The 126,534-nt window shown below is 47.2% G+C and overlaps 1 protein-coding gene across 1 annotated transcript; it reads right to left on the bottom strand.

Annotated features, from left to right (window-relative positions):
- Positions 1-4,851: 4,851 nt before the first annotated feature.
- Positions 4,852-82,051, bottom strand: NKX6-3 (NK6 homeobox 3). Its single transcript, XM_086943598.1, has 6 exons — positions 79,173-82,051; positions 38,016-38,176; positions 9,009-10,830; positions 8,444-8,963; positions 7,592-8,350; positions 4,852-7,401 (listed from the first exon to the last, which is right to left on the bottom strand). Exons 1-3 carry the CDS (start codon positions 79,561-79,563, stop codon positions 10,600-10,602), a joined length of 783 nt encoding a protein of 260 aa, XP_086799724.1. The 5' UTR covers positions 79,564-82,051; the 3' UTR covers positions 4,852-7,401; positions 7,592-8,350; positions 8,444-8,963; positions 9,009-10,599.
- Between the last annotated feature and the right edge of the window lie 44,483 nt (positions 82,052-126,534).

Raw genomic sequence — 126,534 nt, 5'->3', positions numbered from 1 at the left:
TTCTATATTCAAGCATGTGAATCTATGAAAGACACCCCTAATACTGGAGAATAACTATTGTTACTTACCTGTAAACACGTGGTTCTCCAGTATTGGTGTCTTTCATAGATTCACATGCTACCCTCCCTCCTCCCCTCAGAGGCTCTCTTCTCCTCATAGACTCTTTGGTTACTCTTGTGCTACGAAAATCTGAGGTGCTGAGCTCTGAGGAGAAGGTTCTAGAGGGTTGCTGACGCCTGATTTGCTCCAGTTTGGACCAACATAATGACAAGGATAGACTGCATATGGTCTTTTCCTTTCCCATGCATTCCTATGTAGAAATGTGGTTAGGCTGTTTATGCCTTTTTTCTAGTACATATTTCAGGTTTTATATTATTACATATATATATACATATAGTTATATTATTGCTATTTTATTTACCGTGGGACTCCTACTCCGACAACGGGGAATATTCAAGCATGTGAATCTATGAAAGACACCAATACTGGAGAACCACCTGTTTACAGGTAAGTAACAATGTTCCTCTTGGTCCATAGTCAGCTACGCAAAGTTACACAGGGCCCAAAGTCACCTGTAAAAAGCCACACTTAACTCCGGAGTCCTCTGCGCAAAAACACACTCTAGAGCAGTGGTCTTTAAACTTTTTAATGCCGCCCCCTTGTAAAAAAAATAGAACAAAAAAAACCTATTGTCGTGGGCAGGATTTTTCACAATTATTCTATTAAATAGATAATATTTAAATATGTCTAAACATATTTAAACATTGCAGTTCGGTTCTGTTTCCCCTTTTAACAATGCATTTAAATATATGATTGCCAAAGAAACTATTCTGGTGAACCTGGACTTTATTAAAGTGTGAAAATATACAGTGTGATTATCAGAAATGAGGGAGGAGGAGAAGTTTGAGGAGTAATTGGAGTCCCTTCCTCTGTGACACCTATTGCTAGTCAGGGCATAAATGACAAAAAATGTTAGTGATGACCCATTACAGAGTGACTTACTGCCCCTCATTTTCTTTTCACTTAAAACAAATCACTGTTATCAGAATGATGCTTCTCTTCACCGGAACCTGGTGCCTCCCCCCTCCGTTCCAGGATCAATTAAAGTCCCCCTCCAGGGGGCCAGCTCTCCAGTTTGAAGACCTCTGCTCTAGAGTCACCTGTGCAAGGTTGTGTATACCCCCACGCAACAAGACCCCTCCTGTCAAAAACCCATGCATTCTGTGGTCACCTGCGCAAAACCACCTGCAACCCAAAGCCACGTATGCAAAACAGTATCTAATAAGGCACCTGTGCAAAACAACATACTGCTCTTGGGAAGTTATGAAGAATAACACACAACCATCGCTGCTTCCAAACTACACACAGCCAAGAATCCCCTAAAGCTTCTTATGTAAACTCCCATAGAACCAGCAGTCACCTGTACAGAACTACATGAATCTACACAAATCTCTTGGCCACCTGTGCAGAGTATCACAGAGCCTGGTTCTTATTCAAATCCCCATGGAACTCACATGGACTACTGCAAACCCCTAACAACTTAGGGGCACCGTACGCAGCCTTGTCCTCTCTTCAAAGTCCCAGACTCAAAAGGCACTGGTGAAAAAACACAAATAGTCTGTATCTATGACTAAAGGAGTGTGTCAGTGCATTTGAGGGTGGGCCTCCTCTTCAAATAGTCATCTGTGGGACATTCTAAAAGCTTCCCTGGGAATGCATTCTGCCTATTGCTTACCCTTGGTTTGGTGGTTTGTTACTCACATTTGGATACTATCTATTTTGCTAGCTTTATTTGTTTTAGTCTTTCCAGCAGTCGTTATCCCTCCTATGGAGCATAGCCTATTCTCCAACACTCCTTGTATTATTCTACGAGTGCTCGCTTTCTGTAAATAGGCTTTTAAATGTTGTTCTTATCTTGTCGCATTTGCTGTGCTTTCAAACACAGAGGTTTAATGGCAGGCTCTGTCTTCCGAGGGACCTTGGTGCTTGCTTTTCTGTCTCTGACTTCAGCGTGAGAGGATTTATGTGAAAATCCTGCTGTGTACCTATGTGAGCGAAAAAGGATGTAGGATGTTATTTTTTCTCCCACAGCACAATTTAAATGTCTGTAAATAAACTGTGCGAATATTTCACAATATATCTGAATTAGTAAAGCACAAATTAAATTAAAAAAAATTGTAATTCCGAAGTGTGGTGGAAACAAATATTTTACAACGATCAAAACAAAGCAATACACTTGGTAATGCCATTTCCACTCATTATAGTTTCTGCGCTGTTTAGTTTTATCAGTAAAACTGTATGCCTGTGCAAATGTAATGGACATTTCGATTGAAAATGTGTTGTCTGTAATGGCAGTGCGGTACCACACCATGCATACTCCACTCTATGCACATACACTTTACAACACCATGTCAGTCCTCTCTTCAACACTCACCTCCACAACACACTTCGACACTCTACTCCTCTCTGCGCTATGCCACTCTACAGCACTCTGCGATACTCTGCTCCCGGTCACTCCTCTTTATGCCACTCTATGCTACTCTACTTTGCTTTACGCCACTCCAGTCTATGCTACTCCACTGTATGCCATGCAACTGTATACCATCCCGCTCTAAGCCACTTCACTCTACGGTACTCCGCTCTATGACACTCTACTCTAGTCCTCTCAACGACAATCCACTCCACTCTATGCGACTCCACTGTATGCCACTCTGACACTGCACCACTCTAGGCCACTTCACTCTAGGCCAGTCTATGACACTCCTCTGTACGGAACTCCACTCTACCACACTCCACTCAAAGCTACCACACTCTACGACACTTCACTCTGGGCTACTCCACTCTCCCACACTCTATGGCACTCTGTGCGACTCCACTCCACGCCACTCTTTGACATGCTATGATACTCCACTCCACTCTACTCCTGGACACCCCACTTTACGACACTTCACTCTCCATTCCGCTACACTTCATGCTACACCACTCCATTCTGACACTTTACTCCACTCTCCGGTATGCCAGTTCACTCTAGTGCACTCTACAACACTTCACTCTAGGTCATTCCACTTTATGCTACTCTGATCTACATCATTCTATGCCACTCCACTTTAAACCACTCTATACCACTCTACACTACTCCACTCTATGCCACTATACTCCACTCTGTGCCATTCCACGCTCCGCCACTTTATGCTACGCCACTCCACTCGATGCTTTGCCACTATATGGCACTCTACGACATTTTCCTCCACTCTGTACCCATCTGTTTTATACCCATCTGCTCTACTCGCCTTTGTCACTCCACTCTGCGCCACTCTACTCCACTAGATGCCACTCCAAACTACAACTCTTTACTCCACTCTACGCCCCTTCACTCTACAATACTCTACGCCACTCCACGCCATTCCATGCCACTCTACGCCACTCCACTCTATGCCACTCTACTCCACAAAATGCCATTCTACTCCACTCCATGCCACTTCACTCCACGCCACTCAACTATATGCCACTCCTTTCTATGCCACTCCACTCTATTCTAAGACACTCACGCCACTCTATGCCACTTCACTCTAGGCCACTCCACTCCATGATACTCCACTGTAGGACACTCTATACCACTCTACAACACTTCACGACTCGCCACTCCACTTAACGCTACTCCACGACTCTATGCACTCTACATCACACCACTCGACTCACCTCTACTCTTCTCCACTGTGCTCCACTCACTCCACTCCACCTCACTCCACTCTAATCCATGGCACTCCACTCTAATCCACGGCTTTCCACTCTACTTTACGACAGTCCACTCCACGATACTTCACTCGAAGACACTCTATACCACTCTACAACACTTCACAACTCTCCACTCCACTTTACGCTACTCCACGACTCTATGCACTCTACATCACTCCACTCGACTCACCTCTACTCTTCTCCACTGTGCTCCACTTACTCCACTCCACCTCACTCCACTCTAATCCATGGCACTCCACTCTAATCCACAGCTTTCCACTCTACTTTACGACAGTCCACTCCACAATACTTTACTCTAAGACACTCTATACCACTCTACAACACTTCACTACTCTCCACTCTACGCTACTCCACGACTCTATGCACTCTACATCACTCCACTCTACTCACCTCTACTCTTCTCCACTCGACTCCACTTCACCTCACTCCACTCTAATCCACGGCACTCCACTCTAATCCATGGCATTCCACTCTTCTTTACGACACTCCACTCTAGGACACTCTACAACACTTCACAAATCTCCACTCCACTGTACATCACTCTGCTCTGCTCTACGCCTCTCCACTCCACAGCACTCTCCTTTACACTTCAAACTTTTTGCCATGCTGAACAGCAGCTGCACTGGTGTACCACATGGCTAAAACACTATGACAAAGCCAGTAGCTCTTGCATTGGCCAGACCGATTGACTTTGCCAAGGCTTGATTTTCTTTTCTGCTTGCATTCCACTTTCGGGTTGTCACTAACACCCCTCACACACACTTTTTGGTCCTGCAGCTCTTTGATTATTGTGATTTGTGATGATGTATATCTGCAACTAACTGTATTTCATTACAGTTGTATTGTACAGTTATCTTTATGCGTGATATAGGATGGTCTTAGCTGCTAACCCCTCAGAGGTCGTTTATTGCCTGCCAAGTTTATGGATTATTCCATGTTGAAAGTTATATCTATATAAAAATAAAAGATATTTATTTAAAAAAAATACATGCAGACACAGGCACCCTTGCTTATACAGTCACACCTCCCCAGCACAGAGACAAACCATCCATACGCAAACACACCCACAAGACACAATACTGCAGAGGCAGCACATAAGGATTTCAGTTAAGTTTATTTTTCGTATGTAAATCACACTGTAATTTTCAGAACCTGACATGCCTAGTCACAGCAGGCAGCAAAGATTCAATAAGATAGAAATCTATGTATGTCCTACTATGTACATATGTACGTGTAAATGTATACCACAATGTAAGTAGATACTTTTGTAAGTGTGCATGTATGTTTGTGTATGTGTGCTTTATTATACGCCCTTATATATATATGATAGTGCACTACTTTGTGTGACTGTGTGTGTATGATTATTTGCATGTAAGTGTGGGTGTGGTTAAATAAGCACTTATTTATAAATACATGACTCTTTTAATGCACTTGTATGTATGTAAGGGTATATGTATGTATGTCTAGGGCATTTCTATAACGCAAACCTACCCGAAAGTCAGTTGGGAGCTATACAGGGTCATAAGCAAAAATACAGTCAACATGTTATTGGAGGGATAGCTGGTTTCTAAGAGCTAAAGTGCATGGTTGCGTATATGATCGAAGCTTGTGTTTGCACGATTGTCCGTCTTACATTTTATGTAACATTTAAGGGTGCTCACTGCTGTTTGGGAAGTGCACCTGTAAGTGAATAGATGTATGCACATTTATGTTTTTGCGCCTTTCATGTTTGCGTGTATGGACACTTGTGTGCTGCTTAAATGTTTGCTTGTGTGTATGTTGCAGGTATCCGAATAGTGTATTTGTCCATTCATAAAAGAGTGAATGTGTCCTTGGTAATATCTTTGTTTCCATGCACCTATGGGTTTGTGTGTATGTGGTTCTACCTCTGAGATGTGTCTGTATAGGTGTATATTGGTGTGTAAGTTTCGGTCCTGGAGTTGTGTGCAAGCATATCTATGTGTCTGTTCAGGTGTATGATAACATGTCTGTGTAGTAGGTGTGATTGAGCCTCTGGTGTGGCTGTGCAGTTACATCTAGACTAGTGTCTGTGTATGATAAATCGCATTGCAAATGTGGTAAGTGTACGTGTAGTGGGTGTTGTGTGTGGGGGCCCTCACCACACTCCATATGGAGAAACTGTCTGCTTCATTGGTGTGCTTATTTGTGCTTGAACCTCTGGTGTGCCTGGGTCACTAGATGTAGAAATGTGTCTATGTGTGATATTTATCATTGCATGTGTGGTAGATATGTGCGTGTTGAGGAGTGAGGGGGGACCCTCTCTTCTCTACGGATGGAGAAGCTGTCTCCACCCTTGGATTTTTCTCCACCTTCTTGGTTTCCCCATCCAGCACCATTAAGTGTCTCTTGTAAGTCAGTCTGAGTGAGGCCCTTCTTTACTTCCACATGTGTACCCAGGGCAGAGTACTGTTAGTTTACTCTCAGACCCCTATTGACACCCGGGGAGGGGGGATTCCTCTTCTGGTTACAGCTTGAGCATTAGTTGGACCTTGTTGTATAGGATTTCTTCTGCACATGCTGGCTTGTAGGGTGTGTGTGGCCTGTTCTGTGTTCTTACTAGATTATATGGTTTCATAAAAGACATTTCTGTTCTCCCATTGTTGCTGGAGTTTGTAGTGGTCGAGCCCAGCTCAGGTGAGGGTTAGCATGGACTTGAGATGTGGGCGGTTGCTGGGATGTCCGTGTTAGGTTGTGAAGGGGGAGCTGAAGAGAGGCTCCGAGCCGTTTGAGTTTGAACTCAAGATGGTGCCTGGCTCTCGTGGAAGGTCGGAACTGGTGAGAGAGTTGTTAGCCTTTTATTATAAGTTAGAATTGCATCTGGTATATGTAGTTGATGCTTTGGGATGCATCCATATATCCAATAACTTCATATATGCGGCTGGAGTCTTGCACTCTTGAGTTTCAGGTTGAGTTTGCAGGCACATTCTGGAGCTTACACTGTGGTCCCTGGTCTGAGCTCAGAAGTTGTAGTTCAGATCACGTACTGCACCAAAATTTGAGCTCAGCAGATGTATTACAAGTCTTGGACTCTGGGGTTTCAGACTGAGCTTAGCACGTGCAGTCCAGATGTGGCATGGGGGGCAAACTGAGCTCAGCAACCTATCAAAGGTTGATATCATCAGAAGTCCATTTCTTGCACCCTTGGGTTTCATACTGAGCTTAGCGCGTGCAGTCTAGATGTGGCACAGTGGGGGCCTCATGCTGAGCTCAGTAGGTTCAGTCTCTTCGTTAGCGCGGAGCACAGACCCCATTTTGGGCCACAAGTTTAGCTCAATAGATGTACTCCCGGTCATGCAGTCTAGGTTGCAGGCCGAGCTTAGCAGACCAAATGTGATATTGTGAGCCCCCAGGCCGAGCTCAGCAGATGCAGAGCAGGTCTTGCCCTCTGTGTTTTGAGGCTGAGCTCAGCAGATGCAGACCAGATCTGGCATTCTGTGTTTTGATGCCTTTCTCAGCAGATGTGGGGCATGCCTTGCACTCTGTTTTGAGGCCGAGCTGAGCAGATGCGGGGCAGGTCTCGTCTTGCACTCTGTGTTTTGAGTCCGAGCTCAGTAGATGCAAGGCAGGTCTTGTACTCTTGTGTTTTGAGGCCGAGCTCAGCAGATGCAGAGCAGGTCTTGCACTCTGTGTTTTGAGGCTGAGCTCAGCAGATGCAGAGCAGATATGGCATTCTGTGTTTTGATGCCTTTCTCAGCAGATGTGGGGCATGCCTTGCACTCTGTTTTGAGGCCGAGCTGAGCAGATGCGGGGCAGGTCTCGTCTTGCACTCTGTGTTTTGAGGCTGAGCTCAGCAGATGAAAGGCAGGTCTTGTACTCTTGTGTTTTGAGGCCGAGCTCAGCAGATTACAGGCAGGTCTTGCACTCTGTGTTTTGAGGCTGAGCTCAGCAGATGAAAGGCAGGTCTTGTACTCTTGTGTTTTGAGGCCGAGCTCAGCAGATTACGGGCAGGTCTTGCACTCTGTGTTTTGAGGCTGAGCTCAGCAGATGAAAGGCAGGTCTTGTACTCTTGTGTTTTGAGGCCGAGCTCAGCAGATTACAGGCAGGTCTTGCACTCTGTGTTTTGAGGCCGAGCTCAGCAGATTACAGGCAGGTCTTGTACTCTTGTGTTTTGAGGCCGAGCTCAGCAGATTACAGGCAGGTCTTGCACTCTGTGTTTTGAGGCCGAGCTCAGCAGATTACAGGCAGGTCTTGTACTCATGTGTTTTGAGGCCGAGCTCAGCTGATTACAGGCAGGTCTTGTACTCTGTGTTTTAAGGTTGAACTCAGTAGATGCGAGGCAGGTGTTGCACTTTGTATTTTGCGGCTGAGCTCAGTAGATGCAGGGCCGGTCTTCCATTCTGCGGTTTGCGGCTGAGCTCAGTAGATGTGGGGCAGGTCTTGCACTCTGTGTTTTGAGGCCGAGCTCAGCAGATGCGGGGCAGGTCTTGCACTCTGTGTTTTGAGGCAGAGCTCAGCAGATTACAGGCAGGTCTTGCACTCTGTGTTTTGAGGCCGAGCTCACCAGATTACAGGCAGGTCTTGTACTCTTGTGTTTTGAGGCCGAGCTCAGCAGATGCGAGGCAGGTCTTCCACTCTGTGTTTTGAGGCCGAGCTCAGCAGATATGGGGCAGGTCTTGCGCTCTGTGTTTTGAGACTGAGCTAAGCAGATGTGGGGCAGGTCTTGCACTTTGTATTTTGAGGCTGAGCTCAGCAGATGCGGGGCAGGTCTTGCACTCTGTGTTTTGAGGCCGAGCTCAGCAGATTACAGGCAGGTCTTGCACTCTGTGTTTTGAGGCCGAGCTCAGCAGATTACAGGCAGGTCTTGTACTCTTGTGTTTTGAGCCCGAGCTCAGCAGATTACAGGCAGGTCTTGTACTCTTGTGTTTTGAGGCCGAGCTCAGCAGATTACAGGCAGGTCTTGCACTCTGTGTTTTAAGGTTGAACTCAGTAGATGCGAGGCAGGTATTGCACTTTGTATTTTGCGGCTAAGCTCAGTAGATGCAGGGCCGGTCTTCCATTCTGCGGTTTGAGGCTGAGCTCAGTAGATGCAGGGCCGTTCATCCATTCTGCGGTTTGAGGCCGAGCTCAGCAGATGTGGGGCAGGTCTTGCGCTCTGTGTTTTGAGGCTGAGCTCAGCAGATGCATGGCAGGTCTTGCACTCTGTGTTTTGAGGCTGAGCTCAGCAGATGCATGGCAGGTCTTGAACTCTGTGTTTTGATGCTGAGCTCAGCAGATGCACGCATGTCTTGCACTCTGTGTTTTGAGGCCGAGCTAAGCAGATGTGGGGCAGCTGTTGCACTTTGTATTTTGAGGCTTAGCTCAGCAGATGCAGGGCCTGTCTTCCATTCTGCGGTTTGAGGCTGAGCCCAGCAGATGCTGGGCAGGTCTTCCATTTTGTGCTTTCAGGCCGAACGTAGAAGATGCAGGGAAGGTCTTCCACTCTGTTTTTTTTAGGCTGAGCTCAGCAGATGCAGGGAAGGCCTTGCATTGTGCGCTTTGAGGCCGAGCTCAGCAGATGCGGGGAAGGCCTTGCATTGTGCGGTTTGAGGCCGAGCTCAGCAAATTAGGGGCAGGTCTTCCACTCTGTGCATTGAGGCCGAGCTCAGCAGATGCAGGGCAGGTCTTCCATTCTGTGTTTAGAGGCTGAGCACAGCAGATGGAGGCTCATTCTTACATCTCAGAACTCCAGATTACCGCAGCAGATGCAGTTCACACATTACTCGGTATTAAACGTTGATCTTAACAGATGCAGTCCAAGTCCAAGTCCTGCTGTCTGCGACTTCTGGCCAAGAGTACCTGATGTAGTCCAGGTCTGACATTGTAGGGCCCCAAGCTAAGCTAAGCAGATGCGCTCTAGGTCCTGCACTTAGGTTTCAGGGGCTCCACTTAGCAGCTGGAGTTCTGTGTGTTATTGTGCACAAAAGTTGGAGCCCAGTAGGAGCAGTCTGACACTTATACTGTGAAACCCTAGGCGGAAAGCACTGTGCGTAGTCCAGGTCTCGCACCGCTGGTGTCAGGCTGAACTCAGCACTCAGTTCTGGAACTCTCGGTCCCAGGCTGAAATGAGCAGATACATTTTAAGGCTCACATTACAAGGTCCCCGACTGAGCTCTGCTAACATATTTTCACAATGCGCTACTGGCTCCGCTTAGATGGTGCTGTCTCATATCATAAGGGCTTGTACTGAGTTCAGCACATGCGGTCCAAGGCTCGCACTATGCGGGCACACTCTGAGCTGAGTAAATTCAGTCAACATCTCATACTGTGTGGCCCCAGCCTAAACTTAGCAGGTTAACTTTTCTTGGCAGATCTGTGGCTCCATGGTGAGCCCTGCAGCTCAGTCCATGTCTATGTCAGTGGTTGTAGTGTCATTAGGTTTTAAGGTCCCACGCTGAGCTCGTCTGATGCAGTGTGTCCATGTAAACAGGCGGTGGGACCTACACTAAGCTTAGGTACCATCCATGACTGTCGATCACAGAGGACCCTTGGTTGAACCCAATAGGTGCATCCATTCTTATGTCAGCCATCTAGGGGCCCTCAGCTGCCCTCTGCAAGGATAGTCAGGTGCTTCAGGCCACTGTGCTATTCTCTCCGGGGATAGTCAGGCTCTGCAGGGACTGAAGTTGAGATCAGCAGGTGAAGTACATACCCGTGTCAAAGGTTGATGGATCATAGGCTGTCAGCTGGTACGCTCATTGGAGCCACTGGTTGAACTCCGCAATAGCAGTCAGTACCTATGTCAGACACCGTAGGAGCCAAGGCTAACCTCAGCAGGGGCAGTCAGCCACATTTACTTACCGCAAGGACACCAGCTGAGCTCAGCATATTCAGTCCCTTCCAACGCTAGATGTTGTGCGGACCCAGGCTGAGTACAGAGAAGGCTGCCCGGTGCTTCCTTAACAGCAGGCGGATTTTCTCATCATCTGAATCAGGGTCCAAGGGCCGGTTGTATTCGTCGTCCTCATTCTCTGACGCTGTGCGATCCCCAGAACCCCCGCAGTTATGCTGAGTGGATGATGATGGCTCCAGTGCACTTTTCTTCCGCCATTTTGTCCTTCGATTCTGGAACCAAACCTGCAATGGAAATAGATTGCTTAGAGTCTGATAGATGTGGATGGCTGACAGTCTTTAGCATGGCTTTCCTGTGACCTTTGGTCCCAGGAAGCACTACAGCACTACCCTACGTCTGACCTACTGGCCCAGAGGGCGAGATAACATAGTACTGGCTCACCCTTTTACCCGAAGACTTGCCTGAATTGATCTTTCCACCTAGCAGGCTCATTTGGTACTGTTAGCTAGAGCTCATGTGTTCAACATATTTCTGGAGATCAGAGTTCATGTGTACAAAACTCGTGCCCTCATTTACAATGTGGTCATAGGCCAATAGAACGATATAAATGGGCAGTAGTCAGGTGGTCATATATTTTTACTGATGCATTGTGTTTTTACTTAATCACTGGCATTAACTTTCATGACACCCGGCGATATATGACTGCAGTTATTACTTCCAGTTAAAGACTTCAGAAAAACAACTCATAAAAATTCGCAATTTGCCAATAGCAAAAATGTTATCGTTGGTTATTCCCCTTCTTTGCCCCAAATCCTCAAAGTACAAAGGTAATGCTTTTCGGAAACATTATTACTATATGGTGTTACTACTGTACATAGCCGGAATTTCGAAATTAAGGGTTTAAAAGACAACGTGGGGGCTGATTTAGAGTTTGGGGGACGCTACTTTTGCGACACTACTTTTTCAATGACAGGGTAGGGCCACCGGAAGATCTGCCCTATTTAGATTATATGTAAAGTGTTTTTCTCCGGGCCGTCACTGATACGAAAGACTGGTAAAAAAACAATAGCGACCCTCACCCTGTAAAAAAACTCCCAGAGTGTGGGAGCCATTAGGTGTTTTGTTTTTTCAAAAACAACTTCTGCTTTGGGAGGTTTTGGAAAAACAAAAAACTTTTGAACAGTCCACCCGTCAAACTTGTCCTACATTGATAGGAACCACCATGATGGAGGATTCTGTCAATGTAGAGAGTTGTCTGTGGGTCTGGTGGACAATTTTAAATTTGGTGGGGGAGGTCCCGTGGAATGACAGAGGTATTGTCCTCCGCCATTCCGATAGAGTAAACTCCATCTGCAAAACTACAGCATCAGGCCTGCTTTTCAGTATCATATCTTGACTAGTGCATGCCATTGGCCTAACTGACTTACGGGTCTATTAGTATGTCGGGCGGATCGCCACCGCCCGCATGGCGGTGGAGATCCGCCCGACATTTTCCACCCCCCGCATCCCATTTCCCCCTCCATATTACGATGGCGGGGGACTCCGGCGGACGAAAGACCGTCCGTCGGTTTTCCACAGGTAAACCGAGACCGGGCAGAAAAGAGGTATAATATGTTGGCGGTGTCTGCAAGACACCGCCATCCATATTATAATGCAGGCAGGGATGTGCCTTTGCATGGCGGCGTTGCCGCCATGGAAAGGCATGCGGTGCCTGAATGTTGGGGGGGGGTGGGTGCACATGTGCATTTGCATTTGCATACACAACGTGGCAGGCACTGAGCTGTGCCTGCCACGTTGTGCATGCAAATGCACAAATGCCTTTTTTACATTGCAGTGGGTGCTGCTGAAAGCACCGCCCGACGTAATGTAAAAAATGCTGAATGGGCCCGCCTATGTGGTGGGGGCATCCTAATCAGCATCACGGGACCGCCGCACATATTGCGGGCGGTCCCTTTGGCCGTTGCGTTGGCGGGCGGACTTTGTCCGTCTGCCATCGTAATAGACCTCTTAGTTTCTTTGCAGGCCTTTCCTAGTATTTTTCTAGTGTACCTGGTATTGAATCCCAATTAATGAACGTTATGGACTAGTCATGTCTTTGCTTCTAACAACCTAATGCCATTCTCACAGCCACTCATGTTAACCTACTTGAATGGAATATCATCCTCATTTATTAAAGACACATACAACCTTATAAAGGGGCCGACTAGGATGGCGGTGAATCCGCATCCTCCGGGCCGGCGGAAGCCACCGCCGGCCTGGAGGATGCGGATTCACCTCCGCGGACATTGGAAACACCCACCGCCACATTAGGATGGCGGTGGGATCAGCGGTGGATGACAAATCCATCCGCCGCTGATCCGCGGTGTATGCACGCAAATATGGTGGCGGTGTCTGCAAGACACTGCCAGCCATATTAGGATGCAGGCATAAACATGCTTTTCCACGCCGGCTTTTCCGCCGTGGAAAAGCATGTGGTCTTTTGTGTTTGGGGGCCTGTTGCGGGCCCCCAGGGTGTTGTGGGGTGCACATGGGGGGTACCTATGGTACCCCCCTCCTTTGCCATGCACAAGGTGGTAGGCACCAGGCGGTGCCTGCCAAGTTGTGCATGCCAAAGTTGAAAATGCATATTTTACATTGCGGCGAGTGCTGCTCAAAGCAGCACCTGCGGCAATGTAAAATATACGGGATGTGACCACCAGGGTGGCGGTCACATCCTAATTGCTACGGAGGGACCGCTGCTGCCCCTGCGGTTGGTCCCTCCACCTCCGGGGCGGTCCGCCATTCTAATCGACCACAAAGTTACTTCAAATTCACCATAATGTGACCATCAATGTTACCTTTTTTGTAATTTAAATACATAGTTCAGCACAGTCTTTACAATATATTTATAACATCCAAATCCTCATAGAAAATCATCATAGTGGAACAATACTGAATAAAAATGCATTGTTTTAAATATTTATGTAGTTCAGCAGTATCACATTCAAACTGCCCAATAACAAGAACAAAGGGCCTTATTTAGCACTTGTGTGGCAGACGGTTTTCCTACCAGCTCAGCAGTAGCAGGATGTGCTTTGCCCCCCCAGGAGAACTTCCACTAGCCGTGCAGGTCCCGTGCCGCGGCCTGTGCAGGTAAGAGCGGTGGGCTTTATCTAAGGTACGGAAACATTATATGTACTCTCTTTTTTATGATTCTGAAACAAAGTTTTCGGATCCTGTGCGCCCCTCCTTATTTCTCCCCAAAATGAAAGATTCAGATATATTTTAATATCTTGAGGAGATTTGTGTTAAGTATTATGAAGGTATTTTTTGAGAAAATAGTTTTATAAATGTGAAGTGTACTATGTATTGAGAAATACTTTTATTTTTTGGAAAATTAGATTTTAATGATAGGATATGTGTTAAGAAAAAGAAAATTGAGTGGTTATTTAGGTAACTAGTCATAAGATCGAATTAAAAATATTGAGTGGGCAAAATATCGAGTTTTTAATATCGAGTGGACAGGATATCGACCTGCAAAAATATACTGGTTAGGAATATTGACATGCAGGTAAGAAATATCATTTTTCATAATATCGAAGTCCGTAATATCAAATTTGTTTTTAGTGTTTTGTATGTTAGTATATGTGTTAAAAGTATGTATTATTTTTGTAATGTATGTTTGAATTTGTTTAAAGTGATGCATTTTATGTTAATTCATTTTTGCATAATTTAATTCCATAGCGTGTTGTGGGTTTATAGGGGAATAGGATGGGAAGTAATTTAATCATAATATATTTTTTAAGAATTATTTAGAATTAATTAATTATATGTTAATTAAGTGTTGCATAATTTCATTCTGTAGCGGTTTGTGAGTTTATTAGGGAATTGGGTGGGAAGTAATTTAATTGAAATTAATTTATTATTTTATTAATAATTTAGTATTTAATGTATACTGTTAATTAATTACATTAATTAATTTATTATTTAATTATAAATCGATTAATAGCAATTAATAATTACTTGGTAATTATGTTAATTGTGTGTGTTTTTTATTACTTAGTAATTATTTATTATTTTTAAATATGTTAATTGTGAGATTTTGATAGGGGAGTAGGGTGGGAAGTAATTTTATTTTAATGTACTTTTTATTCTTTTTTTTATATAATATTTAAAGTTATTTTATAGTGTTAATTGTGTGAATTATTTTAGATTTCATGAGTATTTTAATTTTTATTAGTTAATTAATTATGTTAATTTATTAATATTTTACAATATTGGAGGTGACGTTTATAGGGGAAAATGGTAGGATGTAAATTAATTTTGAAAAGCATATTAATTGTTAAATAATGGTAATTATATTGCAGGAGTGGGTATACTAAATTATTCCCCTATGCTGTCCAACACTTTTCTTACTGTTACAATTGGTGGATTGGGAATATTACATTATTCCCATCCGCTATCCAACACTTTCCCTACTGTTGCACTCACTGGAGTAGGAATAGTAATTTTTCCCCACCCGCTCCCTACTGTTGCACTCTCTGGAGTGGGCATAGTATTTTTTAAACTCCCGCTATCCAACACTTTCCCTACTGTTGCACTTGCTGTAGTGGGAATAGTAATTTGTACCCATCTGCTATCCAACACTTTCCCTACTGTTTCATTCCCTGGAGTGGAAATAATAATTTCTCCCCACCCGCTTTCCAACACTTTCTCTACTGTTGCACTTACTAGAGTTGAAATAGTAATGTGTACCCTCCCGCTATCCAACACTTTCCCTACTGTTACACTCGGCGGAGTGGGAATAGTAAATTATTCCCATCCGCTATCCAACACTTTCCCTACTGTTGCACTTGATGGAGTCGGAATAGTAATTTTTACCCACCCGCTAGCCAACACTTTCCCTACTGCTGCACTTGCTGGAGTGGGAATAGTAATTTTTACCCACCCGCTATCCAATACTTTCCCTACTGTTCCACTCCCTGGAGTGGGAATAGTAAATTATTCCCACCCTCTATTCAACACTTTCCCCACTGTTGCACTAGCTGCAGTGGGAATAGTAATTTTTACTCACCCGCTATCCAACACTTTCCCTACCGTTGCCCTGCCTGGAGTGGGAATAGTAATTTAAACCCACCCACTATCCAATACTTTCCCTACTGTTCCACTCGCTGGAGGGGAAATATTAATTGTATCCGCTACGCTATTTAACGTTTTTAATATTGTTATATTTAATGTACTGTAAAATATTATTTTAAAACAAAATATTTATTTTAATGTTTAAAATTATATATAAATTATTTCTATTTTTATATTATAGTTTTATTTATTTATATATGTAATTGTATTTTTAAAATTATGTATTTACATTTTTATAATTAAAAATAAATAATTATCTTTTAATATTATTAAGTTAATATATATAAAAAAAATGCATGTTTCTTTTTTTGGGTAACATTTATTAATTAATTATTAATTGTAACTTTTTTAAATTTAATTTTAAGTATGTTTTACTATTTTTATTATTTAATTAATTTCATATTACTTTTAAGACATTTTAAAAAGTCGATATTTTAGCAAACTATATTTTAACAACAATATTTTGTATTCGATATTTTTGCACTTACCTGTTTGTAGATAGGAAGTCGATATTCTGTGACTCGATATTTTGAAGTCGATATTGTGGCAACTCGATATTCTTTACCTCAATATTCTGTCAGTGATTTATAAGCGTTGTATGATGTATTGTTAGTTATGTACAGATAGTGGCTATTTTTGTTTAGGCTTTGAAAAATTGTACATGTGAGCCTAGTTAGGCTCAAAACTGTGTAATAATAATAAATAAAGATCTAAAACATTTATCTTTCAAATCTCTATTCTGTGCTACTGGTTATGTTACTGTTCGTGCCGGAAGATGCCATTTATAAGAAAACATGTAACATAGCATACCTTATCACTTACTACAAAGGGTAGTGTTTTTAGGGGAATGTTTTTCATCAATAACACACTATGCCATGGGGCAGGAGGTGGGTCCTTCGAAGGGACAGGACCTTGAGCTCGTGGGGCGGCTTTCAGACTGTCCGCTTGATGTACCATGAAGGAACATTAAAGGTGTTTGGGTGTGGAGAGTGGGTAGCCATATCTACATGAGCCAAAACACACAGGAATCCTGAAGCGGCCTCCCATGTGTGATGTGTGGAGTCTGTCATTAGAGCAGAGCCTCCACACACAAGCTGGTAACTCACCAGGGGCCGAAAGTACCCTGAAGGCGCAACAGGAATGTGTGCCTGCTTCTTGCACCCCCACCGGGGCACTTTGGTATCACAGAAATCGCAGACAATTGTGTTCCCCCTTCTATAATACTGATAGCACTGGTGCACATGTAGCGCCAGCGCTATAATGAGAGGGTGTTTCCTAATTTGGATGGGGGTGTGGTCCCATGCCCGTGAGGTAATCGCTTTGCCTCTGCACCAGAGCTGTATTATGGATGTAAGCACAGAGGAACACATGCCTTTAGGAGGTGCACTGAAGTGTACCACACAAAGGTGGGCAGTTTCATTGTGCTTCCTAAAGGCAGCCCTCTCGAGGGGATACAGGGGGACCATGGACCCTCAGACATCCTGCTGCAGGTGGGCGCAGTCAATCACTGCACCTGCCTACATTGGGATGTCTAATCCCCCTTGAAAGTGAAGGTGGTTTGCCACCTGCACAGTGAAACACAGAGCAGCTCTAAAGCAGATTTCACTTGAATGCGCTGCCCACAGGGCAGCACGAGTTTGCGGTTGTCCTGGAGCCAGCATAATTAACATAAAAGGGTGCACTGTTTCTGTTTACTTACTGCATACCTGTTTGAAGGTGCTCTGTGGCGGAAAACAGGAAAAGTACTCCCTTATCATACTACGTCCCCAAGTGCTCACCTTGTGATCTCAGCTCTTCACCCGGTGACTATGTGAAGTGTGCCCATGTCATGTGGCTTGTGGTGGCGCCATGTAATTTGTCACGTCTGAAATAACACTAAAGCTGCCCATTCAGGAGCTGAAGAGAAGGGGCACTGGGAGTGCTCTTTTTATAAATTGGTCAGGCATTTGTGTAAATATTTTTGAGCAGTACCAATATATACACAGGTGACGCTCAAGATACAAGCCATGGAAAGTATGATCATGACCCTGATTAGTGTAATTTATGTGAGACTGCCATGGCTTTACTAGTTGATTCAACTGATAGCTGTCACATTCTTTAAAAAAAACATTGTCATAGAATGCGTTGTCCAGAGTAAACAGTAGTGTGTGGCCGCATAGTGTGGAGACTCTTGGCAGCATGGATCCTGGGGACATCCAGACAGTTTAGGAACTTTTTGATGGGACCACATTTTAAACTAACACGCTAACACACACACTCTTTCTCTCTGTATCTCGCTCATTATGTAAATGCTCTCGAGGAAATTAATGCTCATTGTTGCAGTTAGGCATTTGTTTCAACAGGTTGGGTTTTCAGTATGTTGACAGTTCATCTTTTTCACGGAGGGCTGTCTGAATTTCACTTTAATTTGACAATTGATTTACTTGTGTTTTTTCAATTCACAAACACTGGCCTTTTCTTTTTGTTAGCTTCAGTTGGAACTTGGGTGGGCGTTCTATTGTTGCTATGTGCAGGTATTCCACTCTATAATGGGACCTCTGGTTCGGCAGTTGCTGCCTGGACCTGGAGGACGTTGGATGCAATAAACTCACCTCCTGCTTCCAGCGTTGTGTCTTCCTTTCACTAGCGATGAGTTGGTCCGTCGCTTCCAGCTCCTCCCCCCGGCACTCCTGTGGTGTGCCTGATGGTTTCCTGTGTCCTGGAGCTTCTTATATGCTCGTTGCCTTCATCAAACTTCATCAAGTGTTGTTGTTGGTTTCCCTCCCTGGCGCTCCGTATCTGGACTTCCTTTGCCTGTTGACTGTATCTGCTGCGTGCCATTTGTTTTTGGTTGACATCGTCGAAATTCAGAAGTCAGAGCAGCCTTCACGTCATTAACCGTGAGTCTCCTCGCGCCTTTCCTATGCGCGTTTGGTTGCTTGGCAACTCATCTCCCTAGCGACAGTGTCTACCAGCGTTACCCAGCCCGAGTTCCCTGCTGAATTGCCAAGCCGCACGTCTACGTATTGACGTCTACGCAACGGGCATCTTGGATTCCTTCCTCCTGGCATTTCGTTTCCTTGGCAACACGCTTTGTCTACTCAGTGATGCTCACACCTTTGATTCTACTATTGCTTTCTCTGTAATCAGCTCATCCCGACTCGGTGATGGGCTAACCTTTCAAAATTGCATTTTGTGTATTGCTAAGGCGCTACAACGTGCTTTCACGCAGCAATGTGCACACACCAATTTCTGCACATTTCCACTCATATTAACGCGCAACTCGGTGATGCACACACCCCTGATTTGATTTCTTATTCTTATTCAACCTTTTCTGCAGTTCATCTCTATTTGGTGATGCGCACACCTGTTGTTAAAATTACATTTTGGTGTGCTTGCAACTTGATCTGTAACATGCATTTCCTCGGTGACATGCACACCTTCATGGAGCACTTGTGAGTTCTTCCTTGTCTGTCGAATCTTATTGTTTTTTTTTGCATTTTCTTAAATCTTACGCAAGTAATTGCATCAAAGCCTGTTTGGTTTAATTTTACATTGGTGTGGGCAGCAATTCACCCACGCATGAACATGGAACGTATTATTGCTCCTCCGCCATTTCTACAGTCTGCTGATACGCCACCTGTTCAGCGGGAGCAATGGAAGGACACTTTTGACGCCTACCTAGAGGCCATTGATGGCGAAACCTTCCCATCAAAAAACAAAGATGCTCTTTTAGTATATAATCTTGGTTCTGAAGGCAGAAATGTTTTGAAAACATTACCTCTCGAAGTAGTAAGCACTCGTGTAAGTTGTGTAGATGACTGTGATTCTCTACTTGTTGACGAGTACGCTTCACTTGTAAAAACTCTTGATAAAAGATTTAGTTCCAAAAGGAACGTTGTTCTTGAACGTCATACATTTCTTCAACGTGCACAAACTCCTGGAGAATCCATAGATGATTTCGTAGCTGCCCTTAGGATTCTGGCACTTACCTGCAATTATATAGAATTCAGGGATGAGATCATACGGGATCAACTAAACGAGAGGACGTTAAACAAGAAAATCCAGGAAAAATTACTGGCCTCTGATGATCCTGACTTAGAAACTGTTCTCACATTGGCCAGAAGTATTGAACATCCACAGTTTTGTGTAAAAGAAATGACTAGTACTTCTTCCTCCTCTGGTGAAGTAAAACTGTTGAATTCCAAATCTGTTTCCAAACCTAAAGATTCCATCGCCACTGTTCCCAGTCTCCCTACGCCTAACCCCATCAAAGCAAAGCCTGGACAAAATGAAGTCATGTTTTTCCATTGTGGCAACAAGTCTCATTCAGGCAATGCCAAATTTTGTTTTGCCCTTAACCAAACTTGTTACAAATGTGGAAAACGGGGCACTATTCGAGAATGTGCAAAGCTGTTGTGTTCTATGCAAACTGTGAAAGCCTTAGTTGAAGATTCTGATGAAGAAAATTGTTAACTACTCATGCTGTCACCTTCACCATCTCACAGTGATGGAGTGGTGGAACTCTCTTCCTTGGGTGGACCCTGCTAAAGGAAATCCCCTTCGTGTATCATCTCTGTCAATGAAACAAATCTTGTGTTTTTAGCTGACTCAGGTTCACCTTTTACCCTCATCAATACCACAGATTTCAACAAGATTGGCAACACCCAATTAGAACAATCCAACATCAAAATCTTTGCTTAAGGGGGCAAAAGGGTAGAGGTTTTGGGTAAATTCACTGCGAGCTTGACCTGCGATACTGATCATGCCACTGGGACTGTATTTGTGGTTAAGGATGGTGCAAACCTGTTAGAATGGGACGAGCAAGGTGCTCTGAATATAATCCCTGATCCCAATCATCCTGATATGGTAGTGTCTCGCAGCAAACTGAGTCAGTTCCACGATCTGCTTGTTTGTGGTACGTCTCCCGTCCACACCGTAAGTCATACTTCTGATGTCAAGTGGGTGCAAATGTTTCCTGAAATCTTCAATGGTGAACTTGGGAAGCTTGGAGGTTTCCAGCACCGTATCATACTCTAGGATGGTGCTAGTGCTATTGCACACTAAGTACATAAGGTACCTTTAAGTTTACACCTTGAACTCAAGAAAGAACTAGAACGTTTGTGTACTGCTGGGGTCATTGAACCGATTGAGGGTTCCGAATGGCTCGCCCCCATTGTTTTGGCATGAAAATCGGACACATTTCTCAGGATGTGTGTTGATCTGAGAGACCTTAACGCTAACATCTGGATTGATCGCCACCCACTTCCAAACATTAATGAGATGTTGGCCACTCTTGAAGGTGCTACATTTTTTTACCTCTCTTGACATCTCATCGGCATACCATCAAATTGAGTTGTGCAAGAAGTCTAGACTCTTGACATCTTTCATCACTGCTGAGCGTGCTTTTTCAATACATACACATGCGATTTGGCCTTGCCTCGGCCTCTGCCGTATTTCATAGGTTGATGAACAATCTTTTTAAGGACTTCACTGGTGTTGTTTTTTTCCAGGACGATATTCTCATTTATGGGAAGACTGAGTTTGAACTTGATGAAAGGGTTAAGCACATCTTGAGTATCATCAGAGCTAGTGGTTTAAATTTAAGGGCTGACAAGTGCAAGTTTCTCCAAGATGGCATTGATTACTTAGGCCATCACCTATCTCACAAGGGAATAGATCCCAAACTCAAAATCATTGAAGCCATCCAGAATGCCCCTACACTCCTGAACAAAGACCAACTTCGTTCTTATCTTTGACTGGTGGAAAACTATGCCAAATTTGTTAGTAATCTTTCCACCAAAAGGCCCTCTATGCGGAATTTACTTAAAAAGAATGCTAAATTTGTGTGGGATGATGACTGTAATAACAATTTCGAAGGTATCAAACTGGAAATTGTACACTCAAACCCTTTAATATTAATGATTTGTGTATTGTTCCCACTGATGCTGGCAATGTAGGTTTGGGGCTTGTTCTCCTTCAAAAAAGGAGTGAAGGCCTTGAGGAAACTATAGCCTTTGCTTCAAGAACTTTGAGAGGCACCGAATGGAACTTATTCTACCATCGAAAAGGAAGCTCTGGGTTTGTGGTGGGGTGTTCAACATTTCAGGAACTTCTGAATTCATCTTAAGAACCGACCACAAACCTTTGGTTGATTTGTTTACTACCAAGGGTGGTGGGAGAGCTACGCCACGTATCGCCAAATGGCAATTTAGGCTGCAAGAATTTTGTTATCGACTGGAATATGTGGCTGGTACAAAAAACTATGTAGCCAATTGTTTGTCGAGGTTGCCCCATCCTAGTCGAGATGATGCCTCTAGTTGTGATGATTTGGAAGTAGTACGTGTTTTGGGAGAATACGGTGGGTTTTGCTCTTTTTGAGCAGGAATGGTTGGATGGTGTTGCTGAGGATGCTGATGTTATGAAGGTCATTGACCTTTTGGCTGGAGTGTGGCCCTGTGACAAGGACTGCCCTACTGAACTTGTGCCTAATGAAAGGGTTAAGGACGAGTTATCTGTGGTTGATGGTGTGCTAAGGAGACGTGGGTTGTTAGTAGTACCTTTCTCCATCCGGAAAAGGGTCTTGAAACTGGCTCACGAAGGCCATCCTGAGATCCGTGCCATGGAGCGCAGAGTGAGACAGGATTTTTGGTGGCCAGCTCTTGACAAGGATGTCAAGCATTTTGCCTGTGACTGTTGTGCATGTGTCACAAGCGACAAATCTCAGGTATCCCTTCCCTCCCCTATTGAACCCATTACAGTAAAGAATTCTCCTTGGTCCAAATTGCCGTTTGACATTGCTGGTCCTTTTTGTCTCATTGGCTGTTCCCCCAAATATGCCCTTGTCCCGATTTACTACATGACCAAATAGCCTGAAGTCAGATTTGTTTTTCTGTGTCAACTCCACTACTGTAATACATTTTTTGCAAGACGTTTTTCTCAGGGAAGGTTTCCCAGAAGAACTGGTGTCGGACAATGGTACCCAATTAACTTCCCTGGAGATGCAAGAGTTTTTGAAGGATGCAGGTTGAAACACATCTTCACATCTCTCTATCACCCCCGCAGTAATGGTTTGGGTGAGCGCTTCAACCGTGTTGTTAAAGAACACCTGCAACTAGCCCTAGTGAATGGTTTGCATTGGCGGAGTGCTGTTAGAGATATACTGTGGGCAGTGAGAACTACTCCTCATGTTAGCACTGGTGTTGCCCCGTTTACTTTGTTGAGAGGGAGGGTGGCTGGCTCAAAACTCAACAAGGAATGGATGTCTAGGAGAGTTGGGAATGCTAAGGATTTGTCTGCGGTGACTGATGTCAGATCTGCTGTCAAGTATGATACCAGACCTCCTTTACGTTGTCCGATCAACATCATGGTGGGGGATTGGGTTAGGATTAGGAAACCTGGGTTTTTTCGTAAGGGAGAGTCTGGTTTCTCATTTCCCAAGAGGGTGACTGCTGTGAAAGACCGAGTGGTGGTATTAGAGGATGGCAGGGTCTGGAACAAATCGAACATTTCTATTGTACCCAAGTCCATGGTTGACTCCGTCAACAAGAAGTTAGGCGTTCATTCTTCCCCGTTTGTTGGGCCCACCTGTGTTCAAGAGAGGGGGGTGGGTGTCCACAATGATCACGTTCCTCTAAGAAGTGCCTCTTCTAGATTGAAGTTTGTTCCTGCCAGATTTCGTGATTATAAAATGTTGTAAGCTGCTTTTTTTAAAATGTTCAGTTTTTTCCAATTTTTGTCGTTCATTGTTGGTGTTGTTTTGAGCAACTTTGCCTTTTCAACCATTTTAAGTTATTTCAAATATGAGGCACGTGTCTCATTCAGTGCGCGTGATCTTACCTCTGTTGTGAGGACGTGCTGATGGCTCGAGGCTTCTACTGTGACGATGCTGGGAGGCTGGGTGCTGCTGAAGACGTTCTGTGGCACAGGCATGCAGGGAGTCATTCGGCGCGACGTCTGTTACGTGCCGCTATCTTGTGATTGGCGGCAGCTTTTTCTTGTCCTGTTGTTCACGTTTGATTAGCCAACTACGTGTGGGGCACGCATTTCAGGCGAATCGTTAGCCAGTCAGTCACAAAGAAAAACAGTCTGCTGTTGGAGTTGGGGAACTATGTTTGGAGTCCCTGCTGCCTTTCTTGATTGGACGCTCTGCAGCACGCAGAAGGTACATTTTCAATATGTGGGTACATTTTGGACCTTTACTGGAGTGCTGCGCTGAAGGATTTGGCTACACGTTTTTTATTGTTTGCCTGCAGTCTTTTCCAGTGAACAAGTATCATGCATGTTCGTTTTTATTTGTTTTTTTAGCTTTTCTTCATTGGTAACTGCTATTGAAAGGAACTTGAGGAGCATGTCTAATAATACTTTGTCTGCACATATGTTCCTGAAGAGAAGCAGTTTGTGGAAACTGTACAACACTTTGAGGTCCATTAGGATGAAGTCCGCCCACCATCCTATCGGTCAGTGGGACCGCCCACCATCAGGGCGGGGATCCCTTGTGGCGTATTAGGATGCGCCCGCCACTGTGGCGGGCGCATCCTGCATTGTTAGCATTGTGGCGGGCGGTGCTCTCAGCACCGCCCGCCACAATGCTAACAATGCATGAATGCATTTGCATTGACAAAGCGGCAGGTACCGAGTGGTGCCTGCCGCTTTGTTAATGTAAATGCAGGGGTGTACCACAGGTAACCCCCGTGTGCACCCCCCACCTCTCCTTCACTCCGGGGGCCCCCGGAATGAAGACCTCATGCCTTTCATTGTCGGCATCGCCGCCACGGAAAGGCATCTGTTCTGGCCCATCCTAATATGGCTGGCGGTGTCTAATAGACACCGCCACCAGGTTAGACTTTTTCCGCCCCGGTCGCATGGCGTTTGGGGCGGAAAAGCGGAGGACGGTCTTTGGCCGGCAGTGGCTACCGCCAGCCTGGCGGGGGCAATCCGCCCGCCATCCTAATGGGCCCCTTTGTTTGCAAAATGACAGTAATGTATTTGTATAAGTTATTGTTCACAGCTATTCCCTACCCCAGATGTCACATTGTGAGAGTGTTGTCACAAGCCTTATGTGTAATTGACTTCGACATGTTTAAATTTGTTTTACAGATTGTTGCAGTGTTTTCACAGTATGTAGTGTACAGTTGGGAGTAGTTTTTACATACATGGAGATTGGTATCTTAATGACATTGTTCTGTGAACTGTATTCACTGTCCCTTACATTAGGGTTGGCCTGGGGTCACAGTCCCTTTGCTTCTTTTTACACACCTTATGCAGGGTTGGTTTGTATGTTTTTTTTTTGGTTGCAAGGAATTACTTTTCTTGTGTGCGTAAGACACCTTGTGCCACACGATCAGTTTTGTTGCAGGGGTGTGTTCCCTGTATGCATAAGACACCTTGTGCTGCACATTATTTGTTTGTTGCATTGGTGGGTTCCCTGTGTGCATAAGACACCTTGTGCCACATGTATTATTTTAGTTGCAGCTTTGGTCCCTGTGTGAATAAGACACCATGTGCCACACGTATTATTTTAGTTGCAGGGTTGGTCCCTGTGTGCATAAGACACCGTGTGCCACACGTTTGTTTCTGTTGTGCAGGGTTTTGACCTTGTTTGCCTCTTTGTGGGAGAGCATCTTTTTAACGTTTTGTTGTATTTTTATTTTCAGTATTTGAGGAGGGGGATGGGTATTTTATTCTGTATCCATCTTTCCTTCTTGTCTTTGGTTCCTTGCCCTTTCGTGATGCGGTGTTCCCGTCATCCCTGGGTCTGGGCTTTGACTTTGTTTTAAATAATTAATTTCCACTTTATGATGTGGGCTTTGTTTCCTTCATCTTTGGGTTGTGGACTATTTATTATTGCTGTATTTTTATGTTTATAGTTTAATACATTGGTTCTGTTATTTTTCTGTTCATTAAGGAAGAGGTAATGTAGTATGGTTTCACTCCTATGTTATCCTGTTCCCTAGCTGCTCACCCTGTGTGAGTGTTCTGAGTGGAATGTTGATGTGTTGGCTATGTGTATAATGGCTGGATGACTGGATGAGGAGTGACAGTTGGAGGATGGGGTTGAGCAGCTAGCAGGCTGCTCCTGGTGGGGCTGTTGATTATCACCTACATGCTGCCCTACAGGACTTGTATACCTGTTAATGATGACCTACCTGTTGTTAAGGACTTATTGATACTACCTGTGAAAAAACCAACTTGGATTGTAAGTTACTGCTTGTCATAATCACTACACTGAGCTAGCAAATAAAGTCATACAAATACTATATTACCTTCAATTGCTCGCCCACATCTAGCTCAATTCCCCTTTACTGTGAAAGGAGTTTGTGCCAGACGTTGGCAGGATTAAGACTTGCATCATTGCCAGGGTGAGAGGCAAATTTGTTTATACCCACTGTGACGTGTATTTGGGTGTTTGCAAACTACAAGATGTGCTAAGCTCTGAAACACCACTCGTCTTCCTTTGCTTAAGATTTACTCCCTATGAATGTTACGCATGCACAGGCAATAATATTCAGCAGGAGTAAGAGAACATACATACATGGTCATTTTAAACTGTTAGTAGAATAAACCAGCAGAAGGCAGAAATTGGGCAACAGACAACATGATATTTCATATATATATATGTCAGATATAGAAAACCTTCCAATGCAATTCTGTAAATCCGAGAAGTTCGTGATCAGCACGTGCATTCCTCTGGTCACTTCTCTTACAGTTTTCTTTTAACCTGTTATGTCCTCAAACAGCTGTCTCCTCTCTCACTCTGCAGCACTTTCTTCCTGCCCTCCATTTAGCTTCTTTTTCTACCTCTTTCTGAAGCCATCTCTTCTTCTACTCATCATTTCTGTAGCCCTCCAGCATCTCCTTTCCCCCACATCAGTTCCTTCTTCCTTTCATTCAAGATCTGTCTTCTTCTCTCTTCACTTAGCTTTAGTCTTATATAGCTTGAACCTGGGCCCAGGCATTAGAGCGCTTTACATGCACACCGGATTAGACTACACAAGGTCAGATTCATGTTTGCCCCAGTATTGGACTTTCATAGATTCCCATGCTTTGTATCATTCCCCCTTCGTCGGAATAGGAGCCTCAGTAATAGAAAAATCCCATAGCAGTAGGTATAAAAGTGAAAGACAGGCCTAGGGCTCATCTCATTTTGTAGCCTATCCACCTCTTTTTGTAAAAGAGACCAAAAAATTGCAACAACCAATCCGAGTAGCCTCACCCCATAGAACCCTCCTGAGAGAGCCTCAGAGCCTCAGATTTTCTACCGCACGTTGTGCTAGGGGAGTCTCCACTGAGCGCTGCTCGGATTTCTCTTCAGTTTTGAAATTTTCTTCTTTTTCTACTCTACTATGTCTGATGAATGGTTAACTAAAAGGATGAAGAAGTTTAAATATGGATTACATAGGACTCATTGGATAATGAATACTTTGATCTGCTGATGCAGCAGCGATTGTGCCATGGTTTTGGGGCACAAGTTTCGTGTCCCAGCGTTGTGACTTGATAAGGAGACGAAGGCATTATTTAGAGCTTCTGCTACCTGTTCAAAGAAGAGGCTGTACATTGAGGACAAGCATAAAGACTGTATATACTGCTTGTACCCAGATCACAAGGCCACAAATTGTAAGATCTGCAGAACTTTCTCTACGAAGACCTTGAGAGACAGGGAAGGCTGCTTGTTAACCTGGGTGCAGAAAATGAAGTCTCGTAAGGAGGTTCTATCATCCGACAGTGAGGATTCTTCCTCAGCTGTATACTCCAGAAGATCCAAGAAAAGGGGTAGGTCCTCCCCTTCAACATCATCTGAGCCCCCTGTTAAGGCCTTGCAAAAGACCTCTGATAGGTCTGAAAGGCCCAGTCTCAAACAATCTCCTCACCGAGGTGTAAAGGAGAGGCTGGGACAGACTGAGGAGACACAGCCATCAAAGAAGGTACAGAAAACCATTTCTATTGCTTCTCCACCATCTGAAAAGGAGAAGGTATCCAAGAAACCTTCTTCTGTCCCTCAGGAAGGAAAATTGGTTAAGAAAACTCGTCCGTAGACGACAAAAACATCTGGTACGTCGACGACGACATCCAAAATACACTTGGGTTCAGTTACAGCTCCGTCGACAGGACCGTTGACGGCAGCTTAATCAACGGCGGCTGCAGTGATATCTTCGTCGACGTTTAAGATACCTGTTCCCTTCTTGTCGACGATGGTGCTTACATCTTCGACGTCGACGATGATGACATCGAAGGTAGCATCGACGGCTGCAACGTCCATGAGAACGACGACGACAGCTGTGATGATTCTGACGACGAGCTCGTCGACGACACCGTCGACGATCAGTCCACTGTCGACGAAGTCCATCTCTCCGTCAATGGTCCCATCGACGTTCCCGTCGACGACTAGTTCGTCGACGTTTCCGACGACGTTTCTGTCGACGACAAGCTCGTCGACGATTCAAAGGGTCCACATTTCTATAAAGAGACAGCAGATCACTCCAGAGATAACATCCCCTCGCAGAGTGACACCCTTGCCTCCAACTTTGCTTTTTGAGGAGGAATCAGATGATGAGGATGGCCCTTATGGGGATGCTTATAGCTCATCCCAACTTCAATTGAAATACTGGAGAGCAGTGAATCGCGGTTCAGGGCCATGCTTAAAACACATCTATACACTGCGTAGATCATAGGCTCTCTCGTTGCTCACTGACAGCTTTAGCGCGGGGACACGCCGTGATGGCGTTACTGTGCGCTCTATAAGCTCTTTATTATTATTATTATTATTATTATATCAAGATTCAGACTCTGACGGCTACTATACGGAGGAACGCCATTTCGTTCAGGAAGAGAGGCCTCAACAACAATCTCGTCAGGACATGGTGGCAATGCCGTCCTCTCTCATAACGGACTTGCAGATGATGCTACAGGATTACAGGAGAAGGTTTCCGTCTCAAGCTTCTGAGCAGCAAACGAAGCCTTCTACTCCATCCATTCCAGCTACTCCTCCAATTACAGTTACACCTCATGTTTCTCGAGCTTCGGAGCCGGAACCAAGAGAAAGCCATCAGGAAGTTATTGCTATTCAGGATGATGATGACTCAACTGATGAAGATCATCAGGTAGATCAACCCCCAGACCTGGATAGAGATTGGGACGAGTATGTTATTCAAGATCCAGACTCACCATTGCCGGATCTTGCTACCTCTCCTCCAGCAGACATTGGAGGTTTCCATAACCTTATGGAGAGGGCGTCCAAGAAGTTTGGTCTTCCTATTACAACAATACAGTCAGACTGTTTCCTTTACGATTTCAAGGAGCCTTACAGAAAATCCATCCGTTCAATACCGATAGTCGAACATGTGTGGTCGGAAGGTACTAAGGTGATGCAGAATCCAGCTACAGTCATTCCTTTTCTTCCCCGGCTGGAGAAGGAATATAAAGCTCCAGAAAACGGTCCCGCTTGCCTGACTGGTCAACCGAAGCCGGACTCAGTTATTTCCCAGGTAGCGAAAAGAAAGTCCAAAAATCCATCAGCGCCCCTTACGACTCCGCCAGACAAAGAAGGGAGACGCCTGTACAATGTGGGAAAAAGGTTCTCCTCAATGTCTAGTCTTCTAGTTTGAGCTGCTAATGCTCTTGAAATCCTGGGTAGATATGATCGCCAAATGTGGTGCGATTTATCCCCTTTTGTTGACCAACTTCCGGATGGTGCAAAGGCAGAGGCCAGGAAGATACTGGAGGAAGGAGAATGTTCATCTTCAGAAGTGATAGATTGTGCTATGGACATAGCAACCACCGCTTTTCGAGCTCTAGCGGGATCACTAGTTTTAAGGCTTCAGGGCTGGCTTCGGGCAACCTGGTTTAGCCAGGAAGTTCAAAATAACATCTTGGGCTTACCTTATGACGGAGAAATGCTTTTTGGGAAGCATATAGATGATGCCCTTCAAAACATCAAGAAGGACACTGACACAGCAAGGTCCTTGGGGACATTGCATTACCGCAAGGTTCCTTTCAGGGGTGCGAAAGGGAGAGGTTTTTCGTCGTACAGAGGTGGCAACCAACAACGCTACTCTTCTTACTCACAGTCCTCTCAGTCATACAAGCCCCAATACTCGCAGAGCCAAGGTCAATCGGCGTCTTTCTCTCGCCAACCATCAAGAGGACGACAGGGACGTCAGGGGAGAGATACTTCTAAACGACAATAGCGGCTTCATGGCTCTGTCTACTGTTCCTCCCCCTCTAGTAACATCAGGGGGGGGCAGGATATCAGAATACCTCCACAACTGGAAAATTATTCATCGGATCGGTGGGTCCTCAACATCATACAATTCGGCCACACACTGGAGTTTCAAAAATTTCCACCATCCAGAGCTCCTCGCGCCACGGAATCAAAACATCTGAATCTTCTGCGTCTCGAAGTTCAACAGCTGCTCATCAAAGGAGCGATAGAATCGGTTCCTCAGACCCAACGAGGAAAAGGATTCTATTTCAGTTTTTTCCTGGTTCGCAAGACAGAAGAAAAGTGGCGCCCAATTCTAGACCTGAGGGAGCTCAACACCTATCTCATAAAACTCTCTTTTCAGATGGTTTCTCTCCAGGATATATTGTGTCTCCTAAATTCTGGCGATTATATGGCAACTCTGGATCTAGAGGACGCATATTTTCATGTTCCCATTCATCCAGCCCACAGGAGGTATCTTCGCTTCACAGTAGCCGAGAGCCACTTTCAGTTCAGAGTCCTACCTTTCGGACCTTGTGGAGAAGTGTGGCTCAATGGTTAGAGGAGGCAGATCATGAAGCAGAGGTCAGACCCGGGACCAGGGTTCAATTCCCGACGCGGCAGGGTCTTGAGCCCAAAAATGTCCACAGACTCGATAATTCTCGCTACGGTGCCTACTCGAATCACAGGTTCGCACTCTGCAACTCCGGGCAATAGCTTGCTTAATCTCCACTATGGCCCCCCGCGGCGGGATGCCTGGCTTTCACCTTGGGGGGTGCCCAGTACGGGTTATCTCACAGGGAAAAACCAGGACGGGTTCCCAAAGCAAGCGCTTAGAGACCGTTGGTGATAATGCGCTATATAAATATAAATTACATTTACATTTACTAAGATCTGCACCGCGGATATTTACAAAGGTATTGGCACCAGTGGCAGCTTTTCTCAGAAGACAGTCTCTGCAGGTGTTTCCCTACCTGGACGACTGGCTGATAAAAGCTCCATCCTCTCAAGCAGCCTCAAAGGCAGTCGAGGATTGTATTCAACTTTTCAGTCATCTGGGTCTAGGTCTAAACAGAAGCAAGTCTGTCCTTCTTCCGTCCAGGTCGGCAAGATTTCTGGGTGCCATTCTGGATACAACTCATTGCAAAGCTTCCCTTCAGAGGAGAGACAGGACAGACTGATTCTTTCTGCCAACCGATTTCAAAGGAAACAAACTCTTTCAGTCCGTCAGTACAAATCCCTTCTAGGATCGATGTCATCTTGCATTGCATTGATTCCACACTGCAGGCTTCACATGCGTCCCCTGCAGGAACAACTAGACTTGCAATGGCGTCAATTAGAGGGGTCTTTCGAGGACAGGATAAAGATTACTCCTGTCATGAAGAAGGCAATCAGGTGGTGGACTATAACAAGCAATATCGAGGAAGGTCTCTCCTTCACGGTTCCTCCCTCTCAGTTAGTTCTGACCACAGATGCTTCTCTAGAAGGCTGGGGGCTGTATTACAGGATCTTCAAGTGAGCGATCACTGGTCTCCAGAGCTTCGCACCTCTCATATCAACCTACTGGAACTGTGAGCAATTTGTTTAGCTCTTCAAGCTTTCCTTCCAAAAATTCGGAATTCTACAGTCCTGGTGCGTACAGACTACATAACGGCCATGCATTATGTGAACAAGCAGGGCGGAACAAAATCCAAACTTTTTTCAAGGGAAGCACAGGAGATCTGGGAATGTGTTATTCGTCATCAGATATCTCTCTCAGCAGAACATCTTCCAGGTTCCCTCAATGTGGAGGCGGATTCATTGAGCCGCCTAAGGTCAGTCTCCCACTAATGGGAATTGGATCAGAGAACTCTCGAAAGAATATTCTCTCGTTGGGGCACTCCTCTTATAGACCTGTTCGCGACTCCAACGAACACAAAATGCCAATTCTACGCAAGCAGGTATCAACATCGAGGGTCATTGGGGAATGCCCTTTCGATAGCCTGGCCAGGCGCATTTCTTTACGCCTTTCCACCGATTCCTTTGATACCAAGGATACAGAGGAAACTCAAGACGGAACCCTGCACCATGATTTTAATAGCCCCAGCTTGGCCCCGCCTATTTTGGTTCACAGAGCTCCTCCTTCTGTCTCAGGATCAACAAATTCTCCTACGCCCTATTCCAACCCTGCTGACGATGTCCCAGGGCCAAGTAATGCATCCGGACCCGAACTCTCTGCAATTGACAGCTTGGCTCCAGAGCACCGAGAGTTCAGTGCTTTAGATATCCCTCAAGATTGCAAGAACATTTTAGCTCAAGCTCGGGCTCCTAGTACAAACAGGACCTATCGTGCATAATGGAAGCGTTTTTGTGCATGGTGCCAAAAGGAAAATCTTCATCCTTTTACTTCGGCTCCTCATAAGATCTTATCGTACATATTATCTTTGGCCAAATCAGGTCTTCAACACTCTTCCATTAAGGTGCATCTGGCAGCGATCTATAGGTTCAGACGAACAACCTCTGGCCCTTCTCTTTGGTCCGCGAGGGTGATCAAGCAATTCCTGAAGGGTCTATTCAGGGCTTTCCCTCCGTGAGACCTCCTCCTCCAATTTGGCAACTCAACCTGGTCCTTGCCCATCTCATGAGGGCTCCTTTTGAACCAATACATAAAGCTGACATGAAGTTTGTGTCATGGAAAATTGCTTTTCTTCTGGCGATAACGTCAGCCAGGAGGGTTGAAGAACTTTAAGCTCTCACAATTGTTTTTTTTTTGGTAACATTTTTATTTGCATTATCCATCAACAAGTCAAACTTGAAGCATGTCATTATCGAGCAACACACCCATCCCCCCACCCCAGGTCCGTTGGCCTCGTCTCCTGTTGTAGTCTAAAAACCACAATATCGATTAATGCAATGTAACATCCCATTGTGCATTCCCCATCCAACAACCTCTACCTCTTTATTGCAGTTAACTCCATGGCAATAGAAACCTCCCTCCCCAGCTTGCAACTCACAACCCACCATCCATTCCATGATAGCTCCTCCATTTGCACCATACCCTGCCAAATTTTTTGGGGCATCCCCTTGCTTTGTATGTAGTTCTCTCAGCAGCCATATAGAGGTCCATACCCCTCCTCCATTCATCCAACTGAGGCGTGTCTGTCGCCCCCCATTTCCTGGCCACATCCCTCTTAGCCACAACTAGGGCCAATACCAGAAAGATCAACAGCGGTCTAGCCAGGTCCACATCGTTTGTCATTCCAAGTAGCACCAGTTTGGGGTCTAAGGGTATGCTGGTCTCTAACACTTCCCCCAGCTCTGCCAAGACCGCCTTCCAAAAGAGTTGTATAAGTGGACATGTCCATATGGTATGATAGAAATCCCCCATTCCCGTGTTACACCTCAAGCAGCCAGGGTCCGGTATCCTCCCTATCCTATATAGCCGTGCCCTGTCAAAATAGGTCCTATGGAGGACATTAAATTTAATCAACCGCAGTCGAGATTCGACCGCTACCTCCCTTGGGGGCATCAGGACCGTCCCCCAATCCACTTCATCCATATCCCCCACCTCCCTCTCCCATGTGGCACTTAGGTTTCCCAGTTTATCTGTCCGATTATTCATTATTTTTTTATAGGTAAGGGACACTGCCTTAGTAGGGATGCTTTCTTGTAGCAGGCGGCCCACTAGTGGCGCATATTCCGGAAGCGCCTCCGTCAGGGCTCCCTCTGCCATCCACGCATGTCTTAGTTGCATGTATTTGAAGTATTGTGTGTGGTGGAGCCCGTACTCTTTGCGTAGTGCCGGAAAAGCTTGTAACACCCCATTTTTCATCACATCTCCTAGGGTCGACATGCCAATAGCATCCCAACTCCAGAACCCCTTTAATTTACTAATTTCTTTGAGCCAGGCACACTTCCACAGTGGAGTCTGTTTGGTTAATCTATGTTCCCACCCTATTGCTCGTGTCGCCCTTGTCCAGATTCCGAGTGTGAGTCTCGTGGCAGGCAGCAGTCTGGCCCTGTCCTTACCCCATACAGATAGTGTAGGCAAGTGTGTGCTTCCATGGTGTGTCTTTCTAGTGCGTATGTGGGGTGGGTGGCCGGGGCATGCATCCATTCATTGATGGCGACCAGATGTAGGCCTCCAGGTCGGGCAAGGAGATACCCCCATTGTATTGATGTCTTTGGAGGGTCGAGAGCGCCACTCTAGATTGTTTCCCTAGCCATAGAAAGGCCCTAAGTTCCGCCTGGATATCCTTGAACACCCTACCCTTCATGGGAAAATATTCATTTTCGAAGGCATAGAGGAACCGGGGGGAGCGTAATCATTTTAAACATTGCCGCTCTGCCCAGGAGTGTCAGGGGTAACATTCTCCATTGCGCTGCGTCTTCTATAAAGTTATGCAGCACGCATCGGATATTTTTCTCAAAGGAGAGTTCCCTATTGGTTGTGATGAACACCCCGAGGTATTTAAACCCCTCCGAGGCCTTTTCCAATCGTTCCGGGAGTGAGTATCTCCCTTCGCGTCCCTGGGGGTCGTAAAGAATGGATTTATGCCAGTTGATTCGATACCCTGCATATGACCCATACCGGTCAAGTTCTAGGAACAGCGCCGGAATGGTGGTTTCCGGGTCTGTGATATACAGCAGGACATCATCGGCATATAGTGAGAGTTTCTCCGTCGTGGCGTCTGTCGGTTGTATGGCGAAGCCCTTAATCGCCGTATTTTGCCGAACAGCACATGCCATGACTTCTATGGAGAGCGCGAACAGTAACGGGGGCAGGGGACAACCTTGCCTGGTGCCCCGCCGTATTGGGAAGTCCCTTGAAAGTGTGCCATTAACCCGGACTTTCGCCCTAGGATCATTGTAAAGCAGTCGTATCTTCCCTCTGAATTTTGGGCCAAAGCCAAATCTATCTAGCACTCCTTCGTCAAATGCCTTTTCGGCATCTAGGGAGAGGAACCAGTGGTGGTCGTCTATGTTGCATACTTCCATGAGCCAATTATGTGTTCTCCTCAAGTTATACCTGGTCGCCCTCTCGGGGAGAAAACCTGTTTGAGCAAGATGCACAAGACCAGGGATCACCCTCCTGAGGTGAAGGGCTAGGATCGTAGCGAAGAGCTTGGCCTCCACGTTAAGGAGGGAAATGGGACGGTAAGACGAACAGTCATCCGCGTGCTTGCCTTCTTAAGCTCTCACAATTGTTGAACCTTTCTTACAGTTCAAAAAGGAATCTTTGATCTTACGAAATTTATCCCAAAAGTCCCTTCGGATTTTCACCTAAATGAGCCTATAGTGCTAAAGTCTTTCTTTCCTCGACCTTCATCTCTGGCGGAGAGATCTCTCCACACTTTGGATGTCCAAAGATGCCTGAAGCTCTATCTTCTACATACAAAAGAATTCAGGAAGACTTCGCAACTTTTTGTCGCTTTTAACACTCCAAGAAAAGGTTTGCCCCTGTCAAAGGAGGGGATATCACGTTGGATTGCCAGCACAATTAATTTTTGTCATCAAGCAGCAGGGAAGCCGCTGAAGGGACGGATCAAAGCTCATTCTATGAGATCAGTGTCATCATCTATGGCTCTTTTCTCTGGTGTCCCTATCAAGGACATTTGTAGGGCATCTACATGGAGCAGTGCCCATTCATTCACGAAACACTACTGTTTGGATTCTTCCACAAGGAGTGACACAGCAGTCGGACAAGCAGTCCTTAGGAATCTGTTCCAGTGAGCGGTGAGCTTTCCCTTCTATCTCTCCTTACTTTATTGCACATTTTGTATTTGATAATATTGCCTATCTACTGTTACAAAGTGTTTTGACTATCTATGATAATACTTATACTGTGATATGCTGACAAGCATGTAACAAAATGTGCATTTGTTGCTTACTGCTAGCTACTCTGATACAAAGCATGGGAATTTATGAAAGTCCAATACTGGGGCAAGAAAACAAGTTACTTACCTGTAACTTTGGTTCCCCAGTATTGGTACTTTCATAGCTTACAATGCGCCCACCCGCCTCCCCTGGGAAAGCTCAGCCTTCAGCAGATGTAATTACTTTTACACAACGGCTATGAAAATCTGAGGCTCTCTCAGAAGGGTTCTATGGGGTGGGCTTCTCTGATTGGTTGTTGCAATTTTTTGGTCTTTTTTACAAAAAGAGGCGGATAGGCTACAAAATGAGATGAGGCCTAGGCCTGTCTTTCACTTTTGTACCTACTGCTATGGTATTTTTCTAATACCGAGGCTCCCATTCCGACGACGGGGGAATGATACAAAGCATGGGAATCTATGAAAGTACAAATACTGGGGAACCAAAGTTACAGGTAGGTAACTTGTTTTCTTTGTATGCATGGTGATTTGCCCAGAATTACAGGACTTTGAGTCGATGCCGGGACTGAAGCTTTATTCCCGGAAAATATTTGTTTCCATCACTCTTAAGTATTCAGAAAAAATACTTAATTTGTGCTGTCCTAACTTATTTTGAAATATCTGTTCAGTTCATTTACAGGTATGTAAATGTTGTCTGTGTGTCAGAAGAAAACATCATACAACCTCCTTTCACACCAGTAGGATTGTCACATTGTTCACTTTATAAAATTCTCAAACTTTGTAATAAGACAACGAAAAGTAAACACCAGTTCCCATGTTCAAAGAATAAGCAACAATTTGTCAGAAGGTTCTGCTGTCATTTGACCTCTGTCTTTGAACGCACAACAAATGTGACAGGAAATAAACAAAGGGGCATATTTATAAGCCCCTATCACAAACCGTGACTAAACTAAAACTTGTGGTGGTGATGGGGGCTGGGCCTTATTTACAAGGTAAATAAGGCACCCTTTCAAACTGTACTTAGTGTGAAAGGGGTGGGCAATGGGTGTTGCAGTGGGCGTTCCACACCAACACCCATTGATTTTGACGCTGCCCCCTATTTACAAGGATGGCTTAAATAGGAGGCAGCGCTAAAATGAAAACCAGGAAAAACCTGGTCTTACTGTAACAATGTTGCCAGTGTGCACACGTCACTTCTGTTGTTCAACTCGAGTTCATAAAGTTAAACACACTCAAATACATTTGTAGCTCTATGGTTCCAGAGATATTGTGGTTTAAAGAATGCAAATGCACATTACTCCTAAATTCCATTTGGCAGATAGCTACTGGGATCCAGTGAGGAGAGTGTTGCATTGTTGTCTTAGTGTTAGCTACCGGGACGTAAACACACTGTGTTGTCCTTTCCTACAGCCATGTTTCTGTTTCTGCTCAACTGTGTTCTGTTTTTATTTTTATTACTTTATCTTTTAATGTAATGCATTCCTCTTTAACATTTTCTATTTCTACCTCAATTTTTCTAGATATTTCCCAAACTTTAGGGTATCTGTTCATTTTTATCCCCCTTTCATCAAGTCCATCTGATGGATTTCTCCCTCTTTTTCTGTTTCTCCCTATGAGTAATCCCTGTTACTTGTTCAGCTCGCCGGGTCCTTGGTCTGACCCCCTGCAGTTTGTCTCATTCTCGTACTGTTTTTCCATGCCCTGCCCACTTCTTCTGTCTGTTACTTGCCCTATCTTTTCCAAAGGGTGCCCCCCTCCTCAGGCTTTTCCCTCCTCTACACCATCATTTCTGCTTGTTCCTTCCTCAAAATATCACCACTTTGGCCTGAACCTTCCTTAGGGTGACTGTTGGTTAGACTCCCCCTTAGCTAGGTTCTAACCTTGAGCTGTTCTCTTCTATGCTTGCCTTCTCTTCACTTGGTCTTCTCCTCCTCACACTGTCCCTTCCTTGGCCTGTTCCCTCTTTGGATGTCCTTTAAAGGCCTGTTTCTCATTTAGACATTGCCCTCCTCAGACTGACCATTTTCCCACCAGTTGATTACTCAAAATGTCCTTATCTCTTCCTCAGCCTTTTCCTTCCTTTATCTGTTGTCCACCATCATCCACTCCCGCTTTGAGTTAGTGCAATCCACCTCTGCCCCTTCCTTTGCTTTCCTGCTTCTTTGCCTCTCTAGTCTAGAGCAACTTCCCATCTTGGACTGTTCCATTTCATGCTATTCACTTTTCAGCCTGTGTCCTATATAGCCCATGCCTGCATCTGACCCCTCTGCTATGTCTGTCCCCTTCACTACTTCCTTCTTCCTTGACCTGTCCTTCTTCTCAGCTTGTCTACTTAACCTGGGAAAATACAACCACTTACCTTGACCTGAGACTCGCTCATGCCCAAGGAGTAGGCGAGGCGTGCCCTTTCGGGCCCAGCCAGGTACTTGGTCTGTTCGAAGGTCTTTTCAAGCGCAAAGATCTGGTGTCCGGTGAAGGTCGGGCGTGTATGCTTCTTCTTCAGGGGGTTATCACTGGACACTGAGGAGAACAATAAACTGGTATGAGCAGAAGGACTGAAGATCACAATAAAGCCTCAGTGAAGTGAGCAAGGTGAAGCGAGGGTGCAGAGGAACAGACCAGGGTGATCCCAGGTACAGAGGAACAGAGACCAGGGTGACACCAAGTGCAGTGGAACAGAGACTGAGGTGATCCCAGGTGCACAAGTACAGAGGCCCGGGTGGCCCAAGATGTAGAGGTGCAAGAGCAATAGATGAAGATACCCAGGGGCCCGTCTACTGGACAGCACAGTTCAGAGTGACCACAGGAGGCTGAAGGACAGAGACCATGTTGACTTTACTATGAAGAGGAGCAGACCAGCGAAAACACTGGAAAACCCAGCCTGTCTGAGTGCAGGAAAACCTTGACCTGCAGAGATTATCAGAGACCAGGATGACCGTATTATTTTATTAAGTTGTTTAACGCAGAGACCCCGCCAAAGAGGTAACCAGTACACCAGAAAACAGATTGTTAAAGCATGAAAAGAAGTTTAAACAGCAAGCCCATCAATTACAAAGTACTAAAAACTAAACCTTTAAAATGACATCTCTAAGACCGATCAAATTAAAATGCAAAAAGCAAGAACAAAAAGTTTTCAATTCACACCCCAACTCCTCAATGTGAGGGCCCAGTTTGACAAAGACTGGAAAAGAATAACGTCTTGGGGTATCCACGTAGAAAGCCTGCTGTGGGCTGTTGGTCCTACAGATGTTGGGGATCGCTAGAGTATCCTGGCTCTGGTTGGAACGAGACCTACTCTCCAGCCCTAGTTGGTTGGCCAAGGAGGAAGGAAGGATACCTCAGAACCAAAGGCTTGGAGACCAATCACAGACCTGCCAACTTAAAAAAGCACCTTGTGTGAGAAAAGGTAGAGGGGTGGGTTCTGGAGATAGAATGGGATCCCTGATCCCATTATTGTTTGACCAGCCATTGAGGGGCCTAGGAAGGGGGTTAGGCCATAGAGAGGAGATGGGGTTTTGCATCAAGCACCGACAGAGAGCCACTTCTGACCTCCTCAAAAAAACGGGCGCTTCTGAGCCTACTGGCGATATCTGGGCTAGTTAGCAAAAGTTGGGATGGACGCCAGTGGCGGAGAGCCTTCACACATGTGATATCGGCTTTTCACCAGGTGACTGTTTGAAGAGAGTGGATATCGTGTGACATACAATTGCAGCGGATGAATTGGCAGGTCTGCGATCATCCTTAATTTCAATTAGACTGGAAATTTAAAGGCACCCAATGTAGGGCTCACATAACAGGAGTAATCAGTTAAATCTTCTAGCACTCATGATTTTGTAAGACCTCTATTAAGGGTTCTTCAGGAGGCATTTAAATACTGCATTTCCGGCGACGAGGTGGCACTAGGCCAGAACAATGCTTGAGCTGGGGATTTTAAAGGGGTATTGGCTAAGAGTGCTCCTAAAAACCTTTACAAGTTGTGGCCTGTAAAAGTAAGGGCCCAGCCTAAAACACCCTGGATAGAATGCTGGGTTTGATCTATTGCCTCTACTACACCTGCTGAGTACACATCTATTGAGCGCATGTTGGAGAGAGTTGAGGGGATTGTCAACACAGAAAAAGAGCTTGTGGAAAGAAGGCTGTCATTGACCCAAGACTCTGTTTCCCGGGACTTTTCCCTGTTGCTGTCCGATCCTGGGATTGTAGTATTTAGATGGATTTCCCTATTGGTCCTGCTCTCTCCACCACTCCTGCCTTTACTTCCTCCTTGGAGGCCTCTATTAGATCACTGAAAAATAGCGCACTAGCCCCAGCACCATGTCCAACAAAAATGTCAAGAGGGTAGTCTGATCCAAATTTTCAACAAACCATTAGAAGCACCCAATATATTACAGACTAATGAATAATAACCCCTTTCTGGCATCGCAGCCAGAACTTAGAGACTCTGTCCCTTCACCTTTACCTGATGCAGGGTGCATGAGGCTCTTATTTCCTGATATGCAATGCATGGATCGCTTCATTGGCGGCTGTTTTGAGATTTAAACAACTCCTAACTACTGAGCTGTCTCTTTTGTTGGCCCACCTTGACTCTGTAGAGACCCAACTAGCAGCCATAAAAGCTCACTCTTGTCTTTATCTACTAGCCACACCTTTCAAGTACAAGCGCCTACTCAAGTCCCAATTCGAAGGTTGAAGCACCTCCAGGTAGCAAATGCTTCTCAGTTACCCCAAGCACATCAAATCCTATTTATTTGGAACACTGGGGGCAACTCAGCAGGAAAACCCAGCAGCCTAGAGGGCCACGTGTAACAGAAAACCTTACCGGTAGCAAACCTACCTATTTGGGTACATCACACCTTGCCTACCCCCAGCTACCTTCAGAATGCACCCCGTATAAAATCATTCTTAAGGACATTCCTGTGTTGTCACCACAAAGCAGAGAAGACCATACGTCCCTAAGGTATACATCTATTTTCTGTCTGAAGACCAACACTGGCTAATCCCAAGACTTCGAGCAGGAAGTTGTATTTGTAAGAAGGACAGTATGGGTAGGGAGTCACCCTAAGGATTCCCCTGTGGATTGGGTTATAATAAACTTTAAGAACCCTCAAACTGTCAAGCTGTTGCTGATCCACCTTACCAGGATACCAGCCAATAAGACCAAAATTAAGGCACTCCCATTAGGGTACCCCACTAGGCCCCCCCTGGGAAAGGGAACCTGTTATTTGCCCACTCACCGACTCAGTTCAGCTTCTCCTCAATATTCCTACCGCAAACATCTACGGTCTTCGGGGGTCTTTTAATTTTGATTAAAATAGCATTAAATCTGCACATAGAGCCCATGAGTATAGACTCGCCTGATATCATGGGACTAAAACTCTCTTTACTGAAAGGGCCTAATTTGTACTTTTTTAATGTCTATCTCAGGCCACAGCATAGGAACATAGAATCACCCATGCTAACTATTTTGGACCAGTACATAAATCGTATGACTCCAACGGATATGATTGTTTTTTGGAATTATTTTAATATTACTTATTAGCTCATTCATGCCTATGATTTGATAGCCGAGGAGGAGGACGAGACCCAGGGTATCCTGTCCCTCATAATTGATTCTTATGTCCCATGTACATCGGCAGCTCCCAGATGGCCCTGTTTGTAGTATCAAATGTTTAAAATAAAGGGCAAAGAAGACAGCGACCATTACCCCTTGATTCTAATGCTGAGCGGAGTCCTGAAGAAACAAGTGAGTCTGAAATCCCAATTACAGCACCAAAGGTGGACAATAACCATATGTCAATTAAATGGCCGCTGGTATTGGGCAATGTTGAAACCCTAACAGCCATATACAATGCATACTCTACAGCTTTTACTAGTTATACTCGCCTCCCTGTCACTGATATCCCTATAGCTGATATACACGACAACCTGGCTAGCATCTTAAAAAAGTCATGTTAGATAGCAAAGTTTCTTGGGGTACACATGTACAAAAGAGAAGGGAGGTACTCCAGCACCAAGCTATGGCTATTTTCAGAATTGTTAATTGGTAGAAATCCCTTCTGTAATTCTTAAGATTATAAAAGAAAAAAAAATTGCATAGGGACGTGGATCCTCCTCGGATCTGCGAATCCATGCGCCAAGAGCAATGCCGTGATTTAGCTGGCTGCAACCTGAGAGGAAAGTTGCTTCCTCCATTTTGTTAATCGGGACTCGGTTCCCAGCAGAGAAGATAAAGTTAGGAAGTGATAGAAGGGGTCAGGTTAGAGATACCCTGACCCCATGGAACTAAGGGAGGAGTCTGTGAGGGACACCTCATGGGGAAGAAATTGTCCAAAAACCTTTCTGTTTTTTAGCACACGAGGATCCGCAGATCCTTCTGGATTCAGGCGGATTCTCAGATCTAGACCCCAATTTAAAAAATACACTTACTCACGGACCCATACACAAACTCACACACTCACTCATAGACTCAGACACCCACTTATACACCCACATAACCACTCACACACCCACGCAGCCACTCACAGACCATCAAACCCCCTCACAGACCCACAGAGTTTTCACACACTCACTTACACACCCATGCAACCACTTACACACCCATACAGCCTCTCACACACCCATAGAGCCACTCACACATCCTCAAAACCACTTACAGACCCACTTATACACCCACACAACCACTCACACACCCATGCAGCCACTTAGACCGTCAAAACCACTCATAGACCCACAGAGTTTTCACACAACCACTCACACGCCCATACAGCCACTCACACACACATAGAGCCACTCACACACCCTCAAAACCACTCACACACCCCACACAGCACTCCTACACCCACTCACAGACCCACACAGCCAGGTACACACGCACTCACACATCCAACACACACCCACGTACAAACAACCACTCACACACACCCTCACACACTAAGGTTGCAGAGACATTATAGTTAGGAAACATCATTATAAAACCATAGAAATTCACTGAAAAAAACAAAGGTTACAGAGATGTTATAGTTAGTAAATAACATTTTAAAAACCTTAGAACTTCAATAGAAAAAAATAAAGGTTACAGGGACGTTATAGTTAGGTTCAGATTTTATACACAAAACCATGAAAATTCAGCAGTTATAGTTATCTCAAGTAACTATATCCAGCGCCATAAGGTAACTATAACTCATGCCCTCCCCGTGCACTGCTAATTACCCCACATATTACATCACTCATGACATCTTCTATGACACCATTGATATCACTGCAACATTTGCAGCACATTTATTGATGAGAAAACTGCATGGCGGGGGCACAAACTATAGTTACCTTAGGGCAGGAGATATAGTTACTTAAACTGTAACTATAACTCTATAACGTCCCAGTAACCTTTGTCTTTTCAGTGAATATATATATATATATATATATATATATATATATATATATATTTTATTTTTTATTTTTTATTCAAGGTACGTAGATGCAGAGTGAAGAGTAGTAAATACTTACCTCCCTCTGTGCACTTACCTCTTTGAAATGTTGCCCCTCAATATTTTTATGATACTCTGTCCCATCGAAATTCTCCCTTCGATATTTCGTAGTACAATGCTAACAACTCTTGCTCCCCCTATAATGCCTGCACTATACACATGTGCAGTCCATCCCACCCTTGCACATAAAAAACTGTGTCTCATTTTTAGATCACAGCTTAATTGTGATATCACTAATCACCTGTAACTAGAAAACAACATAATTACTTTACTGTAATAATTTTTAGGCCTCGTCTGGTGTTAGAAGCGCACATGCGCTGCTCTCGCCATGCGAGGGCTTCTTGGAATCAATATGATTCCAGAAGCTCGCGTTCTGCTCTGCCCGTGTTTTCCATTGGTGCGCGTCATTTTGCGTCACCAATTATGCAAAACCGGGTGTTCGGATTGTCCAGGAGGATTTTAAGTCCCTCCTGGTTACCACCCTGTCTGCTTTTGGCCCCGCCCACCGGGATTGCATCTTTTACAGGCGGCGGGAGACAGTGTCTCTTAATTAGCCGCTAAGCACTTTTTTTTGGTATAGCTTTTCGCCGTCCCTCGCTGCTCGTCAGGCTTTGTTTTAATGCTCCCCCTACACAAACGCCCCCCCCTACACAAACGCCCGCAGGTCGGGCTCCTACATAAACGCAATGTCGGTGACCGTTCTTATTTATTTAATTGTTTTGCTGTGAGGGCCGCTTTCACATTTGCATTTGTTTATTTAATTATTTTAGAGCGCGGTCCGCTAACATTAGCGGCCGCACTTGATTTATATGTCTGTTTTCGATTCGGGAGGACAGTCACATCACAGTGAGTTTAAAGGCGAAATGCAACTATAGGCCGCAGAGGGACGGTACATTCTGTGGTGAAAGAGAATGGCATGCTGGTGTTGTAACTGCTGGGCTAATCGCATGTCTTCAATGTGGGGAGGCCTTTTCTTCTTCCTTGGGCTTGAAACCCTACACTTATGTTATGGGATTAATCGGCCCCTCTAACACACCCAGCAGGACACTACGAGTATCTGGGATGTCTGGGGACGCAGAGTCTATGATCCGCAGACGCTGCTCCCAGCTACATGGGATCTCAAAACTTTTAATCAAAGCCAGATGCTTTGTGTCCACTCCAAGGGCTCATCCACAGCTTCCCATTGGTACCTCATGCTGTGTACTAGCCAACCCTATCACTGGGAAAAGTGTAGACCCTCCTTTCCTCGCAGGAGGCTGCAGGTCAGATGTAGAGTCCTGTGCTGGAATTCCTGCAGCCAGCGAGGTTATAAAAGCCCTGCGTTTTGCTCCGTCCTCCCTCCCCAGAGTCCAGACCCACAGAGTCCTGCGCCTAGTGTTGCTCCTACACTGCCTACTTTGCCCGGCGGCTGCCATCTCCCGGCAGGAGCTGTTCTCCATCGGGGAGCACAAGGAAGATCGACTGCTCCTGGAGGGTGACAACGAGACCTCGGAGGTGGTCAAGCTGAAGAAGCCTGTGCCGTTTTACGAACCGGAGTTCCACAGCCTTTACGTGAGTCTGTGCGTCCTCTCTGCTCACCGGTGCTTGAAAGCGCTATGTTCTTTGCCCATAGGGTTTCAAAGCACTGTGCCTTATGCACCCTGGGCATCAAAGTATTGCTCTCTATGCCTGGGGCTTCAAAGCACTGTGCCCTCTGTTCCCTGGATTTCAACGTACTGTGCCTTCTGGTGCCGGACTTGAAAGCGCCTTGTTCTCTGTTCCAGGGGCTTAAGTGCACTGTATCCTCTGTGCCAAAGACTTGGATGCACTGCGTTTTCTATGCCTGGGTTGTAACAGTTGTAATGAATGGACACTCTGTCAGATGGGGGCAGATCATTGCCAGGAGTGGGCGAGCACGTAAGCTCCCAGTGTAAACAAATGCCTGTTTATATCTATTAAGTATATCAATATATACTTAACTGTAAGTCTTATACAAAACACAGAGCTCAAGTTCTGTGCATTAAGATGTGTTTGGTCGGGTGAATGTGCTTTGCCATCAAATCGCATTGCTAGTGCTTTCCTGTTCTTGTTAAACGTGTGCGTGTTCTTCTTCTATGGGCTTGAAACCCTACACTTGTGGTATAGGGGATTAATCGCCCCCTCAAACACGCCCAGCAGGACACTACAATCATCTGGGATTTCTGGGGACAAAGAGGGCCAGATGTAGGTAAATCCGATTTACCGACCCTTAAATACTGAATCATACCAAATCGGTATTTAAGAGTCGGTAAATCGGAAGGGGGCAGATGTAGGTAATTCTCAATTACGAATTACTGAATCAGTAGGATTCGGTATTTACCGATTCGGTAAATGCCAAATCGGTATTGCCCATTGATTCCTATGGGCATTGAAGCCCATAGGAATCAATGGGCAATACCGATTCGGTATTTACCGAATCGGTAAATACCGAATCCTGCAAGGGTGCAGGGGGTGTCACTTTGACACCCTCTAGCACCCCAAGTACGGGCTTGTGTGCCATGTGGCAAACATACATGCCCTAAGGGGCATGTCTGTGTGTCACATGGCACAGGTGTACATGCACAGATGTGCATGTACACTTGAATTCGGTATTTCACCACCCAATTGTATTGGGTGGTAAAATACCGAATTCTGAAGGCCTGTAGCACTGTAAACAGTGCTACCTACATCAGGAATTTTCTGAATCGGTAAAATTACCGATTCGGTATTTTACAGAATCGGTAGATTTACCTAATCTGTAAATTTACCGATTCTGTGAAATATAGCCCCCTACATCTCAATCGGCCGTTACCGACCGGTATTTGGTGACCTACATCGGGCCCAAAGAGTCTTTAATAGGAAGTCGCTGCTCGCAGCTGCTTAGGATCTCGAAACTTTTAATAAAAGCCAGAGGCTTTGTGTCCACTTGAGGGGCTCCTACCCGGCTTCCCATTGGCCCCTCTCGCTGTCTGCCAGCCAACCCTTTCACTGGGAAAAGTATGCACCCTCTTTTCCCTGCAGGGAGTGAAATACTTAACTGAAAGTATTATAAACGAGCATTAAAAATGCAATCGGTCTCGCCTTTCATTAAGTTAAAGCCATTTGTTTTGCTATACAATACCATTAGCGAAGCAAATGGCTTTAACTTAATCAAAGGCGAGACCTATTGCATTTTCAATGCTTGTTAAAGAGGAGCTGTGCCTTACCATGCCTTGCCCAAGGAGACAGTGTGAAAAGAAATCTCCTGTGCAGTACATCTGCTGCGTCTTACTCTACCACAGGAAAGGTAGCTTTTTGCCTCCCTTTTTCTTTCTCTGAATGTACAGTCATTAACTGATAAGGAGATATTTATAGTAATGTGTTTACTTATTGCACTGCCGAAGTTCACTAAAAGAGAATGCAAACCAATCTACATTGAATGAATGAATATTAGTCTTATAGAGCGCGAACTTTCCCAAAGGGCGACAAGGCGCTACGGCACAGCTTTCCAAACTTTTCATGTTGGTGACACACCTTTTTGTGAAAAAAATTTCAGGGACACGGTAACGCGAGGAAGCCCTGCGAGCAAGCCCGAAACACCTATGGTGGGTTCAGGCCCCACACCCCCCACACACATACCCCACACACACACCACCCGACAAACACACCACCCCACACAACCCCCCCACACACACAACCCCACACACACCTCATACAACCCCCACACAACCCCCACACAACCCCCCCACACACCAACCCCCCCACACACAACCCCCCCACACACAACCCCCCCACACACACAACCCCCCCCACACACAACCCCCCCCCACACACACAACCCCCCCACACTCAATCCCCCCACACACAACCCCCAGGGGCGGCTGGTGACATTTGAAAATGGTGGGGCATAAACTAATTTGCATATTGCACCGCAGCGATCGAGCGCAGTGAGCAAGCCCGAACCACCTTGCATCCATCCATACATCATTCATGCATCCACCCATCCATCCAACCACCCACCCTGCATACATCATTCATTCATGCATCCACCCATCCATCCATCATGCATCCGCCCATCATGCATGCATGCATCCATACATCATTCATGCATCCACCCATCCATCCACCCAACCATCCTGCATCCATACATCATTCATGCACCCACCCATCCATCCACCCACCCATCCATCCATCATGCATTAATCCATCATGCATGCATCCATCCATACATCATTCATGCATCCCCCATCCATCCACCCACCCATCCTGCATCCATACATCATTCATTCATGCACCCACCCATCCATCCACCCATCCATCCATCCATCATGCATCCACCCATCATGCAAGCATCCATCCATACATCCTTCATGCATCCATCCATTCACCCACCCATCCATCCATCATTCATGCATCCACCCATCCATCCATCATGCATCCACCCATCATGCATGCATCCATCCATACATCATTCATGCATCCACTCATCCACCCAACCATCCTGCATCCATACATCATTCATTCATGCACCCATCCATCCACCCATCCATCCATCATGCACCCACCCATCATGCATGCATCCATCTATACATCATTCATGCATCCACCCATCCATCCACCCACCCATCCTGCATCCATACATCATTCATTCATGCACCCACCCATCCATCCATCCACCCATCCATCCATCCATCATGCATCCACCCATCATGCATGCATCCATGCATCCATCCATACATCATTCATGCATCCATCCATCCATCCACCCATCCATCCATCCATCATGCATCCACCCATCATGCATGCATCCACCCATCCATCCTGCATCCATACATCATTCATTCATGCATCCACCCATCCACCCACCCATCCGTCCTGCATCCATCATTCATGCATCCATCCACCCATCATGCATGCATCCATCCATGCACCCATCCACCCACCCATCCACCGAACAATCATTAATGCACCAACCCTGCATCCATCCATCATTCATGTATTTACACATTTCTGTGGCAGATGCTTTAACACACTGAACTATCGCAAGTCATTTGTGCAAGCTAAACACCGAAAAACACACTCTAACCTTGCTGCCGGTCCCGCACACGTCACAGGCTCACAGCGCCCCTGGCCAATCCTGGCGCCAGGGGCACAGGTACCCTCTCGCCCGCAGCACGCCCATTAGGGCTCCTGATGGGCATGCGCAACGCCGCCAAAACACAAGTGCGCATGCGTGGGCACGGGTAAAAATTCACCCTCCGTCCCCACGCATGCGTACTTGTGTTGCCGTCTCTACCATCATGTCAATGAATCAACGTGACGCTCGCCCGGCGGTCTGACGTCATGTTGATTCATTGACATGATTGTCATGAGGGAGCTGCGGGCGGCGTTGGGCAGGGGGGGCTACGCCCCCACGCCCCAATGGACGAACCGCGCCTGACAACCCCCCCCACACACACACATACAACGCCACACACACACATGCAAGTGTCCGTCTATAACAAAACTGGTGGTCTTGTAAAGCACTCTGATACCTTTGGCTCTAGTTTGGATGTTTTCTACCATATCTTAGCTTGTAAAAACAAAACAAATGAAATGCATGCTTCCAAGTGGAAATACTGGCCCCGGGAGAGAAAGAAAGGGTGGATATGCAAGAGGATGAAACATAAAAGGAGGAAGGCGTGTGAAAGACAAGTGGGGGAAGGGAGAAGCATTGGCACTTTGCAGACTGCGCCTGACATGTGTAGGATCTTAAGCAGGAGTCAGGCACCAGGCACATCTATGAAACACTACTTCAGAATGACGGCAATGCAATAAACACCCCATGTGTCCCTGGACTCGTTGCTGTGACAGCAGGAGGCAGCTCCATCTGACCAAAATGTGGGTCTGGGGCAAACTAATCCCGGCCCCGCCCCTCCCCCCTTAGCTACAGAGCTCCCCAAAAAGTCAGCATCGGGCGGCCTCAGGAAGCCTCCCTCCGATGTGGCATATACATAATAATAAATAAGAAGTGCTAGTCTCTCTCCTGGCCCTGGTCTCCGGGGAGCTGGGCGGGAGCCTGCAGAGTTCGCGTCACTTTCGAACGAGTGTTGTTCTTTTTCTGCAAAAGAGCAGCCCTCGGAATTGCAGAGGCCGCCGCATCCACCCGCAGGGTGGGGGAGGCTCAAAGGCCGGCGCCATAACCCACGCTGTGCCAACAGGGGGATGGAACTGGTCCTGGGCGCCCCGAAGCGGCCTGGACCAGCGGAAGCGGGGTGCGCACCAGCCACCCCGACAGGAAGTGACCTTGTGACCTTGGCGCCCATGGGGGGCGACCAATGGCCAACCTTGCTACCTTTGAACCCCCCAATCAAAGGGGGGTTCACCTGAAGCCCATAGGGGGCTCAAGGGGGCAGAAACGGGGTGCGCACCAGCCACCCCGACAGGAAGTGACCTTGTGACCTCGGCGCCCATGGGGGGGCGACCAATGGCCAACCTTGCTACCTTTGAACCCCCCAATCAATGGGGGTTTCACCTGGAGCCCATAGGGGGCTCAAGGGGATTTAAGCACCGCCGCTCCCCAGCCAGAATCACAACGTCTTCGAAGGAGCTGGGAGAGCGGCGCGACAACGACATCGTTTGAAGAAGACCGACTGCGGCAAGAGGCGGCGAAGAACGGCCGAAGCAGAAGGACGACCTCACGGAGCGGCGCGCCGGTCAAGTTCTCCACCCAGCTCCCCGGGAACCCGAAGCGTCGGAGAAAGACGACGAGCTCGGCAGCCTTGCCAAGCTCCAGCGCGGTAAGCAATTGTCTAGTTTGGAGCGCGCATTGAGCCGCTTCATCAGACGCACAGCACACACGTGCAAAGAGGTTCGAGGGCGGGTCCGGAATTCCTTCCGACCCAGCGGCGCAGGTTAGCCCGCGGAAACCAGACCTAGGCCTCGGGGACAACATGGCGGAAGATCAGCCAGGAGACATGGCGGAAGTGCTGAAGAAGATCCGCGAGATATCGGCGGTACACGGCGACGAATGGCTCCAGCCCCATTTGGCCAAAGGGAAGGAGAATAGGCCGGACGGCCAGGCGGAGGAGGAAGCAGGCCCGTCAGCACCCAAGAAGCCTAAGACCTCGCCGAGGAAGAAGACGTCCAAGAGGAATCCCCCAAAGAAAGTGCGCCAGAAGCTCCCGCCGCTGAGGTCAGACGACAGCAAGCAGGGTGAGACGAACGACAGAGCGGTTAATGGTGAGCATATTAGTACCATTGTAAAAGAATGCTTGAAATCGCTCGCTCCGTCTTTACTGAACAGCTCAGGGCAGGGGGCGGCGGGGCCCAGGGAACAACGCACCGACGAGACAGGGGGCTTAACGTGGCATATGATGGATCCGGGGTGGGCCCGGCAGTCAAGGGTGCAGGATCAGGTGGGCCTGTCCCCACAGGGGGATCAGGTTTCCCCATTACCCGGTTGGGGGTATAATACTGGGTCCGGGAGCCCGGGATCGGGGGGGCTAGGCAGTGACTTGTACGCCAGACCATCTCCCGGCCCTGCCTCCTTGACGACGAAAGCCACGGGGCTCGCGTGCCTTATTCCTCTCGCAGTGAAAGAGAGGATATGGCGCAAGGAGTTCATCGATATATTCTCGCTCCTAGAAATACAGCTAGAGGGCCTCGACCTGACCACATGTGACAGGAGAGAGGACGAAAAAAGGGAGAGGCGAGGGGCTAGAAAGGAGCGGAACTTCGAGAATTGGCTAGACGCTTTTAGGATCATGGCATGTATCATTGTAGAGAGGTTCCCCCATTGCGCAGCTGACCTATGGCTGTATGAGGCCAACATACATTCTGCGCAGAGGCAATTCCCCGGGGACGCATGGTTGGAATACGATAAGGGCTTCAGGTTAAAGATGCAGAGGCACCCAGAGATGGAGTGGAACGAGGAGGACGTTTCAGGTTTTATTCATAAAATGCTCGCTGCCAAAGAAGTGAGAGCCTGGACGGGGAAATACGACCAGTCCTTTCGGAGTTCGTCCCACAAGGGGAAGAACAAAAGTTACCAGAAACAGTCCTCTAGGCGGTCTAACTCCCCCCCCGCGACCAAGGCCATATGCTGGCGATATGATGCAGGGGACTGTTCATGGGGCTCCTCGTGCAAATTCCAACATGCATGCTCAAGCTGCGGAGGGAAACACGCGGCAACAACATGCAAAGGCTCCAAGCGGGAAGCAAAGAGCGAAAAGAAGGAGAAACACAAGAAGCACTAGCCCGAAGGCTAGTGAGGGCATGACACTAGTAGACATTGAGCAGTGCCAGCTGGCTAGGTCCCCCCATTAATACACTACAGCTGCGCAGTTTAGCAAACAGGTATCCAAACAAAACAGACGCAAAGACGCTGGTTGAGGGTTTTGAAGAAGGCTTCATTATCCCGTTTCAAGGCTCACTGCCACTAACGGGAGCGAATAACTTACAGTCAGCGAGGCAGCATCCCCGGGTGGTGAGCGCGAAGATAGAAAAGGAGAAGAACTTGGGCAGAATTGAGGGCCCCCTCCCTCAGGAATGTTGCGAGGGAATAGTCATCTCCCCACTAGGAGTGGTTCCGAAAAAAGAAAAGGGCCAATTCAGGCTAATACACCACTTGTCATACCCCGAGGGGGGGTCCGTAAACGATGGCATCGACCAGGAAGCATGCTCGGTGGGTTACGCGTCAGTGGATGACGCTATCGCGCTAGTCAAAGCGTCAGGAAAGGGGGCCCTCATGGCCAAGGCGGACATCGAATCTGCCTTTCGTTTATTACCGGTACATCCGACCAGCTTCCACCTGCTGGGCTTCCAATGGGAAGGGGACACGTACGTCGACAAAGCCATGCCCATGGGATGTGCCATATCTTGTGCCTATTTTGAACAATTCGCTACCTTCCTGGAATGGGCCCTCCACGACAGGCATCAAGGGGGCGGGAAGCTGCACTACCTGGACGATTTCCTGTTCACAGGGCCGGCGGGATCGCCGACGTGCGCCAGTACACTGGCGGCGTTCGAGGACCTGACCGAAACACTCGGAGTCCCCTTAGCAAAAGAGAAGACGACAGGCCCAACGACTAGACTGACGTTCTTGGGCATTGAGCTTGACTCCACGGCCGGGACCGCCAGGCTCCCCCCGGAGAAGGTACAGGAGTTCAGGGAGGAAATAGCCAAACTGCGAGGCCGGCGCAAAGCCACCCTCAGGGACATACAAGGGGTGATAGGCAGGCTGAACTTTGCGGCGAGGGTCATCCCGCCCGCCAGGGTCTTTTCCAGGCGCCTCACCGCGCTAACGGCTGGCGTTACCCACAAGCACCACCACATCCGGCTGAGCACGGGTGTAAGGCAGGATCTACAAGTATGGGACGAATTCCTGCAGGATTTCAATGGTGTGCTGATTTGGAAAAAGGGTTGGGTGACAGCCGATCAGCTATCCCTATACACAGACGCAGCAGGGAGCCTGGGATTTGGGGCGGTCCTGGGGAACAAATGGTGTGCCAGCCAGTGGCCAGACAGGTGGCATGCGCAGGGGCTCACAAAAAACATCACGTTCCTCGAACTATTCCCAATAGTAGTGGCTCTGACGGTATGGAAAAAAGAGATAAGGAACCTAAAGCTCACTTTGTGGTCGGATAACTTGGGGGTAGTGCAGGCCATTAACAGAGGCGCAGCAAAATGCCCGGGCATGTTGAGGCTAATGCGAGAGTTGGTTAAATTGCAGCTCGAAGGGAACCTGGAGCTGAAGGCTCGGCACGTGCCGGGGACGGAGAACACGGTCGCCGATGCGCTATCCCGGTCCCAGATGACACGGTTCAAACAACTTCTACCCGGTGCGGACGAGGTGATGACCCCCTTTCCAACATACCTGTGGGACCTGGGGGGGTTGACTTGTCCAGATTAATAGGGCACTCGCTCACCTCTGAGGCGCACAAGAGATACAAAAAATACGCGGCCACAGTAATGAGAATCGGGGGCATAGTGTCGCTGGAAGACAAATCAACGGTCCGCACAGCGGCGGAGAAATTCGTGCAATGGGCATTCGACGCCAAGAAAACAAGGTCTTGGGCACAGGCGCACCTGGCCGCCATTGCATACTTTGCCAGGCTCCACACAGGCGAGGACCCCACGGCAACTGTTTACCTGAAGGCAGCCCTGAAAGGCTGGCGAAAACTTGAGGGGACCAAGAAGGACACCAGACGCCCCATTGATTACGACAAGCTGGGTCAGTTACTTAGCGCCCTAACCAGCATCATTGCAGACAGGTATGAACGGCTACTCTTCGGGGCCGCGTTCACCACGGCCTTCTTTGGGGCTTTTCGGGTAAGCGAAATAGTGGCCCCCAACAGGTCAGGCCCGGCGCAGCGCTGCTTGCAGGCAAGGGACGTCAAGCCGATGGTAAAAGCGGTGGAGCTCACGCTTAGACAATCCAAAACGGATAGGGCTCGAAAAGGGGCGACGGTTCGTCTACATTGTATCCCGGAGGTGGGGCGCTGCGCAGTGTGCTGGCTGCTGCAATACATGGCGGTTCGGCCGGCGGGGGATGGCCCCCTCTTTGTGCACCAAGATGGAAGGAACTTGAGCAGGTTCCAGTTCACGGCCATAATGCGCCAGGGCCTCAGTAAGGTGGGGCTCCAGGCAACATCATTTGCCCCGCACTCCTTCAGGATCGGGGCGGCGACCTCGGCATCGCAGTATGGCATGCCAGAGGACAGGATCCAGGCCGTGGGCAGATGGCGGTCCAGGGCATACAAGTCTTACATACGCCCGCATCTCATATAAAAAAAAAAAAAAAAAAAAAAAAAAGGGGAAAAGGGGTAGTGGGGGGGGGGGGGGGGAGCAGCCGCCTTGGGATGCCGCACGGCAGGGTCTATTGCCCCCTTCCTCGTCCACACCCGGTGCGCAGAAAGCCACCTTAATGGAGCATTTTTTCTCGACAGGAGGACGCCCACAACTGGTATGGGTCGTGGGACACTCATTCGTGTCCAGAATGGAGTCCTGGTGGAGGCGAGTGGGGCACAAGCAAAGCAGACCCAAGGCGACATACATCCGCTGGATCGGACGGCCCGGCATGAGGTGGGAGCAGTTACTACCGACCCTGGACGGCCTCATGGCAGACTCAGCCTGGCTGCCAGACGTGCTGATCATACATCTAGGAGGGAACGACCTAACGCGGTTGGGCCGCAAAGCGGTGGGCCAAGCCATCCAGAGGGATATCGCCAAAGCGGCGGCATGGCTGGGGACCACGACAGTGGTGTGGTCGGAGATGATCAGCAGGAGGCACTGGAGGGGTGCCGACTCAAACAAAGCGGTGGACAACGCAAGGCGCAAGCTAAATACCGCCATGCACAAGTTTTGCTCAACCAACGGCCTGGAATCAATCCGGCACGGCCTCATCCACCCAGGCCGCCCAGAGCTATATGGACGAGATGGGGTGCATCTGTCCGATAAAGGAATGGAGGTGTTCTGGGGCAACTTGTGGGGCGCAATGACGCTCGCGGGTTGTCGTTGAAAAGGAGCAAGAGAAAAGGGGAAGGTAGGTAGCCACGAACCGAGGGGCAAAGGGGGGAGCCGCAGAAAGACGTGAGCCTCCCTGCGGCGTGGCGGAAATCCTACAATCGTTGGCTAACCAAACACACCGGTGGGCGGTGTGTAGGAGGAGGGCCACTCACTTTTCAATGCCGCACGGCAGGGTGACGTGGCCGCACAAAGGAGGGGAGGAAAAAACGGAGACGGCACTCGCGGCCCAGACCCGGCCGGACGGCAGGGCGCAAATGGTAGCGAGCTGGGGACCTAACTCCAGGCAAAGAAGCTCCCCTCCATAACACCCAAAAGGGGTGTGGCCAACCAACTACCAGAACACCAAGAAACTGATTAAGAACTGGTTGTACAAAAGTGCCATTTACGAACTGATGGGTGCACGAGAGACAGACACCTGTACCACGGGAAGGTGTCGTAAACTGTAATGTGATGTGCATGATTTATGGTTAAAGTTCGCAAATGAAGATTGTACAACCAGTATGTTATTAATATTGTTATTAATAATCAATATTGTTATTAATAAATCTGCGGCCAACAATGACCATCAACAAGAACTGAGATTGTTGGCTGACATTATTTGCTAGGATTGTCGGAGAAGATGGGGGAGGTATGCAGATGCCGACCGACAAGTAAGTATAGACGGTGGACCCACTGAGTAGGCACATGCGAGGGTTATTGCAGAGGCCGCCGCATCCACCCGCAGGGTGGGGGAGGCTCAAAGGCCGGCGCCATAACCCACGCTGTGCCAACAGGGGGATGGAACTGGTCCTGGGCGCCCCGAAGCGGCCTGGACCAGCGGAAGCGGGGTGCGCACCAGCCACCCCGACAGGAAGTGACCTTGTGACCTTGGCGCCCATGGGGGGCGACCAATGGCCAACCTTGCTACCTTTGAACCCCCCAATCAAAGGGGGGTTCACCTGAAGCCCATAGGGGGCTCAAGGGGGCGGAAACGGGGTGCGCACCAGCCACCCCGACAGGAAGTGACCTTGTGACCTCGGCGCCCATGGGGGGCGACCAATGGCCAACCTTGCTACCTTTGAACCCCCCAATCAATGGGGGTTTCACCTGGAGCCCATAGGGGGCTCAAGGGGATTTAAGCACCGCCGCTCCCCAGCCAGAATCACAATGTCTTCGAAGGAGCTGGGAGAGCGGCGCGACAACGACATCGTTTGAAGCCCACCCACCCACACCTGAGGAACAGCAGAGTCGCAGTGCTGGACAGTGGGGAAAGCGTTGGCGGAAATCCTACAATCGTTGGCTAACCAAACACACCGGTGGGCGGTGTGTAGGAGGAGGGCCACTCACTTTTCAATGCCGCACGGCAGGGTGACGTGGCCGCACAAAGGAGGGGAGGAAAAAACGGAGACGGCACTCGCGGCCCAGACCCGGCCGGACGGCAGGGCGCAAATGGTAGCGAGCTGGGGACCTAACTCCAGGCAAAGAAGCTCCCCTCCATGACACCCAAAAGGGGTGTGGCCAACCAACTACCAGAACACCAAGAAACTGATTAAGAACTGGTTGTACAAAAGTGCCATTTACGAACTGATGGGTGCACGAGAGACAGACACCTGTACCACGGGAAGGTGTCGTAAACTGTAATGTGATGTGCATGATTTATGGTTAAAGTTCGCAAATGAAGATTGTACAACCAGTATGTTATTAATATTGTTATTAATAATCAATATTGTTATTAATAAATCTGCGGCCAACAATGACCATCAACAAGAACTGAGATTGTTGGCTGACATTATTTGCTAGGATTGTCGGAGAAGATGGGGGAGGTATGTAGATGCCGACCGACAAGTAAGTATAGACGGTGGACCCACTGAGTAGGCACATGCGAGGGTTATTGCTCGCTCCTCTAAAGGTGCTATAGATAGCTAGCTCCTCGAGCGGTGGTGGCAGCGCTCCCCGCGGGAGCTTCAAATGGAACAAGTGGCAGAGTCCGGCAGGAGACTGGGGAGCCAGCGTAAAAAGGATCGCATTAAAGACAAAGGGCGCGGACCCCCACTGACGGCTCGTCTTGAGGGTCTGCCATACATTGCAGTATTACACCTCCACTGGGAACCTGCGCACACCTCACTTTTTCCTCCTGTGTTGCGCCGTTTACTGCCTCTTGCATTTGGTTTGTGTAGTATGTGGTTATTGTTAAGAATGACGCGCGTGAACGCACGCGCGTCATTCACAACAATATTATCCTGTGTTGTTATTTGAATGCGAATCGCTGTGTGTTGTGCTCGCGTGAGGTGTGTTAGCGTGTTGGTACCGCGTGTCTGTATGTTGTTCTTTGAATGTGGATGCGTGTATGGTGGTCTGAGTCGCGTGTGTATGTCGCGTGTGTGTGTTATTACTTGAATCAGGACGCCTCAGTAAAATGGGTTAGCCGTGCTGTTAAACGGCACTTTAGATTGTACGCTGCGACGGCAGGACGCAAATAAAGAGTTTCCTTACCGGATCTTCATGAATCTATTTTCCTGGAGTCTTTATTACTTTTTCCACACTGGCGACCAGCATCACCATGGAATAAAATTGGGATTGATATCATTGGACCTTTCAGTGTTCTACCACAACAACATTCTTTTGGCATTGTGCTCATAGATTATTTCTCAAAATGGCCTGAGATAAAGACAGTCAAGGAGGTCACTAGCGATGCTATTATACAATTTATGGATGAAGTCTTCTGTAGGGAAGGGATCCCCCAAGAGGTAGTGACAGATAACGGGCCGCAATTTATCAGTAAGCAAATGGAAAGATATTTTAGCAGATGTGGTATTTCTCACAGAAGAATTGCAGTATTCCATCCTGAGGCCAATGGTCAAATAGAAAGATTCAATAGAGTTGTCAAGGAAGCTATACAACTAGCTGTTAAAGGTGGATTGTGTTGGAACAAAGCACTACAGTCCATGTTATTATCTTATAGAACTGCCCCCAACGCTATTACTTTGCTATCTCCTTTTGAGATGTTAAGAGGACGTAAACCTAGTACCAACTTACTGCCTTGGTGGTTAAAAAATAAAGACAGTAACCGTATTGACTTTGCTGAAGTGGATTTTGGGGAAATTCGCAAGAAAGTTGATATCTATAAGGAAAAGATGAAGGAAGAATTGTTAAGAGATAGAACAGGGAGTTGTGTGCCTGTTCATGTTGGTGATTTGGTGAGGTTGAAAAAAGGCGGCTATGTACATAAGGGTTTGGCAAAGTGGTCTGATCCTGTTAAAGTGATTGAAGTGTTTAAAAACGCTGTAAGAGTGACTGATGGAAGCGTGTGGCATTTTAGCAGAGTTTCCAAATATAATATTGGCAAGGGAATTCCTGAAATTCCTTTATCAAATGCTGTTTTGGATGAAGATGATTCATCCAATGTATTTTTGGACGTTAACATTAATGATTCCAAGTTACCTGTTTCTTCCACTGTCTCCATTAACAGTGAATTATCTTCTGTCCCCATTGATTGTGATTCACAGGAGTTGTTGAGAAGCTCGAGGTGTCGCAAGATTCCTTCAAGGTTTAATGATTTTGTTCTTTCTTAAAAAAAAAAAGAGGGAGGTGTGTAGTATGTGGTTATTGTTAAGAATGACGCGCGTGAACGCACGCGCGTCATTCACAACAATATTATCCTGTGTTGTTATTTGAATGCGAATCGCTGTGTGTTGTGCTCGCGTGAGGTGTGTTAGCGTGTTGGTACCGCGTGTCTGTATGTTGTTCTTTGAATGTGGATGCGTGTATGGTGGTCTGAGTCGCGTGTGTATGTCGCGTGTGTGTGTTATTACTTGAATCAGGACGCCTCAGTAAAATGGGTTAGCCGTGCTGTTAAACGGCACTTTAGATTGTACGCTGCGACGGCAGGACGCAAATAAAGAGTTTCCTTACCGGATCTTCATGAATCTATTTTCCTGGAGTCTTTATTACTTTTTCCACAGTTTGCTCACAATTGTCCCTCGTGTAACTTATGGTTTGCTTTTGTAATCTTCTCCTCCTCATGGATCATTCCTGTTCCTATTGTGAAGCGCTCCGACGCCTTGGGGTAAAGTCGGCGCGAAGAAAAACGAATCCCTGCACTAGACCGAAATTACAGAGCAGGCGGGCGCCATCTCCACCTTTTCAGCCCCCACCCCCATTGACATCAGAGGGCTTCAGCCCCCACTCATCCACCTGCCCCCGTCGTGTGCCCCCCCCCCCCCCCCCCCCCCCCCCGTGTTGTGTGGCTGCTCGGGGCCGCTCACAGCCGCACCCAAGCACTTCACAGGTCGTTAAAGACCTTGTACATGTAAATGGGCCTTGTTGTCTCACCTCTACTAAGAGCCCCTGCAGCTCGACAGACAGATGAGATGCAGACGGCATCTCATCGGGCGACACACCTACGGCTGGGGCGGGACACAGTGATGTGTCGCGCCACACAGTTTGGAAAGCTGTGCGCTACGGATAGAGCCAGAGATCGGAGGAAGCACAGAAAGGGGCCCATCACTTGAAGAGTGTAGAGCCATGTTTTTAATGCCTTGTGAAACGAAAAGTTAGTCTTCCCCAGATAGAGGGAGAGAATTCCAGAACATTGCTACCACACATTCTCAACCACAGCCATGACTTTGTGATAACTTGCTAACTGCAAAGTGGAGTGTTTATTTAGAACCTTAAGTCCAATTCCTTTTGTAATTCTACTTCTGGGAAGCTCAAGTGAACGACTCGTGTGCTACTGGTAGCTCTTCGACTGCCAGTAAGTAGCTTGCCGAGGTGGTGGGGGGTCACCCCATTTCAGCACACCAACTAGTGCAGAGTCGCACCCAGTGGTTGATTTGTAAAAACAAAATAAGTACCAGGGCTCTTGTCAGGAGGCAGCTTGCACCGGCCATTTCTCCTGTTAGCGCTGCCTAAAACAGACTACTAGCCATGAAAGTGAGAATAGGATGTGGCTTAATGGCCAGAGCTGCCGACTTTGGACCTGGGGAACCAAGTTCGAGTCTCAGCTTTGGCTCAACATCCTATGATTCTGGGCAAATCACTGTGTCTGTGTCTGTGTGCGTGCACACACAAGCAGGTGTACTCACTCTTGCGCACGCTCTCTGTCCCTCTCACTGGAGCCTGCAACACGAGCCATCACAGTATTGCAGTGCAGTCTCTAGTTATCTACCCAAAGTGTGCCTACATGCACGTGACCAGAAAAAAAGAAAGCTGCAGCAGATCACTGGAGTAGCGGACTGTATATTGTGGGAGTAAACTGGATGGAACTATAACTGGAAAGCCCATATTTTCAAAAGTCTCACCATAGCGTGACAAGGGGAGAGTCGGAAAGCGTCATATCTACAGACATATGCATGCCACTCTCCTCTCTCCCTAGCACCAGGACACAATCCGGTTTCTGAGTGCAATGCGCACACCTTTGCACCATAGTGCCAGGGTGTCCGTGTGAATCTAGCTTAGGTTTTGTCCTGGAAGGATGCCCCACGTACAAAATACTATGCCTGGAGAATCTTTAAAACGTTTCCCACATCAGATGGGTGTTGTACAGTGCAGCACACATGCGTAGTAGGAACATTTAGGAGAAATAAAGCATTATGCATTTGTAACTGCAGCTTCAATGTGGGATTTTTTAATGCAAAACCCTGTCTACTATTGTTAGTAGATAGGGGTTTTGCAACAAAAACCATGACTGGTAGCATAGGAACAGCTATGTACCACTCATGAAACGCCCCCTTGATGCAGTAGTGCAAGGCAGTGCTAGGCAAGAGAACTTCCCAGTGCAAAACAACGTTTGTGCTGGAAAATAAATAAAACATTTTGCACAGGTTTGCGTCAATTTTGTGACTCAAACTCAGCAGAAAATGTTTGTTAATTTTGGCCAAAGTGTGTGAACTAGGTGTGGAGAGATACATTTAAAGCAGGAGCAGTTATCTGGAAGTTCCTCACTTGTGGGAAGGACAGGTGGATGTGGGAAGTGCACACATATATATTTGTGTGCATGCATGTGTCCATGTGTCTGTGTGTGTGCGCCGGGTGTTGTATTCCTCACTTCAGATAGAGTCCATTCCTGGCAACAATTCCTGGTACCTGTGACCGCCGGTGGAATCTAGCAGGGTAATCTGTGGCACACTGGTGGCCCTTTCTTTCCAAATATTGGCCACTCTTGACATAATAGTGCTGCTGGAATAACAGAGAGCCTTCTTGACATATTTTGGATATGCATGGCATAATTGTGGAGAATCCTGGATTCTCCACAATTCTGGAGAGAGGATTCTGGGGAGAGAAGTTGGCCAAACAGCTAGGGCGGTCGACCTCGGAGCTGGGGAACCAGGTTTGAGTCTCGGCATGGACGCACAACATCCTGTGATTCTGGGCAAATCCCTTAAACTTACCATGCCTAACAAAAATGAATGTGTACTCATGTAATGGAACTGTTGCTCGTGTAAAGCGCTCTGATACCAGATACCTTTGGGTCAAGTTTGCCCTATAAAACTCAGTAAAAAAAAAAAAAGTATAGTAATAATAAAACTTTTGTCTTAATGCTGGCTACCCTTCGCATATTGTGTGCATTCTTAGCATTATTGTCTCTAGACCAGGCATAAAGGAGGCTCTGGCATAATTCTGGCCATTCCTTGTATATTGTAAACCTCTTTGGCTTAATCAGGGCCACCCCTGGAATAATGGTGGTCAGCTTGGTATATTGGTGGCATCATTGACATACTGTATTTTATCTTTGCCCTGATTGTGGTCAGGGTGGCCACTCTGGCAATAAAATGGTTCTTCTCAATATATGTCAACAGTATACCAACAAAATGACATGATGTGGCCATCTTTGGTATATTGTCTTAATAAATCTGGGAATGTACCAAAATCTATGGGAGGATGCATGGGAACGCACGTGCTCCACCCATGGAACGGCTTCAAGTTGAAATATAACGTAACACAGTGCAAGTAGCTGCCTTGCATTACATCTTTTTACAAAGCCATGCAAGGCTATGCAATTGAGGCCTTCTATGGCTTTGTATATTTTACTGAAGCCTTTGCGTCGCCTTGAGTGATGCAAGAACAATGCAAAGGCTTCTTAAATATGGGCTTTAAAGATTTTAGATTTTCATAACAACCAATGGCCCTTACGGGTCCAAGATCTCTTACCCTCTCCTTGCACAGAACTGCCAGCGTTTAGACCCCCACACGCCCTATTGGTTCCATGCTTTATCATTAGGTCCCATCCTGGTCCCGAAAAACCATGATGGGCTCAACCATGTTCCAGGGAGCACTTTGTGTAATTCTCCTTCTGGATCATAAGATACAAATACCTTGAAATACCCAAGTATCCCCTTTATTCATGGTGTTTCTGATGTGATTAAAATAATAATAGGGGGTGCCTAAGGAGATAATGATCTTACACCCTATCTAAAAGCGTCAACATGTTTCAGCCCTATGTCAAGTAGGCCATTGGGTCCAGGGCTTTCGTTAGGATTTGGAAACTATGCCCCAAAATAAAGTATTTCTCTGTAAATCAAACCTACCTCTAGTTGGTCAGGACAAAACACAACATACAATGTGTTATCTGGCATGCAAGAAGGACAGCAGTGCCCCTATTTTGATCAGGTTCGCCTTTTGGATTTTCTCTTTTGTATACAGCCACTAGGCTACATGGGAGGCGTGCGGGACATGTCCCTGCAATCACACATTCGCCTAGGGTAACATGGCTCCTATTTTCTGGCCTGCATCGTCAAAATGGACTCAATGTAATTGCATGCACCTTATGACCAATATGGGATCTGTACATCTAGAAAGTAGGAGATTCATAGATTTTCTTACTGTTGTCTTACTCTATAATAACCCAACACTCAACAGAACCTATAGAACATAGAATCAGACATGCATGTAACATTGCAAACATATGTATAATCGTGTAACCATTTACTTCCTTCTCAAGCATTCTACTTACCCATGTACCCAATCAAGCATCCATTGTCCCATTCATCTGCCTGCTTGTGGATGCATGTATCGGTAAACGTCATTTACAACGCGGTGTTTACACCGAACTGCCATTACAACGCAAGTCGTTAGTACGACTTGCGCTGGATGGCACTGTTGGCTAAGGAATATTGTAATTTTATATTCCAACACCTTCCCTACTGTTACATGGACTGGTGTTGGAATATAAAATTATAATATTCCTCAATCCGCGCCCTCCAACGCAAGTCGTTGTAACGACTTGCGTTGTAAAATTCGCGATGTAAAGTACCGCAATCAGAATGATCGCGTTGTACTGACATACATCCCATGTATCTATTTAGGCATGCATTCAGTAAATGAATATGTAGCTGCATGAGTAAATGAATATGTACCTGCACGCAGATTGTCTATGGTTCTCTTTCTCCATTTAAGTCTGTGTGTGTCTGCATGCACGCTGGATATTGTTCTCTTTCTACGTGTATGTAAGAGTGTGTCTGCATGCAAGTTGCTAGGGTTTTCTTTCTCCATGTAAGTATGTGTGTGTCTGCATGCACTTTGGCTGTGGTTTTGTTTCTCTGTGCAAGTAGGGGTGTGTCTGCATGCACGTTGGTTGTTGTTGGCTTTCTCTGTGTAAGTAAGAATGTGTATGCATGCACATTGCTGTGGTTCTCTTTCTTCTTGTAGGTGTGTGTCTGCATGCACGTTGGCTGTTGTTCTCTTGCTTCATGTAAGTATGTGTGTGTCTGCATGCATGTTGCTGTGTTTCTCTTTCTCCATGTAAGTATGTGTGTGTATGCTTGCACATTGTCGTTCTCTTTCACCGTCTAAGTATGTGTGTGTCTGCATGTAGGTTGATGTGGTTCTCTTTCCCCATGTAAGTATGTGTGTGTCTGCATGCACGTTGATGTGGTTCTCTTTCACCGTCTAAGTATGTGTGTGTCTGCATGTAGGTTGATGTGGTTCTCTTTCCCCATGTGAGTATGTGTGTGTCTGCATGCACGTTGATGTGGTTCTCTTTCACCGTCTAAGTATGTGTGTGTCTGCATGTAGGTTGATGTGGTTCTCTTTCTCCATGTAAGTATGTGTGTGTCTGCATGCAGGTTGATGTGGTTCTCTTTCTCCATGTAAGTATGTGTGTGTCTGCATGCACGTTGGCTGTGGTTCTCTTTCTCCATGTAAGTATGTGTGTGTCTGCATGCACGTTGATGTGGTTCTCTTTCACCGTCTAAGTATGTGTGTGTCTGCATGCAGGTTGATGTGGTTCTCTTTCTCCATGTAAGTATGTGTGTGTCTGCATGCACGTTGGCTGTGGTTCTCTTTCTCCATGTAAGTATGTGTGTGTCTGCATGCACGTTGATGTGGTTCTCTTTCACCGTCTAAGTATGTGTGTGTCTGCATGCAGGTTGATGTGGTTCTCTTTCTCCATGTAAGTATGTGTGTGTCTGCATGCACGTTGGCTGTGGTTCTCTTTCTCCATGTAAGTATGTGTGTGTCTGCATGCACGTTGATGTGGTTCTCTTTCACCGTCTAAGTATGTGTGTGTCTGCATGCAGGTTGATGTGGTTCTCTTTCTCCATGTAAGTATGTGTGTGTCTTCATGCACGTTGGCTGTGGTTCTCTTTCTCCATGTAAGTATGTGTGTGTCTGCATGCACGTTGGCTGTGGTTTTGTTTCTCCATGTAAGTTTGTGGTTATCTGCATGCACGTTGGCTGTGGTTCTCTTTCTCCATGTAAGTATGTGTGTGTCTGCATGCACGTCTGCATGCACGTTGGCTGTAGTTCTCTTTCTCCATGTATGTTACTTATAACTAAATGAGTGTCTTTCTGTTTGACTGGTCTTGAAATACTGGAGCACCTATGCTTGTGTTTTCCACATTTATTTATATTCATGTCATTTTGCATTCCACTATCGAATGCTGAAGCCTCCATTGTATCATACTATTCACCTTGCTGCAGTATGGACTATTACACTTTTCTGCACTGCCTTACTTCTCTCGCACAGACAACCCAAATCTCAGTTGCCTCTTTCACATAGCCCTCCATACACATGCAACAAAGCTCACAGATTTGGTGAATCGCATGTTATCACCAATCAACCAAGAAACGTGCAACTGCCTAATCAGTACACACTTAACAGATTTACAGCGCACAACCAATACAGAACTGATAGATCCTAATCAGGGCCACTGGAATTGTGTGATTATAAAGCGGTGGAGGTCTCAGGATAATCACAGATTTGCCTCATTTGCCACATAATCCATCATCTCTTGTATAATCTGCAGATTTCAGCAAAATACATTTTGTTTGCGGCTCTGATCGATCAAAAGTAACTATTTCAGTGGCAACACATGTTGCTGCTCAGTGGAAGGCCCTTCGCAAAGGCTGACTAGAAACCTTTCTTTGGCTTATTTCTTTATTTGTGTGTCAAAGTGGTAATAATGAGGTGAAACTTTTGACAGGTATATCACAGAAAGGAGGTAGTTCTTTTCTCGGGCAGATGCACTAATGGGCGCTATCAAACCGGAGTATGTGTCGCTGGGAGATCTGAATTTCAGATCGTAATGCCCTCACACACCTGTTAGGGTTTCATGCTTCATTATAGGGCGCTCCTCGTCAGACCGGCGCTGCAATGTCTGACAGGTCTGGTGGCTGCTTTGGCAGACTTCTTTAGATCGGAGGACACGGGTGAAACTTTTGACCACATAGTGTTAACGTGTAGCAATTCCAAAGTAATGGGGTAATACTAACCCGAAATGTGCCTTGGTATGCCTCATATTTCCCTGTTTTTGTCTGAAAATATAGCCACTCTGCCACATAATTTGGTCCTTCCCTGCCAGATAATTCCTGTGGCCCTGGCCACAATCAGCTGTGATCAACACTCAACAGCACTTTCCATCCAACTTCCCCATTTCCATACACCTTTCCATTTGCACTTATTATTTGCTTTTCACAAATAGAACGCTTGAGACAGAACTTTGACACCCTCGAGGAGGCCACACGACATCAAAGTGTCCTAGCTGGAAAAAAAACTATCAACTCAACAGCAAACACACCCCTCACCACACATACACTGAAGAAACATTCAGTTAAAGGCATTGCCAACATACCACCCCTCACAGATACATTTCACAATAATGATATATCTGGCTAGTGACGTCTATCTAGAAAATAATCGATCCAGACAGATCATCAGAAAGCCGTGGACTAGTGACCTCCTGGTTCTATGAAAAATAATGATTTCTTCCTGCAAAGCTATCCACCAAATAAACACTCTTCAGACATCGTTGTCTGGATCAAACACATCTTACTTTTGCATTAACCAACACGAAGCATTAATTTTACTTCGCTTTTAGCAAAAAATGTGGATAAGCACATGCAACCAATGAGAAGTAGCATTTAGTTGAAACGCATGAACGGTATGATAAGGGCGACCAGTTCCTTTTATTATTTATTTATTTGAAAGTTTTATCTAGACCCAGGGTATCAGAGCACTTTACAAGACATAGCATTAAAAGAAGAATTCACAGTTGACATAGTATCGAAAAAGAACAGTGCAACTCTTGGGGATACGTATCCCCAAGAGTCACAAATGATCCAGCATTAGCCCTCCAAGCATAGACGCTGAATTGGGTCAGATGACACTGAAAGTGCTACGGAGCCATACTACTGATTGAAGGGGCTATACGAATGTAAGTAACATAATATAGTAGCGTGATGTAGGTTGCCAGTAGCGGCCGGTGTGTTGAAAGAGTGACGAGTGGGGGTGAGGTGAGCTGGGAAACGGGGACCTGGGTAGAAAAATAATTATTAAAAAACGTACCTGCTCGTTGCATTGCGCTCCTCGGTTCTACAAACACAGGCTCTCAGAGTGCGTTGCGGCCAATCCTGATGCTGCTTTGATGCTGCTGAAAGCCACGTCAGGTTTGGCCTGAGCACCGATGATTCGTACTCCCACATAGATTGGGAACCTGTGCCTGCTCTCTCCAACCCAGCAATGCAGCTGGGGTTGGAGAGAGCTCCACTGCGCATGTGAGTTTGGCCGGCCTGAGACAGCCGGCCATACTTAGATGCGCAGTGGAGGCAGTGCCCAACCCTCCTCCTCTAGCCTGTCACCACCCTGGCCCCACCCACAAGCCTAAGCTCCAAGAGAAAAATAAAACAATGATAAACAAGAGTTTATTATCGTTTTATTTTTCATTTGTTCTGCTGCTGGCAGGTGGGGCGACGCTCCTCCACCATAGCAGAGGAGCCGCTGCTGTAGATTGCCCTGTATATCTATAAAAGCACCGCATGTGATGTGCCCAATTTGGGAGGAGACATTCTTTCTTGTCACTGTTCCTTCTCAGCCGCACAGAATCCTTTGAAGCTCAACTGAGGAGAAGGGATGTAGGGGCTAAATCGTTGTTTCACAAGAAGGAAATCAGAATTCTATTCCTGGCTTTGTCACTTAATAGACATGCTTGTGCTCTTTAGCAATTCACTGTATCTATCTATGTCTTCGATTGTGAATAAGTGGTGTATAATAATCAAGTGTGCTGACTTGTATTGTCGCATTGGCTTATTTTGGTCACTTCCGGAAGTGGGTGCCATCCAATGCTGACCACTTCCTCAGGAACCGTCTGCCAACTCACCTCTGTCTCGGATAAGTAAATGACCCACACAACGCGCATAGAAGTCTAGGGCCCATATCTATCAAGGTTTTGCGTCACCGTTATGCCACACAAGAAGATGCATGGGCGACACAAAACCTAAGTGAGATTTATCAAGCTAGGCAAGGCCACCTAGCGTGGCCTTGCATGGCTTGATAAATTTAGAGTAGCGCAAGGCAATGCAAATCGCTGTCTTGAGTTACTCTGCCCCAGGGAGGCATTCCATGGGTGGAGCATGGGTGTTCCATTGCATCCACTCATGGATTTTAGTGTATTTCCAGATTTACCATTAGTGGTTGACCTGGGAATGTGTCAAAATGCTACGCATCCACAGATGAGGCGTAACGAGGAGAAATATCTTTATTTCTCCTAGTTTTTCCTATTTCAATGTGTACTGCACACTGTAGCGCGCATAGCAAGAGGAAATTGCCTGTCAGGATTGAATAAAAAAACAGGAGTGCCAATGCTATGTGTTCACACATCCCAACTCAATACAATTCAATAAAAAACTTTATTCGGATAAAAAAAGTATATCCATAAAAGTACAAAGATAACAAATAAATTGTACATTATAAAACCATTTAAAATATTGCACGACAAGTACATGATATGCTATACAGCAGGACCAGTTTTATACGTTTAAAGTAGGTATCTTAGAAGACTGGTGTTAGAAGTCACATAAAAGATGGTAACATATTTTTAAGAAAGTGCAAAAGATTTTTAACAAATATCTGCAGATGCAAATATAATACAATAAAGTGCAAATTACTGGGAACGTAGTGTACAAATACTAATACTAGGAAGCCACGCTCACTAGAGTCTTTGATTTTGATAGGTGTTGGTACAACAGTTCCTCTTTTTAGAGTTAATCATAGTCTCTGCGATATTTAGTGCAAGCTTTTAAAAAACAGGCTATGGGTTTAACACTGAACTCTGTGTCTAGGCATTGTAAAGCTAGCAGCGCCGGACGACAGCGGCGCAATCCCATGTGTTTTATTAAAGGAGTAACCCACTGTCTCTGCGGTTGTTCATAAAGGCTACAGAAAAAGACTATATGCAGGAGTGATTGCTCAGACTGCTCATCACAGGGGCAGGGAGAAAGGTTGGCAGACCAGTCGTTTTTCTTCGGGAATGTTAACAATTGATGGAAAATGCTAAAACAAAACCGTGTCAGTAAGTATTTCTCATAATCGGTGATAGTAAGTAATAAATAAGGCTGAATCCCATATGAAGTCTGAACTGCTAAGAGATGAACATTTGAGGGCTTGGAGATCTCCTTAGTCAATCGAAGCTCACGTAAATGTGATGAGCATAACATTTTCAAATTTGGTCGTGATATTTCTACAATAGTTTCTAGATGTAAAAAGTAGGATTCTAAGTTTATATCTATCAAAAAATTACGGACATAGGCCAACCATGCAATATTTTTCCAATTTTCTAAGGCTAGGCAGTCTGTAATCAGAGAGCGGGTCAATTTACATTCCTTTGTTTGCCATATACGGTGTCATAAAAGTATTGGTTGGATAGCAATGATGTCAGATAGGTAATCCAAGCCTAATTCCAGGTGGCAACCGTATATCGGCGAGCTTTTAGGGACAGCCAGGAGGTATCTTATGTAACAATTTTCCACCTTTTGGATGGTGTCGGTGGCAACAAAACCCCACACCCCTGCTCCATATATTGCCACTGAACAGCATTTTGCTTGATAGATCTGGAGCATCTCCCGAGAAGGGAGCTGCCCCAGATTCTGTGCAAATGTTACCAAAGCTGTAGTGGTTCTGAGGAATGATGGTTTTCTTGCTTGGGTAGTTGGACGCCAGTTTGACTTATTGTCAATCACAATTCCCAGGTAGGGGTAGGAGTTTGTGCATTCTAACTTGGTGTTATTAATATAAATACCTTTTGATTGCCTTGTACTTTTTCCTACGTGCATAACATAGGTTTTCTTTATATTAACCTTAAGATCTAAGCTCGCCATAAAGTGGCAGTATCTATTAAGGAGGTATTGCAACTGACAGGGAGTCCGCGCCATGATGACCGCGTCATCCTCGTAAAGCTACGCAGGAATTGGACGACGGTCAATCATGGGGAGGTCCTGGCTCCCTTCTAACATTGACGCCTCCAGACCATTTGTGTAGAGATTGAAAAGGAAGGGAGCCAGTACACAACCCTGTCTGACTCCCTTCACCACAGCAAATGGTGTGGTAAGCTCCCCACCTGAACCGTATCTTACTTTGGCTGATGCGTCTAAGTATAGGTCTTGCATGAAGTGAACTAATGGGGGATCTACACCTATATTAAGAAGAATTTTCCACTGCTTACCGTGAGAGACACAGTCGAACGCTGCCGACAGGTCGATATAGGCCAGATGCAGCTTTCCCTTCTTTGCCCCCACATATTTACCCATTATTAGGGAAAGGTTTAACGCCTGTTCCACAGTCCCCAGGCCCTCCCGGAATCCGTACTGTAAATCTGATATTATTTGATTATTGGCTGCCCAGTTTTGAAGTCTTTGAAGTCCAGTAAGGAGATGGGTCTGTAGCAGGCAGGATTATTACGATCCCCTTTTTTAAATATGGGGAGCAGAATTGAGGTTTTCCATGATTTAATTGGGCCTAGTCTGGTTACTGCTTCAAAGACCCTGGTAAGGATTGGGGACCATAGGTCTAAGTTGTATTTAAAAATGTCCACAGGGACCCCATCGGGGCCTGGGGCTTTCCCGCATTTAGATGCCATCAGGGCGGTAACTACTTCCTCATGGTCAAAGCTGAGGTTTGGTGTAGGATTTAGGCGGTTGTGTAAGTTGCTCCTCCCTGGTGAGTCAGTAGACTCCAGTATGGGACCCTCTGTAAGCCCAAAGATCTTAGAAAAGTGGCTGACCCAAGCAGTTTCGTCCACTGCCACTTCAATTCGGGGGATTGAATTTGGATCAGTTAAAAAAGGGGTTTTGACAGTTTGCCAGAATGTAGTAGTATCCTTCAATACATATCGAGGGTAGCAGATGTTTCAAGCACTGCAAAAAAGAGTCCTTCAAGTGGTGCTCCCATGGTAACAGCACCCAGCCACCTACCTTGCAAAATTCTGTGCTGTAGAAAAGTCCAGGCAATTTAAGATGGAGGTACCGAAGCACACACTACATTGTTTTCCGTAAATTCCTTGATAAGTAAATAGAAGTAGTCACAGGACCGAGTTGCCCTAATTCATTTGTTTATTAATTAAAAAATTCTGGGCAGGACAAGAAAAACGTTCTCCATAGTAGCAGTCGATAAGTGTTCGTCCGCAGGACTTTTTCAAGGCTAAAAGTACAAAAAGTTCCAAATATGTACGAGATTGCAAATAGCACATCTGCCAAACTTCATAAGTCCTTAAAATCCTGGGCCAAAGCAAACCGAAGTACGAATGAACTTTGTACCAATGAACAGTCAATGAAGCAACCCCAGCCGTTGCAAGTACGTCACATAGGTGTTGCTTTATTACTTCTCAGTTACATTAACCATATGTCCAAATGGACCATGATAAGCCCGGTATCTGTAAACTGTTCATTGGTACTAAGTTAATTTGTGCTTAGTTTACTCTAGCCTGGGATTTGAAGGACTTGCGAAGTTTAGCAATGTGCTGTTTGCAATCTCGTGCATATTTGGAGTTTAGGTACTTTTAACCTTGGAAAAGTCCTGCGGACGAAACATGTGTCGGCTGCTTCTATGGAGAAGGTTTTTCATGTCATGCTCAGAAGTTTGTAACAAATAAACAGATGAATTAGAGCATCCGGATCCTGTGAGTACATCTATTCACTTATAAAGGTTTTTAAAGAAAACAATTCAGAGTGTGCTTCGGTATCTCCCTCTCAAATTGCCTCACAGGATTGTTTTTGTACAGGAAGGTGTCCCTTTCTACACAAATGCAATTTCGCCTACAATGCAGGCACCCTTGCAGCATGATGCAAGGGTACCTGCTTTAGGTAGCCAAAAGTGTGCCAGCACTAGGAAAGGACAGGAATGTGGCATATAATGTTAAATACAGCGCATTCCTTCCCTTTCACGCACCGTAGCATGGTGGCTTGCTGCGTTGCGCTGCATGAAAGATTGATAAATCTGTCCCACGCGTGTAATCAAGCACATCGACTTGCATGCTTGCCAAGATCAAACAAATCCTCACACTCTTGCTCTAAACTCTTCTGAAGGCACCGTCTCGTGAACCACCATAACATAATACTGCTCTATTCTTCCTTCCAGACGCCCCTCTAATATAACCATCTCCTCCTAACTCAAGACACTCTTTTCTCTCACCATCGAACTGTCCGTCGCTCGTTTTCACTCTCCCCTCTATCAAATTCAGTTCTACCTTTAATACCCTCCAGTACTCCTCTCACACTCCTCCTCTCCCTGTGACACGTCCCTCTGTCTATAATGCTCTCCGCCTCTTCATGTGAACCCCTTCCCTCTCCATCTCTCTCTTTCTGGTGTGCCCTCTCTCCCTGTTAACATTCTACCCTCGTCTTCATCCACTCTAGGCTCTTTCTATGACACTCTTCTCCCTCGCTCTTTATAAACCCCCCCCCCACCTCCTTATAACACCCTCTTATCTTTCTGTGGCCCTCTCTCTCTGTGAACACTCTGTTGTCTCTCATTAAAAGACTCCCTCCAGTTTCTGTATCATCCTTACTTTCCACATAAACCTCCTGTAACGCCACCTACTTGTTTCTATTAGAGTTCCCCCTTATAACGATCCTGTCTCTCTGAAACTCCCCTCTACCTCCAGCGCTTTCTCCCTCCAACACTCCCCACCCTTGTAGCACTCTCTACTCCCTCAAAGTCTCTCTTCTCCTCCCCTCTCTTGTGAGACTTTCCTCTCTGCTATCGAGCGCCCTCTCCACCACAGCGCTCTCCTCTCCCTCTAAACCTCTCTTCTGCCTCCAAGACTCTCCACCGTTCTCGTTTCCCACCAACACTGCCCCTTATAACACTCTGCCCTCCGCCTAACGCCCTCCACTGTCTCTCTAACACTCTCCTTCTAATACTCGACTCTCTCCTCTAACCCCGAATCTCTCTGCATCTCTGTCCCCTGTCTCTAACACTCTCCTCCCCTGTAACGCTCTTCGCCTCTCCCTGTAACACTTTTCCTCCCCTGGGAACACTCCCTTTTCTAAAACTATCTCCCCTCTCCCGATAACACCCCCCATCCTCGAGGAACTCTGTGCTTTTTTCTTAACACTAATTTACCCCAACACTCTCCACCTAAAACTCTTCCCTCTCTGAACTCTCTAGACTCCTGCTGGCACTCTCCTTTCCCTATAACACTCTCCTCTCCCTCTAACACACTCCCTTTCTCTCTAACACTCTCCTGTCCCTAAGAGCCTGCTCTCCTCTAACACTCTCCCCTCTGACTCACTTTTCCTGTAACACATTCTCTCTCTATCACTCTACCCTCTCCCTTTTACACTCTAATTTCCTTCTACCACGCTCCCTTCCTCTTATGACACTGCCCGCTCTCTTTGACACTCTACCTGCTGCTTATAACATGTCCCAATGTTTGAAACTCTCTGCCCTCTGCCTGTAACACACTACCCTACCGTCCGTCCCTCCCTCTGTCCCTCCCTCTGTACCACACTTCACTCTTCCTGCAACGCACTTCTCTCTTTAACCACACTGTTCCACCGCTCTCTAACACTTTCCCTCTCTGTCACACTCTCCCCTCTCTGACTTACTCTCCTCTCTCTGACTTACTCTCCCCTCTCTGACTTACTCTTTCCTCTCTCTGTCACACTATCCCCTCTCTGACCTACTCTTCCTTCTCTGACTTACTCTCTCCTCTCTCTGTCACACTCTCCCCTCTCTGACTTACTCTCCTCTCTCTGACTTACTCTCCCCTCTCTGACTTCATCTCTCTTCTCTCTGTCACACTCTCCCCTCTTTGACTTACTCTCCCCTCTCTGACTTAATCTTCCCTCTGTCTGTCACACTCTTCCCTCTCTGACTTACTCTCCCCTCTCTGACTTACTCTCTCCTCTCTGACGTACTCTTCCCTCTCTCTGACTTACTCTTCCCTCTCTCTGTCACACTCTCCCCTCTCTCTCTGTCGCACTCTCCCCTCTCTGACTTACTCTCCCCTCTCTAACTTACTCTTTCCTGTCTGTCACACTCTCCCTCTCTGACTTACTCTTTCCTCTCTCTGTCACACTCTCCTCTCTCTGACTTACTCTCCCCTCTCTGACTTACTCTTTCCTCTCTCTGTCACACTATCCCCTCTCTGACCTACTCTTCCTTCTCTGACTTACTCTCTCCTCTCTCTGTCACACTCTCCCCTCTCTGACTTACTCTCCTCTCTCTGACTTACTCTCCCCTCTCTGACTTACTCTTTCCTCTCTCTGTCACACTATCCCCTCTCTGACCTACTCTTCCCTCTCTGACTTCATCTCTCTTCTCTCTGTCACACTCTCCCCTCTGTGACTTACTCTCCCCTCTCTGACTTAATCTTCCCTCTGTCTGTCACACTCTTCCCTCTCTGACTTACTCTCCCCTCTCTGACTTACTCTCTCCTCTCTGACGTACTCTTCCCTCTCTCTGACTTACTCTTCCTCTCTCTGTCACACTCTCCCCTCTCTCTCTGTCGCACTCTCCCCTCTCTGACTTACTCTCCCCTCTCTAACTTACTCTTTCCTGTCTGTCACACTCTCCCTCTCGGACTTACTCTTCCCTCTCTGACTTACTCTTTCCTCTCTCTGTCACACTATCCCTTCTCTGACCTACTCTTCCTTCTCTGACTTACTCTCTCCTCTCTCTGTCACACTCTCCCCTCTCTGACTTACTATCCTCTCTCTGACTTACTCTCCCCTCTCTCCCCTCTCTGACTTACTCTTTCCTCTCTCTGTCACACTCTCCTCTCTCTGACTTACTCTTCCCTCTCTGACTTACTCTTTCCTCTCTCTGTCACACTATCCCTTCTCTGACCTACTCTTCCTTCTCTGACTTACTCTCTCCTCTCTCTGTCACACTCTCCCCTCTCTGACTTACTATCCTCTCTCTGACTTACTCTCCCCTCTCTCCCCTCTCTGACTTACTCTTTCCTCTCTCTGTCACACTATCCCCTCTCTGACCTACTCTTCCCTCTCTGACTTCATCTCTCTTCTCTCTGTCACACTCTCCCCTCTCTGACTTACTCTCCCCTCTCTGACTTAATCTTCCCTCTGTCTGTCACACTCTTCCCTCTCTGACTTACTCTCCCCTCTCTGACTTACTCTCTCCTCTCTGACGTACTCTTCCCTCTCTCTGACTTACTCTTCCCTCTCTCTGACTTACTCTTCCCTCTCTCTGTCACACTCTCCCCTCTCTCTCTGTCGCACTCACCCCTCTCTGACTTACTCTCCCCTCTCTAACTTACTCTTTCCTGTCTGTCACACTCTCCCTCTCTGACTTACTCTTTCCTCTCTCTGTCACACTCTCCCCTCTCTGACTTACTCTCCCCCTCTGACTTACTCTTTCCTCTCTCTGACTTACTCTCCCATCTCTGACATACTCTTTTCTCTCTCTATCACACTCGCCCCTCTCTGACTTACTCTCCCATCTCTGACTTACTCTCCCATCTCTGACTTACTCTTTCCTCTCTGTCACACTCTCCCCCCTCTGACTTACTATTCCCTCTCTGACTTACTCTTTCCTCTCTATGTCACATTCTCCTCTCTCTGACTTACTCTTTTCTCTCTCTGTCACACTCTCCCCTCTCTGACTCATTCTTAGGTCTCTGTCGCACTCTTCCTTCTCTCTGTCACACTTTCCCCTTTCTCTGGCACACTCTCCCCTCTCTAACTCACTCTCCCCTATCTGTCACACTCTTCCCATTCTCTGCCACACTCTCCCCTCTCTCTGTCACACTTCCCTTTCTCTGTCACACTCTCCCCTCTCTGACTTACTCTCCCCTCTCTGACTTACTCTGTCCTCTCTCTGTCACACTCTCCCCCTCTCTCTTACTCTTCACTCTCTCTGTCGCACTCGTCCGTCTCTCTGTCACACTCTCCCCTCTCTGACTCACTCTTCCCTCTCTCTGTCGCACTCTTTTTTCTCTCTGTCATACATTCCCCTCTCTGACTTACTCTCCCCTATCTTTGTCACACTATCCCCTCTCTGACTTACTCTCCCTTCTCTGATTTACTCTTTCCTCTGTCTGTCACACTCTCTCCTCTCTGATTTACTCTCCCCTCTCCGTCACACTCTTTCCATTCTCTGTCACACTCTCCCCTCTCTGACGTACTCTTTCCTTTCTCTATCACACTCTCTCCTCTCTGACTTACTCTCCCCTCTCTGTCACACTCTTTCCATTCTCTGTCACACTCTCCTCGTTCTGACTTACTTTCCCCTCTGTCACACTCTTCCCATTCTCTGTCACACTCTCCCCTCTCTGACATACTCTTCCCTTTCTCTGTCACACTCTCTCCTCTCTGACTTACTCTCCCCTCTCTGTCACACTCTTTCCATTCTCTGCCACACTCTCCCCTCTCTGGCGTACTCTTCATTTTCTCTGTCACACTCTCCCCTCTCTGACCCATTCTTACCTCTCTGTCGCATTCTTCCTTCTCTTTGTCACACTCTCCCCTCTCTGACTTAATCTCCCCTCTCTCTGTCACACTCTTCCCTTTCTCTGCCACACTCTCCCCTCTCTCTGTCACACTTCCCTTTCTCTGTCACACTCTCCCCTCTCTCTTACTCTTCACTCTCTCTGTCGCACTCTTCCGTCTCTCTGTCACACTCTCCCCTCTCTGACTCACTCTTCCCTCTCTCTGTCGCACTCTTTTTTCTCTCTGTCATACATTCCCCTCTCTGACTTACTCTCCCCTATCTTTGTCACACTATCCCCTCTCTGACTTGCTCTCCCTTCTCTGACTTACTCTTTCCTCTGTCTGTCACACTCTCTCCTCTCTGATTTACTCTCCCCTCTCCGTCACACTCTTTCCATTCTCTGTCACACTCTCCCCTCTCTGACGTACTCTTCCCTTTCTCTATCACACTCTCTCCTCTCTGACTTACTCTCCCCTCTCTGTCACACTCTTTCCATTCTCTGTCACGCTCTCCCCTCTCTGACATACTCTTCCCTTTCTCTGTCACACTCTCTCCTCTCTGACTTACTCTCCCCTCTCTGTCACACTCTTTCCATTCTCTGCCACACTCTCCCCTCTCTGATGTACTCTTAATTTTCTCTGTCACACTCTCCCCTCTCTGACTCATTCTTAACTCTCTGTCGCACTCTTCCTTCTCTCTGTCACACTCTCCCCTCTCTGACTTAATCTCCCCTCTCTCTGTCACACTCTTCCCTTTCTCTGTCACACTCTCCCCTCTCTGACTTACTCTTTCCTCTCTCTGTCACACTCTTCCCATTCTCTGTCACACTCTTCCCATTCTCTGTCACATTCTCCCCTCTCTGACTTACCCTTTCCTCTCTCTGTCACACTCTTCCCATTCTCTGTCACACTCTTCCCTTTCTCTGTCACACTCTCCCCTCTCTGACTTACCCTTTCCTCTCTCTGTCACACTCTCCCCTCTCTGACTTACTCTCCCCTCTCTGACTTACTCTTTCCTCTCTCTGTCACACTCTCCTCTGACTCACTCTCCCCTCTCTCTGTCGCACTCTTCCATCTCTCTGTCACACTCTCCCCTCTCTGACTCACTCTCCCCTCTCTCTGTCGCACTCTTCCTTCTCTGTCACACACTCCCCTATCTGACTCACTCTCCCCGCTCTCTGTCACACTCTCCCCTCTCTGACTCACTCTTCCCTCTCTCTGTCGCACTCTTTCTTCTCTCTGTCACACTCTCCCATCTCGAACTTACTCTCCCCTCTCCGACTTACTCTCCCTTCTCTGACTTACTCTCCCCTCTCTGACTTACTCTTTCCTGTCTGTCACACACTCCCCTCTCTGACTTACTCTTTCCTCTGTCTGTCACACTCTCCCCTCCCAGACTTACTCTCCCCTCTCTGTCACACTCTTCCCTTTCTCTGTCACACTCTCTCCTCTCTGACTTACTCTCCCCTCTCTGTTACAATCTTCGCCATTCTCTGTCACACTCTCCCCTCTCTGACTATCTCTCCCCTCTCTGACTTACTCTTTCCTCTGTCTGTCACACTCTCCCCTCTCTGACTTACTCTTCCCTCTCTCTGTCACACTCTTCCCTTTCTCTGGCACACTCTCCCCTCTCTGTCACACTCTTCCCTTTCTCTGTCACACTCTCCCCTCTCTGACTTACTCTCCCCTCTCTGACTTACTCTTTCCTCTGTGTCACACTCTCCCCTCTCTGACTTACTCTCCCCTCTCTGACTTACTCTTTCCTCTGTCTTTCACACTCTCTCCTCTCTTACGCACTCTTCCCTTTCTCTGTCACACTCTCCCCTCTCTGACGTACTCTTCCCTTTCTCTGTCACACTCTCCCCTCTCTGACTCATTCTTACCTCTCTGTCGCACACTCTCTGACTCATTCTTACCTCTCTGTCGCACTCTTCCTTCTCTCTGTCACCCTTTCCCCTCTCTGACTTACTCTCCCCTCTCTCTGTCACACTCTTCCCTTTCTCTGTCACACTCTGCCCTCTCTGACTTACTCTTTCCTCTCTCTGTCACACTCTCCCCTCTCTGACTCACTCTTCACTCTCTCTGTCGCACTCTTCCATCTCTCTGTCACTCTCTCCCCTCTCTGTCACTCTCTCCCCTCTCTGACTCACTCTTCCCTCTCTCTGTCGCACTGTTCTTTTTCTCTGACAATCCTCTTTTTCGCTAACAAGCTTTTAACTCCCAGGTAACACTCGTATTTCTCCCACTCTCCCTATAACATGCTCCCTTCCCCATCACACTCTTTCCTCTCCTTGTTACTCTGCCCTTTCATCACACTCGTTCCAAACGTGTGACACTACCTTTCTATCACACTTCTTCCTCCCATCACACTTCTTCCTCTCCTTGTAACACTCTCCCTTCTCCAGCACACTCCTTCCTCTCTGCCCCTTCATCACACTCCTTCCTCTCCCTGTAATACTGGCCCTCCAGCACACTTCTTCCTCCCATCAAACTCCTTCCTCTCCTTGTAACATTGTCTCTCCGTCACACTACTACTTCTCCCTGTAACACTCTCCCTTCTCGATCACACTCCTTCCTCCCCTTGTAACTTTGGCCCTTCATCACACTCCTTCCTACCCCTGTAACACTCTCCTTCTCCATCACCCTCCTTCCTCTCCTTGTAAGTCCACCATTCCATCACACTCCTTCCATACTCCCCCTGCTCCATCACACTCCTTCCTCTGCCTGTGACACCGCCCCTCCATCACACTTCCTCTTCCTCCTGTAAGGCTCCTCTCACCCCTTCAAGCTCTCCCTTCTGCCTGTCGCACTCTTCCCTCTCTCATGCACACACGTCCTTTTTTAACACACTCCCCCTCTTCCTGTAACTCCCTTCTCTTCATTTGCCCTCTCTTTCCCGGCAACAGTCTTTGCTCTCTCTATGACAATCTTCCCTCTTGTTGTAATATCCTTCCTCCGTCTCTTTCTCACTCTTCTCTTTCCCTGACACACATATCTTCGCCCTGTAGTACTCTTCCCTGTCTGTTTGACGCTCTTGCCTTTTTTGTTAACTTTTCCCTGACTCTATCCAATATTCCCTTTCCATGTTCCTCTTTGGTGGTTTTTTTTTTTTTTGGGCGGGGGGGTTAAATATAGCGTGAACTCGACCTGAAGATATCGGAGCGCTTTACATGTGCACCAGTTGCCTTACAGATGAGCACATTCCGTTTGTTAGCCACAGGGAGATTAAGGGATTTGCCTAAAATCACAGGATGTTGAGCGTCCCTGCCGAGACTGGAACCTGGTACAGTCTTACCTACCTCCCAGAACAACACCTCACCTGCTACTAACCATCGCTTTAGTTGCACTCATTTCTTCTCTAACTTTCCCTTTGACCCACATCCCCTGCCCGCACCCTCAGGCTCACTCACCGTTCGAGCACTGCCGACCAGGACTTCCTCCTCGCCAGTCCTGCCTGGTTTCTGCCCAGCAGGTCCGTCCACGGGCCTGGAATTCGCTGCAGCCCTTCGACATGTTTGTCGCCTGTGGCCCATAGTACACACCTTGGGTGCCCAGGCCTCCAAAACTGCCCACACTTGGGTACCCGGCCAACAGGCTGCCATTGGGTCCAGGCAGGGGCCTGCCAAGGATGTCGCTGATGCCATGTGGCGTGCCCGCGGCCAGGTGGGCACTCAGGGTCTGCGGGCTAAGCTTGCAGCAGGGGTTGTGTGCGGTGTACTGGTACATGGGTGCCTTCATCTCCGAGAACTGTGCCAGAGATGTATTGTTGAGAACAAAGGTGCCCGGCATGCCGGGTTCCATGGTTCCCGCCACTGGGTGATACGACAGGGAAGGTTGACTTTAAATCAATGAGTAAGTCCACAGGTGAATCAAGAACATCCTGTGTGAGGGGTGTCACAAGGAATCTGCCAAGGAGTCAAAAGAGGCTATGAAGAATACGATGATCTATGATGTGATCTATTTGATCCCACATGCACAGTAGCACTTCTGATGTTAGAACAATGTTCTTGGTTAAAGATACTGAATTGGAAGCCAGCAGCCCTGTCACAAAGTACAGCTCCTGGAAGATCACCGCTGTTCCAAACAGGTTTCTCGGTGAAGGGCCACTTTTCTCGGCTGAAGAATCTCAATAGAAGTCTGTTGTCACCTTTTAAGGTCCATGTTCACACAGGATAGTAGATCCTGGAGGACGGACAGTGTTCCTTTTCGAGAATTCCCAGAGGACGACCGGTGTAGCCTGTAGAAGGTCAATTTCCTGTTGAATGGCCTCTGTTCCTAATGAATGCTTCCTGATGGAAGTTCTGTGTTCTTGGTTGAAGATATCCAATAGAAGGCCTGGTCTCTGGTTATATATCTATGTTCCTGAGGGATGGCCAATGTTCCCAGTTGAAGTTTCCTGATGGAAGAACAGGGAATCGTGTTCAGAATTTCCAATGGAAGATCAATGTTCTCGATAGGAGGTAAGTGTTTGTTTTGGATGGCGTCGGGTCTGTTTGAAATTTGCGAATGGAAGGGCATGAGGATTTCTAAAGGAAGATCAACGTTCTCGATAGGAGGTAAGTGTTCCAGTTGGATGGCCTCAGTTTGTGATTGAAGTTTCTCAATTGAATTTTTCCTAGTTGAGGATTCAAATGCTAGAGCAGGGTTCCAAATAGGTCAATGTTCCATTGGTATGATCACTGTTCCCAAATGAAGTTTCCCAATGAAAGGGCAGTGTTCCCAATAGAAGTTGAATCTCCCTGTTGGATCGCCACTGTTCCTAGCTGAAGTTCCTGTTGGAAGGATAGTGTTCCCTATTGATTGTGCCCAATGCAGAGCAATATTTTCGATAGAAGGTTGGTGTTGCTGCTGGTTGGTTGCTGTTGGACGGGGTCTCTCTGATTTAAGTTTACTGATCGAATGTCAGTCTCCTCAGTTGAAGATACCCAATAGATTACCAGTGGCCCGGGTATAAGTTTGGTGTGACTGTTGGATGGCTTCTGTTACTGATTAAAGTTACTCAGTGGAATGGCAGTGTACTCTTTGAAGATGACCGTTAGAAGGCCAGTGTGCCTCTTGGATGGCTTCTGTCGACAATGGATGTTTTCCAGTGCAAGGACAATGTTTGCAATGAAAGATTCTTGAGAGTAGTGTTCCCTTCTGAAGGTCAGTGTTCCAGAGTGTAGAACCATTCCCAATTGAACGTCAGTCTACAGATTAGACGGCTAATGTTTCTTCTTGCTGAAGTTCCAGTGTTCCTAATTGAAGTTTCAACTTTGAAAGGAAGGGAAGTGTTCCTTTAGAAGGTGGATGATCCAGTTGGAAGCCTAGTGCTCCCAAATAAAATTTCCTGATGTAGAGCCAGTGTTCTCACCATAAGTGGAATGTTCCCCTTGCCTCTGTGTATCCTGCGAAAAGATACCTTTGAGGTGATGGCCCTCTGCCGACTCAAAGCCGTGATATCTCCCATTCAGTTTTATGACCTGAGTCTTGCCGGTCTCTCATTGTGCTTGTGTGACGTCTATGAGTTCTGTGCTCTCCTGGGGTACCCTTCTGCTCTCCTAGTTTGCTGCCATGGAGTTGTGCTCTCTCTTCTATTTTCCTGGTGCTGTATTTCAACAGTGCTGGGCTGCCTTGCTTCTTCTGTACGGAGTTAGTTGCCGCTCGTCTGGCCCCTGCAGGTTCACGAAATGTAGCATGCTCTGCAGAATATTTGACCCCCACCTGGTCCTGTTCTCTATTTTAGGGCTTCCTGTGCCGGAGGTCCTTCTGTTTGGTGCCCGCTAGGGCGATCACGTGCTGTACCAGGAGTTTGGGCTCCTAGTAGGTACTTATGTCTCTGGACCTTGACTGGTGATGGATGTTGAAGAAGGGGGGCAACTCAATTTTGTGGGGTTACTCTCGCCCAGTGCAGAACCATCAGCGTTCAAACCCCAGGTGGTGCTGCCTCTGAAGCTCCTGTTTCTCTGCCCGCTCCTGTTGCTGTATGAGGCTGATGGGTAGCTCCTGAGCTGGGGTCTGTCGCGCCTGGTCTTAGCACTCCGCTTTAATACGTAGTCCGTCTGCCCCAGCTATGCCCCACTCAGATGATACAGCTCTCTCCAGTCCCTGCCTGGAGCTACCTGGTGGTACAACTCTCCATGGACACCTGCCTGGCAGATCTCCTTCGGGCCCTGCTGCCTCGTGGTGTCGCACTTTCAGATCCTAGCCTGGCGATGCCTACTGGGACCACGCTCTCCGGATCCTTCCTTGCCTCCTGCCGTCCCACTGCGACCTCTGTCTCCAGACCCTGCTTGATGAAGTTTGACCCGGTGGGCTGCAGGCTCCTCTGATAAAGCTCAGGTGCATTAGTCCAGCGTGCTGCCATTGGCCGGGGCGCGCCTCCTTGTCTGTGTGCGCAGGGCGCGCCATATATTGGCTGATATCAGATTAATGGTGGATTGATAGGTTAGCAGAACATTCATACTTGTCCGGTGTGTGGTGAGGAGGCGAGGGTGGGGGCGTGGGGGAGGATAGGTCTCCGGTGCAATATGTTCCCCTCATTAGCCATCGTCATAGTTAGGTTTGCGAGAGTTAAACCAGGAGCAGTGGAAAAAGGGGGCTATTATGGCACATACATACATATATATGCATATGTGTGTATACATATGTGTGTGTGTGTGTGTATATATATATATATACACACACACACACACACACATATACACGCCCCTACCCATGGAATTTTCATCCATGACTGAAGCGTCGCTGTCGCTAACATGAGTATACTGAGTGCAGTGTAAGTAGGTCGGGTGCACGCGTCGTGTGACATCTGAGGAAGCCTACCTACATGAAAGGTTTTTGCTTTTTAGTGACCTTTGGTAACGTGCAGCTCCCAAGAATTAATTTAGGCGGGCGGAGAGCCCGGGACCAGGAAGTGCCCTCTGAGGGTGTGTGGAGCAGAAAGTTCCGCGTCGGGGGAGAGGGAGAGGGGGTGGGGGAGGGGAGGTGGATTTAGAGACCTGCACGTCGCGCGTTTGACTCCCTTTGTCCGTCCGTTTTTGATTAATCGATGAGTCGATAGATTATTTTTTTCCCGTTCAGATCGTTTACTGCCCTTCATGCGGGCGCACTCACTCAGACTGTCGTCCAAGTGTTAGAAAGCGCACGTTTCATCCTCACTCGGGTCGAAAATGGAGAGCTCTGACGCAGTTTTACAAAAATTAAATCGGCCTGGTCTTGCCATATGGGAGAATGGAAAGCCCTGGTATGGCGGTTGGGGAGGGGGACCTTTGTTAAAAGCAACATCCTGAGTTTAAACCGACCCACAAACGGACACACCCCTTAGCAGCACCTTTTTTTGTCTGGCCTATATCGCCAGACTATTTCTTACCAAAAATGCATCAATAGTGTACGCACATAGCTTTCATTCAAACACCTTCTTCCTTTGGTCAATTACTGAATGTGGTACTACTAATTACATTAACGGCACGCCGAGAGGCTTGAAAATAGTGATCCCAAAACATCACCAGTGAAGCGGCCACATCAGTGAATGTATTTTAATTTGAACGTTTTTATTACGAGCATACGGCAGCCATGTTTAAGTGGATTCGTGTGGATTTTATTTTGTGGCAAATGATTGTATTAAAAAAACACAAAAAGGGGCGTGGCCAAGATGGCGGGGTGAGCGGACGCTTCCTCCCGTAGCTCCTCCGGCTCAGCTCGAGCCCCGATTCCTGCGCTTCTCTCCCCCCGCGGCTGCACTGCGGGCGAGAGAACTGTGCCGGAGTGCCTGGGGCACATTTTGGTGCCACTTTGACTTCTGGGGCCCCCGGGAAGTTCCCGAAAAGTTTATTCGGAGATTGCCCCGAGGATTAGAGCCCGGGTCGCCCCGAGGAGAAGAGCCTGGAGGCGGAGCGTAGTGCGGCGCTGTCCGCGCGCCTTGGCTGGCCCAAGTGCTGAAAAGCGGAACGCCGGAGATCCCGAAGGAGCGGGCTAGACGGACTCCGCGGAGCGAGGTGGCTTCCTGGCAGGCACCATTGCTGGGCGACGGACCTTAGCCCTGTACCGGCGATCCCCCCACTACCCGGGGTCTCGAAGGGCGACGCCTTGCGAACTCCGCGCCCGGAGGCGCTGATGGCGGAGTTCGAGCAGTGCCCGAGCCGGGCACATCGACTGGTGATGGAGGGAGGCACCGGCTTCATACTTTCCGGACCCGTTATCATTTGAGAGTCGCCCACGGACTTGCTGGCCCGGGCTGCCTTCTTGGGTCCCAGCCTCCCGCCATCTTGTCTTTGTGTGGCTGAGCCCAGTGACCCCTGCCCGCGCCCTTCTCACACGGGAGCCTCGACTCGTTCTGGCGCCAGCTCATCTGCTGCCCTCCCTGGGAACACGAGACGGGAGGCCTACTCTTCGGACATTGCTGCCTGCCTGCCCTACTGGCCCGAGGGCCGTCTTGCCCATGCCCGGACCGCCATTTTGTCGCCTGTGACGCACTACCCTTGTCCTCGGCGAGGGCCTCACATCTTGTGCCCGCGAGCGGTGGCGCTCGCCTACAGCAACTAACCCTGGGCTTTGCCGGGCCCCAAGATGACTGGAAGACGTGGCGCGGCACGGGGAGATCGCACCTTGCCGGAAATGCTCGGCAGGTCCCAGCAACTACGCGACAGGACGCAGCCGTCCCCGGGGGCCTCCCGGGCTTCAACGGACGCAACTGCGGGCGAGCCGCCGGTCACGCGGTCCTTCATGGAGGACTTATTCACCTCCCTCAAGGAGGAATTTCAGACTCTTAAGACTGAGGTGGCTGGAGAGGTCCGGGAGGTGCGCAGGGAAGTCGAGGGCCTGGGCGAACGGGTCGATACTGTGGAGACGGCGGCCCAACGTCGCGATGAGGAGATAACCCATCTCCAACAGGACGTCCTCCGCCTCCGGGAGCAATGTGTCGAGCTCCAGGCCCACTCGGAGGACCTCGAGAACAGGTCCAGGCGGAATAACATCCGGGTGCGGGGTGTTCCATCCGCCGATGAAGGTGCGGACCTAGTGGCTTATCTGCAGGGCCTGTTCCGCGACATCTTGGAGGAAGGAGCGGATTTCCCCATCCGCATTGACAGAGCACACAGGGTGGGCCGCCAGCGCCAGTCATCAGCACCCCCGCCTGATATCCTGGCATTCTTGCCGGATTTCCCTCTAAAGGAGCGCATTATGACGGAGGCCCGTAGGAAGCAACCACTGACCTTCCGCGAAAGACCTGTGGCGCTCTATCAGGACCTGTCCGCTATCACACTGCAAAAGCGCAGGTCTTTCCGCATCGCTACGGACTTTCTGCGAGAACACGAGACAGCCTATTCCTGGGGTCACCCCTTCCGTCTTATCTTTCGATGGAATGGGGTACTGCATCAGCTGCGCTCCTTACAAGATGTCTGCGGGGTGCTGGGTCTAACTGCTACGGAGGAGGACGGGGCTACACCCGCATGGAGGCGCCCCGAGCGGCGAGGCCGACGGAGGTCGAGAAGGCGCCCATCGTCAGCGCCAGCGAGTCGCCCAGACTCGCCCACCATCAGAGCTGAAATGGCGGAGGCCCTGAGGACTGCGGCCAGGAACTTGCCTGAATCTACTGGTGTGGCCTTAACGGCCTAACTTTTCTCCGGGGGGAGAGGCTCTTAGCTTTAACGATGCTGGGCTGGGGGCTGGGGGGGCGGGGGGGTGGTGTGTGGCTGGACGTCCACTTGACTGTTTTCTGCAGACTCGCCCATTTGGGCTAGACTGAGACTATGGGGTGTTGCTTTTTCCTTTTTGTTTTGGCCGGTTGCCATAAGTGGTTTTTGGGGGGGTTTCATTGTTGGTTTGTTGTGGGGGGGGTCCTGTCCGATGCTGTCCGAACGAGTACGATGCCGCCTTTGGCCTTCCCTGCGCCCCTACCCCACGCGCCCCCTCCGCTGATCCCCCGCCTGCTGCATAGCGCGCTGTTTCCCTGGAGGCGATGCCACCCCTGAAAGTAGTGACCCTTAATGTCAAGGGTCTGAATAACCCCGTGAAGCGTAGGGCGATCCTCTCCCTGTTAGAGGGGTCGCAGGCGGATATTTGCCTCCTGCAGGAGACCCATTTACTCTCCAGAGATTGCCATAGGTTGCGCTCTGCCAAGTTCCCCACGCAACTCTTTTCCTCTGCTGCGACTAAGACCGCTGGGGTGGCCATTCTTCTAGCCAGCTCCTTTAGGGGGGAGGTGCTGTATAAACATGCCGAGCAGAAGGGGAGGCTCTTAGTGTATCGCATGCGCTTAGGAGGTGTTGCCTTTACGGTTGGTTCGGTCTACAGCCCAAACGACCACCAGGATCGTTTCCTGGAATCGGTGTTGGTGGACGTTACTGCCTCGCCCGATCGCCATATCATCCTGGGGGGAGACCTGAATATGGTCTTCGACTCCACTCTAGATAGGTCTGCCCAGCGCTTTCCGCAGACAGGGGAGCTTTCTAAGGCGGTACGGGACCAGATTGCGGAGATGGACCTGCATGACCTCTGGCGCACCATGCATCCCACCGATAGGGACTACTACTACTTTTCCCACGCACACCGCACTTATTCGCGGTTGGATTATCTCTTGGTGAGCGGCCCACTTCGCTCGGCCGCCACGGCGTGGACATCGGGGTCTTGTCCCTGTCCGATCATGCGCCGGTTTCCGGAGTCTTCGTGTGGCCGGCGGCCCCCCCCTCGAGAGGGATGTGGCGGCTTCGGGACACGCTTCTCCATAAGAAATCGGTGGTGAAGCGAGTGGAGGAGGTCATCCAGGACTACCTGACCCACAATAACAACTCTGACACGTCCCTGGCTACGCAGTGGGCGGCTTTGAAAACAGTCGTCAGGGGAGAGTTTATCTCCATTTCCTCGGCGGAAAACAAGGAACGCCAGCGCAAGAGGGACGAACTGACGGCGCAGGTTAGGGAGCTTGAGCAGGTCCACCGCCGGACAGGGGCTCCTCGTGTTTGGAAGCAACTGAAGGCGGCACGAAAACTCCTCTCTGCGTTGGATCTAGATCGGGCGGAGTACGCAGCGCTGCGCCTGAAACATGCCTTTTACACCGGCGGAGACAGGTGCGGTAAGCTCCTGGCCCATAGGCTCAGGGCTGCGCAGCAACGCAATGTGGTGAAGGAGCTGGTGGGAGTGGATGGGATCCCGGTTTCCGGTGACGCGGAGGTGGCAGATACCTTTCGATCCTTTTACGAGGCACTGTATGCTTCAGAATCTTCCCCACCGGGAGAGGCTGAGGCCTATCTGGAATCCGTGACCCTCCCGGCCCTGGACCCCTCCCAGGCGGACCACCTAGAGAGGGACATTCACGTGGAGGAGGTCATCTCCGCGATCGCACGGCTGAAGCATGGTAAAGCCCCGGGGCCGGATGGCTACACAGCCTTGTTCTACAAGACCTTCTGTCCCACTGTCGCTCCTCTCCTGGCTCGCCTGTTCAACTCCTTCTCCGAACCGGGCGCCATCCCACCTGACCTCCTCTCGGCGACTGTGTCGGTTATCCCCAAGCCGGGGAAGGACCGGACCTTGTGCGGCTCGTACCGGCCCATTTCGCTCCTAAATATGGACCTCAAGCTTTACACTGGAATCTTGGCGGCCAGACTGGGTCTACACTTACCAGGTTTGGTGGAGGCGGATCAGGCCGGTTTTGTACCCGGTAGGCAGACGGTCGACAACACGAAGAGGGTGACGCACGTGCTGGAAAAGGCCTCACGCGTCCCGGGGGAGCGGATGCTGCTATCGGTCGACGCGGAGAAGGCCTTTGATAGGGTTCATTGGCCATACCTCGAGCTGGTCCTTGGGAAACTGGGGATCGGCGAGAAGTTCCGCACTATGGTCTTTAACTGCTATAGGAGACCGTCGGCGTCGGTGCGTGTCAATGGACACGGCTCCAGCAGCTTCGCCATTGAGCGCGGCACGAGACAGGGTTGCCCTCTCTCGCTGCTCCTCTTCGCCCTTTATATGGAGCCGTTTGCGCAGAGGATCCGCGACAACCCGGATGCTATTGGGGTGAAGATGGGGCAATACACACACACTGTCAGCTTATACGCGGACGATGTCTTACTGACCCTAGATGACCCCAGGCGGTCGCTCCCTGCCTGCGTCTAGGAGCTGAACGCTTTTGCCCGCGTTGCGGGCTTTAAAATGAACATGGCCAAGTCGGCTGCACTGGATGTGTCGCTCTCTGCCGACGCCTGACGGGACCTTCAAAGTCTCTTCCCTTTGCAGTGGTCCTCCTCCACGGTGCCTTACCTGGGCATTTTGCTTGCTCCCACCCTGCCTGCCATGGTCGCAGCTAACTATTCCTCTCTAGGCAAAAAGATAAAGGAGGAACTCGGCCGATGGAACAAGGGCCTACTCTCGTGGTTGGGCCGTATTGCGGCGGTGAAGATGACGATACTGCCCCAGATCCTGTATCTTTTTCGCGCTCTACCTCTTCAGCCCCCCGTGGGTTGGATACGGCAGGCGCAGGCAGACATCTCCCGCTTTGTGTGGCAGGGCCGTAAGCCTCGGATGAAGCGGGTCCTCTCCATGCTTGCCCCGGAGGCGGGAGGTCTCGGGGTCCCGGACCTCCGGAAGTACTTTCAGGCGGCGCAGCTCCGGTACCTGGTGGAGTGGAGCCGGTGGGAATCGGACAAACACTGGCTCTTTCAAGACCAGGCAGTTGCAGGCCGTACCCTCCAGGAAGTCCCGTTCCTACGGCGCATTCACCGCCCGCCTAATCTCTACGCCTCCTTTATCACCCGGGTCCCGCTAAGAGTGTGGGACGCGGTGTGTGAGCTTCGGGAGCTCACCACTTTTCCGTCGCCGTTCACTCCCATTGCTGGCAACCCGGACTTCACTCCGGGCCTGGAGCCGGGGGTCTTTTCCCACTGGGTGAGTGCGGGATGTAGGGCGCTTTTTCAGATCTACGGGCCGGAGGGCATGCTCCCCTTCCAGCAGCTCCGACAGGAGTTTGGCCTGACGGAGGGGGACAGACTGCGTTACATGCAAGTCCGCCACTGGGCTCTTCAGCCCTCAGTGCGTGACGTCGCCGCCCGTACGATTACGCCCTATGAGCGATGGTTGGTGACCCGGGCCTCGGACGCCAAACTCATCACTGATTTGTATAAATTTCTCCAACCCCCGCCGTTTCACTACCATAACCCAGGGAGGGAGCGCTGGCACAGGGAACTGGGCAGGACCCTGAGCCACAAGGAATGGGACCAGATTGCGTATCGGGCGAGGCACTCTGCGTACCACACTGGGCTGACAGAAACCTTCACTAAAGTGTCCACCTATTGGTACTACACCCCGGAGCGGCTCTACCAGATGCGCAAACTAGGCGATAAGGGTTGTTGGCGCGGCTGCGGACAGGAGGGCACCCTCACGCACATTCTCTGGGAGTGCCCGGTGCTGTCGGCCTACTGGAAGGAAGTCTTAGATGAGGTGGATAGGCATTTCGAGATTGAGCTCCCGCGCTTCCCCGCGTATGTCTTGCTTGGCCTCCCCAATGACTTGATGTACCCGCTGAAATCCCGCAGGGGCAGGCAGATTGCGATTGCGCTGGGCTCAGCCGTTCAGAACATACTTGTCCTTTGGCGCACCCCCACTGGCCCCTCTATCACTGGTTGGTTGCATAGGCTCTGGCAGGTACTGGGTATGGAGAAGATATCGCTAACGGTGGCTGGGAATGTTGACCAGTTTGAGGAGCTCTGGCATCCCTTTTTGGCACTGCTGTCCACGGAATTTCGCGAGCTAACGTGTCCACAGTACTTGCGCCTCCTTAGGCTGACACCGCCGGCGCCAGCGGCGGAGTGATTGTGCGGATTGGGGACCGGGGGTTGGGGGTGGGAAGTGGGGTTATATGCTTCTATTGCTGACTTTCGGACGGGGATGTTGGGGTATTGTTTTCTTTTCTTTCCTCCTTGCTTTTCTTTCTCCTCCTTTTCTGGGGTCGAGGGGCTGGTGGAACGGTATGCTTCTCTTTTGCTGTGTCGCAGAGTGCTATTCTGGCTTGGCCTTGCCTAGGGAGTGGGGGCCTACAGGGGGGTTGTTCACAATGCCTTATTGCCTTATGTTTTTGCCTTGCTACCCTCTGGGGCATCCTGCCTCCCTCTTCTTCTTCTGACTCGCTGCAACGTTTTGCTTTTTGTATTGTATGTTTACCTGACCTCCTGCTCCCCTCCCCGTGTTTTTTATGCCTTAATAAAATACTTTAAACCTAAAAAAACACAAAAAGCACCCATTGGCTTTGCCAGTGCTTGTTGCAACAGTAGGCACATACATGCACAACTTTTTGCTTTGTGTCAACATGTCACTTGTTATAAAGCTTGTAGCAACAATTTTAGGTGTTTTGTTAAATAGCTGAAGGATTATTTTATTCACCTTAGAAGAATGAATGCTTGAGCTGGTCACAACACAACTCACATCTGTGATTTTCAGGTTGCCTACAGGTCACTAACCACAGAGCTCTCTTCCTAGAGATTGCTGTTATTTAACCTGCTATATAAATATATGTGTGCAATCCAACTCGGGTGCTTGATGCACTTGCTGGAAACTGGTGTGCGATTAGCTGGTCAAGTATATGAATCATTGTAAAATTTCTTAGAGTGAATATGCCTTTTGCAGAGCACGGACGATAGCCTGCAGCTCACTTATTCGAATCCTAATAAGAGAGCTCAGTGGATTATGCGCCTGCTGCAAACATCTACATGCAACTAGAAATGCTCAAGGATTAATCACTGGAGGCCTGACTCAATTTTTTATTGGTTTTAGGCGGATTACATGAACAGCATTTATGTGGGCAGTAATCATGTCTTTCTTCTTGTATCATCAAATATATTTTCTTTGAGAATCCTGTTTTTGGGAAACCTTGAAAAACCCGATTTGTTCAATATGGGCTTCTCTTTGGTCAACGAGTGGGGCATGTGTATCTTCATTTCCAATGACGGCTTGCTGAGTATGGGACAAAGGAGTATTGGTTGTAGTAACCAGCTGGTCACTGTTCTAGTGTTTCTCAGAGGATGTACTTACCAGCCACTCCCCAAGGGCTGGCTTCCAACATCACCCCAGACACATCCATCACAGGTGTCAGCAGTCAGGTGATCCCCTAATAAAAAGGGCCGGGCATACATGCCCTGGGCCAGTTCCTGGATGTATGCCACTGTGTCTGCGTGGTTATAACTGCATGGGAGCTAAGGCTCCGACCCTTACATTGGCAACGAGCGGGATGGACCCATGCATGCAGCAGCAGCCTTGAAGGTTGGTGTGGGAAAGTGTAACCTGTGCCATGGTTCCACCGCCAACAAGCTGCAAGTGGTAGGTGAGGAAGATGGTGCCTTCCTGCGCAAGACCCTGCAGCAGCTGACTGCACCGAAACATGTCAGCAGAAAAGAGAAGCAAGGCTTACTGCTTTACCCTCTGGCTTTAATCTTGCAGTATGGAAACATCAGAAAAATTCAATTTTAGCTCACCCACACACAATTTTAATACAGGTGTGACAGTTTAGCAAATGGAGAACATATGTTGATATAAGGACATAACGTCCCCAGTAGCGGCTGGGACTGTGAAAGACTTGTGGGTGGGGGTGGGAAGGGACAAAATTAAAAAAATAAATTACCTGCAGCCTGCGTGTACTCTGCTACTTTTCTCGCAGACACAGCCTCCCTAACTCCACTGCGGCCAATCCTGACGCTCCTCTCATGTCATGAGAGCAGCGTCAGGATTGGCCTGAGATTTGCGTTACCAAGGAGACTTAGAGACTGTACCTGCTGTCTCCAACCCAGCAATGCAGCTGGGTTGGAGATCGCTTCAATGCACATGACGGTTTGGCCGGCCTGAGACGGCCGGCTAAACCGTCATGAGCACTGATCACAGCGACAGGAAAGGGGAAAAAAAACCAAAAATAAAACGTGTTTATTATCGTTATATTTTACTTCCTGCCGTTTGAGGCAGCAGGCAGGGGATGCGACGCTCCTCTGCCATAGCGGAGGAGACACGGCTGAACGTCACCCATACTAGGTAATCCATAGCTTGGAGACTGTGCAACTACTGTACAGTAACACTCTGTAATGCTTCCCAGTGCTAGAAGTGGAACTCATTGATGAAGCGTACCACACTAGGTAAGTAATGGTTTATCATCCTAAATAAGTACATGAATGTATGGTAATTCCATAAAGGTCTGATTGCTTCTTACAGGAGTATTGTTGTTCTTGCATGTTTATGTTTGTTTATGGAGAACGTACAACAGTGCTTTGACTCTTCTCTGTTAGCTAGCTGCGGTGCACTAGTTTTGTGTGTGAGAGAAAACCATGTGATGTTCCTTGTGCTATTGCCACTTGTCGTTACTTATGTGTTAGGGAAGGTTAATTTGCTGTTGTTCATGTTGTACCTTAGTTGTGAAGCTCGAAGTAAAATCTTCCACTGCGAAAAAAATACCAAACGATTTGCATTGCCAAAGCTTGTTTTAATGCATGATCTGAATGAATGAGTATGCCTTCTCAGAACATGTGAACAGAGTTTATTTCAGCTTTTACCTGTTAAATAAGCACTTTTTGTAATGGACTAGAGAAGTCTGTAAAAATTGTAAAATATAGTTGACAAGTAGCTCCATGCCATGTATAAGACCTTGTGCCTATTATGGCATTTTAGTTAACAGCACTTTGCATCCTGAGATTTTTAGCCCTTTATGAAAGTATTTAAAGCAAAACTACAAGCCTCACAATGCAACACGTTGTTAGATGAAAACCCAGACAAGCCAGGTATTATATGTCATAGAGCCACTTGTGAAATGTTAAATAAAATGTAATTACTGACATTCCCCTTTTATTTTTCTTGCAGGTAATCGTGGGCTAAATAGCCTTTCTGGTGAGAGGACAGAGATAGCCTTTCAAATACAAATGCAAACATCTTACTACTAATGCGCTAACTTTAAAACTCCGTCGAAAAAGAAACAGGACTGCTAAAAAGAACAATGCGAGCAGCAGCTGACGTTATCTGACGGGACTCTGAGAAGGAAGGAGTGTGTCATCCGTGAACCCATCTGTCCTATTCGTGGCTTAAAGGTTGGTGTGATTTAGGTGAAGCGCATGCAATGCACCTGTGATGCACACTGCCTTGAACAGGTGCAGTACGTGCAGCAAGAGCTGCCCCACGAGAGCTGCAAGTGCTAAATCCGGACGGCTGGCAACACTAATGCTGGATGATAGGGAGCTCAGTTTTAACTATGCAGGCTGAGGGAGTCTCAGCCAACAGCAGACATCAGGGTGGCCCTGGGCAGGGAGCGTAGGTATGGGGCCCCGGAAGAGGGAGTCTGGGCGGGGCGGAGCGCAGAGCCCAGTAAAGAGGGGCGGGGGGGGGGTTGGGGGGTGGGTCAGGGTGTTTGGAAGTGGAACAGAGCAGCCAAATCCCTGCCGGGGGCCGCCACGCAAATATGTATCCATCCTCAGAGGATTATTATATTAGGGATATATATTGGTGTGGTGGCCCCTGGGGTTTGGTGGCCCTGTGCAGGTGCACAGCTTGCACATGCCTAAGGCCGCCCCTGCAGACCTACAGTGATTGAATGCTGGAACACTGGCAAAATAATATTGCCAAAAAAATCAAGGACACCAAGTTCGACTTTACATACTTTGGGGCATTTCTATGAGAGTCCTTGCGTCGTGTTTGCACCATGCAATTCGGTACATGTGCAACGCAAACCTCCATGAGAGATTTATGACACAGAGTCACTTTGCAAGTCACTGAGTGGCTTCATAAACCTGGAGAAGCACAACGCAGCACAAATCGCTGCGTTGCACAACGCTCCCTGGTAGGCATTCCATGGGCATTGTGGTGGGTCTTCCCATGCAACTCCCATGGATTTTGAGGCATTTTTACAATAACTTTTATACCCGGGAATGCACCAAAATGTTACGCCTTCACAGGGGAAACTTAGTGAAGAAAATATCTTTATTTCTCCTTGTTAGTGCCTCTTTCTATGTGTGCTGTATTCTGCAGCACACATAGAAAGAGTAATATGCCTCCCGGGATTGTTTTTATGCAGGAGGGTGTCCTTTCCTGCACAAAAACAATCCTGCAATCAAATGGTGCAATTATGCTGCGTTGTGTTTTTTTTTTTGTTTTTTTTTAAAGTTTTTTTTGGTACAACCTCTGACATTTTTAAACCTCAGCATTTTTTCACACTTCATCTTCACACAAAAACCTGCTCCGCAGTCTCCTGGCGTCGCAGCACACCGGGGAGGTATTCGATCTCTCCCGGTGGACCCGATGATGAAGCATGTCACCACTAGGGTGAGTGAGGGTTTCCTGAAAAAACAGTGTATTTTTTCTTGAAATTGGTCTTACCACCGGACCACTTACAACTGGCCTCAGACTTCACGTGCGACACCCACCTCCTTTATATACTTTACCTTTATGGTCACTCTTCCTTTGATTACCTGTATATTGCTTGGGGACTAAGAGTGCCCTAAAACCCTCTCTCTCCTTTTGTTGATATATAGCCAAACTATGGCACCAGCGCAGGGACAAGGACACAAATGCATTGTATTCTTTTAAATACAATGCATTCCTGCCCTTTTTCTGTCACGCACCTCAGCAAGATGACTCGCTGCACTGCATGACTTTTTTTGTAAATATGCTTGTATTCAAATTCAAAAATATGAAAGATTACGGTATTGCCAAGAAAAAGGCAATCAGGTCTAATTTGAACTATTATACACTATTAACTTTAAAACATATATTAACGTAACAAATAATATTACAATAACAAAATCAAAAACATTTATAACTTACAAATATAATAAAAAATAAATACTTTCAAATAATTGAAAAAGCATAAATATATTTACAATATTATTATTTAACCATAAATAGTAAAAAATAAATATTATTACAAACACTAGATATTAAAAAAACTTAAAAGAAGTACACAGTAACCAGTATTAATAGAAATTAATATACACATATTCCTACAAAAATAGAAATAACATAGTTTACAATAAACAAAAATTATATATATATATATTTTTTACAACAAAAAAGATAAAACAATTACACTTGGAGGGGTCAAATTCCCTACTCCCTCTCGAACCTGTGTAGGGATTCAAAAAGGGTTTTTAGTCAGTGAAGAGGGGAGAAGGGCGCACTGCTAAATGTGGACGTAAATGGGTCAGGAAAACCCGACTTGGGAATGTGGTGCAGAAAAGGGTGAGGGGATGAGCCCTGTAACCCCCCAATTGTGTGTCAGCCAAGGCTAGCAAACCTGAAAATATCAGCAAAATACCCTTGCACACAACAGTTCTAAATAACAAGATGTGTCTGTGTAGACACTATTGCATTCAAAAACAAAGCCTGTGGATGAACATGAAATACATCATATGGTTTGTGAGAAGTGTAGTGTTTTAATGGTCTTTAGAGCAGTCCAGCCAACACTTGTTTTGTTGCATGTGGGATTGTCCTCCCGCGACTCCTCAGGGCTATGATAAATTGGGACGTCACTAGGGAAACCGCTCCGCCGGTGATAATTCCGACCCGGCAGGGCCCAGGACTCAAATGGCGATGTGGAATTGCCCAGGTGTGGTAATCAGAATAATGGTTGAAAATGGTTGGTCTCAGGGTCCTGGGGAAAACGTAAGGTGGGTCCAAAGGAACACAATGGTAGCAAATGTGTTAAAAGGTTTTCTTAATATTGGTAAACGAACTTCTGTAGACATAAAACTTCCAAACAGGAAGTTAGAGCTTCAGTAGTGGTAGCGCTCCCGGGAGCGGATACCTCCTCGTAAAGAACGTGCTGTTTGCTGATGGAGACAGGTTGTATATCAACTTCTGTAGTCATACAAATTCCAAGCAGGAAGTAAGAGCTTTAGTACTGGTAGCGTTCGCGGGAGCGGATAACTCCTCGTCCGCATCCGGAGTGAAAGGTTTTTTCCCCTCAAATTGTAACAAATGCTTTCCAGCAAGTTTGTGCTTAGAAATTCGATTGCCAGATTTGAGGGCATTAGTTACAGTGTGGAGAATGTTTAGTATTAAATGTTTTTATTGATTGTCATAAAAGAACAAGGTACACCGAGAATGTTTAAAAACAGCCAGCTGTGTGATTTCAGTTACGTTACCTCGTAACGTTGTTACGTTACGTTACCTTGAAACTATTATGTGAAGCGTTCACAGGGATTTTGATAGACTTGCTATTTCTCTTGAAAGTGTTCACACCTTTATCATTGAAAGTACACACTGAATGAACCCCATTGCTTGCATAGAGTGAAGGCCACGAATTCCCAAGGGCCACGCGCTCTCACATATGCAAAACAGGCCTGAACATGTCTTGAAGATTGAATTATTGACTGATTGAGAGCATCTGTAAAGCACACTCAAGAAAGGGAGAGTGGGCGGTGGTGGTCTGGCTTGGTGAAAGTGATAAGGGCAGGGCTGTAGCTTCAAGGAGGTGCTTGGGGTGTTACACCCTACCTAAAAATGAATTTTGTAATGAATAGTTGAGTACAATTGCTTTCAGTCGAGTATGGCGAGGCCTGTGTCAGATTTCACCTGGGATTTTCACATACACATGGAAAAAACACACACACTCACTCTCTCGTCTCTGTTTTGAAGGTCTTAAATAATGTTGGTTTGCTTGAAAAATATTGTGTTTTAAGTTCTCCTTACAATGCACACTTCCCCCTGAGCCCCCCCCCATACCCTGCTTCTCATATAAGGTATTTTCACTACAAAACAGAATGATTGTTGGTAAATCTGAAGATCACACCCTCCCCAATCTTATTGACCAAGCTACGCCCCTGGATAAGGGTGAGCAATGTCCGCACTATTGACCCAAGAGTGTGCCTCATAATAGTGGTTCTCTAGTGGCTGAGGCTGTGCATGTGAGTCTGGTAAATGCAGTCTTTAAGGTGTGAATGCATATTTTCCACTGCCCTTGGTGCCATCTCTTCCAAGTTTCCTGTTGCTTTCTCCCAAACGTGTCTTGTCACCTGACACATTCTACATTCTGATGCATGTCTCATGAATGATCATATTGCCCCCATCCTGACAGTACTGGGGTGGTTCCTTTTACTAGCTCGCACTATCTTCATATTTAGCCATCACACCCAGGACCACTGCATATCTGGATGACAAGGTCACCGTCTTTGTTGACTCTCGGCACTCAGCCAGGTCACCATCCGAACGGACGCAAAGGCCACTGGCCTTCTCCACTCATTCATCTAGGATCTGGAACAGCATCCCTGTATCCACCATGACCGCCATCACCTGCTCCTATTTCAAAAACATCACATCACAATGCAGAAAGAATCCACTTCTGCTCCCAGATTCCAGCTACCTCTTCAATATTTATTTTTACTTTATCATTATCTTTTGCCCTGTACAGAACTCTGATATCTGTGGCTCGGCTCATTCTATCAAATAGTACTTGCATACATGTATGTTCATGCTTGCGTGTTTGTGTATGTTTATCACAAGCTAAACAATCATTCACTGTTTCATTGTGTTGCTTATGAATCACTACATTTTCCAAACCTTGTCATGCATAAGTTGTATTGCCCATAACATTCATTAGATTTTGAGAGAGAAACAAGGTGTACAGTTATTACAAAACGGCAGCAAACTGCTTGGGGCTATACTGGTGCCGACATTTATAATTTTGTTCAGGATCTCTGCACCAGTTTCCAGCCATCATGCAATGCAAGCCACAGAATGAGGAATAACCTGCAGGATCCAAAGACTGCAAGTTTTTCCAGATTCCAGGATATTATTTGTGTAAATTCCACATGTTCTCTGAGAAGGTCATTAAACGTGTAATGGGCTTAGAGTCCACCCATTACCTACTATTCATTGGCTTCATTGTCACTCTTATTTGCTTCTGCATAATTGGCCAACGTGTGCCAGCTTCAATTTCTCTGCTTTCGTCTGCAACATTGATCAAGTACTGATTAGTTTTTAAAAAATATTATCCTTTCTCTACTTGTGCTGCGGTTGAGGTACTATTTTCTTCATTCCCCGGTCGTCCTTCTCTGTGTTGCTTCTTCCCTTCTACCCATCACTTCCCACCCTCCAGTTGTATATATTATTTCTTATCTCCCACTGACACACCCTCCCGTTGTCCATGTTGCTTTGTCTACCACCCTCCCATTGTCATTTTTGCTTCTTCCCTCCCACCCTCCCATTTTCTGTGTGGCCCCCACCACACTCGCCATAACTAAACAAGCATTGGCATAGCCAATAAGTCTCGCCTTTGGGACCTTATAAGTGTTTAACCATGCAACAGTTGATGTTGTTGCATTAAGGATTTTGTGCTGGATAACTAAACACTTATAAGGTCCCAAAAGCGAGACCTATTTGCTATGCCAATGCTTGTTTCTTAAGTGAGGTGGTCCAATATATAATCAATCACTACTTTTGATGTTTTTGTTCCTTTGGTCTACGCCTGCAGCCTGTGTCTGTGCTGCTCAGACCCACATCCATTGGTTCTGTCTGTTCCTTTTTTGTGTTTCCCTATCTCTCTGTATCAGGATCTTTCTCCCTCTCTCTGCTTCTGTTTTGACCTTGGGTCTCTTCCTTGATCTCACTCAGGACCTCTGTCTCGGGATCTGGCTTATTTCTCTGCTTCTGTTTTGCTCCAACCTGCATCCTCTGGGTCTCGTTTGTCTGACTGTGAGTCTTGTGTCTCTGAGTAAGCAGCAACTTTAAGGTTGGCACCAGTGGCGGCTGGCAGGGAATAGGGTTGGCGAGGGGGAAGGGGTTGAATAAAAACCTAATAAAGAAAAAACACTCACCTTTTAAACAGCCGCCATCTCTTCGTCGCTTTGCTGCTCGTCTTGGCAGGTATGAACCAGGAAGCACCCAAGCTCCAGCGTTGTGATGGGTCTGAGCGCCATTAATCAGCGCTCAGTCGGGGACAGGGAGCTTGTGCATGTTCCTCACTAGGCTGTGCATTACACCCTGGTGAGGAAGATGCAAAGTGGGCATGACTGTTTGACAGGCCCCAGACGGCCAGCCAAGCAGTCATGCACATTTGGAGTGGGCAAACTACTCCTCCTCCTGTGACCCTGGCCCCATAGCAAAAAAAGAGAAAATGATAATAACCTTGTTATTGTCATTTTATTTTTTTATTTTTTTCTACTCTAAGAGCAGTGGGGTGACGCTCCTCTGCCTTAGCGGAGAAGTCGCTCCTGGTTGGAACGGAACCCGAGGAAGAGTATAATCTGATGGACATGTTTTGGCAGTGCATTGTCCATGCCACAGATTCTATTTCCCCAAGATTTTTTGCTAGCTTTCTTTTAACATATTATAGTATAAGCATATCCAAGAACCATATTGATATTGTTGCGATATTAGTTAGTTGTTGGAGTCCCCTCTGCTCTTTGGTCGTGATAGTATTTTTTTACCCTTTTTTTGTATGTTGTCAGGGGTCCTACTATGATCTGAATGCCCAGAGTGTTTTGGGGGAAAACGGTGATTGACACTATTGGTAGTCTCTCCAGGGTTTCCATGTTACGCTAAATTTACGCCTGCTATTCTGTAGTTAATATCTCATTGCTAGTGTCAATCATTGCCTTCTTAATTATTCGATTAAAACTCATGGTGAGGTCATTTTAGCAGACCATGTAAATATCGCCACTTCAATATACATATGAGTATTTATATATAGGGGTTTACTCAAGCAAGCAAAACATTACCAAGCATCAGATGTGAGTATATATATGTATGTATAAATTGTTTACATTTTGCTATTGAACAAATATCCCTTTCATCCTTCCCACCCCTCTTCTCTCTGACTCATCCAAACCTTTCTGACTACTATGAACTCCCAAACATCCTTCTCAGACTTTCACCCCTCCTTTTTTAGCCATACAACCTAACTAACAAGCACACATAACCACCACACATAAAATCAACTTACTACTTCCCTTTTTGCAAATCTATTCCTATCATTCTATTCCTACTCCAAACTCTACTAAGCACACATGAAATCAAGAACACAAACATAACACAACTAATGCACAAGAAAAAACAATTGTACTCTCTTACTAAGTACACATCTTGGGTTCCAGAGTAGCGTGCTACTCGCCAATAAATCGTTTTAATGCCTCGTATTGGGTTGTAAGCGCTTTATAAATACATTTACATTTTACAGCTTGAGAATGGCGAAGGAGCCTTGTGAATAGAATGATCTTCCGCAAAACTTCTGTGCCTCAAAAACAAGTGAGGCAGTACTGCAGTATGGGTGGGTGACCTTAGGTATCTGGGTGGTGACTGGATAGGAAAATTAGAGCAGAAGAGTGAAGGAGGGAGCAGTAAATACAAAAATTGTTATTCAGTTTAACCCAAACATGTTCAAGGTGGCCTCACAGCCACCAGATGCCGTTGATCCATCCTGGCAGCATTCACTTTACCTGTGAGAAGGACCCACAGCGGGGTTGTGGGAGAGGAAGACTTTCGAGCACTTGACAGTTATAACAAGGGAGTGCCCACTATTCACATTTATAACAGTGTACTAAAGTCCAAAGGAGTATACATCTTTCTCTAATATTCAGGGATGCACTTAAGCACTTTTGTGTTCTGGCTAAGTGAAAAAGGCCAACAGAAAAAACATGAAACTTTCACAAAGAAGAGAAAAACAACTTTCTATAATAATAATTTTGATTCAAAAAGGTTTTTATACACAGATAATTACTCGTGTACATTTACTCCCACACCTAGATGTAACTCTCCACTATTTCGGTATTCCCCATTTATGAGTAGAAATGTGCCCCTCAAATGAGAGAATGGAGTCCACTACGACAGAATTTACAAGTGTAAAAGCTTTTCATCTGTGATTGGAGATCTCCGTCATTGGGACGAAAACCTCTCTAGAAGAATGTATGTATGAAATTATTTATGTTTACTATTCTTCAAGAAAAATTATAATATTTTACCGTATAATATAAATGTAATTTATTTACAAATATTTACTATTAACTTAAAAATAATAAAATAAAATACAATTTCACAGAGTACATCTCATCAAATTAAATGTGTATTAAAACATATTTAAATATATTAATTTAATTTGTTTCAAACAATAAATAAAAAATATACTAACCCGCACTAACATTCTTTTATTTCATATTTATTGTATCTGAATAAAAATGATATCTTTTATTAATTAAAAAAAGTTTTGCATTGTTTAAAATGAAGTTTAAAAGATTTAATGTACTTATTTGAAGTATATCATGTTTTTAAATGAATGCATCAATACATAATTTTGATTGACACACAGACACACAGACACACACATACATATTATGTAGTTTTGACACCTGTAAGTCTATGGTAAATTTAGAAGCATATTTTGTGAACAGTAATTGTTTTACTCGTTTTTGTTTTGTATTAGTATGGCACTCCCAAACCTATTGTTCAATTTCCCTAAACCCCTCCCATTTAGTAGTGATTATTGCACATTTATCCACCACTTCTCCGTTACCTCTCACATTTGCTACTAAAATGTACACGTACGTGTTTGGAGATTTCCGCACAAAAAAGATAGGATGCAGAGATCTCTGACTGTAGGTTTAATGCATTTTGTAGCACATGCGCAGTATTACTGTAGTACTACTTTACATATTATAAAATGCAGTTTATTTGGGCCCATAATTCGTAGGAGACCGTAATCTCGTAATTTAATCATGTAGATAATTTTGTTATTACAGGAGATTTCTGACATCAGAAACCACCTTAACAAGAAAATACATCACTAGTTCCCCTTAATATGTTACATGAGAGAAATGACTTAGCCCCACTTATGTATCAGGCACCCCGTCATGATGTCCCTCTCTTTCCCTCTCTGAGACCTCGCCTGCGGGAGGATGGAGCCCAGGCAGTGAGGCACGCTGTGTGAGCCTTGACGCTGCGATGCTACAGCCTTCACTGAGGGTCGTGTATGGCCGTCCTTCATGTTGACACAGAGCGGTCTCGCAGAATGGTGCCACCGTTGCACATAGAGACCCTGCATGTGCTACAGGCAGTCACAAAGGGGAATCAGAGGCCTTGTGCTGCTGCTCTGCCACCTCCCGCACACTGGCCCTTGATGGCGTATAAATCCTATGGAATAACGTCCTTACCTCTAGTTCTAAAGATGTGCCCACTCCCCTTGGGGATATAAACCATTAGTATGGCACTCTGTCTTCGATCTCATGCTTCTCTATGGTCCTGGATCTTCTCTCATGCTTCTTTATGGTCATGGAACTCCTTGGTGACTTGCAATATCCTTATGCAGTACAACTGGTGGCACAATATACTATATTGCTTATTCTTTACAAAGTGCTTTTATTTATAGTGTTTTAGGAAGAATAGTCTCTTATGCAATTACTAATCTAGTATTAATATCTCTGTCCTTCGAAGGATGAATGGTTGAGTTGACTATGCCAGGATTCCCACTTTTGAGTTGTAAGTCACTTACAGATCTCCCCTTGTGAGTTGTAAGTCATGTACAGATCTCAGCCATGTCTGCTTAATCCACTGTGCTGTATTAACATGCATGCTTTTTTAGTGCTGAGATATAACACATAATGGGCATTAAGAACAAAGAGCATGTGACTATTCCTACCTAGATGACATAGACCGAATGCTCTATAGGTGAAGATATAGAACCTTAGACTGTCCAGAAGTAATATACTCTCCTTTAAAGTAAGTGGTATGAGTGTGTTGTGATGCTATAACCTATGACATGATGTGCCTTGACATAAATGAGCAATGCATATTATCGTTAGTTCCCCTATATATTTTTTAGGACGTGTCCTGGTGCCACCTGACAATGAGCCAACGTTTGAGCATGACCTAACAACACAGAGGCGTTGCTCATGTAAGTAACTCCCATAAGACTCCTACAAATGTCACAGTTACCCCCAAAGGCAGCTTAACTAGACACTAAGGGGGAGATTTATTAAGATTTTGCACCATGTTTGCGTCACAAAAGTGATGCAAATCGGCGCAAAATCTTGTTTTTATCGATTTATTTTCCAGCGCTAAACTTGAATAGTGCAGGAAATAATGGAAAGGGGCCGAGAGAGCGTATCTCTGAAGATACTTTGTTTTTGCATTTATGCATGCTTACAGCAAGGACGCTGGAATTATGTGACAACAGAGGACCAAATTATGAATCAGGAACTATGCTGCAAGAAATGGCAAATTATGCAGCGTAATGTGCAACATTTTGAGTAGTAATGCGTCATTATTTTGACATTTCTTTAGCTTCCTTTCTGTTTTAATTGTATATAAACCAGTTGTTCAAGGAGGTGTGCAACTGCACCAATGATGCCCCTTGCTTAGGCAGAACAAAGATAGCCGCACTATTATCTGCCGATGACACTCTCTTCGTTTCCAAAACTGACAAGGGTCTAAAGTTTTTATTAGACAAGTTTGCTGTTTTTTTTTAAAGACAAAGATCTGCTCATTAATACAGACAGAACCAAACTCGTGATGTTCAGTCCATATAAAGGTGTGAGGAATAATTTCACTCTAGTTAAATCAAGCTTGGAGCAACTGGAAGTATTTTCTTAGTCTGGAATCAGTTTGTCTTCTCACATTTTCTGGAAGTCAAGCATTTCAGGAATGAGGAACATCCATTGCAGCAGAAGATGGGGGTATCTTGTCTCTCCTGCCCGGAACTATGCACAGTCCAGTGCCCGAGGGCTTCTCTTTACGGAGACGGTTTACAATCTGTGAACTGGGGGTTTAACAAAAAACTGCTGAAACTTCTCTCTGGCATTGCTTCTGTAGTTGGACTTGGGGATCACCGATATTAGCTCCCGTGCTAAACTCAAACCATCGCTCTATTTGATAAGAGTCTGGGGGACACCATGACATAGCCATCTAATGGATGCTTTTGGTGAAGTCTTGAGTCATCTAAACAGCAGAGCATTGCGATGGTGTAAATAGGTTAAAAAAAGACTGAGCTGGGCAGCTCCAGATACTGATGAAATTATGTTCTCAATCCAACGATGAGTGACGTACTCCAGGAGACCATAAACAATTGTGCTCCTGCTTATTATAGTTATTATTATTAATTGAACTTGTAAAGCATCAATGCTACCATTAAATGTGTCCACGTGGAGCAAAGAGAATAAACCCCCGAATGAAAAGACCTGAAGTGCGGACATGTATTTAGGGCTTTCCTGAAGGTCCTTGATAGAGCAAACAGAGGAGAGGGAGGTGGTTCCAGAGTCGAGCTGCTTGGACCGAAAAAGCACAACCACCTGCTTGTACCTTTTTCTGCTTAGGAACTGTAACAAGATTAACACTGGCCAATTGCCAAGTGTTCTTGGAGAGGTAGCATTCAAATCTGTGCTGTAAAAAAGAGGTCCAATCTGATGGATTGCTCTGTGTACCATACCAAGAGATGTGAACATCACTCTCTTTGGTAAGAGTAGCCAATGTAGAAAAGCCAAAGTACCGGGGCAGGGAAAATGCTACTCTTGCTGCTGTCATGCTGTCATGAGCTCCAAATGTCGATGATCCAATGTGTTCTCCATGCTATAACCTGCCCACTCTGCCCCACTCCCGCAGTGATCACTAAGTACCTTTTTCTTGTCTCCCCGTCCCGCCAAGAATGCCACTACACCTTTTCTCTGTGGTGGTCATTTATTGGCCGCAGTTTATTAGGGTTACAAGGAAAAACAGGTATCGTATCACTTGCATCAGGTATCACTTGCATTTGCATGTTATGTCATTATACATTCCTTGCCATTGTCTCTTGCCCCTTCTGGGGCGGTTTTCTGTTGGTTGGATTTCTTTGCGCTTCCTCTGCGCGGGAAGGGGATATCCATTGTCCCAGAGTTAGGCTGCCTCGCTACCTTTCCGACCTGTTGTGCCCTGCCATCCGGCGGGGGCTGGGCTGCGAGCGCCGTCTCTGCATATTCCCCCTTCCCTTCGTCGCCATGTTGCCCAGCCGTGAGGCATCCCAGAGCCGTTGTCCTTAGGCCATCTCACCCAGCCGTGCGGCATCAGAAGGTGAGTGGACCTATTCTGGCGCACCGCCCTCCGGTGTGCCTCTGTACCAACCGTTCTCAGCGTAGCCCTTCGCTACGCCCTTTCCCTATCACAGCCCTGCGACAATGCTGTTCCTAAGGTGTGGGTGGGTGGGTCAAGATTCTTTCCGCCGTGCTGCTCCCCCGCTCCTGGACATAGGAGTATCCCTGGGGGAGCAGCGCTTATATGCCCCCCCAAGGCCTATCTTGGTCCTACGGCACCCCCCTCATCGGGGGTTTCAAACAACGCCTGCCCCCCCCCCCCATTGGCCGCGCGGTGCGGCCGGAAACCAGGTGAGGGGGGGAAGGGGGGGGCGGCTGAGCGCCAAATGGGGGCTCCCTCGCGTATCTGGGGAGATCCCGTATTCCCGCCGTCTTCTCCCCGATCGCCGCTTCCGGCCCCCATTTTGTCTGCTTTGGTGGGGGCTCGCTGCCGGTTATGGCGCCGGCTCCTGAGCCCCTACGGGGCCCGCCTCTGCAATAACCTGCCCACTCTGCCCCACTCCCGCAGTGATCCCTAAGTAACTTTTTCTTGTCTCCCCGTCCCGCCAAGAATGCCACTACACCTTTTCTCTGTGGTGGTCATTTATTGGCCGCAGTTTATTAGGGTTACAAGGAAAAACAGGTATCGTATCACTTGCATCAGGTATCACTTGCATTTGCATGTTATGTCATTATACATTCCTTGCCATTGTCTCTTGCCCCTTCTGGGGCGGTTTTCTGTTGGTTGGATTTCTTTGCGCTTCCTCTGCGCGGGAAGGGGATATCCATTGTCCCAGAGTTAGGCTGCCTCGCTACCTTTCCGACCTGTTGTGCCCTGCCATCCGGCGGGGGCTGGGCTGCGAGCGCCGTCTCTGCATATTCCCCCTTCCCTTCGTCGCCATGTTGCCCAGCCGTGAGGCATCCCAGAGCCGTTGTCCTTAGGCCATCTCACCCAGCCGTGCGGCATCAGAAGGTGAGTGGACCTATTCTGGCGCACCGCCCTCCGGTGTGCCTCTGTACCAACCGTTCTCAGCGTAGCCCTTCGCCACGCCGACAGGGAGGCTGCCGTCTTCCTGCGGCTCCCCCCAACACCCCTTCTATCATTGGCAACCGGCTTGCACCATGGCGCCCCACAGGTTGTTCCAAAAGATCTCCATCCCTTCATCGGATAGGTGTACCCCATCGGCCGCATAATATTCCGGGCGCCCTGTGTGTATCAGTCCATGCCTGATTGAGCCCAGGCCGTTCGCCCTGCAGAACTTGCTTACTGTGAGGTTCAGCTTCTTCCTTGAGTTCTCTACCCCCTTGTAAGACTCACGGATTGCCGATGCACTCAAAATTAGGTATAAGATTGTACAGTAACAAATTCACAGTAATTCAAAACAACCAATTGGCAGAAGTGACAAAACTCCAGCAGATGAGTGAATCTTGGAGTCTTTAATGTGGAATACAGCCAGCCGACACGTGTTTCATCGCCTTCGCGATTCCTCAGGGCTAGATGGCCGTGTCAAATGTCGAAAGGTCGCTAAGCTGGTGGTAATTCCGACCCAGCCGGGCCCTTGACCAATGGCACTCGGTATGAGTGTATGCAGCAACGGTTGTAATCTTTGTTGTTGTTGACGCTCTGTCCCTGGGGAAAGTAGGAACCATGGGGCCCCCACGGCCTCCCTGCTCTGTGCCATTGGCGCTCCCTCAGGCTGCCCTGGCCCCTCCACCCCGCCGGCCTGTGCCCTAGCAGTCTGCACGCTTAACCCTTGCAATAACAGTGGCGCCATCGCTTTGCAGCGTTCCTGAATGATTGCGCTAATATGCTCACCATTGGTTGGCGTGTCGCTGGTCTCCTTGTCCGTTCCCGCCACCGCCGTGCTGGCTGCAGTTGGTTGGTTCCGCCTTGGTGTCTTTGAGGGGGGCGCCGCATCTGCCAACTTCGCCGGCGCCCTCTTGCTCCTTTTGGCCGCGGGTGGCTCGGTTGCTCCGCCTTTACTTGTGCCTTCACCTGCGTCATGGCCCAGATGTTCTTGCAACCATCCCTCGCCGTGTTTCTCTGATGCCGCGCGCACCCTCCTGAGCAGGTCATTCAGGTCATCCTGGCCTTTGCGTGCGCCGGCTTTCTTGGGCATTTCTCTTGGTTGGGTCACCTCTGCTCCAATTCCGTGCCTCTTATGGGTTGGGTGGGGGGCTGCTGCCAGCCGTTGCACGCCAAGCCCCCCTGTTGGCCGATCCATGGTAACGGGGTGCAGCCGCCGTTCAGTTATGCACCAAAAACTGCCCCCTTGAGCTGTCCGAGGCTTATTTCACAGGCCTCGTGATTTGCCTGCAATGCCGCTTTTCGCCACCAGGGGGCGCCTGCCACTTTCCCCTGCGCCCGTGTGGATGCTGTTGCCTGACTTCCGGACCTGACGCCGGGGAAGCTTGGAGGCAGCCCAGCAGTCCCTCAGATGACGTGCAGCCGCCGCCGAGGCCCCCCGATGTAAGCGCCTGTCCCTTTGGCTGCCGGGCGGGCTCTGGTCCAGTACAAGGAAAAAACGAACAGGTATCGTATCACCTCCGACGACGCTCCTTACTCAGGCCGCCCCGGGTAGGCTCCGGTTGCGGTCTTTTTTCTTCCTGTCCTGTTCTTTCCGCAGACCGCCCCGGGTAGGCTCCGGTTGCGGCCTTTCCCCTGTTGGCCGGGTCGTCTCGGCCAAGGCGTTCGAGCCGGGGGGCCCACCGGGTAGGCTCCGGTTGTGGTCCTTTACCTCCACTGCCGGGTGGACTCCGGCCGCGGTGCTCTAGCTGTGGGGGGGGGGGCACACCGGGTAGGCTCCGGTCGTGTCTGTGTCTCCCTTCCGCTCGCCGGGTCACGAGAGGCAGACGCCCTCCTTGTTCCCGCGCCGTGCAGGCTCTGGTGGTGGTTCTCTCTCGTCGGGGGCCGCCTCGTGTTTTCTTAGCTCTTGGTGGCCTCCGGTGGCAGCTTTCCCCGTCCAGGGAACACCGCTTGCTTCCCACCTTCGAGTCCGCTCGTCCCGGGTTGATCCCTCGCGGGCAGCACAGTGGTGTCCTCCTCGCTTCTTCCGTTCGCTCTCAAGATTCTTTCCGCCGTGCTGCTCCCCCGCTCCTGGACATAGGAGTATCCCTGGGGGAGCAGCGCTTATATGCCCCCCCAAGGCCTATCTTGGTCCTACGGCACCCCCCTCATTGGGGGTTTCAAACAACGCCTGCCCCCCATTGGCCGCGCGGTGCGGCCGGAAACCAGGTGAGGGGGGGAAGGGGGGGGGGGGGGGGGCTGAGCGCCAAATGGGGGCTCCCTCGCGTATCTGGGGAGACCCCGTATTCCCGCCGTCTTCTCCCCGATCGCCGCTTCCGGCCCCCATTTTGTCTGCTTTGATGGGGGCTCGCTGCCGGTTATGGCGCCGGCTCCTGAGCCCCTACGGGGCCCCTCCTCTGCAATAAAGATCCAACATGCTCCACAAGATCATAAGCACACTTGTGCTCCAGCAGCCAATAAACCAAAAACGTGCTCTAGCTGACAATCAGCTTGCATGCACTTTTGGTAACAATGAGTCGACGTGCTCCTACAGATGGTGATTGATAAGATCATATGTTTTCCAGATGATGATGTAGGATTGCTGCGCATGTTAGATTGCAGGTTATTTGTACGGGGTTTATGCAGCCAATAGGCAGCTTCAAAGCATGGAGAGCCAGTTATGAGGCTTAGTTAGCAAATGAGAACACTTGTTTTGTTATATTCAACATGGAAGTGTGCCACTGAGCAGCACAAGGGAGTCAGGTGTGTGTGTGTGTGTGCGTAAGTGTGTTTGGGGGGGACCTGGAAACCCTTGACTGTGAGAACAACACCTTCTCTGATGGGTACATAGGAGACATATCGGACCTCTGTCAATTCCTAGCAAAGACTAGTGCAAATCTTCTATTCTGTGTGTGGTCCACCAACACCTGTTAAGAGGTGAGCTTGGATAGACTGGAGTGGGCTCAGTTTGGTGGTCCTCGACAAACTGGAGACAATTCATATTTCTACGGTCTAACTTTCCTACCGCAGCAAAAACATTTTGAGATTGTGTCTGTGTGCTTCCAATGAGTGTATGATAAAATGAACAAGTGGAAATTTCTCTCAGGGTAGAAAATCAGACTAGGGCCCAGATGTAGGTAAATCCCATTTACCGAATTAGAAATACCAAATTTTACCGATTCGGTATTTCAAAATCGGTAAATGGGATGTAGGTACCAACATCTGGATTAGTTACCGATTCGTTGCAAATTCGGTATTTACCGATTCGGTAAATACCGAATCGGTATTTGCTATTGAATCCTATGGGCCTTTGAAGCCCATAGGATTCAATTCAAATACCGATTTGGTAATTACCGAATCGGTAAATACCGAATTTGTCAAGGGTGCAGGGGGTGTCACTTTGACACCCTCTAGCACCCCCAAAACGGGCATGTGTGCAATGTGGCACACAGACATGCCCTAAGGGCACGTCTGTCTGTCACATGGCACATGTGTACATGCACAGATGTGCATGTACACAGGAATCGGTATTTTACCATGGATTTGTATTCCATGGTAAAATACCGATTCTGTAAGCCATGTGCTGATGGTACATTGCCTACCTACATTCCATTTTCGGTAATTTTACCGAATCGGTAAATATTACTGAATCTGTAAAATTACCGAATCGGTAATAATACCGATTCGGTAAAATTACCGAATGTGCCCCTACATCTCCATAGCCCTTTACCGATCGGAAACGGCCGAAAATCGGTATTTTCGGCCAATTCCGATCGGTAAAGGGCTACCTACATCTGGCCCCAAGTTTCTAAAGTGTTCTGTGCAGCAGGCTGTTACTAGCTATGAGCTCTAAATAACTACCAGTAGTCCCATTACTCCAATTCTACCGTCCTTATCCTAGGTCTGATTCCCTCCTGCAGTCCATTTCTGAGCTAGTGCTTCAGCTTTGGTGTCGTAAGTATCATACCTTCATCATCAAAATTGCCCTAGGTATATTCAAAATAAGCTCAAAAAATATTTTCTTTACAGGGCACTCTGTTGGGCCAATCAAAATCTGCTGTATGTCCCTAAAGTGCGAAATACTAGGGGGAATGTTTATAAGAATTGCAGTTTAGCAAATTTGACGTCGCTTAGCGGCAATTTTCTTAACGCTGACTATAGCTGAAATTCATTGCAATGTAAGCGATACATGGCTACAAGGCAATAGTATCTGCTAGTCGTGGTGGAAACTGCCACTAACACTAGCATCAAGGCAATAACAAATTTGACGTTAGTGAGAGAAAAGTGGCGAAAGGCCAATTAGCGGCAACAAAATTCACGTTAGGCAACCCAACGTCACTTTTCAGCCTTTGCAGTAAACGGACTTGGAAGACGGCGTTTCTGGTTCCCTCAGGACCCACCACCCACAACTCGCGGTACCCGCTCCGCGGGTCCCGCTTCGCTGCTCACCTGCCTGACTCGTCGGTGGATTTGATGCCCAGCTGCTCCTGTGGGGTTCTGTAAGACGGTGAGGCGGCAGGGCTGCGAGCGCGACCCGGGACTCGCTTTCCCAGGAGTCCCGGTGTCTCTGGCCGTGTCACCTGGCCCCGCTCTCCCTGACCGCCCCGCCCCCAGCAGCCCCAGGTGAAAAGGAGGGAAGGATCTCTCAGCAGTGGGACACTCCTTTGCAGTAAACGGACTTGGAAGACGGCGTTTCTGGTTCCCTCAGGACCCACCACCCACAACTCGCGGTACCCGCTCCGCGGGTCCCGCTTCGCTGCTCACCTGCCTGACTCGTCGGTGGATTTGACGCCCAGCTGCTCCTGTGGGGTTCTGTAAGACGGTGAGGCGGCAGGGCTGCGAGCGCGACCCGGGACTCGCTTTCCCAGGAGTCCCGGTGTCTCTGGCCGTGTCACCTGGCCCCGCTCTCCCTGACCGCCCCGCCCCCAGCAGCCCCAGGTGAAAAGGAGGGAAGGATCTCTCAGCAGTGGGACACTCCTTTGCAGTAAACGGACTTGGAAGACGGCGTTTCTGGTTCCCTCAGGACCCACCACCCATAACTCGCGGTACCCGCTCCGCGGGTCCCGCTTCGCTGCTCACCTGCCTGACTCGTCGGTGGATTTGACGCCCAGCTGCTCCTGTGGGGTTCTGTAAGACGGTGAGGCGGCAGGGCTGCGAGCGCGACCCGGGACTCGCTTTCCCAGGAGTCCCGGTGTCTCTGGCCGTGTCACCTGGCCCCGCTCTCCCTGACCGCCCCGCCCCCAGCAGCCCCAGGTGAAAAGGAGGGAAGGATCTCTCAGCAGTGGGACACTCCTTTGCAGTAAACGGACTTGGAAGACGGCGTTTCTGGTTCCCTCAGGACCCACCACCCACAACTCGCGGTACCCGCTCCGCGGGTCCCGCTTCGCTGCTCACCTGCCTGACTCGTCGGTGGATTTGACGCCCAGCTGCTCCTGTGGGGTTCTGTAAGACGGTGAGGCGGCAGGGCTGCGAGCGCGACCCGGGACTCGCTTTCCCAGGAGTCCCGGTGTCTCTGGCCGTGTCACCTGGCCCCGCTCTCCCTGACCGCCCCGCCCCAACCCCGCCCTATAGGTTCCGGACTATAAACTTGGTAGCTACTCGCTGCGCGGGAGCGCCCGGGGCTAAGCCTGGGCAAAGGGTGGGCCCTCTGTGGCCCTCCGTGGCCTGTAGTGCCTGGCCTGGGCGCACCCTCATTAGTCCCTTGTACCATTGGTTCGTTTTGTTTGCTATAGTTGCCTTCCTGCTTGAAGCTATTGGGGTCACTTTTCCTTCGAGTAGTCTATTTGCTCTTCTTGTGTTTATAGTTTTCTTTGGATCATTTGTTGTGATATTTTATTATAGTTTGTTTTCTTTTTTAACCTTCCAGAGATGTCTACTCGTAAAACTAGGAGCCAGAGAGCTGGTAACGCTAAAACTAAAAAAGTAATTGGCACCCTAGATAATTTTATTTCTCGAACACACTCTCTGATAGATGAGGGCATTTCTATCATGGAAAGGAGAGTATCATTGGATCTTGCCCACGCAAAAAGATCTTCACTGGGCAACATTGCAATGGTGCATTCCCCGCCGCCAAGTTTGATAAACCCTGTTGTTACTTCAGCTGGGAATTCCACTAATGATTCTACTCCCGCCAGCAGTCAATCACTAATTTCTATTAATGCCCCTGTTACGAGCATACTACCCTCTAATATCCCCCATGTTCCCGTGTTAGTCAACCATGATGTTACTGACTCCTCCACTATGGTTGGGTCAGATATCATTACGTTAACTTCAACTGATGTGATTCCAACAAATCCTCCCATGGACAATCCCGCCATTACTTCGCAAGGGTCTATGGGTTCCAACTCCGGGGGGGGACAACACAGGTGTGGCGACAGCTAATGATGTGACTCTCCAGGCACATACTGTTCAAACTGAGTCTGACCCCTTAGATTCTACCCCCCATCTGCTAACTTTAGGCGTTCCGGACGATACAATTCCTGATAGCAGTCTGGCTAGTCTTCTGGATGAGAGCGGAAGCATTGACTCACTAACTAATTCAGGAGACGGTCTTGACTCCTTAATGGAATCTATGTCTAGTTTGTTAAAATCTCTGCTTTCACCTCTGGAGAATAGGCTTTCCAACATAGAACATCAATTGGCTACTATTCTTGCGCTACAAGACCCTAGGCTGACTACCCCTGGTCCCTCTATTCCGGTTGTTTCACCGCCTGTTATTAACACTGGGATTGAAGTTACAAATCCATCTATGGGGAGTGCTCCAGCACCTGCAATTACCCTCCCAGCTCCTTCCCTGACAGCAACCAAAACAGTGAATAAAACCAAACCTTCCACTTCCACAGGTCCAAGTGCAGTAAATAGAAAGGCAGCTACCAAAAAGACTCCCGACAACCCAGCCCCTATTATTCCACAGTCCCAGCCCAGAAAAACCACATCGCGGCGCAACATCAATTTACCGCCAGATGCTTGTCCGTATGTGGTTGTTCTGACAGGGATTTCTGAGCTGCCAACATCCACTTCTGAGCCCTTTTGGGCGATTAAAAATAAAATATGCCACTGGCTTGACAAAAATTACCCTCCACCACCCGGCCTAAACAAGAACATACTTATGGTTGAACGGGCTCCTTGGGTAGGTGGGAAGAAGAAAAGTATAAAGGGCGATTGTGTCGTTATCACGTTTGAGGACCCACGACTCGTAGAATTTATATGCTCAACTCCTCCCTGTGATAGTAAGTCAGTGGTAGTAGCTAAACCTCTGTCTTTTTTTTATATGCAGGAGGGCCATGGGGATGTGAGATGGAGTTGGATGAGGCCATCTAGGAAAGGCTTGGGTAGAGGTGGTACATACCAGAATCCACAACAATGGGGAATGCCAGTAGAGGAAGGTTGGAACCTAGTCCATAGGAGGAGGGGGCACCAGTGGAAGGGGGATTCACACTTCAATGGAGAAGGGTGGGGCCCACAGCTCAATTACCCTTTATTTCCCTGCTATAATCGATTTGGGGGGTTGGAAGAAGTGGACTGACCATCACCCCAGTGTATTGAAGATGGCGGGGGTGGTGGGGCTTCTTCCACTGTAGATAGTGGTTCTATCGTTCCTACAATGGAAGAAGTACCGGAACAGTGTAGCACTATTCCAGAGCCCTTGTTAGGGGATGTTGACACTCAGGCCGCCACGAATACACCTATGTTGTCCCCTTCCCTTGTTAAAATCTTGTCTTGGAACATAGCCGGCCTAAAGAAAAACCTGCCTGACCCGGAATGGAACAATTTTGTTGATGATTTCCATATTTGCATGTTCCAAGAAACCTGGTGTGTAGAGCCACAACACAAACAGGGCTATTCTACGTTTTTTGTCCCTGCAATACAGCTTGGGAGGGGGCGCCCATCGGGAGGATTACTTATTTGGATCAGGATAGATCTGAATTGTAAAATTACTGTGAACTATGTCCCCTGTAATGATATTCTACATATAACTGTTAAAAGGCAGTCTGCCAGGAAGGCTTTTGAACTTTTTTGTATCTATGCCAGGGGGCTCCCAGGGGGCCAATTGTCTCCAACACTGGAGTTGTTAGATAACACGCTTTCTGCCCTCTCTCCAAAATCTTCAGTATTAGTGGGAGGCGATTTTAATTGTACATTCGAGCCTCTTGATGAGGATGAATTCTTGGGCTGTTATAATAAGCAAGGAAACCAGTTAATTCCATCCTTATCTCTGGCCCCAATTCAGAAATGGTCGGCTCGTTCCATACAGTTGAATGCTCTGGTGTCTGCACATGATCTATGTGCCTTAAATGGCCGCACCACATCCGATCGTATGGGCGCTATGACCTTCAATCGATTAGGTTCCCCGTCACGGATTGACTACATCCTTTTGGATGTAGGGTCATGGGTTAACCTGGTTGATATGGAGGTCAGCCAGAGGATTGATAGCGACCATAATCCCCTTTGTATGGGTATGTTCTGGGGAGACAACAGTGGTGAGGAGGTTCACAATGAGCTGATTACCAAAGAACTAGTCCCCTCTAACTGTAATCGCAGGATTAAATGGAATGTGGTTAGGTGCAATGAGGGGACACTTGAGAATATTAGGGTTCTAGTGTTGGCTGCCTCATCTGCCTTGGCCCCAGTGAACCAAATTGCACTTCAGCTTCAGGGGTCGGTGCTGGCAACTAAGTATAAAGACTTAGTAGGGGAGATCAGTACGTTTTTCTCAAAAAAAACAAAGGGTTGTCATCTGTCTAATCGCACGCAAAAAAAGGGGAACCCTTGGTACACTGCCTCCTGTAGAGAGAAAAGGAAAGCAATTTTACTAGCTATTAAAAATAAGGATGCCCCAGCTGCTAGATTAGCTAGAAATGAGTACCGCACTAGTATTGTGAAAGCCAAAAAAGATTGGGAAGAGGAACATTGGCAGGCTCTAAAGGAAGCGGCTCAAGGGAAAAATGCCACTGCATTTTAGAAACTGATCAACGTCATGGATAGACGAGGTGCTGAGCCTATACCAAACCATATTACTGAGTCCCAATGGTATTCCCACTTCTCAAATTTATATGGCGTGGGCTCCCTAGAAGCTGCGCCAGTATCCCCTACACTAGGTACTGATTGTACGGTCCATGGGAATGATGGCTCTATTGATGTACTGTTTTCGCCCCGTGAGGTACAAGAGGCAATCCTTAAAATAAAACCGGGTAAGGCACCTGGCCCGGATGGAATACCGGGTGATTTATTGTTGTCTAACCCACTGGTTTGGGCTGATTTTATTGTAAATGTTTTGAACCTTATTCATTTAGGCCACCAGGTACCGGACTCATGGAAGGGTGCTGAAGTTGTTACCGTTTTTAAAAAGGGCGAGAGAGAGGACCCTGCCAACTACAGACCAATTAGTCTAATTGACGTTATTCAAAAAGTAGTTGGCAGGGTAATTGTAAATAGGATTGAGGGTTGGCTTATGGAAGGAAACATTCTGTCCCACTTCCAGGCCGGATTCAGAAACAATGTTGGGGCCATTGACCAAGTCTTCAGATTTTGTGCAGTTTTCTGGAAAACAGTATCAATAGCCAGAGGGAGCCTCTACTTGGCTTTTATTGACCTCAAAACGGCTTTTGATGTAATACCCCGTGCTAAACTTTGGAATGTCCTATTGGATATGGGTTTTCCATCTTACCTGCTAAATCTTATCATCAAACTCCATGAGGGAACATATGCAAAGATACGCTGGGGGGCGCAGGGGCAACTCACTAAGAGTATACCTGTCAACAGAGGGGTGCGGCAGGGGTGTGTGATGGCCCCTACTTTATTTTCCCTCTTTATAAATGGGGTTGTGAAGCATCTGCAAGGTACACCGGCCGATGCCCCCATTATAGCGGGGGAGAAAATACCATCCCTCCTCTTCGCCGACGATACTCTCCTCTTATCTAAAACCCCCACAGGTCTCCAAACTCTTCTTGATCAGTTTAGTGTTTTTTGTCAGGAACGGGGACTCACAATAAACACGACTAAAACTAAACTAATGGTCATGACCGCTAAGAGAAAATATAGGAATATCCACGTTACCCTGAATGGATCTCCTTTAGAGGTGGTCGATGAGTTTGACTATCTTGGTGTTAAGATCAATAACCACTTGAAATGGGAACCCCATATATGTAAAATGAATTTAAATCTTAAAAGGGTCTCCGGCACTATTTTAAAAAACCAACGCCTCTCTATAAGTAGGCCAGTTGCCCCTGCCTTATCAGTTTACGAGGGGAAAGCAATTGCCTCAGCTGTTTATGGCTCGGAACTGTGGGGCAATGAGAACACCAACGACCTAGTCCGATCAGAGAACAAGTTTATGAGGGACTTGGTGTCGCTCCCATCCTCTACCCCACTCAAACCTTTATTCTTAGACCTGGGAAGAAAGTCTATTCGGGATATCCTCCAACTCCGTCCCCTCTTATATTGGGTTCGTTTGAGGAGGACCCCAGAACTAGCAAATTATGCCCTCGTGCTAGATGAATTACTAAAATCAAACACCTCAGGCAAAATCAGATGGCTAAATGAACTAAAAAAGCTTGTAGCAAGTGTGGGTTTAAGTGATGCTTGGGTATCCCAATCACCTCCACCAAAACAAGTGGTGAAAAAATTATATTGGGACTGGATAGAGACCAATGCGCTACAGAACCCACACTGGGGTCATCTGACTGAGACCTTTTTGACCCATAAATGCACCCTAAAACTGGAACTGTTTTTGGACTTTATTCAGGTTCCTCGGGAAAGGACTTTATACCTTAAACTTAGACATGGAACACTGCCCCTCAAAACTTTTACTTCTAGATGGAACAATAGGAGGGAAGAAGATACAATGTGTCCAGGGTGTACAAACCCCGAGGAATCATTGGGCCACTTTTTCTTTGCCTGTAAGGCATATATCTTACCTAGGAAGAAATGGCTAAAACCAGTACTAAAGATCCTTGGGGTTAGAGATTACAAATCAGCTTTGCGTATTCTTATCTCCGATACCTCTTCGATGGTTACTATTTGTGGGGTTGCAAAGTTCTTATCATGTGCCTGGATCATTAGGACTAAGATTTTAAAAAATGCCCATCAAGTCAATTTTTCCGCATAACTCTTAGATGTCTTTTTTAAAATAATGAACTGTTTTGTAATTATGTATGTAATGAACTGTTTTTATAATTATGTATGTATTTCATGTTTGTACTTTTTATGATACATGTGTCGAATAAAAGTATAATGACTTGGACTTGGAAAAAATTGCCTATAAATCCACATCTAATGAAAAAAAAAAAAAAAAACAATGGAGTGTAGAATGGAGCAGCAAGGGCCAAGTACAGCACAGGTCAACAACCCTCTAACCCCCCACAACAACCCCTCCAACAGCCAGGATGGCCAGCCTGAGTCCCAGGGGAAGAGGAAATGAGAAAATCAGGGCCTCATATATGAAACTGGCACATCACTGGGGCAAAACATTGATGCAGCACTTTTCATAGCGCCAACCTTGCAACACCATGATGGCCGATGCCTGGAAGCGCAGACAGTCCCCGAGGCCAGGAGGCCCAGCTGGGCCTGTGTCTGAGACCCGGAGTGGGAGCCGCCGGTGCTGTGGAGTTGCTGCGGCCTGACGGTGGGGGCGGTCTGCATTGGGTGCGAGCCTGTGTGCTGTTGCAGTAGACATTGAGGCGTCCGCTATCATCCTTACCTGGTGGCGTAGTCTGGCAGGTAGCATGGAGACACATTGCTTACCACTGTGAGAAGACCGGCTGGCACTCCTTGGAGCTGTGATCGGTAGAGTGCTCCTGCGCACCGACGTGGGGAGGTCTACATTACATAACACACACCACCACAACATCGGGGTGCACGGAGGAGAATGCCAATTGGGCCGCTGCCTTTCTGCAGCACAGGCTGGATGATGTTGCGCTGGCGGATGTTATGGAAGGTGAAGCCTCTGAGCTGCTCTGAACTTGTGTGGCGGGTGTGCTGCAACTTCACGCCTAAGGGGGCCCTGTTGCCTCACCTGCATCAGAAGGTTCCCCAGCAGACTTGGCGGCGACTGCTGTACATAGGATTGTGAAACCTGCCATGGCTGGGGCTCCTGCTGGCAGAATCACAGATTTGGAGAGAGCTTGGCAGATTGATCTCTGGTGTCCATGTCCAGGTGAGGAGAAGGTGGGATGGGTGTCTGGAACAACGATGTCCCGCCTGCAAACGGGGCATCATCAACATTTAGCTGCTCCTCCATGTCAGGAAACGGAGCGGCTGGGGTTCGCTATCTAGCGGGGCAGGTGACAGAGGACACGCTGGACTCCAAACTAGACTCAGTACCCGCATCGGGTACCTCCCTCGAAAAAAACAGCACTTCTTTGGAAGGCCACATAGACAATTCACCCTGGAGCACGCAGATTATCACAAGCTGACTTGAAAGGTACACAACATTGAGCAAGAACTGGCCAAAGCATTGGAGATGCAGCAGCTAATGGCATGTGTGAAGTCACTGGAAAGAACAGCGGAGCATGCGGAGGGACGCTCCCAGCATAACAACGTGAGGGTGTTGGGTCTGCCCTACGGAGCAGAAGGGGCTGATGAAGGAGCACATACTGAGATATGGTTGTGTGACCTACTGACAGCAGGTACATTCTCCCCATTCTTTGTTGTGCAGCAGGCTCATCAAGTGCCGGCGAGCTATCCGCTGCCGAGGCAGGTCCTAGACCCTTTCTTTTCCGCCTCCTACAGGGATCGTGACCCTGTCCTGATGGAGATACGCAAGCTGGAGGCGATGAACGTGGATAACACCACAGTTATTTTCTTCTCTGACTATGCCATGTGGGTGCAGAGGGGCTCCTATCTAGTGGTTTAGCAATGCCTCCGAGAGTTAGGCATCAAATACTTCCTCTTCTACTCATAAAGGGTGTGAGTGATCTCATGGTTGTTGTATAGCATTTTAGGACCCTAGTGTAATTTTCCCGATTCATGCCTTTATATAGGTACAAATCCCTTGTCCTTATATAGACATAGAAACCATAACCATATTTGGACCTAGCCCATGCAGTCCAAATATAGGCATGGATACTTCCACTAGTTCCGAAAAGTCACAGCGATTTCTTGGAAAACTCGGTTTCAGCAGTTAGGGACTTCCCCTTGCTTGAATATTGATTTGTCCAAGAACTCATGGAGTTTTCAAAGAACTGCGACTCTTTGATGATGTTATAATGTCCACCTTTACATCAAACTCGGCACCTTCAAGGTATAAATATGCCCACACTTGCCCTAGCAAACACACAGTGGTTTGGAGCAGTTCGACTATCTACTTGCCCGACGCAGCTCGCTACAGCAAGTGCCGAAGGAAGCCGACCCTCCAGCTGACGCACTGAGACGCTGTCTTTTCTCGTGCTGAGAAATCCAGCTCCAGTGTTTCCAAGCTCCCCTTGCGGGTGTTCGGAAATCGAGTCCCGAGTCAGAGAGATACCAGACCTCCTTCATTCTAAACCAAGGTACGGAGCTGATTCAACCCTGAGAGAAATCTTGGATAGATTCTTGGCAAAAGAATACTAAACTTATGCTACACCGCACTTACTCCTCCCTCGTACTAAACTTAGGTTAGGTACATCGGGGTAGGCGTATTTTAGAAGCACCAGTTGAGTACTTTTAGTCTTTATTTATGTATGTATTTTATGGCTTAGAAACCATACCAGGCTTTTACAGAATTATTTTATAATACTCTTCTTGCTGTATGCATTATATTTTACAGCCAGTATTACAATTGTAGCATTTAATTTCTTTTGCACACCACTGAAGTCAAGCTGGCCTGGCTGAAGACGGCGGATAGCCAGAAACCGGTCCTAGGATGCTTGATTCCGGTCCAGGAAAGACATGGCTTTGCAGTTCAGGCTGGACTGTTCCCATGAGGCACAGGGTCAAGGCTGATTTGCATATGGCCATCTCTGAACTGGGGTGGTGTGGAGTACAAAAAAACGATGGATTTAGGACCAGATCTCTGTACTGGGGTGAATGTATGACATTGTTCTGCATTCTGTACATCAACTGTTGTTTTTGCATTTGTCACCCCGAGTGGGATGGGTATGCTCAGACGTGAGTCCCATGCTCTCCACGCCACTGGAGTCAAGCTATCCTGGCTGAAGACGGCTGATAGCCAGAAACCGGTCCTAGGATGCTTGATTCCGGTCCAGGAAAGACATGGCTTGGCAGTTCGGCTGATTTGCATATGGCCATGTCTGAACTGGGGTGGTCTGGAGTGCAAAAAAACGATGGATTTAGGCCCAGATCTCTGTACTGGGGTGAATGTATGACATTGTTCTGCATTCTGTCCATCAACTGTTGTTTTTGCAAGTATTACATTTGTAGCAGTTCATATCTTTTGCATGAGAAAGCAGATTGTTCAATTAATACTTTTATTGAAAACGCCCGTCTCTCTATTTCTCTGCAACTCTGATGAAACGAAGCATGCACGATTGACTGAGTGAAATATCTATCTATTGTTTCCATGACTCTGAAGATACGTTTTATCTTGGGGAAACAAAGTTGTCATGTTTATGCGGTTGTCAGAAACTAATCCCTTCTTGTTTATTCAAGAAAGTTTCTAATGACCTCTGAGCTAGCTGGCACTCCCAATTAAGTCTAATATATTCGATAGAGACCTAGTAGGCCTAAGTCCTACGTCACATCTACAGGATATATTATTCCAATGCGCAGATCCTATTGGGAATATAGGAACTACACTATATGGCGCCCAACGTTTGGTAAGGCACTAATTTAATGCTAGATACTAGAGTAACTCAGTTGTGCTTTTCACAGAGACCCTTTTTTCCTGTAAAATACTCCAATGGACGCCTGGAGTGGGTAAAAGGATAAAATATTCGCCATTGCTGAGTAGGACGAAAATCCTATGTATTAGTTTTTGGTTTGTTCAACGTTGAAGGATACAGTATTCCAAAATATTGTGCACCTTATCTTTGTTTCCTTGAAAATTGCCCTGCAGACTTTCAGTCAACAAAATGTCGACTAGTGACGAAGAAAACGGTGGAGATGCAGTAAATGCAACCCAACCGGGTTTAAACCTTACAGGTTTTCCAAGAAACCGATGTGGATGCTATAATCATCCCAGAAAACGTACGAAAAACCATCACTATAAAGCTTATACAAAATGGCCTATTATCAAGAGGTGGTAGGGTAATTTTTGTCATAGAGGCACACGAATATCGGCAGACAGAGGTATCCTATTCCTGGATTATCTTCCCTGAAGCAAATTCAAGAACACGTGTTCCACTTCTACAAGATAGAGGAACATCCAGCGGAATACACTCCTTTCGAGGATATTGAAATTCCAGTAACTTACCAAGAGCATCAGCTCTGGTTTAAAGGCGCCCTACAACATCAAAATCACATTACCAGGCTCGGTCCACTAGGTAGACCAGGAGCAACATGGCCGGTACTAGCCAGCTATACACCACATCCTGACATTGAAAGAATGTCAAGTGAAGAACCATTAGCTCAGCTAAAACAATTAATTAAAATACATAGACAATTGGTTCAATATGTCATGTGAACTCCAAAGCACACCCCTCATCAGGGGAACACAAACAAAATTACACCACAGACTATACAATCGGTCATTGGTAAATTACCCACCAAAAGGGAACAAATTCCATTCTGGTTAGCTAAGAAAATTACTCAAATAGAGGCAGTATTTCCCGATAGTACACCTCATGAGAAACACAGGATTCTAACAATCTGTTTACCAATGGGGATCACACCACACCTAAATGACTGTGACACTTGGGGTACAGTCTTTGCTGCATCTACACAAAAACACATGGTGTTCCGTCCATGGCGGTAATACCAGATGTCCTGAAACAGATTCAAAATGAATACGGGGCAGAGCCTGCTTTAAATCTTGGTATGAAGTTACTGAAGGATTTCAAACCGGTCTCAGCTATAATAGTAGCTAATATTAAAGGTGAAGCAGCATCTGTGGCAATCCGCCAAAAACTAAAAGAATTTGATGTAATTGAGCAACCGAACGAACTGGCCAGAATAATAGAAAAATACTATGAAGAACTAGGTAGAAATAGTTTGGGTGGGAAGCCAGTAAAGCCCAAACTAACAGAAAATCCTGAAAAAGTTTTTATTAAAAACACACTCCTAAAAAGAAGTGGGAAAATACTAGACAGACACTTTCTAAAGAGAAACGTTCTCAATCCAGAGGTAGGTCTCCTCAAAAAGAGCCCTCTGAAAAGAGGCATAACCTCAGAAACAGGGATAAATTGAGAAAACCTGATAGATATCAAGCTACTGATACACGTTCCTCTCGTACCTTTCAGACTTCCTCCAAGAAATCGGAAAATAGAGGACGATCAGAACAGAAGGAAGAACGCATGAAGTCCAAAGACGATCAACACGTTCCAAAAAATAAGAAAAGTCAATTCACCAAAAAGGAGGTAGCAGGTGAAAAAATCAGACATGCCGAGGATCTTGAGGACACAACTCAAGAAGGGGGAGTGTGCCCAGACAATGCAGGATAGCGCAACATAAGTTACCATAGCTCGCAAGATCCTGAAGGATCATCTGGAGACAGTGGACTTGAATGAATACATTCAAGTTGAAACTACTGATACCAGGGTTAGTGTACCCCATAAGTTATATGAAGTAATACTCCGGATAGAGGGGAACATAACTAGAAAAATAAGAACACTTTTTTGGGAAAAAACTATCTAAGGGTTATGACATCCTTCTGGCTGAGAAATACTGGCCACCTGAATTTGTCAGGGAATGCCCACATGGCAAAGAGATCATTATGCCAGCCTTCTCAAATCATATTCCTATTCATAAAAAATACACCTATGCCAGAAAATGGGCTGTTGCCCAGGCTCCAGCATTATATAAAAATCATGTGGGATGGGATGAAGACTCTCCTCACCTTAAGATCCAGTTAACAAATCAACCTACTGCTCAGAGGCAGTATCTAGTTAAGCAAGAAGCTAAAAGACAGGTCAGGGAGATCTTAGATCAACTTGAATACCAAGGGGTGACTGAAACATGCACCTCGTCCATGAACAACCCTTTGTTTCCAGTCTCCAAACCAGACAATACATATTGTCTATTTTTGGACTACAGACATTTAAATTCTTGTTGCAAAACCTTTGCAGTACAAAATGCACACAGTGCAGCACTGATGAATATCATCATGCGCAAAAAATATAAAACAACATTAGATATTTCTAACGGTTTCTTCTGTCAAAACATTGCACCAGAAAGCAGGTACTTGACTGCTTCTCAATCATGGGAACACAGCGTCACTTCTGTTGTGTGCCCCAGGGATTCAAGGATAGTCCAGGGTTATTTACAGCCAGAGTAACAGAGTTACTACAAACGTATGATGTTGAGGCATTATCTTATGTCGATGACATCTATCTTACAGACAATGACTTGAACAGGCACTTGAACAGGGTGAACACCATAATACTTGGTTTCGCATCTGAAGGGTACAAATTCAACTTTAAAAAATCAAGAATTGCCCACCTCAATGTCCTATTCTTAGGATACGAACTTTCAAGTGAAGGCAAAAGCCTGGCAGCAAACTTTTTAGAGAAGTGTGCGCTGCTCCAACCTCCAAAAACGCTGAAAAACTTACAGTAATTCTAGGTTTCCTGAATTTCGGAAGAACTTACGTTCTAAACTACGCAGAAAGGGTTAAACCTCTCTACGAATTAATCAAACCTGATTTCAAATCAACTAATTGGACTCAAAAACACACCAAAATTTTGCGTTCAGTGCAAACAGACATGTTAGCAACAACCCATTGAAAGACACGTGTAAACGTACGCAACCTTGTAATCCGAATCATCCCAGGAAGATGCGGATTCACGTACTTAACCTTTAATGAAGGTGAAAAGGTACCAATAGCTTATAAATCACACTAGTACACACAAGCTGAAATGAAATTCACTTCAACAGAAAAAAATCTGACAGGTGTTCAAACTGCAGTAGCAAAAGAGAGATCCCTTGCACAGGGAAAACGCATAAAAGTCGTTACGCCTGTACCAGCCTTAGAGGCAGTGACAAAAGCAAGCATTCCAAATGCAAAAGCTTTACATCTGAGGTAGATACAGTGGGTTAATTATTTTGCTGCAACAGATGTTGAATACGTTTAATGACCCCTACTTGAAAACTCAAGAATTTCTACAATACGAACAAGAATGTCCTCTGCCCACTGACATTCTGCCTCTAGAACATTACGGATGTATAATTTATACAGACGGATCAGCACAGCCCGCAATTGGGGGAAAACAAGCTTATAGTGCTGCGTGTGCGATTGTTAAAGGTTGCTGGCGCAATGGTGAATTCCGACCTATGGTCACAAAAACTCAATCTCTAGGAGATTGTACAGCTTAGGGAGCTTAACTACAAGCTTTCAAGATGGCGCTTGAGAATGCCGTTCGCGAATTTCCCACACTCATAGTGTGCGATTCGTATTACTGCGTCCAATCTTACAATGAATACTTGCAGAACTGGGTTCAAAACGGTTTCAAAGATGCAAAAGGTGGCTCAATCAAGCATAAAATGCTCTGGGAACAGGTAGTTCAATTACATGAAGAACTACAAAAGACTGACGTGATCCATACACTGAGTCATCAGCGTGATGGCGTTCATGTTACAGGAAATTCATTGGCTGATGAAGCCACAAAGGCAGCTGTGCAGACGGCTTCCGTAGCTGCAATCACTCATTCAAAAACAAAAATAGACAGCGAAATAATGCAAGCTGTCACTGCTTCAATAAAAGAAAGTGGTAAAACACTTCCGAAAGGCTTTCCACTCAAGTACTCCTATATAACTGATGCAAATAATGTTCCTTTTGCTCGAATCCCTGGAGTGGGGGATAGAGTAATTCCAAACATGGAGCATAGATTAGGACTAATTTTAGCAGCACATGAAGGACTTGCCTCTGCACACGCAGGTGTTTCCACCACAGTATCTTTATTAAAGCAAAGATACTGGTGGCCGCGCATTAGGAAACCGACCCGAAACTATGTTTTAGAATGTGAAATCTATCAGAAAAGGAAAGTTTCAACAGTGAAACGCCCGGCGCAGACAACCCTTCTAATTTCAGATAAAACATTAGCATGTGTTTACCTGGACCACTGTGGTCCCTTACAGAGGGATGGTAACTATAAATATATCATGGTCGCACTGGATTCCTGCTCAAGATTCATTTGGATGTGGCCTCAGCGCTCGGCAGACGCCCTAAGTGTTATAAAAGATTTGCTAGTCTTTATCGGCACATACACAATCGGCACGCTACATTCTGACCAGGGTCCTGCGTTTAGCTCTCAAGCTTACAAGGAGGCCATGGCCAGCTTGGGCGTTGCATTGCGGTCTCAAGTCCATTCCATCCTGAGGGAAATTCGGTTGTGGAAAGAAAAAACCGTGACATAAAGCAATCTATTAAAGCAAGGGTATTAGGCTCGGGTGACGGGTGGGTCAAACATCTAATAAGTGTCCAACGTAGTCTTAACAATCTGCCAAGAAATTCTCTGGGTGGAATAACTCCATATGAAATCCTTTTTGGTACTAGAATGATTGTCGGAAGACCTTGGTCGTCATACTTCAGTGATAGAACAAAAACCGTTTGATATCAAAGACCGTTTGGCTGTTTTACAGGAATTAAATGAAACAAGAAGAAGTCTAAGCAACACATTACAGAACGACCACTGAAGAAAAACCACCTGTCCCAGCAACACCTGTCTGGATTCCAAAGGTTAGGGATCTGGTCGCAGAAAAAATAGCGTATAAGAAGGAATTTGGGCCTTCTTACAGAAAACCAGTACCTGTCTTAGCAATCCACGGATCAAGAACAGTGTTACTGCCGCCCCTTGCTGAAAGAAAGGTGAACCGGTTCGTATCGATCGACCTGGTGAAACCACATCATGTGGCCGATAATAAGTAGTAGGCCCAGTGGACTCCAAAGATGTAGCAGATGACCAAATCTTGCTACCACCTTTGAAAAATTTGAAGTGCGAAAAGAAGGACTATGTAACAAAGCCATGGAACTTGTGCCTCTTGAGACCCAAATAACAGTTCGTCAAGACACTCCTGTCTACAATGATGTAGCATCTGACTATACTAATATGTTAAGGGACCAAGCAGCTCCTGCAATTTCAAATAATCCGGATGCAATACCAACAATTGACAGAACTGCCTCTGGCTATTTCATCAATGTTGATACATTTTCTGAGGATCCCATTGAATTCGAAACAACGCCAGCGAATAAAACTTTCAAGGAACAAGTAACAGAACTATTTCACCAGCTTGCAAATACATATCTGGTTTCACCATGGGTTGAATTTTGGATTGTGTTAGATGTACTCTTTCTCCTACTATGGCTCATTCTTGTTTTATGTTTGGGAAAGCTGATAGATGGAAAATATAGTAAAATGTACACAGCAAGTAAAAACATCAACTTGCTCCTGAAGCCACACAAATCATCTCATCGTGAACAAAGAGACCTGTAATCAGTGAACATCACAGCCTTTCCTCTACCTGATGGTATACCATGCGACAGAACTGATTATGACATGTGTGGTCCTGTAGAGCTGTTGAAGATTCCACACCAATTTAAGGTTTCCTTGAATGACTTTGTTTCACCCAGCACATTTTCTGACGATTGGGACTTTGAGACTGTTAATAACATGATGGCAAACTTAGAAATGTCAGCAACATTTACAAAACATGAATACTTAGAAGGTTCATCAGATTATGAACAAATGTATTGTTTTAATCATTATGGTCATCATTATTTGC

Source organism: Lissotriton vulgaris, chromosome 11, assembly GCF_964263255.1.
Source record: "Lissotriton vulgaris chromosome 11, aLisVul1.2, whole genome shotgun sequence".
NCBI classification, from domain to species: domain Eukaryota; kingdom Metazoa; phylum Chordata; class Amphibia; order Caudata; family Salamandridae; genus Lissotriton; species Lissotriton vulgaris.
Note: the sequence above shows the minus strand (reverse complement) of the source record. Positions and strands in the feature narration are given on the sequence as shown.

Coding starts and splice junctions, on each gene's coding strand:
- NKX6-3 (XM_086943598.1), bottom strand. CDS start 79,563: ATGGAACCCGGCATGCCGGGCACCTTTGTTCTCAACAATACATCTCTG. Junction 38,177..79,172: donor TGGTCGGCAGTGCTCGAACG/GTGAGTGAGCCT, acceptor TGTTCTCCTCAG/TGTCCAGTGATAACCCCCTG. Junction 10,831..38,015: donor TGAGCGAGTCTCAGGTCAAG/GTAAGTGGTTGT, acceptor TTTCCATTGCAG/GTTTGGTTCCAGAATCGAAG.